General features: G+C 46.2%; 3 protein-coding genes across 27 annotated transcripts in view; 1 reads left to right on the forward strand and 2 right to left on the reverse strand.

Moving 5' to 3' along the window:
* The window catches only part of ADAM23 (ADAM metallopeptidase domain 23), a gene marked incomplete at its 3' end in the record, with an annotated part of 74,522 nt that extends 71,694 nt beyond the window's left edge, over window positions 1-2,828 (reverse strand). For 7 of the 8 annotated variants that reach the window (XM_083401333.1, XM_083401331.1, XM_083401334.1 and 4 more), the window contains exons 1-2: window positions 2,287-2,793; window positions 732-958 (exon numbers count right to left, since the gene is read on the reverse strand). In XM_083401333.1, coding sequence (XP_083257459.1) covers window positions 732-958; window positions 2,287-2,494 — 435 coding nt within the window. In that variant the 5' untranslated portion in view covers window positions 2,495-2,793. Of the gene's footprint in view, window positions 1-731; window positions 959-2,286 lie in introns of all 8 variants that reach the window. The other variant, XM_083401330.1, reaches the window with a different exon arrangement.
* A 36,500-nt stretch (window positions 2,829-39,328) lies between these two features.
* ZDBF2 (zinc finger DBF-type containing 2) lies at window positions 39,329-69,014 on the reverse strand. Of its 2 annotated transcripts, XR_014502498.1 has the most exons (8): window positions 68,693-69,014; window positions 59,067-59,173; window positions 58,000-58,051; window positions 57,783-57,834; window positions 54,950-55,049; window positions 52,633-52,760; window positions 40,620-47,147; window positions 39,329-40,575 (listed from the first exon to the last, which is right to left on the reverse strand). XR_014502498.1 is itself a non-coding variant. In XM_083401107.1 (7 exons), exons 3-7 carry the CDS (start codon window positions 58,049-58,051, stop codon window positions 44,258-44,260), a joined length of 3,222 nt encoding a protein of 1,073 aa, XP_083257233.1. In that variant the 5' UTR covers window positions 59,067-59,173; window positions 68,693-69,014; the 3' UTR covers window positions 39,329-44,257. The 2 variants fall into 2 exon arrangements, 1 of the variants encoding a protein (XP_083257233.1); XM_083401107.1 differs by having other exon boundaries at window positions 39,329-47,147.
* Window positions 69,015-69,875: 861 nt separating this feature from the next.
* CMKLR2 (chemerin chemokine-like receptor 2) lies at window positions 69,876-108,000 on the forward strand. 17 transcript variants are annotated; one of them, XM_083402521.1, is made up of 7 exons: window positions 70,088-70,269; window positions 79,234-79,311; window positions 80,720-80,826; window positions 85,907-86,045; window positions 90,364-90,462; window positions 103,517-103,604; window positions 104,879-108,000. In XM_083402521.1, the coding sequence occupies exon 7, from the start codon at window positions 104,909-104,911 to the stop codon at window positions 105,971-105,973; it is 1,065 nt and encodes a 354-aa protein (XP_083258647.1). In that variant the 5' UTR covers window positions 70,088-70,269; window positions 79,234-79,311; window positions 80,720-80,826; window positions 85,907-86,045; window positions 90,364-90,462; window positions 103,517-103,604; window positions 104,879-104,908; the 3' UTR covers window positions 105,974-108,000. The 17 variants fall into 17 exon arrangements, with proteins under 17 accessions (XP_083258648.1, XP_083258647.1, XP_083258660.1 ...); XM_083402522.1 differs by lacking the exon at window positions 85,907-86,045 and having other exon boundaries at window positions 69,876-70,269; XM_083402534.1 differs by lacking the exon at window positions 70,088-70,269 and having other exon boundaries at window positions 79,127-79,311.
* Window positions 108,001-112,698: the final 4,698 nt, after the last annotated feature.

Consider the following 112,698-nt stretch of genomic DNA (forward strand, 5'->3'; position numbering starts at 1 on the left):
TTGCTATCACCTTTAGCGCCATTGTTTTCAAAAGCACATAGCCATGACCAATTTTAGCTGTATCAAGGCCTGTGAGTGATACACAATTGTGGTATCCACTTCCACAATGGACTTCCACTTGTTGGAACATGGCTCATCTCCCCCATGCCTCCAAATCTGCTCCAGAAGGTTAAATGGAACTCCAGAGCAGACTGGGGGGCAGGCGCAGGGGGCTGCAGCGGGGAGGATAGGAAGTCCTGTCACAACCACTGGCATGACAGTTGAATCTTGCCTTTTGTGCTTTGCTTAAAAAATGGCTTCCTGTTTAAGATAAAGAAATTGGAACTGCAATTCTCTGGGGTCCCCTGTGTCTGTGACACAGAAATATTACATAGTCATTCTACCAATGTGATTCTATTTTTCTCAATCAGGTAAGCTGGATGGAGGGGAAAATATTTTAGGCCTCTAAAGAAACAAGTAAACCATGGTTTGAACTTCAAGTTTTGTTCTGTGGTAGCAGTAATAATCCTTGAAATTTGACAAGGGTATTGTTACCTGCAAGGTCTCTTGGTATTTGAACCCTATTTTTTGACTGACGCATCTTTCAGACCCAAGAACTGTGCAGTGAATTCTGAAGCATTACAGACATGCTGAATAAACATTCTTAAAGTAAGACAATCCCTCAAGAGACATGACTATTTTGAGTCACAGTACTGTATTGCTTTTATTTATTTTTAAAAAAAACACCTTACCTTATTGTGTTTTTGCTGGTGCCTTGTCCTTGTATCCAAGACATGATAAGGACTTTCAGAGTCTCTATTGAGATAATATACAAGTCTTGAAGGCAATGTGATTTCTTTCTGGAATGCACTGCTTCGACTGTTATTTTTGTAGCTACTGCTGTTAGTCTGTTGAAATGCAGTATCTTCGTCTGCCTGGCTTTTTTCTAGTTCTTCTGCAGTTTCATTCCAATGCAGAGCTGGGGAAGACAGACAAACCTATCATGAATTCACAGAGGAACAGAACACTTTTTGTAATATGTTTTGCATCTTGCTAATTTGCTAAAATAAATATACAGTAACCCTCATGAAACCAATTTATTTGATTAGATTTTGTACTTATTTGTACATATAATTCCTTATTTGATTTTATATAGTTTTGCATCATGAAATTCAAAATGCAGGGATCTGAACCCTTGAAACAAGTTCTTTTAAGGACAATCCAGCCATTCATGACCCTATTTCTGCCACTTTTCCACATAAATTTGGCTATGTAGAAATCAGTGATTCTACTGCAAGCAACTCAAGCCATGAACCCATGTGTACTGAATGCTAATCAATTCCCTTTACATAAGGGCAACTTTTCTGTATTCCTTTAACTTTAGTGATGGACTCCTATGCACACTTACCAGAGAGAAAGTCTCAAATAAACTCCCGTATAAACATGCTTCATTGGAAATTGCAGACAAAACCCCAGGGTTCTCGAAGAACACCGCAACCCCCCTTCTGTTCGCAAAAGGTAGGTTCCCTGGGATGAGCAGTGCAAGAACGGGCAGTATCCAAAACCCTCATTATCCTGCTTGTCTTGTTCTATTTTGCGTTAAGACCCTGCACAAAAACAGCACCCTTGAAAGCCTGCCAGCAGCGTTTTGCTGCATCAGAGGGCTCCCGAAACCATTTCATGCCCATCCTTATAAACCAGTAAGCACCAGTCGCCGTAACATAGTAAATATACAGGTCTGCCATGTAAAAACAATTTCATATTTGCAAAGACACATATATGATCTAGACGTGGGGGGGGGGGGGGGGAGCGATCAGAGGAAGGAATCCGGCTGCAGTCACGATCAATTATTCCTACCCAAGACCAGGCAGGATGCCATGGAGGTAAGGAACTGCGTCAAGACCGAAACAAATCGGTGCGGACGGTGCGGAACAAGAACTTCTCGCCGGTTGTCACGAAGACTCCACACGGCAAAAAGGTGATTTCCCCCCCCCTTTTTTTTCTTTTCTTTTTCTGGTTCTGTTATTAACCAACATTAAAAAGCCAGGGCGGTGGGAGCCGCAGACTAAAACAGGCTCCGAGGTTCGTTATGTGTAGTTCATTGGCACCACATGCCAACCCCCCCCCAAAAAAAACACCCCACCCCCGTTTATTTCTTAGCGCATTGGCACCACACACGAGCGCGCAAAAGAGAGAGCAAACGAAGGACTGCGCGTGTAACGGAGATCCAGGATCTGTCCAAGCTCGCGCGCACAGTACAGGATCCCTCCAGGATCTCTCCCCCCCCCCCTTTAAGCGGGCACTCACCGGCGTCCGCAGCGACCCCACAGATCCTGGGGGGCCCTGAGCAGAAAAGCAGGAGCGCCAGAAAGAGGAGGGGGATGGAGCCGGGCAGCCGAGCCGGGCAAAGCAAGGCGGCGGCGGCGGAGCTCGAGAGGCGGCGGCGGCCGGAGAAGGGCGGCTGCTGCTGCTGCTGCTTCTGCCGCCGGAGGGAAGTTCTGCCAGGCGGCTTCATGGCTCATAGCTTCCCCCGGTGTAGGACAGGCGGCGGCGGCGAGGGGGACGCCTCGCCTGGAGGACGGTGAGGAAGCGGCCGAGCAGCAGCTCACGGCGGCGACGGCGGCGCCTCTTCCCTCATGGTGCAGGGAGCGAGGAAGAAGAAGAGGAGGAGGAGGAGGAGGGCGGCGGCGGCGGTGGGAAGGCGCGCCAGGGCGCAGCGGCGGTTCTTCCCCTCAGGTGGACGCGGCTGCTGCCACTGCCACCGCCGGCACCTGCCACACGCAGGCGCGTCCACACGCAGGCGCGCTCCCTCTCGCCGCCCGCCCGCCCGCCCTCAGGCCCCGCGCGCCGCCGCGCCGCGTGACGTCGAGAGCCGCCCACCCAGGCCACGCTCTCCTCAGCCCCGCGCGCGAGGCACCTGAGGCGAGGGGGAGAGAGAGAGAGGGCGCGCGCTCGAGGGAAATGGCGGGGCGGGGTTTTTTTTGTGTGAGGGGTGGCGGTGGTGCTTCGGGATCCTTTTCCGTGCCTGAGTGGCCGCCGAGTTGAGGGAGAGCACCTGAGGTGAAGCACAAAATGGCCCCGCCCTCCCTGTCAGGGAGGAAGGGGTGAATTACGTCAGTGACGAGGGGGGGGGTCCTCCTGCTGCTGCTGCTGCCGCTGCCCCTGTGGATCCTGCCGCCTGAGGCAGCAGCTTCATATTGCCTCACGGGTGGGACTGCTGCAAATAAAGAGGGCACCATCAGGGTCTGCTGCCACCCCAGGGGATCCCCCTGTCTGAGTGGGCTGCCTCACAAGGAGGGGGGTCCTCCTGCTGCTGCTGTTCCTGGGCAGCAGCTTCATATTGCCTCATGGGTGGGCCGGCGCTAAATAAAGAGCCGCGTCATCGGGGTCTGCTGCCCTTGTGGATCCTGCCACCTGAGGCAGCAGCTTCATATTGCCTCATGGGTGGGCCGGCGCTAAATAAAGAGCCGCGTCATCGGGGTCTGCTGCCCTTGTGGATCCTGCAACCTGAGGCAGCAGCTTCATATTGCCTCATGGGTGGGCCGGCACTAAATAAAGAGCCACGTCATCGGAGTCTGCTGCCCTTGTGGATCCTGCCACCTGAAGCAGCCGCTTCACCTTGCCTCATAGATGGGCCGACCCTAAATAAAGAGCCACATCATCAGGGTCTGCTGCTCCTGTGGATCCTGCTGCCTGAGTGGGCTGCCTCACCTTTCCTCATGGCTGGGCCAGCCCTAAATAAAGAGCCACATCACTGGGGTCTGCTGCCGCTGTGGATCCTGCTGCCCGAGGCAGCAGCTTCATATTGCCTCATGGCTGGGCCGGCCCTAAATAAAGAGCCACCTCATCGGGGTCTGCTGCCCCTGTGGATCCTGCTTCCTGAGTGGGCTGCCTCACTTTGCCTCATGGGTGGGCCGGCCCCAAATGAAGAGCTACATCATCGGGACCTGCTGCTTCTGTGGATGCTGGTACCCAAGGTGGTGGCCTCGCTTTGCCTCATGGGTGGGACATCCCTGAATAAAGAGCTACATCAGGGTCTGCTGCCCCTGTGGATCCTGCCACCCGAGGCAGCGGCCTCACCTCGCCTCATGGGTGGGCCGCCCTGTGAGAGAGGGAGGAGGGGAAGAGAGAGAGAGATGCTGGTACGTACTGAACTCCAAAGCTACAGCAGCGCCCTGCGAAATGCAGGCAAGCAGGGCGCATGAGCTTCCTTCCTTCCCAATAATGGAACAGAGGTAGCCAGCAGGTGCCGTGATGCAGCATCTCGGCCTCTGAGAGAGGCGGGGGAGCGCGAGAGCAATTGCAGAGGGAGGGAGGGTTGTTAGGCACCAAAATCCTGCATGCGGGATTTCCCCCGTTCTCTCGTGCCTATGCAATTCCTGCCCTTCTCCCTTCCCCCTCGAGATTTGCTGCAGAGACAAGCAAATGAAGAAGAAAGGGAAGAGTATTAGCTGACATGTCCCCGGATCCCATGGAAAGCACCTCAGATTCCTTTGCTTACCAGCTCTTTTTATTTTAAGTTGGCTTCAAACCTGTAATTGTGTAGGTGTATGTATGTATACATATACACACATAAATATTCATATCTCTTCCCTCTCATCTTCCTTCCACCCAGTTTCTCTGGCACTGGTTTATAAATGCTGCTATGTAGAAATGATGAGAAAGTTGCACCAGCAGAAGGAATAGATATGTGCTGTTAGTAAAAAGAGAGGGAGTTGAACTGCAGGGAGGGACAGACACTTTTCTACGTATCAGTTTGTATAATGCCCTCTATGCACATGGTGCTTTGCAAAATCGGGATATGAGAGGTACTATACCCCTCTTTGCTATCTGAAATAGACCCAGGGAAAAGAGAGAGAATGGGGGAAGGGGAAGAATGTGTGGTTATTTCAATTTGGCTTAGAGTAAATTATAGGGACTAGAGGGATTACCCAAAAGCTTTCCAGAAAAAGAAATGACCCTGGTAAGGCTGTAAAATTTTGTGTAGGGAGTAGAAACAATTTGTTCTAGGGTACTGGTTGACATAAGGGACATGGGTGGCGCTGTGGGTTAAACCACAAAGCCTAGGACTTGCCGATCAGAAGGTCGGCAGTTCGAATCCCCACGACAGGGTGAGCTCCCGTTGCTCAGTCCCTGCTCCTGCCAACCTAGCAGTTCGAAAGCACGTCAAAGTGCAAGTAGATAAATAGGTACCGCTCCGGTGGGAAGGTAAACGGCGTCTCTGTGCTTAGTCATGCTGGCCACATGACATGAGCTGTACGCCGGCTCCCTTGGCCGATAAAGCGAGATGAGAGCCGCAACCCCAGAGTCATCCATGACTGGACCTAACGGTCAGGGGTCCCTTTACCTTTACCTTTTACTGGTCAACATACTGGTTCTACTCCCAGTGTAAAAGGTGCAGAAAAGTTCCCTGGGTGAAGCTGTAAGCCATGGGATCTTTCGGAGGACGGATGGGATACAAATCAATGAAAAATAAGAGTTAAGTTAGATGAAAAGGTCTCTTGAACATCTTTTCTCATATTGCTGTTGCTGTAGGAGAAGCGGCATCTGCTGAAATTCTATGCAATTAGAAAAGATGAGGGAGCAAAGTGCTTTATAATACAGTACTTAGATCACTTCTAGACAACCTACTTATTAAGCATTCCATTCTGTTTTGTTTGCACAAAGTTTACAGGGACATTAGACCAAATCAGCTGTGTTCACACTCCTGCTTGCTGGTCGCTTGCTTTGTTTCCAGTGCTGGGTTTTTAATCTGTGTTGACATGACATTAGGCAAAATGCATATGTATCCTGTACTTGGAAAAATCCCAGCTTGGAAGAAAGGCAGGATATAAATACAATCAATCAATCAACAAACAAACAAACAAACAAACTTTGTTTAGAAGATGCTACCATTTGATGTGTTGTTTCTCAAACCAGCTTCACTCCAAATGGAGTCCTTAAGCCATTCCTAATTTGGCTCTAGCCAAGGTATGAACATCTTGCATGGGGTAAAACTATCCCTTACCAGACAGCGCCCCCTGGTTGTGTACACAGCTAGTGGAAAGAGCTATGAAATGTGGGGGGAATTCCTTTACTTCACTCTAATGTAGTAATCTCCTTCATGGATGGCAGAAAGTGAGGAGGCATTAAAGAACCTCTTAATGAGGGTGAAAGAGGAGAGCGCAAAATATGGTCTGAAGCTGAAGATCATGGCCACCGGTACCATCATCTCCTGGCAAATAGAAGGGGAGGAAATGGAGGCAGTGAGAGATTTTACTTTCTTGGGCTCCATGATCACTGCAGATGATGACAGCAGTCACGAAATTAAAAGACGCCTGTTTCTTGGGAGAAAAGCAATGACAAACCTAGACAGCATCTTAAAAAGCAGAGACATCACCTTGCCGACAAAGGTCCGTAAAGTTAAAGCTATGGTTTTTTCAGTAGTGATGAATGGAAGTGAGAGCTGGATGATAAAGAAGGCTGATCGCCGATGAATTGATACTGTTGAGTTATGGTGCTGGAAGAGACTCTTGAAAGTCCCATGGACTGCAATAAGGTCAAACCTATCCATTCATAAGGAATTCATCCCTGAGTGCTCGCTGGAAGGACAGATCCTGAAGCTGAGGCTCCAATACTTTGGCCAAGACAAGAGAAGACTCCCTGGAAAAGACCCTGATGTTAGGAAAGATGGAGGGCACAAGGAGAAGGGAACGACAGAGGACGAGATGGTTGAACTGCAGGAGGCAGTGGAAGACAGGAGTGCCTGGTGTGCTCTGGTCCATGAGGTCACAAAGAGTTGGACACGACTAAACGACTACACAACAACAAAGGTAGTCATGTGAACATAACCTGTGTATTGAGCCAGGGCTGTCTTAAGCATATCCAACACCATGGTGCCAAGCTCCCTCCAGCGCTCCCCCTGCCCGTTTTCCCAAAGTTTTTTAGGGAGGACGGTGCTGCCAGCGGGGCTGGAGGGTGGCTCCTCCGGCGGGGAAGAGGCGGAGGCTGGACGTGGCGCCTCCCAGCTCAGCTGGTGGCTTCATGCAGATGGCAGCTCTGGGCACGGCACTGCTTTGGCACGGCATGGTGGAGGTGGGTGAGGGTGGCAAGCTGATGGTGGGAGGCACCGCGTCCAGCCTCCGCCTCTTCCCTAGCACCCTCCAGAACTTGGCGCCCTGCACCACTAGCCCCTATGGGTAAGATGCCCCTGTATTGAACATTTGTTTGCAGGGAGGTTAGACAACATTGCATCAAGCAAATATTTCCTTGTCAATATTTCCTGTTCAATGGGGGGATTATGGGATTGTTGTGGAGCAACTCCAGATCACCCTGCATTTGCTGGTATGTAATTGAATCCCACCCCAAAATAGTAACAGCCTGGAAATGCCCTTAGTGTTCATTCTCCTACAAACTGTACAGGTAGGCGAATGGACAGGGAAACTGAAGAGCAGAATGTATACCTTGCCCAGCATTGCACAACGAATCTATGACAGGTGGATCTTGAACCCAAAGAGATCCAGGTTTCCCTCTTTCTGAACCACAGAACAGATGAAAGCTGTGGAATTCTTGTGCCTTTCATTCCCACACTAAACACCAGCCTTTACTGACACAATTAATGACTAGCACATTTCCAAAATTCCACACAGCTTGGTAATCTTGCATGAAATTAGTTTAAAGATTATATTAATCAGTATGTAACAAGAGGGGGTGGGAGAAAGAGAGAAGGTCATATGTGGGCATACAAAGTCATGTGTCCCATCACCACCCACCACCCCTCACCCCACCTTTGTGTTAGACTTCCAATCTACTCAATTGCAATTTCTTTCCACTTCTATTACTTTCTTTCACACACCTTTAACCTAATTTCATGCTTCTTTTTCTATTACACATTGTTATCCATCTTATTTAGTATTTCAGTATTTAAAACTGAACTTGTTTACTCTAATAGGAGTTCTGATTTTTCAATATGGTTTTGCAAGTATCATTTAAACACCTTCCAGTCCCTGTCTATTTTCTCTTTTGAGATCCTTCCAATTTCCCCCATTGTTTTGGATATATTGTAATGCTCCAATAATTTGGCAAGCCACTCTGTTTTTGTTGGTATAATACCACTTTTCCAATTTTTCGCAATCAATAGCCTTGCGGCTACTGTTGCGTATAAATATAATGTCTTGTCTTCTTTCTTTAGACTTCCTGGTACTATTCCCAATAAAAAACCTTCTGGTGTTTTCCTAAATGAATATCTGAACATTTTTTTTCATTTCGTTATATATTGTTTCGCAAAATTGTTAGATGTTTAAACAATTCCACCATATATGCATCATAGTACCTTTTCCAGTGTTGCATCGCCAGCAGATATCACTACAATTTTTATTCATTTTTGCTATTCTTTCAGGTGTTAAATACCATCTATGTTGTATTTTGAGGTAATTTTCTTTCAATATATAACACATAGTGAATTTCATATCATCTTTCCACAATTTTTCCCATTGTTCAAACATAATATTCTTCCCAATATCTTGCGCCCATTTAATCATGGATGCTTTAACCAGTTCATCCTTTGTTTCCCACTCTAAGATCAGATTATACAGTTTAAATATTTTTTTAATTTTTCTTGTATTAAGTATTTATCGAATTTTGATATTTCTTTTTCAAATCCTAACTTTTTGTCTTTCGCTAATCTATACTTAATTTCAATATATTGGAACCAGTCACTAATATGAGCGTAACATTTCTGTATAATCCTTTAATTCCAATTCTCCGCTTTCTTCCTTTAATACAATTTTATAAGTAGCCCAATTTTCTTTCATATTTAATTTTTTCACTGCGACAATTTCTGCCGGCGATGGGAAAAGGAATTATCTGTGGGATTGAGTGTAGGTATGTTTGAACATTTTTAAGGATTGTATGAAAGGTATGTTTGTATGCTTGTATATTCGCAATATGTGTGCATTAATTTTTTTAAAAATAATATTCATTAAAAATTTAGTTACAGAAAGAAAAAAGGAACAAAAAAAAAAATTTAACAAACAATACATCAAAAAGAAAAAGAAAAAGAAAAAATACATCAAAACAACAAGAAAAACAAAAACATTTAAAAACACATCCAATTTCCATATCTTTACCTTTCATTTACTTGTTTCATCGACCTCCTCACACCTCCCTTTTTTGTATTCTAGTTCAATTTAGCTATTTCAGCAAATCCTCTCAATCTTTTTTTGTTCTATAATTTATCTTAACACAATCTAAATTTAAGTTTTCCACTTTAGCCCATTAACAATCAGTTTTTCCTTAATTCTTTATAACATTTCTGCTAAAACCATGTAACTTCATTCCAGCATTCTTCTAACATTCATTAATTTTGCAGTATTTCTGTAAATATACTTTAATTTTTTTCCAATCTTCTTCCACTGACTCTTCTCCCTGGTCTCGGATTCTGCCAGTCATTTCTGCCAATTCCATGTAGTCCATCAGCTTCATCTGCCATTCTTCCCGGGTGGGTTGCAATATGTGTGCATTAATGCTGAATTATTTTAATAATAAAAACTTTTCAAAACAAAAAAACAAAGCCATGTGTCTACTGGTATATGTTACAGTATTCTACCTTTGGAGTTCCCTTCATACTTACTGGCATGAATTGCATCCGACTACATTTTCAAGTGATACCTCCTTGTACAGTTTGCTCATGCTTGAGATCTGGGCTAATCACCTTGTTTTAGGTCAAGAATGTCCAGTGGCCCTGGAGGCAAGGAGCCACGTGTCCTTGTAGTGTATGGCTTGGTTTGATTAGTAGAGTAACCATTAGCTGTGTGATCAGCTAGGTCCTACTTACACACGTAACATCCACATTTTACAGATGGAGCTGAAGATGATCCTGCCTTTTGAACAAAGAGTTGGATTAGATATCCCTTTGTTCCCCTTCTACTTTGTGTTAGGAGGACTTTGGGAGAATATTGCTGGACCGTGCTGGATTCTAGTCTTCATTGCTATGCAGAAAATCTTCAAAGCATGTGGCACAAATATCTCCTAAAGGCTCACGAGCCAGAAATAAAAGCACCCCAAAACTTTGGTTATGGAAACAAGTATTTCATTAGTGTGTGTTTACATGTGAGATGAGTTAAAGTAAAGGTAAAGGTACCCCTGCCTGTACGGGCCAGTCTTGACAGACTCTAGGGTTGTGCGCCCATCTCACTCAAGAGGCCGGGGGCCAGCACTGTCCGGAGACACTTCCGGGTCACGTGGCCAGCGTGACATCGCTGCTCTGGCGAGCCAGAGCCGCACACGGAAACGCCGTTTACCTTCCCACTAGCAAGCGGTCCCTATTTATCTACTTGCACCCGGGAGTGCTTTCGAACTGCTAGGTTGGCAGGCACTGGGACCAAACAACGGGAGCGCACCCCGCTGCGGGGATTCGAACCGCCGACCTTTCGATCGGCAAGCCCTAGGCACTGAGGCTTTTACCCACAGCGCCACCCGTGTCCCTGAGATGAGTTATATGCCACAAATATGAATCTGCTCAGCAGGCCTCAACAGGTATGGCTCCATCAAAGGTGCCAACTGAGCGCAGGAATGTTAACTCAGTTCCATATAGTTCCTTTGAAGTATTCCTCAGTCTTCGTACAGCAGCCCAGCTCATTCTCAGAAACAGCTACCAATGTAATGAATATTTTAAAAGATAAATTTAGCTTCAAAGAAACACTGCAAGCAACCTCTTTTTGTGCTCATTCTATGGCTACAGATATCAGGAAACATGTAGGTACTGCCTCCTTTGGAGAGAAAAAATAGAGTAAACACTTCTACAGCATCTGAAAATAGATATTCCTGGCTTGAGGTGGATTTCATTATATGGGTGGCATAATAATTCTCTACTATCCTCACAGGGCCATCCAGCAAAACTTTTTACAATTAGTATATCGGCTTTCCCAGTTTGGCCAACAAAATAACACTGTAAGCCCCTTGAACGCCCAATATGCTTTGCTTGTAAAACATTTCAAGGATATATAGAAAAAAAATGCTTGCATCCATTATGATTTGGAGTCTGCTTTGTTGGTACATTTTAGTGACTGCATCCTCTGAGCATCATCTAGCATAGCTGTCAACTTACAGATTTGAAAATAAGGGACCAGCAGCCTTGAAAATAAGGGACCAGCAGCCAAAATAAGGGACCTGCAGCCTCACCTGTTCCAGGCATTCCAGTCTTCCTGTCCTCCTGCAGTCTGGTCAAACTCATGCTGGTAGCTTTGAGAACACTGTCCAACCAACTTTGTAACCAGAGGTTCAACTGAAGAGAATCTGAATCACATGCACCACAAGGCCTATGCAGCCTCAACTTAAGATGGCTCCCCAGCCTGGCTTTGCACTGCAAAGTTTGCAGCAGCACGTGCAACAAAATGGTGTCCAGCATTCAAAAACCCCCTCAGCTTGCATTAACTAGCCACACACAAGGCATGGAAGCTCCACCCTCAGTCGTTCTTAGACTTCTTATAGGGTGAACAACACAGCCAAGCAACACAATTGGAGCCTCCCTCATCCCTGGCCGGCAGGGAGGGAGGGAGAGGAGCTGCTTCCTTTGAAATTTAAGGGACATCATTTAAGGGACATCCATCATCAAGAGACAGCAGCGGGACGTGGCGCTGGAATAAGGGACTGTCCCTTCAAATAAGGGACACTTGGCAGCTATGTCATCTAGTCCTGTGTTGTCTGCTTTGTTGGTACATTTTAGTGACTACACCCTGAGCATCATCTAGTCCTGTGTTGTGGGATGTTTCGCTGTTTATAATGAGGAATGTGGACAAGGCATTTAGAGAAGTGCAGCCTACCACCTGCCTGCTTGATCCCTGCCCCTCCTGGCTCATAAAATCAAACATCAAATATATAATTGGCTGAGCTGGGAAGTGATAATATCCCTCTGCAAACAGGAATGCTGCCTGCCAACCATCTTAAAAGAAGCAGTCAAAAAGCCATTCCCAGAGATTATGCCCTTTATAGCTAACCATGTTTAAGCAGCTGGTTCCTGGATAATTCTTGATCCTCTTGGATGCTCATTTTCTGAATTTATTCTGGTTTGGGGTCAGGATTTGGCAGTAAAACAGCTTTGGTTCCCCTGGTGGATGACTTACAATGGGAGAATGACGTTCTAGATCAGAGATAATGAGGCCTCAAGGTGCCAGACTGCTTTATTATGCCCACCATGTTTCAGAATGAAGAAATTCCTTCAACAAGGGCAAGACTTCTCACCAGTAACCTGCAAATATAAACTTCTGTAGCTTTGTTGTTTGCTGAATTCACTGGTAAGTGTTTCCCCCGACGAGGGAACTTCTTAATTCTGAAATGCTTCAAGCGCATTAATTTTGGGGGCACTTTGCAAACTTGTTCTCTGTTTGGCTTTTTCTGCATCCAGTGCTATCCCCCCTTTTTTGGTGGTGAGTAGGCTTTCACGGATGGTGCTGTGGGTAAAACCTCAGTGCCTAGGACTTGCCGATCGCATGGTCGGCGGTTCGAATCCCCGTGGCGGGGTGTGCTCCCGTAGTTCGGTCCCAGTGCCTGCCAACCTAGCAGTTCGAAAGCACCCCCGGGTGCAAGTAGATAAATAGGGACCGCTTACTAGCGGGAAGGTAAACGGCGTTTCCGTGTGCGGCTCTGGCTTGCCAGATGCAGCTTGTCACGCTGGCCACATGACCCGGAAGTGTCTCTCGATAGCGCTGGCCCCCGGCCTCTTAAGTGAGATGGGTGCACAACCCTAGAGTCTGTCAAGACTGGCCCGTACGGGCAGGGGTACCTTTACCTTTACCTAGGCTTTCAATACCATGTGAAGCAGCTATCTGGGATGGGGATTAATTGCATTGTATTCCTTTCCTGTCTCAGTGGCTTTCCCCCAAAGGTAGTGCTAGCCAACTTCTACTGTGCCGTGACTGGTTAGCTATATGATATTCTGCATCTTTGCTTCTGTCCTCCATGCTGTTTAAAATCTATATGGCATTTTAGGTGTGATGACCTTTGTTATGTACTGAGTTGAATAGGATCCAAAATGCAGCAGTCTGATTGGTTCTAGAACAATAGGATTCAGAATGCAGCTGTGCTGGTCCTGAGGGCTAACCGAGAGGCGAGGCCCAAGTCCAGTCCGAGGTCGAAGGTGCAGTATGGAGGCAGTCCATAAAAGTTGAAGCCGGATGCAGGGCAGGTAGTCAGGTGAGGTCAGGAGCTCCAACAGGATAGCAGGACAGGGTCCAGGCAGGAACCAAGAACCAACAAAGTTGCTCCCGCAACTTGGGACTGAAGCTGGCTGGCTTTTATCTGCCCCGAGGCACAGGGCGGCCCCGATTCTCAGGTGACTCGCCTCTCCTGGCCTGGAGGCAAGCACTCCTCCTGCGGGAACTTAGTTCCCTCCGTCTCTCTGCCCTGAGCTGCTGCAGCTCAAGAGAAGCTGGAGGGTTACTGGACCCAGAGGCAACCTCAGCTTCCCCTGACGGGGCTGAGAGTGGAGCACCTGCAGGCAATGGGTCCTCTATCACCTCAGGAGCCAGAGCAGACTCAGCTGGTGCCTGCACCTGAGGATTCAGCACACGTGAGGACCCTTCAGGCTCATGCCCCAGCCCCGGCTCAGCTGGTTCTGGAGGCGGGGAATCCTGTGCAGGCTGGGATCCCTCAGGTTCAGCATCCGAGTCCGAATCCCAGGCCATCACAGCAGCAGTCTGATTGGTCCTAGAACAATAGGATTCAGATTGCAGCAGTCTGATTGGTCCTAGAACAATAGGATCCAGAATGCAGCAGTCTGATTGGTCCACAGGAGCCACCCAATCCAGCTCCAGGTGGAAGTGAATCCGCAACATGATTGGCCTACAGGAGAATCCCGGAATTAGCCAATCATGTGGGGCCCATTGTGTAAATAATGTATATAAAGCAGACATTCTGGGGGAACTTCCATTTCCTCCTCACCGCTATGAGCTGAATAAAGAGCATGAAATCCACACTCGACTCCGAGTATATTTCAACATTAGTACATTGATAACACCCAAGACTACTGCTCTTTTTGTGTGTCAGACTCAGGAGATTCTGTGGAAGTACTATGATTGGAATTGAACTAGATGGTTGACAGTGAGCTCCAGCTCAATCCTAAGAAGGCAGAGATGCTGATGGCAGGTGCTTGGGCTTTGTCTGTTTTGGTTGGAGTTGCAATCTCCCTGAGGGAGCAGCTTTACACTCTGGGGCTGCTATTCAATCCAGGCCTATATTTGGAAGCCCAAGTGACTTTGGTAGCACGTCACATCTCCCAGCTGCTAAAGCTGGTACACCAGCTGCATCCTCTCCTAGACAAAGATTGTTTGGCCAGAGTTAGGCATGCTGTAGTAATGCTTCCTTCCAGAAACATTACTGTGTGAGGGTGCCCTTCAAGAGCCCTTTTTTTGGAAACTCAAGTTAGTACAAAATCCAGCAGCAAAACTGCTTACTGGAACTGTAAGGCATCTTGTAAATCGTAAAAAACAACTTTACTGTCTTCTGGTCTGTTTCCAGATCTAGGTCAAGGTTCCACTTTTAATCTTTGAAGCCCCAAATAGCTTGGGACTAAAGTATCACAAAGATAATCACAAAGATAAAGTATCACAAAGTTACATATTCTCCCACTTTAAGGTTGCCACGTGTCCTATTTTACACTGGATGGTGCAGTATTTGAAGTGTCACCTTGGATGGTGGCCAGCTTCTCTGTCCAGTTAAATCAGCCAGGATGACTTCCTTTGATGAAGATCCCAAAAAACATAACAAAAAACACTCCAGATCTTTTGCATCTCCAGAGAAGCAACAATCAACCCATCTATATCAGAGGACCAAGAAGAACTAATGGACAAGGTGTTTGGGATATCAAGGAGGCAATGGGAACAGGAGATGGGGAATAAACCAAGCCTTCACAAAACAAATTGTTTGCTTGATCATCTCAGGCTCATGGTTTGTTTAACAAACCATGGGTTAACAAGCATCAGAAATTCTTCTGGCAGCAGCATTTTGCACCAGCTGTAGTTTCCAAACATCTTTAAAGTGCAGCCCCACGTGCTCTGAATATGAGTACCGTATTTTTCGCTCCATAAGACGCACCTTTCCCTCTTTTTCTTCTTCTGCCCACTCACTGATCTTCTGGAGCAGCAGAGATTTAGTCTGCTCCATCTTTTCCATGACAGCCCTTCAGATGTTTGAAGGCAACTGTCACATCTCCCAGTCTTTGTGAAGAGGGTTTCCATCAAGACTGCTTTATATACTGGCTTTTAAAACCAGGAATAATTAAACAAAATTCCTTGGAGAAGCTCTTGGCATACAACAGACGCACAGTGAGGGGCTTCTGCCTTTGGCAATACAACACAAGTTACTATCCATGCATTGACTGCTTTCCAGAGTATTCAAACCATGACCAGTATGAACACATTGGTCAGCTAGGCTACCTGGAATGCGCAGTACCATAATTCCCAGAGTAGACTGGGGACAGGAACTGGTGCAGTTTCTTGCTTGGAGACCATTGGTTGAATTGCTCTGAAGTCATACAGAAGCTGGGAAGGCTATAGCTGTAGAGGGTAGCTTTGGGTCAAAGAAAGAAGAGGCAAAGAGAGCAGAGGGCCTAGTAAAGGGAAAGAGACACAAAGTTGAGGGAAGTGGCCTCTAGAGTCTGTGGCCCAAGAGCTTCCTGGAGCCTCTGGCCTAATTACCGTATTTTTCGCTCTATAAGACGCACCAGACCATAAGACACACCTGGTTTTTGGAGGAGGAAAACAAGAAAAAAATACAGTGGTGCCCTGCAAGACGAATGCCTCGCAGGACGGAAAACCCGCTAGATGAAAGGGTTTTCCGTTTTGGAGGTACTTCGCAGGACGAATTTCTCAATGGGCTTGCTTCGCAAGACGAAAATGTCTTCCGATTCCTGGGGGTTTTTTTTCGCTCCCCACCCCCTTTTTCTAAGGCACTAAGTTGCTAATAGCCTTTTAGCACCTAATCCGCTAATCCCTTAAGCCTCTAATAGCTGCTAATAGCCGCTAAACCGCTAATAGCGCTAATCCGCTAATGGGCTTGCTTCACAAGACGAAAAAACCGCTAGACGAAGAGACTCACGGAACGGATTCTTTTCGTCTTGCGAGGCACCACTGTATTCTGAATCTCAGAAGCCAGAACAACAAGAGGGATCGCTGCGCAGCGAAAGCAGCAATCCCTCTTGCTGTTCTGGCTTCTGGGATAGCTGCGCAGCTTGCATTCGCTCCATAAGATGCACACACATTTCCCCTTACTTTTTAGGAGGGAAAAAGTGAGTCTTATAGAGCAAAAAATATGGTACATGCAGCTGGCAAGAAGAGAGAACATGTGGAGGGGTGGCAGAGAGGGAAGGGGTACGTGACCCACTTCAAGTTCTGCTCCCACCTACTGCTTGACTGAAGTCCCACCCACCACCACCAGCCGGTAGCCCTTAACAGATTATTCCCAAGGGAACAAAACCCTGCCTGAATTCCTTTATCTACTTACCTGGGAGTAGTCCCATTGAACTCAGTGGACTTACTTCCAAGTACACAGGTATTGGATTGCACTGTGAGTGACTTACCAGTACAGAGGTTTCACATCTCTGAACCTAACATTCTAGTTATTGCACCATATGGCCAGTATGTGGATAGTAAAACTCTGAATATGCTGCTTCAGTAATCTACAGATTCCGCATAATCTTTCGCATAGAATGCTCCCAAGAAATCTTATCTATATAAAAAAGCTTCCTGCCAATAGGTTGGAGTTTCTTTAAAGATCATATCCAAATTCTGACAGGCTGATTCATCAGTTCCAGTCAGGTGGGAAGAAAGAGGAATGCCCATTAAATATTTACACTTAACTGGGGCAAAATGGACGTTCTCCATTTAATGGTAATGAGCTTTCGTGTCCTGCAGGAATTGGGATCAATAAGCTTTCTTGTTGCTTTAGAAGACAGAGGTCAAAATAAGCAGATAAAAGACCTGCTCTTTAAAAATTAAACAAAAACACCCCCTCCCATTTGTGACTATTCTGATCAAGAACCCCCTGTCACTTTTCTTGTTTTAAAGGTTTAATGCTTAACTTGTATCCTAAACGTAAAAGTTTGGGGAAGTGGCCAGCCTTAAAATTGTAGCCACCACCTGCTGGTGGGAAACTGCCAGGAGAATGGACCGTTTAGGATGGACTGAATCTTCAATGCTGGGTAGGGTTTTTTATTTGCACGTTTAATGGCAGAGCTGATGTCATTAAATGCAGGAACAATACAAGAAATTGGATTGCAAGAATGATGCTTATAATAATTGCAGTTGTGCAATTGTGGAAGTTGTGGAAGGTGCTGTATGTCCTTGCAGGCACTGCCTGCCTTAACCTTGAATGGACTGTTCAAGGTGTCAAAGGCGGTTTATTTATTTAAAGAATTCAGACCCTCCATGTCTCAAAGTGGCTTATGGGGAATGCGACATCCATATGTGAGAGCTACAGATTTGTGATCTGGGCGATGCCACACCAAATACATGTCTTAATTCAAAATGGCCGCCGTCAGCGTAATCCTCTCCCCCCACTTCAGGAACCCTCATGCCAATTCGTCAGTGGCATCTTAAGAGGCAGGTGGACCTATACACCCCCCCCAAAAAAAACCCAAAGTCACACCAACATGATGTTTTGCCCTGCTATCTTGATTCAAAATGCCTGTGGTGGCACAATGACAATGAAAACTGCCATGCCACATTGGATGCCCTCACACCAAGTCTGTGGATGATCTCTCAAGAGGCATCCAAACACATAACAGAACAAGCAAACAAACAAACAGACAGACAAACCATTTCCCAAAATATATAGTAGTTCTTGTTCTTATGTCTCAGGTGTGTTACATTGCATATACTGCCAATGTATACATTGAGATTCTAGGTTCCCAGAGTGAGGGGTCTTAAACCAGGAGGTCTAGCACATGCATAGGCAAACTTGGCCCTCCAGATGTTTTGGGACCCAAACTCCCATGATCCCTAGCTAACAGGACCAGTGGCCAGGGATGATGGGAGTTGTAGTCCCAAAACATCTGGAGGTCCGAGTTTGCCTATGCCTGGTTTAGCAGAATAAATGTAACCCATAGACCTAGGAACCTGATCAATGGTTCTAATATAATTGGTGTTATATAAATAGCCTCAGAAACGCTATCCTTACCTGCACTTGTCCATCGACCTTGTTTTGTGCTGCATAGTGCTTTCTTTTTTGCTTCCTTCCTGTGATAAATATACCCTATGGAAGTGGAAGAAGTTTCTGAGCTGCCGCTTTGTGCTCTATCAGTCTGACGACTTCAGTTGCAGCGGCAGCAATTTTCTTGTGCTACCTAAGACTTGCTCAGCTAGACGAGGAGAAGAGGCAATTTCTACTAACCTCGCTACTCTCTACTAATCTCTCTGAAGATGTAAGAATGTCATTGCGCAGCCCTCGCTGGGGGATTTGTAGCGCTTTATCACAATCCTGGATTTGCATGAAGTCCGGGTGGGGAGAGGGGAGCAAACGTGAAGGAGGCTTGTGCAACAGCAGTAGCCATGGCACAGAAACGGGAAGGGAGACACACCGAGAGGGGGAAAGGGGTGGTTTAAACTTTAAAGCAGCAGCAGAGGTTTGAGCAAAGTGGGGGTGGAGGTATGCTGAGTGGCAAAAAGTGGTGATTTAAAACAGTGGGTGGTGCTGTGGGTTAAACCACAGAGCCTAGGACTTGCCGATCAGAAGGTTGGCGGGTTGAATCCCCGTAACAGGGTGAGCTCCCGTTGCTCGGTCCCTGCTCCTGCCAACCTAGCAGTTTGAAAGCACATCAAAGCTCAAGTAGATAAATAGGTACCACTCCGGACTGACCATGCAAGTGCCTTCTGCTATCCGGAGAGCAGAATAAACTCTTTCTCTGAATCAACCTTGGTGTCATTTGACTTCCTTCCTCCCTCCCGGGAGCAATGCAGACCCCACCAGTTGGTAAAGTCTAATAAGGCTACATGGCATTGCCCGAGAGGCCAAAACAGGACCAATCAATAGATGACATTGAACATGCAGTTTGGAGCTATATATGCGGTTGTTGTTTTTTTAAAGGCTACATAGCAGCCACCACAGGTCCCAGTCAGGATCAGGCCTTTTGCACTGCTATCCCTAAGGAAACCCCTTTCTCGGGCGAAAATAGTTTTAAGAAGTGCATCCTACTTCCAGTTCCACGGCAGACCTTCCCCTCCTCTCCAGATGCCGCTGAAATCTGTTCTTGGGGTTTCCTCAACCCTCCACAGTGGTTTGGGGGAGATGAGAGGGAAGAACAGGGCTGCCTTCAGATGTCTTCTGAATGTCAGGTAGTTGTTTATCGCTTTGACATCTGATGGGAGGGCGTTCCACAGGGCGGGTGCCACTACCGAGAAGGCCCTCTGCCTGGTTCCCTGTAACTTGGCCTCTCGCAGTGAGGGAACTGCCAGAAGGCCCTCGGTGCTGGACCTGAGTGTCCGGGCAGAACGATGGAGGTGGAGACGCTCCTTCAGATATACTGGGCCTTTGAGGCCGTTTAGGGCTTTAAAAGTCAGCACCAACACTTTGAATTGTGCTCGGAAACGTACTGGGAGCCAATATATACTGCATAACAACTTCACTAGATACAATGCAGATTTATTAAAATAAACAAGCAAACAGGTAAAACACAAGTATAAAAATAAGTGCAACGATCTCAACCAAAACAGAACAGGATAAACTCAACAAAAGAGATGGGTTGCACAAAATAAAGTACCTTAACTGCCGAATGGTACTGGAGGAATAGCACATAGGAAGTACTCACGTTGAAAACTACATTAAATAATTTCCCGCCTTCTCATGAAAAGAGTATGAGACTGGCTGAACATCCCACATAATGGACAGGGTGTGAACAATAGCCAAGAGGAGTTCATTTATTAATCAGATCAGGGCAAACTGTTTAAAACTTCAGGTACATGGATTTGACTTCCAACCATGAAGCTACCAAGAATTATTAGAACTTTTCCGGCTATGCCATTTGAGTTGGCGAGAGACAGCATTCTTGCATAATTTCCTGCGCGCTGATGTCTGCTGCCTCACTTTTGGTTGGGGGAAGTCCATTAGCTCAGTGATTCCTTGTCTTCTTAGGTGGACACAGAGCGCTCTTGCCTGCAATTGGGTGAGGAATAGTTCTGTTTTTACAGCTCGTGTAACATGTGGGTTATCTTCTCCATTGAAATGAATAGGCATTTATCAGCAAAAAGTTATTGGCATGTTTCCTCTAACTGGAACCACAACTTGAGCTGTGGCCAAAGTGCATACTGCTCAGTGTCGAAGCTTGGGTGCACAATCTGTGTAGTTTGATTGCGACATCTTGCTTTTCCTTTCCAATTAGACAAACTCCTCCCATCAGACCACATTCATGGACAGCTTGAAACCTCGGTGCAGATTAAACCATAATGCAGTGGTCATGAGCTCTGCAGTAATTAGGGAACCCTCATTTTAGTGGAAGCAATTTAAAAAGAGACAAACAAAATGATAGAGGCAGTAATTATAATACCATGACCTTGCGTATCATGAAAGTCTATTAAAAGCAACAAATTGACTGGGTTGTTTGGGGATTTATGGACAGCCGTCGCAGAGATCTGAATGAGATGTCAAAGCATGCAAGGCATAGGTTTTTCAGGAAAATGCAGCTTTGCCCATTTGCCAAACAAAAGGTAACAGGAACTCAAAATATGCACTTATCTGAAATTTGCAATGCACTTTCCCAGCCAAGTACAGTTAATGTGTAGAAAAATGCATATAGTGGGGTAAATTGTGCATACAACTGTGAAAATAAACCACAAAGATGCATACGCACTTTGCAAAAATGCATATATTGAGAATACCGCATGCAAAAATGCATATATTAGGAGTGAGAGTCTCCCTAAAATGTTGGTGAATTCTTATGAGGACCTATTTTAAAAAGGAATTGCAAACTGGAAATGTGGAGTACTGAATTTAAGCTTGGAGGGTCTGGGAGGAAACTAAGAGAAACCCAAATTGACATACTGGACCATTCCACACTGCTGGCTTCTGGCCTCAACTCTCACCTTTCCTCTTGGTCCGTTGTTAGAATCATAGGATATCATAGAATCATAGAGTTGGAAGAGACCACAAGGGTCATCGAGTCCAACCCCCTGCCAAGCAGGAAACACCCTCAGAGCACTCCTGACATATGGTTGTCAAGCCTCTGCTTAAAGACCTCCAAAGAAGGAGACTCCACCACACTCCTTGGCAGCAAATTCCACTGTCGAACAGCTCTTACTGTCAGGATTCTTCCTAATGTTTAGGTGGAATCTTCTTTCTTGTAGTTTGGATCCATTGCTCCGTGTCCGCTTCTCTGGAGCAGCAGAAAACAACCTTTCTCCCTCCTCTATGTGACATCCTTTTATATATTTGAACATGGCTATCATGTGAGAATCCAGAGAAACCTAGAGCTTGCAAGCAAGGGTACCAGAATGGTTGCAACTCCCCCTTCCCTGTTGTTTGATCGAGCACAAGGCCTCTGTAAGGAGCATTCCCTTTCACCACTGCCATTGTTTAAATACAGTGGTGCCTCGTAAGACGAAAAGAATCCGTTCCGCGAGTCTCTTCGTCTTGCGGTTTTTTTACCTCTTGCGAAGCAAGCCCATTAGCGGATTAGCGCTATTAGCGGTTTAGCGGCTATTAGCGGCTATTAAAGGCTTAAGGGATTAGCGGATTAGCTGCTAAAAGGCTATTAGCGGCTATTAAAGGCTTAAGGGATTAGCGGATTAGCTGCTAAAAGGCTATTAGCGGCTTAGATCAGCTGATAAGCGGCTTAGCGAACAGCTGTTAAGCGGCTTAGGGGCTTGGGAAAAAGGCTGGGAGGGGAAAAAAAAACCCCAGGAATCGCAAGGCTTTTTCGTCTTGCGAAGCAAGCCCATAGCAAATTTGTCCGGCGAAGCACCTCCAAAACGGAAAACCCTTTCGTCTAGCGGGTTTTCCGTCTTGCGAGGCATTCGTCTTGCGGGGCACCACTGTACTTATATAGCAGCCAAAATGGTCATAGTGCTGTACAGGTATAAAAAGAAAGAAAAAAAAGCAATCCCTGCATTGCCCGCAATCTAACCAATAATAGCAGAAGGAATGGCTTGCTCTGTTGTCCTTAACCACTGCATTAGTTGGATGGTGTATTCTAGCATATATGGTTGATTGCTTTGTGGTTTGGTGGGCTGAGCTTATTTTAGACACGGTACCCTGCCCTGGTGTCTGTATTGATGAAGGGCAAGTTATAAATATTTTTCAATGACCTGATCAAAGCAGTAGAGAAGAGGAAAGCCAACCTTGGGGTAGTTGCTGCTTCCCCGGCCCCAACAGAAGGGGCTAGGCTTTCTGCGGTGTTCTTCTGGAGAGGTGGCCAAAGGGGGTCCCTTGCTAGAAGCTGGCATGTGCCTTCCACCATCACTGCCCAGTCCCATCCCTGAATCAGCACTTCATCTCCCTTGGTTGTGGACCGACCTCTTAAGAGATCCATTTCCGCACACCTTGGTGTTCTCTTGCCTGCGGAATCAATAGGATTTATTGTTAAGCAAAGGTCTTTAGGGGTTGACAGTCCTGGAAGGAGGCAGTTTGCATCAGGACTTCCTGCATAAGTAATGACAGCGAGATGGAACCTTCATCGATTATCTAAACGTCCCCTTCGTGATGTGGTCAAATTGGAGAAAACGCAGAGGGGGACTCCAGAAGGGAAGCATGCTCTGGCTTCTGTCATTGGCCGGTGGGGTGTGGAGTGGTCCTTAGGCAGCTGCCCTCCTCGCCTCCCAGGACTGCGGAGCAGAAAGGGAGCACAACAATCTTCCTGGGGACGCAAGGCAAAAGAGGGAAAATAAAATAATAATAATAATAATAATAATAATAATAATAATAATAATAAATTTTATTTATATCCCGCCCTCCCCAGCCGAAGCCAGGCTCAGGGCGGCTAACAACCCTAAAATAGTGCAACATTATAAAAACATTATAAAAATTAATTAAAATCAAAATTGATGGCAACCATAAACTAATGTTTTGTAAAGGTTGCCAAAGGAGGGAGTCAGGCTGTGCCCTGACCAAAGGCCCGGTGGAACAGCTCTGTCTTGCAGGCCCTGCGGAAAGATGTCAAGTCCCGCAGGGCCCTAGTCTCTTGTGACAGAGCGTTCCACCAGATCGGAGCCACAGCCGAAAAAGCCCTGGCTCTAGTTGAGGCCAGCCTAACCTCTCTGTGGCCTGGGACCTTCAAGATGTTTTTATTTGAAGACCGCAAGTTCCTCTGTGGGACATACCAGGAGAGGCGGTCCCATAGGTACGAGGGTCCTAGGCCGTAGGACCCTCGTAACCTTTTAAAGGTTAAAACCAGCACCTTAAACCTGATCCTGTACTCCACCGGGAGCCAGTGTAGCTGGTATAGCACCGGATGAATGTGATCTTGCAGCGAAGACCCCGTAAGGAGTCTCGCTGCGGCATTCTGCACCCGCTGGAGTTTCTGGGTCAGTCTCAAGGGCAGCCCCACATAGAGCGAGTTACAATAATCCAGTCTGGAGGTGACCGTCGCGTGGATCACAGTGGTTAGGCCAGGGCGAGAGAGGTAAGGAGCCAACTGCTTAGCTTGGCGGAGATGAAAAAATGCCGCCTTTGTTATAGCTGCAATCTGCGCCTCCATGGAGAGGAAGGTATCGAAGATTACACCCAAAGTCTTAACGGACGGTGCTGGCACTAATTGCACCCCCGCAAGAGATGGGAGTTGCCCCCTCAATCCCATATCATCTCGTTCCAGCCAGAGGACCTCTGTCTTCAAAGGATTTAACTTCAACCGGCTCCCACGTAACCATCCAGCCACAGCTTCCAAGCATCTGATCAACAAAGGATATGATTCCAGCCTCTGTAGGGCAGGCTGCACTGAAGCCACACGAGAGCCAGAAATTTTCACACATACCTCTCTAGGCAAGGGCAGGGCCAACCTGATACAGATCTGGGCCCTCACCCCGGTTGGGCGGGAGAAGCATGCCACCTGAGGTGGGTTGCCTCAGATCGCCTCATTGGTATGCCAGCCATCTTAGGGCAGCAAGCTAGCTCAAGGGCTGCAGGGCAGAGCACATGACACATCTTTCTAGTCACTTTCCACCCCTCAGAATTTGCCGCCTGAGGCAGCTGCCTCACTTTAGAGCTGGCCCTGGGCAAGGGTTGTGATCCAAAATGCTCAAGCCAGGCTTGGGGCGGGCGGGGAGAGATAGATAGATAGATAGATAGATAGATAGATAGATAGATAGATAGATAGCTGGGGAACAGCCTGGGCAGAAGTGGAGGTTCAGAGAACAAATAACTAGTTTTTCTTCTTTTGCCCTCACCCCAGGCAAATGCTCGTTCAACGTGAAGAAAACGAAGATGTATCCCTATCCAGGAATTCCTTTGCTCACCCACTGTTGCCATTCTTTCCTCTTCATTTCCCCCCAATTTCTGCCTGGATTTCTAGGCTTCATGGACCAGGGTTCCTTTCCTCCGCGTCATGAGAATCTTTTCTTATTACAAGAGCGTTCCAAGTCGGTCCAGCCCTGTGACGGATTTCAAAGATGTCTACCCAGGTGGTGATCTGAGACACACACTGGTAACAAGGAGGAACGCACGACACTGAGCGACGCCATACAGAGGCGGTGGATGGAGCGCTGTTCCTTTTTAATTCCCACTTCTCATTTCCGAGACTCCATTAAAAATCCAGAGTGCCGCTAGTTGCTCCGCCAGCCTTTGGTAGCCCTGTCAGGGGCAGAAATCCTTCAGACTGATGTGTTTTATAAATAACCAGTGAATAAGAGATCCCGTTCCCTTTTCTATAAAAATTCTCCTGCAGATGATAAAAAGAGTGATAAATAATTGAACAAAGTGATCTGACAGCACTAAATGCAGTACAGTGGCATTTATTTTTAAAGAGCCTGCTTATTTATAGGGCGGATTAGTCTACCAGTCTGGGCTGTGTTTAATGAAGAAAGCAGTTAAATTGCTGGCGTAGCCTATAGGCTCTCTAGAAAAGGAACTTGATTTACTTCATGGGTAAGGGAGGATTTGGGGACCCTCTTGCACAACGGCAAAATAGGGGGCACATCTCTGTTTCTCTCCTTTTGTATACAGACCCAGCGGATCATTTCTGTTGAAAAAGAAATTAAAAGCCACAGGGACATCTTGCCTTCCACAATTGCCATTGGTATACTGCTCAGAACAATATCAAAGGAGGAAGGGTAGCCACGGCAAGGAGAACAAAGGCTTATGTGGCACCTTAAAGACAAACGAACACATTTGCTCAAAGGTACTGTATTCTGCTCTGGTCAGACCTCACCTGGAGTACTGTGTCCAGTTCTGGGCACCACAGTTCAAGAAGGACTGTGATGGCCTGGGATTCCGATTCGGAGGATGAAACAGAGGAATCCCGGCCTGCACAGGAGTCCCCGCCTCCAGGGCCGGCTGAACTGGGGCCAGGCCTAGATGCTGAAGAGCCTGCACCTGTGGCAGTGCATCAGGAGCTGGCCCCAGGTGAAGCCCTTCTGGCCCCAGAGAGGCTTGACGACTCAGTGGCCACAGGTGAGCCTCCTCCAGGGCCCAGTAACCCTTCGGCCTCTCCTGATCTGCAGAGGTTTAGAGCAGAGAGGCGAAGGGAACTGGTTGCCCCCAGGAGGAGTGCTCGCCTTAAGGCCAGAGGAGGCGGGGCTCCTGGGGGCCGGGACCGCCCCTGGCCTTAGAAGAGGATAAAAGCCCAGTCAGCCCGGCCCCAGGTTGCGGGAGCAACGTCGTTGTTGGCTTCGGACCTTCCTGCGTTCTTGATCCCTGCTCGGCCTCCTGTTCCTGACTATCCGGTACTCCTGTTCCCTGCTCGGCCTCCTGTTCCCGACCATCCGGTGTTCCTGTTCCCTGCACAGCCTCCTGTTCCAGCGTTCCTGTTCACCGCACGGCACTCTGCCTCGGACCTTGCCCCTCTTCGTGTGGACTTTGCTACACCCAAGGTACCTTACCCCCGGGGCCAGCACAGTTTGCTCCCGCCACCTCCCGCACTCCCCCTTCGTCGGGGTGCGTTCGGGAAGAGCCAGAGGACATGGCTGAACAGGCGGCTGCACTGGTGGCTTTGGCCCAGGAGAACCAGGCCTTGTCTCACACCGTGCAGCAGCTCAGTGACGCGGTTGAGGCACTTCAGCAACGCTTGGAAGCCCTACCGGCTTCTGGGGCCGACGCCCCGGCTCCGGGCAAGTACCCAGTGGCTTTGCCTGAGAAATTTGATGGAGCCCCGGCCAGCTTTCCCATGTTCCTGGCCCAGGCCAAACTGTATATTCAGGGGCGAGCCCGGAACTTTCCTGACGACCGTACCAAGGTGCACTTTTTGATTAGCTTGTTAAAGGACCAGGCGGCCAAGTGGGCGTTGCCGCTACTCAGGCAAGACTCCCCCTTGCTGGCAGACTATACGGGGTTTTGCAATCGTTTGGAGGCCGCGTTCGGCAACCCCCAGAAAGAGAGTCAAGCCAACCGGGCGATTCGGCATTTGAAACAGGGCAAGTCCACGGTGGCCACATATACCACGGAGTTCCGGCTGTTGGCACAGGACTTGACCTGGAATGACTCGGCACTGCGGGACCAGTATCTCGAAGGGCTTTCGGACGAGGTACTGGACCAGTTGGCCACAATGGAACGCCCCACCACGTTGGACACTCTCATTCAACGGAGTCTACAAATAGGCGACCGGTTGGAGGATCGTCGTCAGGCCCGGGGTCGTCGACACTTCCAGTTCACGGCACCAGCTTTTTCCGGCAGCCCCACGGTCACAACTGATTTAACGGAGGAGCCTATGCAGCTCGGGGCAGTGCGGCCACGCCTATCCCCCGCAGAGAAGGCGCGGCGTCGGGATGGAAATCTCTGTCTTTACTGTGGCGGAAGTTGGACGCCCGCTTCACCGGCCCGTTCCCTATCGTAGACCAAGTCTCTCCTGTGGCATTTCGTCTCCGGTTACCCGCAACCCTGAAGGTTCACCCGGTCTTCCACAGGTCCCTTTTGAGTCCGGTGGCCCCACCCGACGAGTTCCACCCGAACCGTCCCCGACCGCAGCCAGTGTTGGTTCGGGGAGAGCCTGAGTACGAGGTGGAACGCATCCTGGACTCCCGATACCGCAGGGGGAAGCTGCAGTATCTCATTGACTGGAAGGGGTACGGACCGGAGGACCGTTCCTGGGAACCAGCGGCCAACGTCCACGCACCTGCCTGCCTCCGAGAGTTCCATGCGACGTACCCCGGCAAGCCGGGTCCGGACCCTCGGTTGAGGGGGGGGCCTGGGAGGGGGGATGGTGTGATGGCCTGGGATTCCGATTCGGAGGATGAAACAGAGGAATCCCGGCCTGCACAGGAGTCCCCGCCTCCAGGGCCGGCTGAACTGGGGCCAGGCCTAGATGCTGAAGAGCCTGCACCTGTGGCAGTGCATCAGGAGCTGGCCCCAGGTGAAGCCCTTCTGGCCCCAGAGAGGCTTGACGACTCAGTGGCCACAGGTGAGCCTCCTCCAGGGCCCAGTAACCCTTCGGCCTCTCCTGATCTGCAGAGGTTTAGAGCAGAGAGGCGAAGGGAACTGGTTGCCCCCAGGAGGAGTGCTCGCCTTAAGGCCAGAGGAGGCGGGGCTCCTGGGGGCCGGGACCGCCCCTGGCCTTAGAAGAGGATAAAAGCCCAGTCAGCCCGGCCCCAGGTTGCGGGAGCAACGTCGTTGTTGGCTTCGGACCTTCCTGCGTTCTTGATCCCTGCTCGGCCTCCTGTTCCTGACTATCCGGTACTCCTGTTCCCTGCTCGGCCTCCTGTTCCCGACCATCCGGTGTTCCTGTTCCCTGCACAGCCTCCTGTTCCAGCGTTCCTGTTCACCGCACGGCACTCTGCCTCGGACCTTGCCCCTCTTCGTGTGGACTTTGCTACACCCAAGGTACCTTACCCCCGGGGCCAGCACAAGGACACTGACAAACTGGAACGTGTCCAGAGGAGGGCAACCAAAATGGTCAAAGGCCTGGAAACGATGCCTTATGAGGAACGGCTAAGGGAGCTGGGCATGTTTAGCCTGGAGAAGAGGAGGTTAAGGGGTGATATGATAGCCATGTTCAAATATATAAAAGGATGTCACATAGAGGAGGGAGAAAGGTTGTTTTCTGCTGCTCTAGAGAAGTGGACACGGAGCAATGGATCCAAACTACAAGAAAGAAGATTCCACCTAAACATTAGGAAGAACTTCCTGACAGTAAGAGCTGTTTGACAGTGGAATTTGCTGCCAGGGAGTGTGGTGGAGTCTCCTTCTTTGGAGGTCTTTAAGCAGAGGCTTAACAACCATATGTCAGGAGTGCTCTGATGGTGTTTCCTGCTTGGCAGGGGGTTGGACTCAATGGCCCTTGTGGTCTCTTCCAACTCTATGATTCTATGATTCTAGGTAAGCTTTTGTGCGCTACAGTCTGCTAAAGTCCACTTCATCAGATGAGCTTGGGTATAGAGTTGGCAGATGTGGGGGAAGTACCATATTTTTCGCTCCATAAGGCACACCTGACCATAAGACGCACCTAATTTTTAGAGCAGGAAAACAAGGAAAAAAATATTCTGAACGAAACAGTGGATGTATGATTTTTGTGGTTCGTGCTGCGGCCACAGACATGATATGTGATTTGACAGTGAGTTTGGGGTAGCCCAATGCAAAAATCCATGTGGATCCATGCTTTGTAACCACGTTTTTGCGCCATTGCGGCCCCTGGAAACAGTGGGTGTGGTTTTTGTGTGTGCAGGCTGTAGCCGTGGACATGCTATGTGATCTGATGGTGAATTTGGGGTGACCCAATGCAAAAATCCCGAGGATCCATGTGCTTTTACCTCCCCCCTCCCAGGCAGCCTCCTTTATTGCTAGCGTCCCTTATCTCTCTTCTGATCCCACCGATCAGCTGTTTCCTTTCAACACCCACTTCCCTCTTGTTTGCCTTAGTGTCTTTTCCTTAGCTGGAGCAGTTTTTTGCTCCTCCTTTTCTTCTAATTTCTCTCCTCATTGCTTGTTTTAGTATTCCTGTCTCCTCTCCTTGCAAGTTCGCTGTCTTTACCTCCCCTGGCAGCCTCCTTTATCACTAGTGTCCCTTATCTCCCTCCCAACCGCTTGCCGATCAGCTGCTCAGCGGCTTCATTTCAACACCCCCTTTCCTCTTTCAAAAAAAAAAAAAAAAAGCACAATCTGCTTTTCGCCCCTGGGCAATTTGGCTCCAGGGACCACGCATTTGCTCCATAAGACGCACAGACTTTTCCCCTTACTTTTTAGGAGGAAAAAAGTGTGTGTTATGGAGCGAAAAATACGGTAAATTGTGACATTGGTAGGAAGGGAAATGCAGAAAATGGCAGATACAGTGGTACCTCGGGTTAAGTACTTAATTCGTTCCGGAGGTCCGTTCTTAACCTGAAACTGTTCTTAACCTGAAGCACCACTTTAGCTAATGGGGCCTTCTGCTGCCACCATGCCGCCGGAGCACGATTTCTGTTCTCATCCTGAAGCAAAGTTCTTAACTGAAGCACTACTTCTGGGTTAGTGGAGACTGTAACCTGAAGTGTATGTAACCTGAAGTGTATGTAACCCGAGGTACCACTGTAGTGATAATTGCATTCAGTAGCTCTTCACAAAAACAGCTGTGTTGGCCTTCCACCCTGCCAGCCTCAACCTTCCACGGCCACTGTAACTCAGTGGAGGGAAAAGAGGTCAACTCTCAATGCCCTTAACAAACCACAATTCCCCGGATTCTTTGAGAAAAGCTATGACTGTTTAAAATGGGATGATCCAGCCCTATTTTTTATTTTTATTTTTATAATATTTTTATTAAGATTTTCCATAACTTTCCAAAAAGAAAAAGAAAAATACAAAAAAGAATAAAGAAAAGCAGTTAAAAACAATTCAATTTTTCGTAACATATCTTGCATTTGCTTGTTTCCCGGACCTCCCCACACCTCCCCTCTTTGTATTCCAATTCAATTTATTTATTCAGCAAATCCTTTCCCTCTTTACTTCATCCTTATCTTGATCTTAATATATTATACCTTTAAATTTTCACCTGTTGACATTCCGTTTTTACATATTCCTTCATACCGTTGTTACTAAAAACCCCTTAACCTCAATCCAACATCATTCTAACATCCAGTAATTTTATAATATTTCTGTAAATAGTCTTTAAATTTCTTCCAATCTTCCTCCACCAACTCTTCTCCCTGGTTTCGGATTCTGCCAGTCATCTCCGCCAATTCCATATAGTCCATCACCTTCATCTGCCATTCTTCCAAAGTGGGTAATTCTTGTGTCTTCCAATACTTCGCGATGAGTATTCTTGCTGCTGTTGTAGCATACATAAAGAAAGTTCTATCCTTCTTTAACACCAATTGGCCAACCATAACCAGGAGAAAGGCCTCTGGTTTCTTCAGGAAGGTATATTTAAATACCTTTTTCATTTCATTATAGATCATCTCCCAGAATGCCTTAATCTTTGGGCACGTCCACCAAAGGTGAAAGAATGTACCTTCAGTTTCTTTACATTTCCAACATTTATTATCGGGCAAATGATAGATTTTTGCAAGCTCCAGCCCTATTATAAGGTGTGTCATTTTAGGGAGTGAAACTTAATTTTTCCATTTTTCTTCAGTGAGGGGCCTTCAAAAAAACTTTTCAGCCCCTCTGATTTTTGGAAATTGAAAGTTGAAAAATTCAACACACCCTACTACCATAAACCAATAGTGCAGATGAGGCCACATAATGGCAAGCTGCCTAATTCTCCGACTTGTTCGGTGGTAGTTATGTCTCAAACCATTGTCAAAGGTGAAAGCTTTGTTATCACCTCATTCTCTTGCCAGTGCACAGAGAGTCCATCAATCACCATCTATTACCTGGACTCTCTGGCAGACGACATTGTTATTCCTGGTCGGGGAAAAGATAGTCCTGGAGTTGTGCTTCCCTGTATACTCTGCCGGGCCCAGGGGTAACCCGAGTAACGTGGTCCAGGTCTGGGCCCTAATCCAAGGGTTCCACGAGGAGTCAGTCTAACAGGGCCAAGGCAGGAAACCAGGCGAGGTGAGGCACAGGATCACAGGCAGGGTCTGGAAAACAGCAACGTTGCTCCCGCAACCTGGGGCGGGGTCCAGCAGCCTTTTATCTCTGTCGGGGTAACGGCCGGTCCTGATCCCCCGGCAACTCACCTCCCTGTCTCGCCCGAAGGCAAGCACTCCTCCTGCGAGTACTCAGGTCTCTCCTTCTCTCAGACCTCAGTCTCTGCAGCTAGGAGGATGTCGGTGGGTTACTAGACCCAGAGGCCACCTCAGCCTCTCCTGACCCAACTGGTAGTGGAGCAGCTGTAAGTGATTGCCTAGCTGGAGGCAATGAGGTCATCCCCGCATCTGGAGCCAGGGCAGGCTCAGGCCCCTGACTCGGCTCAACTGGTGCTTGTTGCAGGAGAACCTGTGCAGACTGGGATCTTCAGAATCAGGCCCCAGACTAGGTTCAGCTGCCGCCTGAGGCAATAATAATAATAATAATAATAATAATAATAATAATAATAATAATTTATTATTTGTACCCCGCCCATCTGGCTGGGTTTCCCCAGCCACTCTGGGCGGCTTCCAACAAAGATGAAAAATACACTAAAATGTCACATATTAAAAACTTCCCTGATGTCTTCTGAATGTCAGGTAGTTGTTTATCTCTTTGACATCTGGTGGGAGGGCGTTCCACAGGGCGGGCGCCACTACCGAGAAGGCCCTCTGCCTGGTTCCCTGTAACCTGGCCTCTCGCAGTGAGGGAACCGCCAGAAGGCCCTTGGAGCTGGACCTCAGTGTCCGGGCAGAACGATATACTGCTCCTTCAGATATACTGGACCGAGGCCGTTTAGGCAAAGGATCCGGTGCGGACTGAGACTCCTTTGGCTCTGAGTCCGAGCCCGAGTTCCAGGCTATCACACCTTCCCACTATCACACTCTTTGATTCTGATATGCATCCAAAGAAATCCTGGAGGCTTCTGGACTAACTAGGTAAATGGAAGAGTGCTGGCAATCCTGCCACTATAATATCACAATATATTAACTAGCAAACCCTTCTGGGAGAATTATGAATCCTAGCAGGCCAAGCCAGCACTGCTGGCTATGGAAGATGAGCTCAGGTCATTCTGTTGCTAGCCAATGGCGCTCACAGGATTCATTCACTTGATGGCAGCCAACTGTGATGGCAGCTACAGAAGTTTGACGCCGCTGCAAATTCCTGTGCCAAGGTAGCATCTGATCTTTTAAAAAAATTGAACTAGTCAGCAGAGTAAGGGATGGAAAGCCTTCACTGCCATGGTGAGAAAGCAGCCAGATGAGATGATGGAGATGGAGATGGAGGGGGAGACAGGAAGAGGTGGCAAGGCCTACCCAACTCAAGAGGCAGCATGTCTTGGGAGTCATCAAAACTCAGATCTGTGTGCTTTTTTTTGGAGAGTTATTCCTAAAACCCCAAAAGCAACAGTTATTTATTTCAAATATCTTTATTGTGGTCCATAGACCCATAAAACAATTTCAAAACAAGATATGCCTTATGAGGAACGGCTAAGGGAGCTGGGCATGTTTAGCCTGGAGAAGAGGAGGTTAAGGGGTGATATGATAGCCATGTTCAAATATAGAAAAGGATGTCACATAGAGGAGGGAGAAAGGTTGTTTTCTGCTGCTCCAGAGAAGCAGACACGGAGCAATGGATCCAAACTACAAGAAAGAAGATTCCACCTAAACATTAGGAAGAACTTCCTAACAGTAAGAGCTGTTCGACAGTGGAATTTGCTGCCAAGGAATGTGGTGGAGTCTCCTTCTTTGGAGGTCTTTAAGCAGAGGCTTGACAACCATGTCAGGAGTGATGGTGCTTCCTGCTTGGCAGGGGGTTGGACTCGATGGCCCTTGTGGTCTCTTCCAACTCTATGATTCAATAATAATAATAATAATAATAATAATAATAATAATAATTTATTATTTATACCCCACCCATCTGGCTGGGTTTCCCCAACCACTCTGGGCGGCTTCCAACAAAACACTAAAATATAATAACCTATTAAACATTAAAAGCTTCCCTTAGACATTAGATGTCTTTTTAAAGTCTGGTAGTTGTTGTTCTCTTTGACATCTGGTGGGAGGGCGTTCCACAGGGTGGGCACCACTACCAAGAAGGCCCTCTGCCTGGTTCCCTGTAACTTGGCTTCTCGTAGTGAGGGAACCGCCAGAAGGCCCTCGGCGCTGGACCACAGTGTCCGGGCAGATACAGTTAAAACAACGAAACAACAGGCGAAAGAGACTGGGTAGTCATTTTGTTATGTCTAGAGCATGATGGTCTTTGTTTCTTGTGACGTCCGAAAGAAACTGCCACGGTCACTGTAATCTCATTTGACCTATCCTCCAGAAGGTATTTAATATGGGAGGCTTCAGATGTTCCCCACAGATTTGCTGGTAAGGGTTTGATCAGTTGATCCCTTGCTTTCTTGTATTGCCCACAATGTAGTAGGATATGCTTCATGCAAGCTAGAGAGTTCCAGAAAGACATCTACTTCTGCTTCATTGACTATGCAAAAGCCTTTGACTGTGTCGATCACAGCAAACTATGGCAAGTTCTTAAAGAAATGGGAGTGCCTGATCACCTCATCTGTCTCCTGAGAAATCTCTATGTGGGACAAGAAGCTACAGTTAGAACTGGATATGGAACAACTGATTGGTTCAAAATTGGGAAAGGAGTACGACAAGGCTGTATTTTGTCTCCCTGCTTATTTAACTTATATGCAGAATTCATCATGCGAAAGGCTGGGCTGGATGAATCCCTAGCCGGAATTAAGATTGCTGGAAGAAATATCAACAGCCTCAGATATGCAGATGACACAACCTTGATGGCAGAAAGTGAGGAGGAATTAAAAAACCTTTTATTGAGGGTGAAAGAGGAGAGCGCAAAATATGGTCTGAAGCTCAACATCAAAAAAACGAAGATCATGGCCACTGGTTCCATCACCTCCTGGCAAATAGAAGGGGAGGAAATGGAAGCAGTGAGAGATTTTACTTTCTTGGGTTCCATGATCACTGCAGATGGTGACAGCAGCCACGAAACTAAGAGACGCCTGCTTCTTGGGAGGAAAGCAATGGCAAACCTAGATAGCATTCTAAAAAGTAGAGACATCACCTTGCCAACAAAGGTCCGTATAGTAAAAGCTATGGTTTTCCCAGTAGTGATGTATGGAAGTGAGAGCTGGACCATAAAGAAGGCTGATCGCCGAAGAATTGACGCTTTTGAATTATGGTGCTGGAGGAGACTCTTGAGAGTCCCATGGACTGCAAGAAGATCAAACGCATCCATTCTTAAGGAAATCAGCCCTGAGTGCTCACTGGAAGGACAGATCGTGAAGCTGAGGCTCCAATACTTTGGCCACCTCATGAGAAGAGAAGTCTCACTGGAAAAGACCCTGATGTTGGGAAAGATGGAGGGCACAAGGAGAAGGGGACGACAGAGGATGAGATGGTTAGACAGCGTTCTCGAAGCTACAAACATGAATCTGACCAAACTGCGGGCGGCAGTGGAAGACAGAAGTGCCTGGCGTGCTCTGGTCCATGGGGTCACGAAGAGTCGGACACGACTGAACGACTAAACAACAACAATGCTTCATGCAATCGACGTCCTGGGAACATAAACAAAGCCTATTCTGACAGGGGATGCCTCTCAGTCAAAAAACAATGCTATCGAGGGTTGTAAAGACTGCAGAGAGAATTATTGGGTGTACTCTTCCCACCTTAGATCAAATCTATGCTGCCAGGTGCCATAAGAAAGTGGCAGAGATAGCACATGATAGTGTACACCCCGGAAATGATCTCTTTCAGCTTCTGCCTTCTGGAAGAAGGTATAGGGTTATAAAGGCCAGGACTCGCCGCCTGAAAAACAGTTTCTATGCTAATGCAATTCTGGTTCTAAACGCAGCATAAGGGGTCTCTGTAGTATAGTGTATTTTAAAATGGGGTTTTAGAGTTTTTTTGGGGGGGTTGAATGTTTTATGTAGTTTTTATGTAGTTTTATGTAGTTTTGTGGTAGTTTTATGTAGTTTTTATGTAGTTTTATGTAGTTTTTCAATTTCATTGTTCCGCAAGGGATAATGACAATAAAGATATCGTATCGTATCGTATCAGTCTACCATTTAGAACTTCCAATGGAAATACATTTAATCTAGCTTTGGTAAATAAACGCCGGTAGGTGGGTATGGACAAATTCCTAAGATATGAGGCTAACTGAAAGTCGTGCCTGTATTGGATTACAATTACAGTGGTACCTCGGGTTACATACGCTTCAGGTTACAGACTCTGCTAACCCAGAAATATTACCTCAGCTTAAGAACTTTGCTTCAGGATAAGAACAGAAATCGGGCTCCGGCGGTGCGGCAGCAGCAGGAGGCCCCATTAACCCGAGGTACCACTGTAATAATAATATTAATAATAATTTTATTATATTTATTTATACCCCGCCTTTTCCCCTGACAGGGACTCAAGGCAGCTTACAGATAAAATAAGAACGGCGATGCTTTTGCCCTGCATTCCCTGTGGGATTTCTTGCCTTTTCTCTTTTGCAACAATCTCTCCTTCACAGCTGCCTGTCTCTTTAAATTCCTCTGCTCACAGACTTGTCTCCCATTAGTCAGGGAGAAGACTCCTTAATGTCATCACCCTCAGAAGAGCATTAGGAAGGGACAGATACTGTTCAGAAGAAGAAAATAAAGAGAGTAACATTTAAAAGGCGGGGTGGGGGGCAGTAGTATTCAACGCACTCTATCAAAACTAGCAGGGAAGCCTTTTAAAAATAGCACGCTTCACTCCAGAGCCAAGTAGGATGTCAGAAATCACCTTCTGTATCATCATTTATGTGCACAATACTAATAATATTGTGGTTTTAATTCTGGGGGTGATAAAGCAAACGAAGCGCGAGGGCGGTTTGAGAATCCCAACACTTCTCACTACTTAAAAAAGTCCTTTATGTCCTCAAGGCGGCTGTGAACATTAACTAATTACAGTGGGGAGAGGGATAAAATATGCTGACTTTGGCTGCAATGTTATCTGGACTGCAGACTCCATAAAACAAAACAAAAAAAAAGCACACCGTTCTGGCAGGAGCTCAGAAACGGCCGTGTTCTGGAACAAGATGATATGCAGCCTGCAGTTAAGAGACACAGGCACACGTTGAAGAGGGACAAGTTATACAAAAAGTGACTTTTTTATTAAAAAAAGAAGCTACGGAAAAGACACAAAGTCTGATTATGGGGCTGATTGAAACCCACTTACTCCTCGCTCGAAATATGCTGTCAAATCTGACCATGGCTGGTGGGTGTGTTCAGCTCAGTTCCTTCCCTAATAACATATAGGAGCCCCCGAAGTGCTCAAATGGTGCAAAAGAAGGAATGGTGCCTAAATCTTCCATCCTGCCATTTGAACTAATTGCCTTAACCTGCCAAGAGCTACAAAACATGACCACACGAAGCATCGCTGCTCCCTCTACCATTTCTCTTTAGTGATGTGTTGTATCCATCCCACATCCTTCACTGCAAAAAAACAGTCTCTCCAAGACAAGTCCCTTCTGTTATTCATGTGGCCACCCCACATAGCTGTCAACTTTTCCCTTTTCTTGCGAGGAATCCTATTCGGAATAAGGGGATTTCCCTTTAAAAAAAAGGGAAACGTTGACAGCTACAACCCCACAGCAGCAAGAATATTATTGGCCCAAAAATGGAAGCAAGAAGAACTACCAACATTAGAAGAATGGAGGATGAAATTGATGGACTACGCAGAACTAGATAAGCTAACAGGAAGGATCCAAGAACCAGCGAGACCAGAGGTTTACCAAAGACTGGACTAAATTTACTGAGTATCTGAAAAGTGTTTGCGATGATCAAATTACGTTTGTAGGACAACAAGAAGTTGTGTGAGGAGTAATTTAAGAAATATTGTCAAAATGGAAAGAAAGAAATGATTTGTTAGAAAACGTAAAGGCAATATTAAGTTAAGAATTGCAGGAGAAATAATCAAGTTCAAGTTTTATTGCGGCAAAAGCCAGTAACACTAAACACCACAAGATCAGACAAAGAGAATTCAACAATGGCATCAGAAAGAAAAAAAAGGAAAAAAAAAGAAAAAGGATTACACAGGGGAACTTCGCATTGTGCCATTCAACAGAAGAGATTTACGCTTCCTGATTACCAAAGTGCAAAATTTGGCCACCTCATATGATATTGAGCTTGAGGAATCTTCCAGAAGGTATTTTCGTAAAATTTCGGGGGAGGATTCCAAATAATGTTGTAGGGGTATAAATTTTGATAAAAGCGGCAAAATAAATTGAGCTCGTTCTTCACTATAAAATTTGCAAAATAGAAGGATGTGACAGATTCTACCTTATTAGACATACAGGGGCAGAGACGCGCATGCATTGGTACCCGCGTGAATTTGCAGTGCAGCACTGCTTAGGGCATTGTCTCAAAGCGGGCTCTAGAAAAAGCCCATCTATAAGTTTCATTAGTGATGTTAGTTAAGTAAGGGGCAGCTGCAAAATTAGGCCAAGCTTTTAAACATCTATACGTCCAGGAGAAATAATTAAGACGGAGTTCCTTCAGAGTTGCTGAAGGAAGTCCAAATAAGGATATATGTATAATAATTTGTGTGGTATGTCTTAAAATTTTTGTATGCTAAAATTAATAAAAAATATTACACACACACACACAAAAGGGAAACGTTGACAGCTATGACCCCACCCCTTCAGGATCTCACCAGGAGCTAGTCACCTCAGTTGAAGTGAGCATGAACAACAACTCAATCGTTTTTGTTTTTTAGAATGAAAATCAGCTATGGGAAGCTGCAAGTTTAAGCAAAGGGTGGTGAAGGAAGCAGCTTAACACCCTCCTCACAGCCTTGTTCTGCTCAAATAACCTTCCCCTTCTGCTTCTCTACAGGGTGGTGGGATGCATGTAGCCATACTTGCCCTTGGCTGATGGAAAAGCAACTTGGCTACGATTTTTGGCTGAAGAGAAAGGGTGAGCAGCCCCCCCCCCCCCCATTCCATTTCTGCACTCAGATTGGGAGCTTCTTGCAGCTTTTCATGGGGAAACACCATCAGAACACAGTTAAAGGCATTGGGGCTTTATACGTCCCACGAATGCCTGAGAGCAAGGAAGAAACCAAAATGATACCAAGCCTTATCTCAGGCAATGCTCTCCTCACCCTTTAGAAGCCCATCCGATGCGCTAGAGGAGGGCCACCTGCAACCATTTTGGAAGATTTACGCCAACCTGCTCATGATAATGATCCACATTTTCCCCGTTCCAAACAGCGTGTTCTACCTTGATAAAGGTAAAGGGACCCCTGACCATTAGGTCCAGTCGCGGACGACTCTGGGGTTGCGGCACTCATCTCGCTTTACTGGCCCAGGGAGCCGGCGTACAGCTTCCGGGTCATGTGGCCAGCATGACTAAGCTGCTTCTGTCAAACCAGAGCAGCGCATGGAAACACCATTTACCTTCCCACCGGAGCAGTACCTATTTATCTACTTGCACCTTGTGCTTTCGAACTGCTAGGTTGGCAGGAGCAGGGACCGAGCAACGGGAGCTCACCCCATTGCGGGGATTCGAACCGCCGACCTTCTGATCGGCAGGCCCTAGGCTCTGTGGTTTAACCCACAGCGCCACCCGCGTCCCTATTCTACCTTGGTACACAAGGCAATTGTTCTGTGGCAGGAAGTTACTAGAGAGGTCTCTCATAGGGACATGTTTCTAGTTATAACAAAGTTGAGGGGAGGATGCGGAAATCAAGAAAGGGCTTGCAGTTCAGCTTGCAGAAATTAGCTAGTGGTTCAGTTCTATTTGACAGAACGCAAGTCAAATGAAATTCCCATTTCATAATGTCAATCCTGCCCAAATTTTTTTTTTTTTTTTGGTTTACATTAGTAGCAGGCCCCTCCAAAGCAGTCCCTAACTGATAGCTTAAGGCCTATTGTGGGTACTTACAGAATAAACTGATTTCCTAGCATCTAGCCCAATTGGGTGGGTGGGGATCATTTGAAAGAGCTAGAAATTTGTCTGCATTTCCCCATGATTGCTTCTTACAAGAACTGCTACCATTACACGGGTATTATGCAGTTGTGATGGGAGGGGAATTGACCTAATTATAGCAGTATGTTCCCCGTGGAACAACTTGTTCTAAGGTAGGCACTATTCTAAACAAAGCTTAAATAAATGGCATGGATTTCTGCCAAACAGGTAGCAACAACAGGAAACATACAACACATTTCTGGGCTTTTAAAAATAAAACATAAAACCAACTACACAATACCAACTTTGATCTTTATTTTATTCAAAGAAAAATGATTTTTCTTCCAGATTTTGTGAAAGAAATGAACAAGAACAGTAAACTATTACAAGTAAAGGAGAAATAATAACCTTTCGTTCTGCATATGCTTGCTTATCAGTGAGACAAATGTATGACTTGAAGCAAACTTTTCATATAAAATGTGAAGTTCAGTTTACCCTACGAATTAGGTACTTTTAAATATCCAGCCTATCTTTTATCAATTAGCGTTCCAAAGTTAGCAATCATATTACAGTCTGGAACAATTAGTTGTTTAGACGGTCCTGTTTATTGGAGCAGTGGGGAAAAAGGACTCCTAATGATCCCATAAAGTTGCTTTTAATTAGGTGTGAAATTGAAGATCCTGAAAGCAAGGTTTTATCCTTCTTCTCTGTCTCATTGTTATAGGTGATTGCAGTCAAAGACTGAATTCGGCAACCCCAATAATCTTTAGGAAGTACCTCATTGAGCACATGTTGAAATATGGGAAACTAAACAAGTTTCACAGCCTGGGACCCTCAACCCAAAATATATTTAGCCATCTTCATTTAAAAGTTTGGTACCAAAGTACCTGAGTTGGAAGTGTTAAGCATCTACATATATGTGCAGAGATGGGTTCTCTTGCAATAAACAGAAATCCCAAGCAGGAAAGAATTGAGCTCCAACTCCTGTGCTCAGTACAGTGAAATTTAGCTACAATTGGCAATACTGCTAATGTACTTTGTTCGAGAAATCTTTTGCACCAAAATTCAGAATAAAGGTTTAACCTACCCACACACACACACACACAAAAAAAGTCTTAACCCTTTTAATAGTGAACACAAGAGGCAAATTTGGACAAAAGAAATGAAAGGGGGGTAATAAAACAAGGTTAGAAGTACATTAAAACATCGCTGGAGAGGAAGAGGGAACCTTTATTTTAAATGTTGGAGGAAGCAGGGATTTCTCAACTCTCATAAAGAACATTTGTTTTTCAACATGATTGTGGGTGCTAGGGTGGGGAGCTGGTTCTATGCAGAGATCTGCAGTAATTGCATATTAAATCTGCCTGAAAGCTCTCTTGCTGCAACTCTGATAGCACAGCATGAGAATCATGACATTACTGCCACAAATATGGAGTTTCACCTCTCCAGATCCGCCATCTACTGCACTTCTTTTGGAATTGTACCAGTATTTCTATTATCCCTGCAGGTTTTATTTTGCTCCGACATTTGTCTCGGTGGCAAGTGACCTGAAACATTCTCTGCAGACTTGAGTACAAAGATATCACCAGACAAGATTTTGCTACCGTAGCCTTTTCCCAACTAAATGACACATAGCGTAGGGGAACGTTTACTGTAAAGACAGCGAAATCTGGAAAGCCATTACGGCCAGGGTGGGTCTTGGATCTAGTGGTAGTACTTCGGGGAAGTCAGTTTTTCATGCATAATAATTCTGCCCCAACTTCCTAGGGATTCCTCTTAAAACCTTGATTCTGACATTTAACACAATTTCTCAGGAAGCGGTGATAAAATATTTATCACACACACGTTTCCTTAGCAGCTTCCCTCCCCGTTTCAAAAACGTTGCTCATTTAATTTTTATGGCCAATATACAAAGGGAAGCTTTTGCATGCCCAGTAGGACTCCTGAGCCAGCTGTCCTCCATTTTCATCTCACAGCACTCACTCCAAGGCCTCCAAAAGCTGCTGCCAGCGGAAAGACCTGCAGTCTCATGATACATTGCCTGATCTTCTGTGACTCAGGTCCAGAGATGAAGGGCCTGGCAGAACTGGCATTGGGTTGGGGTTGGGAAAGGGAACGGCACCTGGGAAGGGAAGGGAAGTGTCTGGTGGACGAGCCAGGTGGACCTGTGAGAGGTGTGGGATGGGGAGAGCGATGTCATAAGCCAAGAAGAAAACAGCTTGCGTTTTTTTATCCAGAGCTTTCAACCTGAGATTTTTCTCCTGGCAAACCTCAGGAAGTGCGTAAAACCTTCACATCTCGAAACCTGAAACCTGGCAGCCCTCATCAGAACTTGAACTGAAAACCGGGCTCACCTTTAGAACTGAAAATAGGTATATCCTAGAGAAAATGCTTAGCCAGCATGTCTTTGGATTCTGACCGATCTATTCAGATTGTTGAGTTTGCTCTACTCCATGTGCCTAGGCTGGAGAATAATAAGTTAAACACATACACATAAAATCCACTTAATGGATAAAATGAATCCATAACCAAAATGTCATGGTCACCCCAACTTTCATGTACATCAAGCATAGATAGAGATATTTTAACAGACATGGGGGAGGCATATACACATGTAAGAACCGTAGATGTTTTTAAACATTGAACAGCTTTCCCAAGACTTACACTCTAAGCCCTTTACCTTACAAAAAATAAGATGTTAATCTTCATTCTGTTTTTAAAGAAAAAAATATATCGTTACTGGAAAAATTTTCTTAAATATAGCCATTTTCTTTTTTAAAAAAATTGCTCTGGTTGAAGACCCTATTTACAAAGGAAAGTCAGGCAAATATTCAAAAGTTCTACAAGTTAGATAAACTCTGCCCAGTGCATCTTGCTTGAGGTTGTGAGGAAAAATGAGTGTCGTAGAAGAGCACAACTTACGAATATGTGGAACTCTTTAGTGATAGTCAAAATCAAGCCAATGCACTAAAAACAAAAAGTTAATAAAATGTTATGAACAAACAGAACTATGTATACCTGTATTCATACATCATTTTGTTGTTTTTTTTAAAAAACCCAAATTGGCACATTAGGTAGAAAGGACACTCTTATCAATAAAACTAGGCTAACTTGAAATTTGTAAGTGATAACCGTAAAATTTGGTTTAACACATAAACTTGACTTTGAAAAAGAAACCTTTGCATTATAAGCTTTTTTTTATTTATAAAGTAACTTTGTTATAAAAATTATCAGTGAAAGAACTTCTGTTTTAAAAATTACTTTTCTGTTAGTCAGAATTATCAAATGACTGAGGCACTAATACTGAACAGGGTGCTCTACTTCACATGGAAACAATGTCCTAACAGCCAGGGGTGTCAAAGACAGCGTCAACATTCAGTCTCATGTCAATTCCCGCTTGGAAAGTCTCTTCCCAGAAAACAGACTTATCGACTAAAACAAATCCAGGTGGGGCATATGTAGAGAAGGGAAGCTAGTCTAAAAAAATGTTTTGCATAACCACAATAGCCTAAGAGCAGCATTCAATGCCATGTGAGGCTTTTGAGTTCCTCTCTTCCTCCCAAGTAAAACACACACAAACACACACCCCTGCTCTGGAATATCCACCAACCTTCTGGGACAAATTTCTGCAGCACACCTAAGCAGATCTGTGGGGAATCCGTTTCATCAATTCTGTCTGTCCCACAGTTGGAAGGACACTACTGGATTTAACTCTCTATCTCCAGGGATATGCACTTTTAAAAAAAAGCTTTTAAATGAAATAAAAGCCAAACAAAAATCCCTGTCCATTATTTTCTTAGGCAAACCTACGTTTCTTCCTCAACCGATATCTGTAGATCTGTTTTGACTTAAAATGCAAAGTAGCATCTTTCAGAACTTTTGTCTGCGGCAGCTTTAATTCATTCCCAATATTTTCACAACTAGGCTGTGGGGTGCAGAGAAACCAGGCATAAGAAATCTATTCCATTCTAAAATCCCTGTGTTGTTTTAATTTCAATGAGGGGACAGAAATATTGCTGGTGTGCAGCATTCTGGAGGAACGGTTCTGTGTGGCCCTGGGAAGATGTAGATTAATCTGCTTTCAAAGGGGTAGAGGTGGGGAGGGGGGGAACAGCACGAACGAGTGCACATCAGCAGAGATAAAACCAACACAATGTGGGGAGGGGGGGTTAGAGAGTAATTTCGCAAACCCTGTACTTAGTCTTATACTTCTTCCCATAATTTACAGTGTAATCCCGTGCATGCTTACTCAGAAGCAAGTCCCGTTGTGTTCGGTGGGAATTACCCCGAGGAAAGTGCGCTTAGTCCAGGACAGCAAAATCCTACATGCATACTCACCTGAGAATAAACCCCACTGAAAACAACGGGAATTTACTTTGGAGTATGCAGGTTCTACTGTGACAGTCTCACTGATTTTTTTCCCTGCATTACATGGCTTGTCACAGATTACACTGAAATACAATTCCATTTAATTTTTTGATCCTAGCTCTTGGGCTTGGATCCAAAGACCACACATTACAAGCTGAAGGCACTTCTGCTAACGTCGTGAGGGTGTCCAATTTCCCAACTGCAGTCCCCCCCCCCAAACTGACTCCAGATGTTTGGGGATCTTCCAGAGCAGCAGGGTGCCTGTGTAGAGCTGTAGACAAGGAAGGGGGGAGGACCGGTGATCCTCGCGCACACATGCAACGGATGTCTTCTGCTCAAGGGACGCAAGCCATTGCGGAGTAAAGTTTTGGTGGGTTTCTTGCCAGCTAGGTATGAAAAGCTGAGTCTTATGTACAAGGCAAATGTATTCACTTCCGAAACTTAGTGCACTACATTCCCTTCAGGTAGAATAATGTACAACTCAAGTTCAATATTTCTCTGCTGTGGCAGAGATGCAAGAGAGCCTATTAAACAGGACCTTTTAGTGCTTTCAAACAAACAAATACACATTATTATTTTTTGTAACTTTTACATAATAGAACAGTGCAATGTGCAGCATGCCACCAGAGCAGCAACGTGAACAGTTTGTAGGTATGTTGGCTTCTTGTCGGACCTTGAACTTGTTCAGTTTCTAGCTCTGGCGCAGCAAAAGGTTTCTGAAAAGCCCTCCCACTTTCCACCTCTTCGGCTTGTTCTTGAGGGCCTCTTAGTAGGGAAAATCAACATCCATGTCGGTGTGGTTTGGGAAAAACACCTCACAGTGCAAAGCAGATTCCTGCCTCCAGTAACTTCCTTTATTTTTTACTTTGGATGAAGCCCTTGAGTGGTTCCCTGCCTCTCTTCGGAAATGTCCACGCCCACAATGGCTGCGTCGTTCAAAAGTGTCCCCTTGGGTTTGCTTGTCCCCTTTAACTTTTTAGCATCAAGCTTTTCTTTCTTAAGGTGCTTTGCTACAGTAGCTTTCTTTGCTTGATGCCTGGAAATGGACAAGCCAGAGGATTTCGCAGCACAATAAATCTTTCTCATCCTCCCCTCCCTTGCCTGAGTTGTAGTCCTGGGTGGCTGCTTGCGGATCCCTCTCCGAATGAGGCAACGCCTTACGATGGCTAGTCCTGCAGCTTTTTTGGAAAACCCTGGCTCTCGACCACTGTCCTTCCTCCTCTGCCTATTGAATGGAGTTAACCTAAAGTCACCGTCCCGCTGGGATCGGTGGGCGTTCAGTGGTGAAAGAACTAGGTGCTTATAGGATTTCTCTGAACTGCTACATACCAGACACTCAGACTTCTCCGGGGAAACAGAAGAGTCATCCGCCTTATGACTTGAATTCTTATCTTTCTCCTTAACCGGATCCAGCGTGAGAGGTGTTGACGAACCATTGAAATCCGGCGGATTGAAGGACTTTGGTGCTATGCATTCATACTGCGTATCGGCTCGCTTCTTCCCGTTTGCATCAAGGCTGAGGCTCCTGAACAGCTGCCGCACATGTGAAGCCTTCTTTGCCTTTTCCCCAGCGACACTCCTGGGAGGAGTTTTTAAAACTCGGTTCGTCAGTGGGTCATAATACTTAATAGAAGTCTGTTTGTATTTGTACCTTATGGAGTCCTTACTATCTGTGGAGTTGTAGCATCTTCTCGTTCTGGGAATGTCTTCAGTGTTGCCCCTAGACAATTTCATCTCTGGACAGGAAAGAACATAGACTGTGGTTTGGGGCTGTAAAGGGTTCAGAATTTTGGTGTAAGACTCAGGAAGCCTGAGGGCACAGAGTCTAGTTTTCATGGTGGGCGTCTTCTCATTCTCTGACCATACAAAGTAACCTTTCGGATCTGGCTGCTCATGGTCCCTTCGAATGGTTTTGTGTTTCACTATGGGATAGTTCAGCAAGCTAGTTTGTGTGCCATGGCTAACCTTGACTACTTGGCATCTTGAGGCAAGGCGCCAAGTCCTTTTTTGAGGCTTCTTTACTGTTTCTGGAATGTGTGGTGTTTCTGAGGCAGCAGGAGAGTTGTTGAAGTCAGAGTCAAATTCCGGAAGGCCTTTATCCGACACAGCCTCCAATTCCTCTGCTGCAATTGCACTGATTTTCCTTTCTTCTTCTTCTTCTTCCTTCTTCTTCCTTGTTGTTGCACCATTAGCCAAGGACTTGGAATTAAAGTGGCAGCGGAAGCGACCTTCCCTGAAATCCCGCACAAGGGCTTCAATTTTCATATCATCTTCGTACATGATCTGGGACCACGTCTTTCCTACAAAGGAAGGAGGCACATGGGGCAAAGCTGGGAGAACTGGTTCTTGATGATGAATGGACACATCTGGTTCTGGTTCTGCTTCTGGTTCTGTTGTCTGCTGCACAGAGTTATTTTGAAGAATGGAACTGAGCTGGGAGCCATACTTCTCATCTTGTAAATTTACTTGAACCTCTTTGAGCAATTCTAGATTTTTAACAGCTGCCTTAGGCAGGTGTCCTCCTGACTGAGCATTTGCATCACAATCAAAGCTTACATCGGATCCATGAACACTGTTGTGGTCCAGAAGCGACAGGATATTTACGCATGGGTCCGTCTCTTCGTCTCTGAGAGGCGACTCTTTGGGAGAAGTTTCACAGCCGTGTCTCAGAATGACTTCGCCAATGATTTCATCTACAGAAGTTTCCGCGCTTCCGCTCAGCTGGTTTTCTTTCCCCCCTGAAAACTGGGGGACTGCTTGAAAACTCAGCGAGTTACAGGTACCCACAGGGTTGCTGGTGTCCCTGAGACAGAAGTCGGCGATCTGAGTTTCATCCTGAGCCTGTAAGCCACCTTCTTTTAAAAAAACCTGACCTGAGATTAAAGAGTTGCCTTGATTACACACAGGACTCTCTTGTGAATGGGAAACAGTTCTTGGGGGAGGCTGCAAAACGGGGCTCAAATTTGGAATCGGTAATCCATCTTGTGAATGTGAAACAGTTCTTGGGGGAGGCTGCAAAACGGGGCTCAAATGTGGAATCGGTAATCCATCTTGTGAATGTGAAACAGTTCTTGGAGGAGGCTGCAAAACGGGGCTCAAATTTGGAATCGGTAATCCATCTTGTGAATGTGAAACAGTTCTTGGGGGAGACTGCAAAACGGGGCTCAAATTTGGCATCGGTAATCCATCTTGTGAATGTGAAACAGTTCTTGGGGGAGACTGCAAAACGGGGCTCAATTTTGGCATCAGTAATCCATCTTGATCGCATATCCTCTGCTTAGTTTGCGCACACCTCTTCTGTGAAGCCAAATCTGGTATTACTGAATGCCTCACATTTTTTGCAAGCGTTGGAGGGGGTGGTGAGTGGCTAATGGATGATGGGCATGGTAAGGGGTTCACTGCTGCAAGTGGGGTTTTATGGCTACTACTTTCAGTCGGAATTCCATCTGCTGCAACATGGTTTCTTCTACTGCTAGAGATGTCTATAGTTTGCTGCGAAGTTCCTTGGCTGTGCACTTTCCCCCTTTCTTCTAGCGTATGGAGAAGTGTGGCTGGCCCAGGAGCCTTCTTCGGTTTCTTGTGTGACCTCTGGGAAGTGAAGCAGCCTGACTCTGCAGTCAATGCACTGTTGGTGCTCGGTTCTTCTCCCTTGCTAATGGCACTTTCCTTCTCCAGCACTTCCACCGGCAAAAGAGCCTCATTCCTGGGAAGAGGTTGGGAGCTGCCGATAGGTATGTCGTCGTGAGTCGGTCTGGGGAAGGGAGAAGAAAACTCACGTAAACGTTGTAAATACACTTAACACAAAACTGGGGTTTGCAGCTATGGGATTAAGAGCCCCAAGAGTTAATAAAACAGGAACTACTCTTATAGTAGTCAGCTCCAGGCTTGACTACTGTAATTCGCTCTACACGGGTCTGCCCTTGAAGCTGTCCCAGAAACTTCAGCGGGTGCAGAATGCTGCAGCGAGGCTCCTCATGGGGTCTCTGCCATGGGAGCATATTCACCCAGTGCTTTTCAAGCTGCACTGGCTCCCGGTGGAGTATAGGGTCAGATTTAAGGTGCTGGCTTTGACCTTTAAAGCCCTTCATGGCCTAGGACCCTCGTACCTACGGGACCGCCTCTCCCGGTATGCCCCACGGAGAGCCTCAAGGTCCATAAATAGCAACACCCTAGAGGTCCCGGGCCCTAAGGAAGTTAGATTAGCTTCAACCAGAGCCAGGGCCTTTTCAACTGTGGCTCCGGCCTGGTGGAACGCTCTGCCTCATGAGACCAGGGCCCTGCAGGATCTGATTTCTTTCCGCAGAGTTGTTCCGCCTGGCCTTTGGCTTGGAGCCAATTTGATTCCCTCCCGCTCTTTCTTTTTTCTTTTCCTTTCTCCTCCTGCGAGGAGGCTACATTTTAATATTTTAATGTTTCAATATTTTAATGTTGTATTTTAATTTTGTTTTTAAGTTGTATTCATTCAACTTGATTTTATTCTTGCTTGTTAGCCGCCCTGAGCCCGGCCTTGGCTGGGGAGGGCGGGGTATAAATAAAAATTATTATTAAAATTATTATTATTATCAGTACAATCAGAACTTCAGCTGCAAGTCAAATTGGGCCACCAACAAAAACGCTCCTTAATAACTGCCCCATAACTTACAGGTTTGAACTCTGAATTTCATGGACGGTAATTTATGGCCCATTAATGTTACTGTACTGTTAATGGTCAGGGGTACCTTTACCTTTTAATGTTACTGTATAATGGTGAGGAAGGGAGGGAAGCACTGAGATTCTGCTGCATAGGAAAAACTGCAGCACTGTTCCCAGAACTACTACTAGTGCCAAGACTCTCTGCCACAATGATTAACACTCTTCTGAGCTACTGGAGCGCTGGAGAAGGATATGTTGGGACAATAAAAATAAAAGAAAGAATATGAGCCTTCAGCTGGGCAGCCTTTTTTATAGCAGACACTCTTTGAGGCAGGAAAGCTTAATGTAATAATGCAGCTAATGGCTGCCTATGAGGACCAGAGCACAGAAGCAATGCATACACATCTTTACATTGTAGAATTAGAAATGCTACTTTGATAAAGGTAAAGGTAAAGGTACCCCTGCCCTTATGGGCCAGTCTTGACAGACTCTAGGGTTGTGCGCCCATCTCACTCAAAGAGGCCAAGGGCCAGCGCTGTCCGAAGACACTTCTGGGTCATGTGGCCAGCGTGACATCGCTGCTCTGGCGAGCCAGAGCCGCACACAGAAACGCCGTTTACCTTCCCGCTAGTAAGCGGTCCCTATTTATCTACTTGCACCCGGGGGTGCTTTCGAACTGCTAGGTTGGCAGGCGCTGGGACCGAACAACGGGAGCTCACCCCGCCGCGGGGATTCGAACCACCAACCTTTCGATCGGCAAGCCCTAGGCACTGAGGCTTTAACCCACAGCGCCACCCGCGTCCCTGCTACTTTGATAGGTTTCAATTTAAAGAAAGACAGATTTTTTAAAGTGTATCAACAAGAATATAAATAAGCTATACCCAGTATCAGTTTATACACAGACATGAACTGCATTAGACACCTAAGATAGCACAAATTTCTATTCTGAATAATCTTCCTGTGACAAAAACATGAATATTCCTGTATTGTGTACAGCCACTGGTTAGGATCCTAATTCTCTTATTCCATGAACAGAAGGAGCTCCTGTTTACAGAATGAAAAATTAGGATCCAAGCCACTGTGTCTGTAAAACCCGCATAAACTTAATCCACAGCTGTGCAGATGAATTCTTCTCACCCCTTGTCCTTGCCCTTTCTGTAAACTAACCCGGAGTGTTCTTGTCATTGCAGCCAATATTTGCAATGATGTGGGCTAATTTTTTAATGAGATTCTCAACTGATTACTAACTGTGCCCCCATTCAGTGACTAGGTACACAGGTCCATGGTTGCATTCAAATGTCAAAAGATCTGAGAGGGGAAATCCTACTTAAACAAAGGGTTGATATTTTCCTTCATACAGAACAGTTTACCTGAATAAAGGCAGATGTTTCTGACCGTGGATGCAGGCAGTTAACCATCAGTGTTGCTTTGCACTAATGGTTGAGCAAAGGTTCGTCTTTGCACTAATTATGCTCTCGTGTGCATTTTGTATGTCTGAGTTTATATTCAGATTGCCCTGAAAGAAGCTTTTACAGCAGCTTCCTTGTCCCCATACTGTTCTAATACTAGCTAGAATCAAGATAGCCTTGCAAGATGCTGAAATTCCATTAAAATCAACACAGCAAAGGGGAGATGTGTTAAAAACTCAAACGCCTCTCAAGCAGAAAAATGAACAAAGGCAAAACAAAACACATTCCTACGAGTGTGTGGGAGCACTCATAGCAGCCACTAACCATCTAAGTGGAATGAAAGGTTTAGATGCATGGCAGCTGCTCAGAATTGCGTTCTGGCAGAAAAGCTGGTTTTGTCCTGGACTTTTTGACGCTTTGTATCTTTTAATTTCAAGTCTTTGATAAACCGTATCAGTGAATGAAATACTAGCTTCTCAACAGACACCAAAGAACATTCCTTATGTTCTGGTAGCATCCTGCAGTCTAAGAATTGATGCGCTGTCTTTTCAGAAAGGAAAGAGCAGCAGCATGAAACAGCAGTCTTCACAAATAGCCTCCCTGCCATCAATACAGCACGTAACATAAAAGTATGATGGATGAAACACCAAGGAATAAAACCTTCTACGCTAACTTTTATAAATAATATATCAGGTACCAGAGCAAAATACTATTTTAGTCTGCACTCATTAGAAGGACCTATTCCCTGGCTCGTGGCTGCCACATGTGAGTGAGGTGATTATAGCTAACCCAGAATAGTCAGGTGTTTATTTCACTCCAGGAGTTTATTATTAAGAAGTTCCAATGGTGACCTCACAGCTGATGCCCAGGTGGGATTTTGCTCTTGACATACTTTGAAAATCAAATGGAAAGGAGGAAAATGAAAGCACCGGATCCCAGGGCTGGGTCCATCACTGACTTCCTTGTGCACCATGGAAATTCCTCTTCCTTCCCTGCCCCCTGCATGCTGCATCCTGCCCCCTCAGAACAAGCTCTGGTGGGGTTGGAAGACCCTCACTGGATACAGCCCGCTGTTTTCAATACAGCATCCCTCAAAAAGATGGGATAGCTTTGTTTGGGCTCATATCTGTCAACTTACAGATTTGAAAATAAGGGGACAGCAGCCTCTAAAATAAGAGATCAGCAGCCAAAATAAGGGATTTTGCTGTTGTGGAGTTGCGTGCATTGGTAGGATTGACAGATGATGCCAATCCGGCATAAGGCAGTTGCAGCGCTGCCGTGGCTGCTGAAGCGCCGCCCTTCTGCATCCCTCCCCATCCCCTCTTCTTCCTCCTCCCTCAGGCCACCTCCTCAGCTGCCACCACCGCTGCTGCCTCCGGGCTCGCGGGCGGCCTGGGCAAGTCTCTCTCCCTCCCCCTCCCTCAGGCGGAGAAGGGCCGATGGAACTCCTCGCGCCAGGACGATGGCGCCAGCGCGCTCTCTCTCTTGTGGCGGACCCTGAGCCGCTGCTTCCCTCCCGAGCCAGGCGAGCATGAAACCCCGGGAAATTTTAGGAACATCATCAATAAGGGACAGCAGCGGGACACGGCGCTGGGATAAGGGAGTTTCCTGCCAAATAAGGGACACTTGACAGCTATGTTTGGGCTCCGCTTCAGGGCCTGCACAACTGGTTCCCTGCTGTGCTAAACGCAGCCCACAAGGCACATTTTGTGCCAGCTGCTTGATGGGGAATCCTGATAGGGCTCAGCAGAGAACACTGGGTTTGGGGCTCAGGATCCCCACTCAGGCCCCAGGCAGAAAAGATACTCCTTGGGGGGGAGGACAGATACAAATAAGATAGTGAGAACTATGCATTTCCTTCACTCTTCTGGATGTCTGTTGCAGCTCCATTTATGCTGGTGAAATTACACGAACAAACGGGGATGAGTTGCAGTGAGCCTCAGGTTTGCACAGTTCCCCTACCCAGTGAAGTAAATGCCTCCGTAATTATGGTTCCAAGCTGATTTGTTTCAAACAAATCACAGGTAACATGAAAAAAAGGTGGTTAAGCAAAAGCAGATGCCAACGCTTCCAAACTCCTCCTCCAAGTCTCACCGCAGCTTGTTCCAGCTTGTATGACACTGAACTATGGTTTAATGTGACGCCAAACTGCAGCCATTGTGCACTTCCCTCACACACCCATAGTTAATTTTTGCATTCTCATCAATTCATCAAAAATGGCAGAGCCCAGTCCACAGCAGACAGAATAAATTTTCACAATTCAGTTTTCAGGATTAATATTCAGTCCCTCGTCACTTCTCACAGCAAAATTCCTACATTATATACCTTTGCTGGCATTGATCTGGACATTCAACTTTCTCTGCCAAGATATTCCTTCCAGGTATCATTTGAAATAACACCATCAAGAGAAAATGAAAGACCCCAGAAAATAAAGGCGGGGATCTGGAGCCAAATTTGCACACAACATCTCTTTGAGTAGAATTCAATCTCATGCTATTGCAATCATTCTGTCTGTGCAAGCATTGCATCCTACCAGACAGAATGTGTCCCCCCCCCCCTGCTGTTCTGAAGGGTTCTTCTGACTCCCCCTAAGTCAAATTGGGGGGTAGGGTGGAGGGAGGAGAGGGGAAAGCCCTTTTGTACAAATGCTTCCGTGGATGTGGTTTGTTGCATGACTTGTATCATGCAACGATTGCACAACCATAGAATTGTGCTGATTTATTCTACCAATTAAATTTAAAAGCTCTGTACAGTGGTGCCTCGCAAGACGAAAAGAATCTGTTCTGCGAGTCTCTTCGTCTTGCGGTTTTTTTCGTCTTGCGAAGCAAGCCCATTAGCAGCTTAGCGATATTAGCGGCTTAGCGGATCAGCTGATAAGCGGCTTAGCGGATCAGCGGCTTAGTGGATCAGCTGTTAAGCAAGCCCATAGGAAATTCGTTTTGCGAAGCACCTCCAAAACGAGGCATTCGTCTTGCGGGGCACCACTGTAATTAGTGCAGATATATGAAACAATCCATTAAGCCAAATACATGTTTTGTATGAAGCGAGGGTCTCCAGGCAAAAGTTCCCTCTCCAGAGGGCCAAACCTGCTGCAAATTCAATAATTTAAGAAGTTAACACACTACCTTGCATATATATTATAAAAGTTAGACAAGCCAAAAAAAAAAAACTAAAAAAAAAAACTGGGCGTATTACCTGCTATCATGGTATCTATAGGGATGGTGCCGCAAAACATCTTGAAGGAAACGCTCCATCAGGCTAGTTGTGCCCGGACGATTCCTGCAGTAAGTGGCAAAGTGCCTGTGCTGGGTACTGGACACGTGCTGAACGAGAGAAGAAGAGGATGCTTTATATTAATCAGCTATCAAAACTTAACAACTATTTTCATTACAATACACAAGATCAAGGGTAACTCCCAAAAAGATGAACAGAAAAAGAATGCCAGTTGAACACGTGTGATAAAGCTGCCACTGAGCTACCCATCTCTCCTTTCCCCCTCCCAACCAAACACTAGAATGGGTTGGCAAATTAAGGCCCGCAGGCCGGACAGGCCCAATTGCCTTCTGGATCCGACCCATGGACGGTCCGGGAATCGCTGTGTGGATCTCCCTCTCCCTCACACGGCGGTGGCGCCTCCTCCTGGCCAGTGTGGTGTAGTGGTTAAGAGCGGTAGACTCGTAATCTGGGGAACCGGGTTCGCGTCTCCGCTCCTCCACATGCAGCTGCTGGGTGACCTTGGGCCAGTCACACTTCTCTGAAGTCTCTCAGCCCCACTCACCTCACAGAGTGTTTGTTGTGGGGGAGGAAGGGAAAGGAGAATGTTAGCCGCTTTGAGACTCCTTAAAGGGAGTGAAAGGCGGGATATCAAATCCAAACTCTTCTTCTTCTTCTTCTTCTTTGAGACTCCTTAAAGGGAGTGAAAGGCGGGATATCAAATCCAAACTCCTCTTCTTCTTCTTCTTCTTCTTCTTCTTCTTCTTCTTCTTCTTCTTCTCCCTGCCCTGCCTAGAGGAGGAAGGGGGCTGGGCTTTGTTGGTGCCAGCAGCAGCAGCGCTCGAGCGGCCGCCATTTTAAGCAGCCCCTCTACGGAGCTCTTTCGCAGGCCGCTCATCATCCCTCCACCGCCGCCACCAGCCCCTGCCGCTCGCAAGACACAGGTAAGCAGCTGCCGGGGCTCGTGATGCCCTTGCATCATATATTTTTTTCAAAATATAGTCTGGCCCCCCACAAGGTCTGAGGGACAGTGGACCGGCCCCCTGCTGAAAAAGTTTGCTGACCCCTGCACTAGAAGCAAAGAAACCTGGGTGGGAGGAGGCTGTTGCAGCAGAGGATGGGGGACAAAAGAAAGAGACTGCACATAACTGGGGGAGACAAGGGTGAGGTGTGGAAGTGGCCAAAATTAAGGAGTAAGAAATGGTAATAGAAAGACAGTTGAATGGGTACTGGAGAAGCAGCAGCAGGAGGTTCTACATCTCTGCCATTTAGGCCAATGGAATTTCCCTCCTAAGGTTTAAGGAAGTTTTTCCACTTCTCAGATGTATTTAACCTCTCTACCCCCAGCTTCAAAGTACAGGTTTTCCTTGCCTAAATGTTCTACTAGCCACATGAGCATCTTCTTCCATGGTATCCTGTACAGTGGAATGCAAGTTTGAAGAGAAGAAGAAGAGTTTGGATTTGATATCCCGCTTTATCACTACCCGAAGGAGTCTCAAAGCGGCTAACATTCTCCTTTCCCTTCCTCCCCCCACAGCAAACACTCTGTGAGGTGAGTGGGGCTGAGAGACTTCAGAGAAGTGTGACTGGCCCAAGGTCACCCAGCAGCTGCGTGTGGAGGAGCAGGGAAGCGAACCCGGTTCCCCAGATTACGAGTCTACCGCTCTTAACCACTACACCACACTGGCTCTCAACAGCTCAAGCCCAGCCCAAGAACTGTAATGATAGCAGTGAGAAATATAGTGGTACCTTGGGTTACATACGCTTCAGGTTACAGACTCCACTAACCCAGAAATAATACCTCAGGTTAAGAACTTTGCTTCAGGATGAGAACAGAAATCGCCCGGTGGCGGCGGCAGCTGCGGGAGGCCCCATTAGCTTCAGGTTAAGAACAGTTTCAGGTTAAGAACAGACCTCCAGAACGAATTAAGTACGTAACCAGAGGTACCACTGTAGGTGATAGCGCTAAGGAAGATGAGGAAAAGTGGGACTTGCTGGACAGAGGGCCTGTTCTCTACACCTAATGCACATATTGAACTCTACTCGTTTTCACAAACACGCTTTTCTTAAGTTGCAGTGAATGTGGGAATGAGCCACCGTTTACAGATCTATTACCTAAAAAAATTTTTTAGTGCAAACACCTTCAAGCTGAAGATTAAAAATGAAACTGGCTGTATCAAACAATTCTTTATTTTTAAAATTTTAGATCCAATCGAGTAAAACTAACAGCTGATCAAGCCCTTTGACAGATAATGGAAAACCAAGGTTCCCATAATGGCAGTTGGAGTTAAGTCCTTACCTGTTCAAGATTACTGTAGTGGACATGGCAACAGTTGCAATAGCCTTGCCTGTTCTGAATGACAGGTACTCCAGGCCCAGCCAGCTCTGGTGCTTGCGTGCTTAAAATGAAAAATAGAAATTTTCATATAACCAGCTGTTTTCAGAGGGAGAGAGAAGTTAGATTCCTACCTGGATGAGGGCTGCTATTAAAACAACATTCATGTTACTTTTTCCACACTCAGTCAAAATGAACCACACATAAGTAAAATTCAGTATGGCCTCACCTCTACGTATATAAAATTTTCTGACCCAAGAAATATTCATCCCTATATTAGATGAGTGAAAAAGTAATGGTTCAGAATCGTTACACTTTTGAAATGGTTAAAAAATGTTATTGCATTGAACAAGCATTCCTAAACCTCATTTCGACCGTGGGGGAGGTAGAAAGCACTTAGCATTTTTTCTAACGACTCTGTAGAACATACACATTTTTCAGATTGTTATGAACTGGTAACATATTGAGGTGCACATATTATGTGGTAACATATTACAGCTGCACTACATTATTCATATACAGCACTTGTCAAGGATTTCAGAGACCCAAAGAGATGGGCTCTTAAAATTAATTCTCAAAAATCATTTATCAACGCTGATCAGCATCACAGGCCATTAAGACGCTTCCAGCTAAGAAGATTGTTAATGAAAGTAGCTTAAGCTAATCCTGCATTATTTCCTAGGATAGAAGTGTCAAGAAAGTAGCTTTGAGTCAGAACTCTAACAAATGCAGAACAGCAAAATTTCAGTCAGGGAGCGGGGAAGCTTCCAAGCAGTGCAGGCAAGTCAACGGGATTGGGAAAAAGGCTTCAAGAACAATTCACTGTTGACTGCATACAATCATCCATCTTTTTGCGGACTGCAAAAGCAGTCATGGAATATGCATGCAAACAAAAATAATTCTATCAAATACCGTATTTTTCGCTCTATAAGACGCACATTTCCCCCTCCAAAAATTAATTAAGGGGAAATGTGTGTGCATCTTATGGAGCGAATGCAGGCTCCTTGGCTTCAGCGATAGCCTCCGAAGCGCAGTAGGAGCGCTCCCGCCGCGCTCCGGAGGCTTTGGGTTGCCTTCAGTGAAGCCTGGAGAGCGATAGGGGTCAGTGCGCACCAACCCCTTTCGCTCTCCAGGCTTCAATGATAGCTGCCTGAAGCCTCTGGAGCGTGGCAGGAGTCCCTGCTGCGCTCCGGAGGCTTCGGGTTCCTTTCGCTGAAGGGTAGTCGCCCCTTCGGCTAAGTGGGAGGAGAAATGGAAGGGGCTCCGTTTCTCCTGCTGCTTCGTTGAAGGGGCGCTGCGCAGAGAGGGGGAGATTATTTTTTTCCTTGTTCTCCCCCTCTAAAACAAGGTGCGCCCTATGGTTGGGTGCGTCCTATAGAGCAAAAAATACGGTAATTTTTATCCATTCTGCTCCCTATTCCCACTGCTATATTTTAAACAGTGTCGTCTCCCTCTGCCTCCCCATACTCCAAATGCATTACTATAAAATACAGGCAGAACCTGCAACAAAATGTTGCAGTGTGGAGTGCTCCTGTTCAGTATTCCAGAGACGCAGCCAGACATACCTTCTTCCATGACACTCCATCCCATTCCCCTCTCCCACCCAGTTTTCTGCTTTTATTTCTCTCCCCCCGCCATAACAGTCAGTCATCATTCTATGGCCTCTGAGCATCCAGGTCAAATGGGGCTGTTCCAAGGAGGCCCCACCTGCACACACTTTGGGTTGCTTTCAATGTAGCGCTAAGGAAAAAGTTCCATCAGTGCAATTTTCTCCTCCTCCCTGCACACCCACTAAATCTGATCTGGAGGTTCCCTTGAATGTACATACTGGAGCCGTTTAGGGGATGCTGTAAGGCAGTGTTCCCCAACCTTGGGCCTCCAGCTGTTTTGGACTACAATTCCCATCATCCTTGACCACTGGTCTTCCTAGCGAGGGATGATGGGAGTTGTAGTCCAAAAACAGCTGGAGGCCCAAGGTTGGGGAACACTGCTGTAAGGGACCCAAGGGGGGAGGGAGTCCCACTGTGCTAGTGCAAATATTTAATTACAGTTGCACTGTGCTAGTGCAAATATTTAATTACAATTACCTCTGGATACGAACGGGATCTGTTCCGGAGCCCCATTCACACCTGGAAGTAAACGTAAGACGCGTCTTCGCGTGCTGCGTTTCACCATTTCCGCGCATGCACGTGACGTCAATTTGAGCGTCTGAGCGAGCGGCGAAACCCGGAAGTAACGCGCTCCATTACTTCTGGGTCGCCATGGAGCGCAACCCGCTTTCAGGTTACGCTCCGCAGCGACCCGGAAGTAACGGAACGCGCTACTTCTGGATTTTGCTGCTCGTGCACACACAGACGCTCAAAATGACGTCATGCGCAGCGAATCGCGACCCATGCACACACAGACGCAGGTTGCGTTCGCATCCAGAGGTACCACTGTATTTTTTTTATCAGATCCTGGATAAGAAATCTGAGCATTAACTCAATAGAACAGAGTGTAAGTAGAGCCTGAGGGATCAGGCCATCTAGTCCAGCATCCTCTACGTGGTCGACCATATGTCGGTGGGTGACAGTGACCACAAATGGGAAGTTCTAGTTAATGTATAAAGCAGGCATAGGCAGACTCGGCCCCCCAGATGTTTTGGGACTACAACTCCCACCATCCCTAGCTAACAGGACCAGTGGTCAGGGATGATGGGAGCTGTAGTCCGAAACATCTGGAGGGCCAAGTTTGCCTATGCCTGGTATAAAGTATAAAGAATACAGCTTCAATGTAATTCCACGTTAATCTTACTCACCTGCTACCTCTCTCCTGTTGCAAGGAGCCTTCATTACCTCTTCTTTCTATATCTGTAAGAAGGAGGGTGGGGAAAAGATAATCTATAGAAAGGGAAATCGGCCAACAAATATCCCTCCTCCCCAAGTTTCATTAACTGTCAAAGCAGTAAAGATACATTTCAAGCAGATGCTAATGATTTGATTATGTGGGTTTCCCCCAGTAAATAAGAGTCTTACCTTGTGCTGAAGCAGCAGAGGCTTCATCGGCTTGTTTATTTCGATCAAACATCTGTAAAATAAAATCGATGCAGAGAAAAGCTGAGCCCATACAAAGGGACTTCCAAGATGTTTGCTCAGTAAAACATTATCAAGAACACTGCTGCAGATTAACTTTAAAATTGCCTCCAACGTTATTTTAAAAAATTAAAATAAATTGCATTTTTAAGTTAGAGGATGAGCTTACTTTCTTCCTCACTCTATTTTTTGTTAAGACTCTTAGGACCTTTGCTGCCATGAGATATTACTGCTTTCATAAGGATTAGATCTTGGAAGGCAAGGAAAGCAAACAAAAAACCGATAGGCCATGCCTATAAATAAGGTATTTACAGGCTTAACTAAATTACAAACTGAGACATGAGTTGAGGGAATAGCCGGTCAAAGATGGTTATGGGATCACTATAGGACTGAATCTATCATTGGTTCATATTTTAAAATGGCAGCAAACCCTATTAAAAGGCACTAAGATTGTCTCTAGTGGGAATGGCCAAAAATCCCTTCTTGCTCGCCTTTGCAGGCACTACCCCCAAATCAGTACTGGGCCTAGACTATCCTAGAGTCTAGATGGAAGATAATACCAAATTTCAGTTATACAGTGGTGCCTCGCAAGACGAAAAGAGTCCGTTCCGCGAGTCTCTTCGTCTTGCGGTTTTTTCGTCTTGCGAAGCAAGCCCATTAGCGGATTAGCGCTATTAGCAGTTTAAGGGCTATTAACGGCTATTAAAGGCTTAAGGGATTAGCGGATTAGCTGCTAAAAGGCTATTAGCATCTTAGCGCTTTAGAAAAAGGTGTTGGGGAGCGAAAAAACCCCTCAAGAATCGCAAGACATTTTCGTCCTGCGAAGCAAGCCCATTGAGAAATTCGTCTTGCGAAGCACCTCTGAAAACGGAAAACCCTTTCGTCTTGTGGGTTTTCCATCTTGCGAGGCATTCATCTTGCGGGGCACCACTGTACAAGGATGACTTGAAGTATTCCAATCTTTCTGCGATAAACGTAACTAAAATCACTAGGCACTTTTGAATATTTACCCTTCTTGCTGTCCTTCACATCCACTTGAAGAGCAGGATTCCAACACTATCTCTCACGTAAAAAGTTGTTTGCTGAGTAGGATTCGTCTTTCATTGTTCTTGACAGCCTGGGGGAAAAAACCAACAACAAAATCAAGCTGAAGATAGTTCATAAAGTAATAAAGCTGTTGAGAAATTGCTACCTTCCCTGTTGTCACCAGCAGGATAAAGAGAATCAAGATTAAGTTGCAATAAGGAGCATCAAAACAAAACAAAACATTTGGATACAATGCAACTTTTATAATGTAAAAACTGCAATGACTTTGCTAAAACAGTTTAACAGGAAAAATCCCAGTGGAAGAGAGCGTGGGAGTTAGGAAGTGAAGAATGTAAACATAAACTCGGTTTGTCTGGTTGAATGAGAAATGCAAAATGGAATCTGACCCAGAAGGACTGTGGCTGGACTTACGGATTTGATCTACCAAAATTAAGAGAAAGCCAAGCAGTTTTACAGAGAAGAATGTTGGGGATGACTGGAATGTAAGGACTTGCTGCTGTTTCGGGTGGAATGTGATGCTAAGTTAGAAAGTAATAAGGAAGATTCCCAACATGCTAACAACTGTTGAGAGGGAGATTCCAAAAAGGATGCAATAACTTGCAACTAGATCTCTGCACCCGCAGCAATGGAACGAAGGGAGAGAAAAAAAGAGTTTTGATTAAAGATGGCTTTTAAAAGTAAAATTATATGAAAACAGTAAAGTAAAAGATTAAGGCAAGGAACTTTTTTAAGAGTTATTTTTTGGAGGTTTAAGCAACGGTAAAAAGATTATAATAATGATTATCAGGTTGTGTAATAGAGATCTCTTTGTAGGAAAGGGCGGGCATTAAAAACACCATGGAATGAGAGGTGGGAATTCAACCTCTAAGGATATATTAAACTGGAAATTAATTTGTATTTTTAAAAGTTGTTAATCTGAGATTTGTTAAATTTGTTAATCTTTTTTTTTAAAGACTTAATAAAAATTTATTGGCAAACAAATGAAGGAGCACATCATGTATTCTGTATGGGAAATCACAACTTTAAAACTAAACGAATTTGAAAGCATCAACTCTTAACTTCTCAAAATCGAAACAATTATTACACATATCAAAGACAGGATTTATTGATATATACAGTGGTGCCCCGCAAGACGAATGCCTCGCAAGACGGAAAACCCGCAAGACGAAAGGGTTTTCCGTCTGCAGAGGCGCTTCGCAAGACGAATTTCCCTATGGGCTTGCTTCGCAAGACGAAAAATGACGAAAAAAAGTGAATTTTTTTTTTTGCTCCAAAACCCCTTATTCTGAATCGCTAAGCTGCTAAAAGCATTTTAGCAGCAAAACCGCTAATTCCCCCCCTTAAAAAGCTGTTTTTAGCCCTTAAAATGTCAATAGCGCTAATAGCGCGACTCCGTCAATGGGCTTGCTTCGCAAGACGAAAAAACCGCAAGACGAAAAGACTCCCGGAACGGATTCTTTTCGTCTTGCGAGGCACCACTGTGTTCTGTATCCCAGAATTAATGTAACAGTTTATCATCTTGCCACTTGAACCACTGAAGTTTTTTTTAATGGGTCAAAGTCAAGGCAGTTTAAGTGCTAACAGTATCTCAGAAAATTAAGATAAATGCCATCATTTCTACGGCACAGCAAACAGAGGTTACAGAATAATGAGCCCAACTGGAAAGGAAGGTTTTGATCTATAAAGCCTTAAATGGCTCTCCTCCATGAGAAGTCTGGAGGGAGGCAACATGAAAACAGGCCTTCTCTGCAGTGCCTCCATGTTTGTGGAATGCTCTCCCCAAGGAGACTCGCCTGGCACCACCATCATTATATATCTTTAGGCGCCAGGCAAAAACTTTCCTCTAGAACCAGGTATTTGACCTTTAAGTATCTGTGGCCTTTTAGAAGCGGGTGGAATGCTTTTAATAAATGTATTTATTTTCCCTCTTGGTTTTCATGTATCACTATGGGGGTGGGGGTTGTCTGGCTGGCTGTTTGGGTTGCCCTTGGCAATATAATGCACCTAACAAATTAAATGAATCCGGGTCCCTTTTGACAACCATCAGATTATCAGTCTTCCCTTTTAGTTATATAAATAATAATAATAATTTTTATTTATACCCCGCCCTCCCCAGGCAAAGCCGAGCTCAGGACAGCTAACAAGCAATAATAAAAACAAGTTGAATGAATACAACTTAAAAACAAGATTAAAATACAACATTAAACTATTGAAACATTAAAATGCAGCCTCATCACAGGAGGAGAAAGAAAAAAGAAAGAGAGGGAGGGAGGGAATCAAATTGGCTCCAAGCCAAAGGCCAGGCAGAACAACTCTGCGGAAAGAAATCAGATTCCGCAGGGCCCTGGTCTCATGAGGCAGAGCGTTCCACCAGACCGGAGCCAGAGTTGAAAAGGCCCTGGCTCTGGTTGAAGCCAATCTAACTTCCTTAGGGCCTGGGACCACTAGGGTGTTGCTATTTATGGACCTTGATGCTCTCTGTGGGGCATACCAGGAGAGGCGGTCCCGTAGGTATGAGGGTCCTAGTCCATATTCAATGCTCAGTGTTGCTATGGACGTAGTCAGATCCCACAATTCTAAGGGTCTTCGTCCCTCTCATCTTGTGTATTTTTTTGCTTACGCTGCGAAGAACCATAAACATAGACTGCATGGTGTCTACCATCTGGACTCTACCTATCAATCCTGTGCAAATCTTAAGGCTTCAATCCTATGCACACTCCCTTGGAAAGTACAGTAATCCTCACTGAATTCAGCAAGGCCCACTTCCAAGTAAATATTAATAGGCTTGGGCTGCAAATGAGACAAGTATCGTTAATTGCATGGTCTCATGTGGTCAATAAAAAACAAACCCAAAAAACCTGATGATGCTAGAGCGTGAGGCACCCTTCCAGCTAAGTTCCAGCTCATACTGAATGTGAGATAAATCACACCACAGGTATTATGGGGTACAAAATATTGGCAGACAATAAACACAAACACTCACCAAAACACGGCAAATTTATTCATGTTTATATCAAATTGTAATTAATTGGATGAGGTTCAGTTTACACTCCCACAGAAAAAGGGAAAAAGTCATCAGTTAAGCTACAGAAAAAAGAATGATTGAATTAGACTACTATTTGCCTTCTTTCTTTTTTTAAGCGTTTATTAATTTTCCAATAAAAACATCCAATTAACATATCAAATCAAATCCAATAAAAAACTAAAATAAAAAAGGTCCAATTGTCTTCCAAATTGTAATAATTTTGTTTTGACTTCCCACGGTCTGAATTTTGAAGCGCATTCAACATCATAGTCCTGCCTCTCATCATCCTCAATGTTATTCATAATTCCATGTCCGATTTTTCCCTTCCACATTTTGACTCTGGTTCCACGATCCTCATTCATGTCAGAAAGCAGATACTTTTTTTTTCTATGGAGTGCAGATTTGTCCGTATGTAGTACTCCTTCAACTGTTTTTTCATCGCGCCGCTTCATTTAATTGCATCCAATTTCAAAGTTCTGTCCAGCTCTTTGAGAGTTGTTATTTTGGCAGCTCCCAGATCATTAATCTTTCCCGTCCAGGTGTTATCAAAGAAACAGAAAGAAATTTCTTTCTGTAACCCCCTTGTTGATTTATCTTAAACAGACTGTTTGCAGAGTAGCCATATATCAGACAGTTAGCAATTGGCCTTTGGAATCCTCCCAGTCCCCCCTCCGGGCCCTAGAGGGGGGCTGCCAGACATCCATTTAGCCCTCTCGCTCGCTCGTAATCAAAAAAACATCTTTTTGCAAACAGTTGTGTATGTAATATTGTTTCCAGTCTTTTCCAGTCTTTATAACCAACCATCCGTTGGCTCCTGTTTCTCTTAATCAGGGAAAGTATTTCAGATCTTCAGTAACGACGTAGTGGATAGAAGCCATTTTGTCCCCCTTTGTTTTCGTCTTTAACAGACATTTCCGGTCTTAAAAAAGAAGAGGCTGCGAGTAGATCCCAATTATATATGAAAGTCCATCTGAACTCACTTTTGAAGAGCAATTTAAGTTCTTAATGAGGCTTGGCATGCATTACAGATTGTTGATGTTAAGGATAAAAGAATGTTTTTTTACATACCAAGCTCCTCCACATTCCAAACGTCATGATGAGGATCTCTTTGAAATTCGATCTTTTGCACCAGAGACTGTAGATACTGCAGGTTTTTTCCAGCTTCTTCAATTCAGAGTGTGTCTGTTTGTTTTCCAAATCTTTATATTTTCCCAAACAGATGCGTCCGGCTATGGGGTGGCGTCACAGGAGTGTCAGCCGTCCCTAGCTCTGTGACCCAGTGCCCCTGCCACATCGGCAATCTGGGGCAGACTGCGGGTCGTTCAGACAGTCCTCCCCTGCCCTGGGGAGGCTGCCAGGGCTAATTACCCCCATACCAGCCCTGAATTATCGGAACGGCTGGGGTCCGATTGTGTGGGATCAGCCATTTTCCACTGCTGGAAACAGGAAGTCTGTCTTCTTTATTAGTCTCGCTGTCTGTATCATTCTTTCTATGAGCAATACAAAAATTCTGGAGCAACTTTCCAGACAGTTACTCCTTCAACAATAAACTGACCTGTGAACTTAATTCAAAAAGCTATAAACTGTTGCTCAAATGGTCGAACCAATCACTTCTGCTCTCAGCCAGTGTCAAAAACTCAGATATACAAGCTAAGCACCAAAAGGCTCCTTAAACCAGTGTTACAGTCACCAAAACAATGCCTAGTTGCCATTTTTGGAGCAGATGCCTCAAAAGTGGTATTTTTCAAAACAACGTTTTAGTTCTTGAAATTCATTCTCCTTGTGCAGATAAAATACAGTCAAACCTCTTCAAACCGCTTTGAGCCCAGCCTTGGCTGGGGAGGGCGGGGTATAAATAAAAATTATTATTATTATTATTATTATTATTATTATTATTATTATTATTATGTCTACCTCAGCTCGCATCCATTTCGCCCAACGTCTGCGGGTAACTGGCAGGTTTGCATGCTCAGGAGCGGCGATCAACGTGCCTGGTGAATTTCAAACACAGCTCTCAGCATGTATAAAATTGGAAAGCGGGAGCTGAACATTACAAGCAAAAGGGACCTACCTCCCCAAGCTATTACCTGAACTCCCACCTCCAGATTCTGAAACTGAGTTCACCGGAAAGAAATAGGCCTAGAAGGGGAGAATAGTGGGGGCAAGTCACAGGGGCACGGACAGTTCAGCTCCTCTTACCCATATCCCCCTTTTGCTTTCAAAAACAATCCCCACTCCTTCTGTATACATTATTGGGGCAGCCTTGAATTTAAGCAAACAGGCCTGTTACAGTCACTCATTGTTCCTTACCCACTGCCAGTAACATAATCTGGTTTCACAGTATGAAGATGATAGCTGCCAGAAAGCATATTGGTGATATTCCTATATCACTCAAATCAGCCAAGTGCTTCCGCAACACCAGTCCCACCATGAGGTTTGATAACAGTTGAAAACTCATACATCTTAATAGAGTAGGTCAGAGTGTTGCTTTCACAAAATATATATTGGATGCCTATATCCAATGCAGCAGCTGGGCATTTTTTTCCAGGGAACAAGAGGTTTCAGACAGGAGTAATAATAATAATAATAATAATTATTATTATTATTATTATTATTTATTTATATCCTGCCCTCCCCAGCTGAAGCCGGGCTCAGAGCAGCTAACAACAGTAAAAACAACACAGTTTACATAAAATCATAATCAATTAACTGGAATACATTCTAAAATCAATTCATTCTAAAATCAGTTCAGAGTCAAATTAATGGCAACCATTGGGCTAGAGTTCTATGAGGATTACTGAAGGAGGGGATCAGACTGTGCCTCAGCCAAAGGCCTGGTGGAACAGCTCTGTCTTGCAGGCCCTGCGGAAAGATGTCAAGTCCCGCAGGGCCCTAGTCTCTTGTGACAGAGCGTTCCACCAGATCGGGGCCACGGCCGAAAAAGCCCTGGCTCTGGTTGAGGCCAGCTTAACCGCCGTGTGGCCCGAGACCTCCAAGATGTTTTTATTTGAAGACCGTAAGGTCCTCCGTGGGACTTACTGTACCAGGAGAGGCGGTCCCATAGGTATGAGGGTCCTAGGCCGTGAAGGGCTTTAAAGGTTTAAACCTGACCCTGTACTCCACCGGGAGCCAGTGCAGCTGGTAAAGCACTGGATGAATGTGATCCTGTGGCAAGGCGGCATTCTGCACCCACTGGAGTTTCTGGATCAGTCTCAAGGGCAGCCCCACGTAGAGTGAGTTGCAATAATCAAGTCTGGAGGTGACCGCCGCGTGGATCACAGTGGCTAGGTCAGGGCGAGAGAGGTAAGGAGCCAACTGCTTAGCTTGGCAGAGATGAAAAAATGCCGCCTTTGTTGTAGCTGCAATCTGTGCCTCCATGGAAAGGGAGGGGTCAAAGATTACACCCAAAATCCTAACAGACGGTGCTGGCATTAATTGCGCCCCCGTAAGAGATGGGAGTTGCCCCCCCCCATCCCATATCGTCCCGACCCAGCCAAAGGACCTCTGTCTTCGAAGGATTTAACTTCAACCGGCTCCCACATAACCATCCCGCCACAGCTTCCAGACATCTGATCAGTGTGTCTGGGGTCGAGTCAGGATGGCCGTCAATCAACAGATAGAGTTGGGTGTCATCAGCATACTGATGGCAGCCCAAACCAAAACTCCGGACAAGCTGGGCGAGGGGGCGCATAAAGATGTTGAAAAGCATTGGGGAGAGTATCGCACCCTGCGGCACTCCACACACCAAGGAGTGGCACGCCGACAGTTCCCCCCCAAGCGCCATCCTCTGTCCCCGACCAGAACAGACCCATACAACTTGTTGACTCACTACACCAAATGCATCTCAGTCGTATCCGTATTGTAATCTTTCCTTCCAACTCTTCCCTCCAATATCAGTCTTGGATGGTTCCTACAGATTCAGGGGGGGTTTCTCAGATGTGTGTTAGTGTATTATTTTGTAAATCAAAAGGGGGGCGGGCGGTTTTTAAAACCCACAAAAAGGACCAGATAAGGACCTTACAAAATACAGTGTTGAGGGCTTCAGTTTGTCTGCTTTTTTAAATAAGGAAAATGGTGGAGAAAAGGGATCAGCTTCTGTGTTCTCAAAGGTGGGATTAAGATGGGGAAGATTTAGTGCCATGAGGTTAAAAAACTCCCCTCACCAGGTTTCATGAAAAAAATACTTCCCATTGTGCTTTTACCAGAAACTGCCCCTCCCCATGTAGCAGTATAGCTTTCTGCTGATATGGCTTGGGGCTCACAGCCAGCAGCTGAGCCTGGAATCTGCAACATGGCATACAGTGGTCATGCCTATCCCAATTTAAAGGGGGGGGGGATCAGGGGATCCTTTTTTACTTCAGGTGGTGCCCTTGACTGTTTCTCAATTTTCCTTATGTCTGAAAAGAATGGGAGCCCCTGACTTAACTGTATGCTCTTAAGACAGGCAGGGAAGTAAAAAAGATATTCAAAGATCACTTCTACAAACTGGAGACACATTGAAGCATTTCGTTGCAGAATCCCCACTTGTATAATACGGTATAATTTTGAGCTGCCTTCCTTTTCTGCACTAGAATATGCCACACAGAGATTCTTTGCCACTGAGCAAAACCTGTGAAAGATATTTCATAAAAACAAAAAAATTATTTTTCTAGCACCAGGCTGAGGCGCATCTTTCTTCACTGTCTTCCTGCCCATTAGTCTCTTATGCTAAAAGCTGTATCAACTTCTACACAAACTTCACCAACTGAACAATGAAAAAGAACAGCTAGTTTGGGCAAACCATGGTGACAGCTAGAGATACTATGTCTAGGTGCTTCACGCAAGCCACACATAGCTGTTTCTCCACACACAGCACACAGTCTTCCTTCCCTTTGGAGGGTTGTGCATAACATTTGCAACACACTAATGCACAAGGGAGAATGCGGTATTGTTTTCTTTAGGCCTCCCAGGGCACTCAGCCTGTGTGTCCCACTTCACCCTGAAGGCTGGAGCTCAGTAACGGAATGACCCTACCATGGAAAGACAGACAGACAGAATGATCCTCCAGTGGAAGGAAGGAATGATCCTCCAGTGCAGTGGATCGCAACGAGTGGACCGAGACAGGGGGTCCATATCACAAACTGTCAACTGTCCGGGACATCCCATTTTGGGCCCCGTGCTCTCACACAGAAGCACAGCCTGCATCATGGTTTTGTGCTGTGACATGCTGGAGGGTATGGTGGCATCTTTCACATACCAAAAACTACCAGAGATATAACGTTTTCAAAATACCCATAGCTTGGCTTTTGAAAAACAGAGGATCTGCAGTACTTAGCTAACTGGGAACCACTGTTCCAGTGGAAGGATAGAAGGAACTCCAGTGGAAAGAAGGAAGGAGAGATCCTTCAGTTGAGGGAAGGATAGAATGAGCTACAGAAGGAAAGGAGCAGCTTCCATTGTAAGGAAGGAAATAACTAATGATTTTCCAGTGGAAGGATAGAATGAAATAGAAAGAAAGAAAGGCAGTGGTACCTCTGGTTACATACTTAATTCGTTCTTAATTCGTTTGTTTTTAACCTGAAACTGTTCTTAACCTGAAGCACCACTTTAGCTAATGGGGCCTCCCGCTGATGCTGCGTGATTTCTGATCTCATCCTGGGGCAAAGTTCTTAACCCAAGGTACTATTTCTGGGTTAGCAGAGTCTGTAAGCGTATGTAACCCGAGGTACCACTGTATTCTCCTATGATAGGTACAAAAGACAAAAAGAAAGGAGGATACAGTGGTACCTTGGGTTAAGAACTTAATTCGTTCTGGAGGTCTGTTCTTAGCACCAACTTAGCTAATGGGGCCTCCTGCTGCCACTGTGCCGCCGCTGCACGATTTCTGTTCTCACCCTGAAGCAAAGTTCTTAACCCAAGGTAATATTTCTGGGTTGGCGGAGTCTGTAACCTGAAGCGTATGTAACCTGAAGCGTATCTAACCCGAGGTACCACTGTACTAGGCTAGGGAAGGAAGACCATAGTTCCTACAACACGGACACAAGCAAGTCAGGGCCAAGGCTGGTTAGCCCGATTGCTTTATGTGCTTTGTATATATATAAATCATTTTATTTTGAGCTGGGTGGCGGGGTGCACATGGCCACGTGAGCCTCCCCCTCGACTCGTGGCCTGAAGCAGGGCAGCTTCGCCACTTCTGGGCCGGATCCGGGCCCGTCGCGCAAAAGCCTCGCGCGGCTTCTCCTTCCTCCTCATCCGCAGCACCGGCGGGACCCCTCCTCAGAGGGGAGGCGCACCCAAACGGGGGCCCGCGACCCCCGCGCAGCTGTTCAGAGGACGCCCGGCGGGTTCCCCACCCCACACTGGTCTCCTGAAAGAACCGTGAGGGGGGAATTTTCGAGGAATAAAAGATAAAAAGAGCAAACGGGGGTTCGGTTGAAGGCGCGCTCCGGAAGCAGCCAGGAGGCCCCGCCTCCCCCTGCGCGCGCGCGCACGGGGATTAAAACCGCGGCCTGCGCGTAATCTGCGCGCCCTTCCTTCCATGCCGCCTTCGGCTCCCTCCCCTTCCCCGCCGCCCCATCTGCCCACCTTCTTTCCGGGGTTCCTTCCTCGCCTCCGTCGCGACTTTCCTTTTTTTCCTCCCCCTCCCCCACTCCGCTAAGAACTGGGTCAAAGGGCGCGGCCGCCGCTTCCTCTTCCGGGTTACCACAGAAAGAGAGGGAGGGGGGCCCTGGCTTAGGGTGTTTCCTAGAGAGGCCTGGCGGAGGCTGAGGGAAGCGTGAAGGGAGGGAAACGCGTTCCACGTCCCCGGCTGGTCATGGGGCGGCCGGGAGCGCGCATTGCAGAGTCGGCCGGGGCCGGCGCAAACGGTGGGGTGGGAGTGCGCGTGCGCGCCAGTTCTCTACGTCAGACCAGGATGACGACGGCGGTGACGTCCGCGACGCACGACCACGCTCCCCCTCCCTTCGCCTCCTGAGCCCTTGGCGCGATTGGTCGTCCGGCCAGAAAGGCGGGAATTAGCGGCGAGAGGCGTCGCGCGAGCTCTTTGCTGAGGGAGGGTCGAAAGACCGTTTTTTTACCTCAGGCCTCGGGGAAGCCGTTAAAGGCGGGTGTCTGAGTCAGTTGCTCTGCCCCTGTGTGAACCATAAGCCTCACATCCCCAGCTTTCATTAAAAAAAACAACACAAGTTTTTCACATTTGTAGACCCTGAAGGGCAAAAAGGTTTCAGCATTTGTCAAAACATGGGGGGGGGGGGAGTTTTTAGCCTTTGCAGAACATGAGAGGAAATCTAACACGAAATCTGTTTCGTGTGCGTGAGGAATTAGTCCTGCTCCCGCCTTTTTTCTTTGCCTCTCCTACCATCATCAATGAACTCGTTTTATTTGTGTGCTAGCTTTCCATGGCGGCTTAACGTGAGGAGGTTTACTGTAGTAGCCTGTAAGGAAAGGGTTATCTCTGGCCTCTTGACCATGCATTATTCCCTGTCCTTAAGGAAGGAGCTGGTCAGCACATTTCTGCAATCCGAAATAGCCACCGCAAATTATATACCCGTGTCGCCCTGTCCTTTTAAGATGCCAAACCCTGGACCAAATTGGAGTGGGGTTTTTGTTTTGCACAAGGCTGTCTCAGGCATGATTACCCTCATTGCCAGTGTCCGTGAGTGAGGTGCTAGCAATGTTTGTGACCCCCCCCTGGCGGGGGGTTGGACTCGATGGCCCTTGTGGTCTCTTCCAACTCTATGATTCTATGATTCTATGATTCATCCCAAAGAGCTGTAAAATTCAGCTATAAATCAGAATTAGAACATAAGGCAACCACTATGATTCTGCTCTTACACGTCCTAATTATTGAATGGTATTTTGACCAAGTGAGGTTTATCTTATTTGTGTAGGCAAATACCTGCTTTTTCTATAACACCCCCCCCCCGGACATATCCTAAGAAGCCTTCAAATGCTTTAAAAATAACATTCCATGTTACTTATATTGTGGGACAATGGTTCTAAAATACTAGCAGAAATCCATCTAAGAAGGCAGTCGGACCCTTGGATGACAAGGGAGTCGAAGGAGTGCTAAAGGAGAATAAGAAGATTGTGAAGAAGCTGAATTAATTCTTTGCATCTCACAGAGGAAGATAATAGGGCCGGTTGCAGCAGCACTGCAGGAGGTGAGTCTTGAGAACACAAGCAGATAGTGGCGACAAGAGATTTAAGTTCTAGGCCTAATAGACAAAATAAAAACTGACAAATTGCAAGGTCTGGACAGCATCTGCCCAAGAGTCCTTGAATAACTCAAATGTGAAGTTGCTAATCTAACAAAAATATGTAACTTGCCCCTCAGATCAACCTCCATATCTGAGGAACTGGAATGTGGGCAATTTAACAACAGTTTTTAAAAGGGAGTCCAAGAAACTGCAGACTGGTTAGCTTAACATCTGTCCTTGGAAAACTGGTGGAGAGTATTGTTAAAAATAAAATAAGCATATAGGAGCACAAGGCTTACTGAAGCAGAGCCAGCATGGCTGCTGTCTTATGAACCTATTAGAGGTCTTTGAGAGTGTCAACAAGCATGTACGGTTGATGAAGTATACTTGGATTTACAGAAAGCTTTCAAGCACCTCACCAAAGATTCCTGAGTAAGCTTAGCACTTGAGGAATAAAAGGAGAGATCATGAATTGGTTAAGTTGCTGGAAGCAAAGAGCAGGAAAAAATGGATCGTTCTCTGAATGGAGATATCTAGAAAGTGGAGTCCCCCAAGGATTGGTATTGGGATTTGTGCTTCTTGTTCATAAATGAGCAGGTTTGCTGATGATACTAAATTGTGCAGGGTTGTTAAAACAAAAGGAGATTGTGAAGAGCTCTAAATCGACCTCTCCAAACTGAGTGAATGGGCAGTAAAATGGAATGTGCAATTAAGTGTAAACAAGCGTAAAGTGATGCATTTCGGGGCAAAAAAGGACTTAATTTCACATATACTGTACGCTCATGGGGTCTGAACTGGCTCTGAACTGAACTGGGAACGAGATCTTCGGGTCATAGCAGATAGCTCCATGAAGATGGTGACCCACTGGGCAGCAGCTGTGGAATAGGAAAATTTCATGCTAGGATCATTAGGAAAGGAACTGAAAATAAAACTGCTGATATCATAATGCTGTTATACGAATCTATGGCGCAACTGTATTTGGAATACTGTGTGCAGTTCCAGTTGCCTCACCTCAAGGATTCTGCAGCATTGGAAAGGTTTCAGGAAAAGGCCATAAAAATGACCACAGGATGGCGTGACTCCTATGAATAAAGTATTCTGGCCTAACATCCTGATTCTAGCCATTTGTGCAAGCATATTTGCCTTGCAACAACTGAGACATTTTTCTGTGATGTCAGCATTAGGTTGCTGGCCCAGCGTGTCTGATTCCTCAACTAAATCAAGGGTGCGTGCAATTTGCATCCACCAGGGGGCCACAAGCTGTAATTGAGAGAGGCAAGCCCTGTATTTGAAGGGCTGCCCAGTCCTAGTCTGATTTAAAGAGTTAGAACCATTATTTTATTTTATTCCATTTATGGATTGCTTCCCATAACTTACCTCAAAACAATTTTGCAATAAAAATAATTTATATATACACACACACACCATAGGTAAAAAAAGATTCCACCAACAAAAAACAATGAAACAACTTTAAATCGAATGCAGACTGGGATGAAGATACCAACTTAAAAAGTTTGTTGGAAAAGAAAATACAATAAAGACAACCTGCCTGATATGTACTGGGGTGAGATTCCAAAGGATAGGTGACACAACACTAAAGGCCCAATTCGTATACTGTGCAGTCCTAATGATATGGTATCTGTAGGAGGACCTCCCCTGCAGAGCACAGTGATCAAATGGGTATATTAGGGATGAGGAAGGTTTTTAGGTAAGAAGGCAGAGTAGGAGGGATGCTGGATTTGCCAACCCACAGTTAGCACCTGTAACAGAACAACTAATAACATACATTTCCCCTAGTATATTAGCAGGTTGGAATAAAGTTCATAGTCACCAGTCCAAGGCAGTAGGGCAGGATCTTGTGGCCATCAGGTGGGCAAAAGCATACAAGGAAGAGCTGGGCAGGAAAAAAAGAAGAAACCCTCCCTCCCTCCCTCCAGTAAAATGGTTCTCATAACACCTTTCATGTTGATCTGGAATTCTAGCAGAAGGATAGACTTGTCCAACTTCTGCATTACTTTCATTATTTACACGGGCAGACCCACTAAAGATATAGACAACAAATTCCATAATCTGTCTGGGAAGGGGATGGGTGTAGCTGGGATCCTTGTTTCATCAGCAATTCTTCATGCAGGTCACTTCAACATGTTCCACCAGACTTTCTAAAATATGTTACGGTTTCACCTTCGTTTTGGCTTCATGTTTATTGCCTTTATCCCATAGGCAACATCTCATCTGTGTGAGGTTTCTTTCTAATCTTATCATTCCTTCAGAATGCCAAGGTCTCATATATCAGGCAGCAAAGTCGAGCACAATATGTTCCACGCATTTCTTGCACAGAAATGACACAGAGTTGTACATCTCACCCACTTTGATCCATCTTCACAGTGTGCTTGAAGTTTGCTAGGCCTGCAGAACCAGCAACTGCAAGCAAAGTCCAGATTAACAAAGGGGTGCGGACATATGTTTCTCCCCCACCCCCATTTTATTCTAACAACCTTGTCAGACTGAGAGGCAGCGTGACAAGGAGCTTTGAAGCTGAACAGAGATTTGAGTTGGACTGGGCGGGAGGGGGGGAGGGGTGTGGTAAAAAAACCCAAAAAAACAGAGATTTGAGTCTGGGTCTCCCGAATGCTGCCCCAGGACACTTAATAACTACAGCAAATCCTTCTTAAAGCCCTGGCAGGCCCAATCTGCCAGGTGCCCTCCTAACCCTGCCTGTGGCACCCCTAAACCGTGCCCCATCATGGACAAGGGGGCTCTCAATGGCTCCTAGCTATGATGGCAGCAATGCTTCTGAATACCATTGGCTGGAAAGCACAGGAGGGAAGAGTGCTCTTGCGCTCAGATCCTGTCTCCTGGTTTCTTACAGGCATTTGGTTGGCCACTGTGAAAACTGGATCCTGGATTAGATGGGTTACTGGCCTGATCCAGCAGGCTCTTCTTATAGTCTGATTTCATTTCAGGGTCGGAGCCTGCTTACACACCTGACCACTTGAATCTTGAGATCCAGCAAATGTTAAAATCTAACCAAGCCTTCTAATTCCAGGAAGTACCAGAGTCATACCTTGGGTTAAATATGCTTCGGGATGAATATTTTTGGGTTGCGCTCCGTGGCGACCCGGAAGTAATGGAGTGTGTTACTTCCGGGTTTTGCCGCTCGCACATGCGCAGACGCTCAAAATGATTTCACACGCATGCGCAGAGGCGGTGAATCGCGGGTTGCGTTCGCTTCAGGATGGGAACAGGGCTCCGGAACGGATCCCATTCACATCCAGAGATACCACTGTAGTTTCCTGGTGAGGTGAAGTCAAGGGGCTTGGTGCTAGGCGGCAAATGGGTGGGGGTTGCCTCCGCCAACAGAGAAAGCCAGAGTTGATAGCAGAATTTGGCGGTGACCTAGAAGGACTCTATGAACTAGAAGGGAAGCAGCAAGCTGGAGAGAGAGTCAGTGCAACGTTTGATTTCTGTTTGAATCCATGTCTGTGCTTATGGGAGAAACAAGGCACTTCTTGGGTTTCATGCTGTGAATCCCTCTAGCGCAGGCTCAGGTTGTAAATATGTATAAATAAACCATATACAGTGGTACCTCGGGTTAAGAACTTAATTCATTCTGGAGGTCCGTTCTTAACCTGAAACTGTTCTTAACCTGAAGCACCACTTTAGGTAATGGGGCCTCCCACGCTGCCACTGCATGATTTCTGTTCTCATCCTGAAGCAATAGTTCTCATCCGAGGTACTATTTCTGGGTTAGCGAAGTCTGTAACCTGAAGTGTATGTAACCTGAAGCATCTGTAACCTAAGGTACCAACGTATTGTAAAGACACCACAGTCTCAGCTGGGCCTCATTCTGAAGTGGAAACATGATAAAGAAAAACAGGGTGTTTGGCTTTTTCTGCCCAACTCCCCAAGGGAATGAGTCCCCTAAGTCCATGATCAGATGGAGGCAGGATGCAATGAAAGCAAAGCAGATCTTTATTTCTCTTTTACAACAGAGTTCTCTCCCCTCCTAGCAAGGAGGCGAGAGAGACCCCAAACCAAGAAGAAACATCTCTTTTCAGGGTTTTCATTTTGGCATTGAGAAGAAGGACATCCCCTCTACAAACAGTCAGAAATTACATCACACACAAGGCGGGGTTACCGTGGCTCAGGCAGGCCAAGGTGTGATGTTCCTGAGGATTTAGCAAGTTTCATGTAGTTCCAGAAACAGTTTACACAAAATATTAGCATTTGATAAGACCATCAGGATGCCCATCAGACATCCCTCAATGCAGAGCATCTGGGCAAACCATGACAATTAATACAAAGGAGGTTCATAGATATAGGAGAGGAATTCCTTCAGGAACTTCCCCTGATTGCTGTTTGCCTACCTGTTCTCAGGTAAGGGGAATTAAGGAGGCAGAGGAAATATTGAGAGTCTTTAGAAGAGCCAAGATGGCTTTTGGATTGCTCTCCTGTACTATTTTAGACATGTGGCTTATATACTTATGTTTGTTGTTGTTGTTGTTTAGTCGTGTCCGACTCTTCATGACCCCCTGGACCAGAGCACACCAGGCACTCCTGCCTTCCACTGCCTCCCGCAGTTTGGTCAAACTCATGCTGGTAGCTTCGAGAACACTGTCCAACCATCTCATCCTCTGTCGTCCCCTTCTCCTTGTGCCCTCCATCTATCCCAACATCAGGGTTTTTTCCAGGGAGTCTGCTCTTCTCATGAGGTGGCCAAAGTATTGGAGCCTCAGCTTCAGGATCTGTCCTTCCAGTGAGCACTCAGGGCTGATTTCCTTAAGAATGGATAGGTTTGATCTTCTTGCAGTCCATGGGACTTTCAAGAGTCTCCTCCAGCACCAGAATTCAAAAGCATCAATTCTTCAGCGGTCAGCCTTCTTTATGGTCCAGCTCTCACTTCCATACATCACTACTGGGAAAACCATAGCTTTAACTATACGGACCTTTGTTGGCAAGGTGTATGTGTGTTTACCTTGTACAATTATCTATATTTTAGACCTTGGGATTCCTATAACAATCCCAAACCCTGGATAGGCACCTGCAACCTATCCATGATGGCGTACCTCATCTATTTAAGTCCTAGTATCAGTTCACAAATCAATGTTCCCAACTGATTTATGGAGCTTCTCCCTACTACCTCCCTTAATTTTCAGACTGGCATGCTTTCCCCCCCTGTCAATGTACAAGTCCTAAGATGCTGGAAAGAGGCTCATTTTTACACTGATGTAAAAATGGAACTGGGCCAAAACACACCAGCTGAAGATCCTAGCCTATGTGGTAATTTCCCCAAGTCACAGTTTGTGCTACAGCTGGCCTTCTGAAACATAGAAGATTAAAAACAAAAACACACCAAGAAACCACCACCACCCCACACACAATTTCCCAACTCGGTTCCTCTGCTGTATCTTAAAAACAGCTTATGGATGCCAAAAATGCTTCGCTTGACCTATAAAAATAAATAAATAGCAATGATGTGAATAAAGTTTTGGAACATCCACAAGGTGTGGTTTCTTCAATAAAGGACAGCTGGCAGAAAGGAGGAGGGTTAGAGAACGAAAAATAAGCAACAGCAGTTGGAGTGCAGACCAATATTTTCCGAAATGTTACAAAAGCATACATCTTCTTTGATTTCATTTGTGCTGCCATAGATCTGATCTAAGGTAAAGGATGTTCCAGGACTTAAGGTGTTAGGGATGGTTCTCCCTTTCACTCTTTCCCTTCCTTCCTACTTTGACAGAAGATGCTGTTATTTGTATATCTGAGGTCCAGGATTCCAGCCCCAGCATCTCCAAGGAAAGAATCACAAATGGGGAAACTGGGGAAAGATTATTCTTGCAACCCTGAGGAGCTTCTACTAAGCCTACACCTTGTCTTAGACCTCCTCCTAGCTGATATGTTAAACCTGATATGTTAAACCACCTCAGACTGCAAGTGATGTTTCATTTAAATTATGGAAGGACAGGAAGCCTCCTGTGGCCCTCCAGAACTTTTTGGACTCTATCTCCCATCATTCATTACCTTTGGCTATGCTAGCTGGGGTTGATGGGAGTTGGAGCCCAACGTCAACTGAGAGGTTGCAGGTTCCTCATTCCTAATATAATGGAATGTTCCACAGTATTAAAAAATGTCCTATACAGCAGTACCTCGGGTTTAGTACTTAATTCGTTCTGGAGGTCCGTTCTTAACCTGAAACTGTTCTTAACCTAAAGACCACTTTAGCTAATGGGGCCTCCTGCTGCTGCCGCACCGCCAGAGCACAATTTCTGTTCTCATCCTGAAGCAAAGTTCTTAACCTGAAGCAGTATTTCTCGGTTAGCGGAGTCTGTAACCTGAAGTGTATGTAACCTGAAGCGTATGTAACCCGAGGTACCACTGTACAGAGAGAAGTAGCATACCATTTAAGGGTTCATCTCGCTAACCCTTGACCCTTGAAAGCTGCTTTCAAGAAAGAAAGAAAGAAAGAAAGAAAGAAAGAAAGACCAAACTGGTTTCTAGGTGCAACTGCATTTTAATTTTTTTTTTAATGGAGGAGCACATGGTTATGTGAAACAGTTTAAAGTGCTGCATGGCTGCCCCAGGTGCAGATTTTACTATACTGGTAAGACAAGCCATGTACTTCAGGATTTGTGACACAAAGGAACTGAAATTTGGGCCTGGGTATAGAGGTTGGGGGGACCTTTTGAAACTGATTGTGCTACTTGTTGCTTAGAAGAGAAAGCTGCCGTGACTGAGATGCTCCTTTGTTGAAAGCCGTGCCATGCCAGCTAAGTCGAGCCCATTCTTTGTCTCCAACTGTACATTGCCCACTCAAATACTACACAGGAGTGTGGCAGGGACAGAACTGTAACAAGCCTCCTGCGGCTACTAATGAAAGGGACATTGGCAGTCATTACATATACCAATGGCACACTCATCAATTATCTGTGTGGATCTTTATGTAACCAGAACAGCATCCTACGCACAAGAGGGAGGTAGCAGCGGGCTCAGGAGAACAATGAGGTTTGCAGAAGTACAAAATATACTATATCTGTGGGGAACCAAAGTCCCTGAGGAGCCCCAACCCTTCTCCCCAAAAAAGCACAATGAAGACAGAGCGTTTTCAGTGGCCCACTGACTGCTGAACAGGGGAAGCAGAAAACTGGGAAGGAAGAGAAAGGAATATCCAGAACAGGAGCAGTCCACCCTGCAACAATTTGTTGCAGCAGGCCCCACTTTATTCTGTAGCAAAACTCCAAGCTTCTGAACTGTGCACGCTGTTTACAATGTGGGGTGTAAACTGAAGACGCAGGTGGAATACAGTACTGCTTAAATCATGGGTAGGCAAACTAAGGCCCGGGGGTCGGATCCGGCCCCAATCGCCTTCTCAATTCAGCCCGCAGACGGTCCGGGAATCAGCGTGTTTTTACATGAGTAGAATGTGTGCTTTTATTTAAAATGCATCTCTGGGTTATTTATGGGGCATAGGAATTCATTCACCTTTTCCCCAAAATCTAGTCCGGCCCCCCACAAGGTCTGAGGGACAGTGGGCTGGCCCCCTGCTGAAAAAGTTTTCTGATCCCTGGCTTAAATGTTCTCTTTAAAGGCGAATCCCACTGGCTGAATTCCTGCTAGTGCGAGTGGGTTTAACAACCATCTTCCCTACAGTTGCTAGAGTGCAATTATCATCATTATTATTACATGAATTACTTCCCACGAGGCATCGCAAAGCCATTTACATTATAATCTAAGCCATTAATAACAATATAAAAGAACATCAGCACATACATACATAAAAGCAATTGAAATTCAAGTCAGATGCCTGCTAAAGCCTCAATTTCTCTGGGACAGGGGTGGGGAGCCATTTGCCCTCCAGATGTTGCTGTGAGCTGTGCTTTCTACTAGGGCTCACTGGCGTGTCATGTTGTATTCAAACATGACTAGCGAGCTTAGGGCTAATTAATGCATGAAGAGGTCATGACCACAGAACTGTATTCCTAGACTCAGCTAGGTCATGCCCCTCACCTGGAATGAAGAAAATTAAATTTCCTCCTTTGTTCATTCTCTTTCATTATATGAACTCACTGAGTGCCTGAATTAGCTTGCTACAAGCTCAGGCTGTGTGCTTTTCCACTATATTTTGTCTCCCATGCTTTCTACCTGTGTTCTTCTGGCTGCTGCATGGAATCACACATGAATCTGACCTTTGGCATTTGTAAGTAAAGCATTTAAACTTACTAATGGTGTGGTATGCTCATTGTGAGACAGGAAGCACTGTAAGCCGACTAGAATGGGGTAGTTAAAGGGTCTAACAGCCTATATTCCTCACACTTCACTGTGTTGCATGATTTTGTGTCTTTGAACTCTGCTAGGGGTTCTCTCTTGCTGGAGAGTGTGTTTACCCCATGCTAGGGAGCCAGCCAATTCTTTTATTAACTACAGATACAGATCTAGATTTACTATTTCCCCCAGCAACTGATTAGGCTGTCAACAACCTGGTTAATTTTAAGGCAAGATCCGTAGGCCAGTATCCTAAGGGCTTTCAAAATCTCAATCTAACATTAACTAAAAAGTTCACTTACGCTTGTACGTTGATCAAAAGTGACCATTTATTTACTTGGATCTTCTTCAGCGTTGGTCATAGATTAGTCAGTTTATCAGGCTTGAAAAGATTGAGTTGCATTAGTGGGATCAGACTTTGGGAGTGGACCCACAGCTTACTGACCCAAATTGCCTTTGTCAGCTGTTTTAGATTACTTGCCATTAGTCAGAGCCAAGGATGGTGTCACCTCGTTTATCCATGAATCAACTATTTAATGGGTACTTCAGCTGCTAATGCACATACATTTCTTTTAAAACTCAGAATGTACTAGCACCAGTTTTCCTGGTGAAGCTAGAAATTAATCAATTCTTAGCTGCAAGTGCATTAGTACTGTGTTTATTTTACAGCTTTTGGATCGAGTTATCAGAGCAGCAGGTCAGATTAATTTTCAGCTACAGACACCAAGAAGTCACCTGTTCTCCCAGGTAAGTGTTGGCTCGATTCCTTGTTCGATGGAACAGACTCTCAAACAAAAGTGTGTTAGTAAGGCTACAGTCCTCTAAATAATGACTTGGGAGGAAATCTCATTAAACTCTGAGTAAACTTGGATAGGAGCTATGCTTTAGTCCAGGGGTCCGCAATTTTTTTTAGCCACGGGCTGCCGGTCCACTGTCCCTCAGATCTTGTGGCAGGCAAGAGAAGTGGCACCGGGAGGGGGGGAGCTGGAAGAGGCGGCGAGGGGGGCAAATAGTCCTCCTTCCCTCCCCTCAGCCCCAGCCGCTGTGCTTACCTTCCCAGGGGCGGCTGCTGCCACTGCTTCTCATGGGTAGGCAGAGTGAGCTCATCCGCTCCGCTCTCTGGCCCACAGGAGCACCAGGGCAGCGGTGGTGGTGAAGGGAAGATGAGTAGCTCCAGAGATGGGCTGCTTAAAATGGCGCTCAGCCAGCTCAGCCCAGCCCCCTTCCTCCTCTAGGCAGGGCGGGGAGAAGCTGGGAGGAGGGAGGGAGGAGACGCCGCTGCGGGGTGTGTGTGGAGAAATGGAATGGCGCCAGAAAAAATGGCGCAGCCCGAATGAATCCCCATGCCGATCGATGGACAGTCCGCGGACTGGATTCTGAAGGCAATTGGGCCTGATTTGGACCCCGGGCCTTAGTTTGCCAACGCATGCTTTAGTCACTCCCAACTGAAATGTAGCCTCCCACTGCTATTCTATATCTGTCAACCTGTAAATAAGCCCTAGGTAAATTGAGCTGGACATGGGTGGCGCTGTGGTCTAAACCACTTAGCCTAGGGCTTGCCGATCAGAAGGTCGGTGGTTCGTATCCCCGCGACAGGGTGAGCTCCCGTTGCTCGGTCCCTGCTCCTGCCAACCTAGCAGTTCGAAAGCACGTCAAAGTGCAAGTAGATAAATAGGTACCGCTCCGGCAGGAAGGTAAACGGCGTTTCCGTGCGCTGCTCTGGTTCGCCAGAAGCGGCTTAGTCATGCTGGCCACATGACCCGGATGCTGTACGCCGGCTCCCTCAGCCAATAAAGCGAGATGAGCGCCGCAACCCCAGAGTCGGTCACGACTGGACCTAATGGTCAGGGGTCCCTTTACCTAAATGGAACTAGGATTGCAGCTTAAGTAGGTCACTGCTTGCACCATTCCTTCTCCCTCGTCTCTGTTGTGTCCTCCACTTTTAGCAGATTTAAGTTATTCCAAGGCATGGACTTGGTTTTTGTGTGCGTATATTGTCCTGTAAAATACTTTGTGTACTTACTGTATTAGAATAATGAAGATAACAGAGTTCTGTTTGTTAAAATATAACTTTGGTTAGGATTTTGAATGTATTATTCCTCGGATTAATTTGTCACTTTTTCATTGCCCTTGCTGTTTTGTTCAAAATTGGCAGCTCAGGAGTTATGCCAGTTGCAAACGGAGAGGTAGGGCTTAGGCTCAGTGGTGGAGCATCTGTTCCGTATGCAGAATATCTCTCATTCATTCTCTTGGTATCTCAAGGTAGGTCTGACCTTCCTGTGTTCCTATGAATTGAAGGCGCATTATCTGAAGTTACAAGGTCATATAGCTAAAAAGGGCACTGATTTTCCTTGGACGGCTGTTTCCCCATCTGTGTTCTTTCTCTCTCTCTCATTTTACTTCAGGATATTGTGAGGAAAATAACCTAACAACTGACGCCTCCAAAGTAATTTGCTTTTCAATAGACCTCACTACCCAGCTGTCCTGGGTCTATCATTTGCATGGAAATATACTTTTTCATTTCCTTGCCACCTGCTATTTCCTTTCTATTGTGTTTTCTTATTTTTTTAAAGACCTCTTCAATGTGGCTCAGGAATACAATGTATTTTTGGCACCCAAAACCCCCCTTTTTTGCATCAGAGGGTCAGAGATGCCATGACAAAACCCTTGTCTAAAAGTTGAAGGCTGTGTACACACCATACCTTTGAGCATCACGGTGGTACCTCGGGTTACATACGCTTCGGGTTACATACGCTTCAGGTTACATACGCTTCAGGTTACAGACTCCGCTAACCCAGAAATAGTACCTCGGGTTAAGAACTTTGCTTCAGGATGAGAACAGAAATCGCGGCGAGGCAGCGGGAGGTCTCACTGGCTAAAGTGGTGCTTCAGGTTAAGAACAGTTTCAGGTTAAGAACGGACCTCCAGAACGAATTAAGTACATAACCAGAGATACCACTGTATTCACAGCTCATTCCTTCCCTCAAATGATTATGGGCACTGTACTTTGTGAGAGGTAAACTTTAAAGGCATAGCATATAAACATGACATTTTATTCTGGAATCAATGGAAACTGCGTGATTATTTTATTCTACACAATGCACACACAGTGGTGTAGTGGTTAAGAGCGGTAGTCTCGTAATCTGGGGAACCGGGTTCGCGTCTCTGCTCCTCCACATGCAGCTGCTGGGTGGCCTTGGGCTAGTCACACTTCTCTGAAGTCTCTCAACCCCACTCACCTCGCAGAGTGTTTGTTGTGGGGGAGGAAGGGAAAGGAGATTGTTTTGAGATTCCTTAGGGTAGTGATAAAGCGGGATATCAAATCCAAACCCTTCTTCTTCTTCTCTTGCATCATTTTTGCCCCAGAAAAGCACTTACTGACTTGAGAATCCGATCGTAAAAGTTCGTTGCAGATGGATTCTGCATTTCTTTGCAGTCTGTCCAATGGAAAATGCTTATAGGCGGTCCCAGCAACGGATGGGGTGTAGCCACACCTGCCAATAGCCTTGTAGGTAGGCGCACACCAAGCTCGCAAAACATAACCACGACTTCTTTCATATTATCTGGGGCGTGTGAAGGGTGGAAACGGTGTAGATAGGAGGTATATCAAGTAACCATACAGGTCCTTGTGGACAGCAAGACCTAGATTGAAAGCAGCATGCTGAGGACGGGTATGAATGGTTCCAGATTGAGAATAAACGACATTTTTGTGCTACAAATGAGTCAGGGAGAGATCAGGTAGGATTACTGTTGTTGTTCTTTAGGGTGGAAGCTGTTTGCTGGGCAAAGAGCCATTCTGTTGTAAGAACACGCAGACTCTCAAGCTACGCCGGAAGTAGACCTGAGCATGGGGAAAATACTGATCTCAGCTAATTCTGCGGGATGCTTTTATGGAGCAAAATGCCAGATAAGAGCTTTGACTACTGGGTGCTATAATCCCCTTTGTTTCCAATGTTCAGGCTGTGAGTTTTGCTCCACATATAAGCAAAATGGCACCACCCATGAAGGAGAGGGTAGTAGGCTTGGGGAGATTTGGAAGTCTGCAAAAATCTTTTTTTGGGGGGTGCGGGGTGGGGGCTTAAAGCGGGAATGGGGGCAAAACAGCAAAGGACTGAGCATGCTCAGTGGCCAGGGAATCCAGAACGAGAAGCCCTCCATGTTGCAGCATTTTGTTTTGGGACTCGTGCAGATCTTTGCATTGTGGTTTATTCAACTCAGTACATAACATTGCTGCCCTGGCATTTTGTGCAAGGAGGCAAGGCAGAACTGGGCAGCTTCCGCTTTGCTTTGCCTCAGAGGATTCCTGCCAGCAATAATCTAGCAAATGTGCAATTTTATTTACTGTATTTTTCGCACCATAAGACGCACCTAGTTTTTAGAGGGGGAATGCAAGAAAAAAAAATTCCTTAAAGGGAGCGCTGAGCAGACCCTTTATGCATCCCAGGCTTTGCTCAGCGCTCCCTTTCACGAGCCGCGTGGAGCATGTGTGCAGTTTTGGGGGGCTTTTCCCCAAGGAGGGAGAAGGGCAGCCTGTCACTGATGGGCTGCCCTTCTCCCTCCTCGGGGAAAAGCCCCCAAGAGCCGCACACACACTCCGCACGGCTCTTTAAAGGGAGCGCGGATCTTGGGGGCTTTTCCGAGAGGTGGGGGAAGGGACAGAGGGGCTAAGCCAGAAGTTAGAATAGCAAGAGGGAGCGCTGCGCAGCGATCCCTCTCGCTGTTTTGGCTTCTGGGATAGCCACCCAGCCTGCATTCACTCCATAAGACGCACACACATTTCCCCTTACTTTTTAGGAAGGAAAAGGTGTGTCTTATAGAGTGAAAAATACGGTACGTATCAATGAGCATCCTGCCATTCTTCCATGAAACTCAAGGTGTTTGTGGACAGGGATCCTCAGATCTGACCAGACCTGCTTAGTGTTACCAAGATTGCTTCGTCCTGTGGCTTCGGGCAACAAAGATTCCAATTGTTCTTTCCTCAAACTAGTCATTTATTTGTTCCAGAATATTTTTAGCCTGCCCTGCATTCAAAATCTCAGAGTGGGTTACAGTATGTAAAACAACAACAATACTCCCAGTGAAATGAATAAGAGCAGGTGAAAATTATAATTTTAAAATTACAGCACAAAACGTAGGAGTGCACTTGCATCCCAGAAGAACCCAGGGCAAAATCATAGCTCTTATCTTAGCCTGGTACTGAAATGTCACAAGGGCGAGTGCCTGGTGTATTTCCAGGGAGAGGGTGTTCTGGGGGGCAGATTTCAAATTGTGAGTGAGCGCTGAGGGCACCAGCCACAAAATTACTGCCCAGGGGTGGGGGTGGCATGACATAACACAGGAAGAATATAGTCATTGCTGATTTTCCACTTTCTGCCCCTGGACAACCTCACACTTGCCAAGAGACCCAGGTGGAATCTTCACACATATAAAAAAATGCTGTGAAAATGCTTTTTTTAAAAAAAAAGTTTTGAAAAATACACTGAAATTTCCATAGCTCACTGTCGCCATCTAGTGTTGCATTTGTATATTGCACTTTACAACACACCTAAAACATTTTATTTGCAGCTGTATAGCTGAGTCTCCAGTGTGGTATAGCGGTTAGAGTGCTGGGCTAGGACCTGGGAGACCAAGGTTCAAATCTTCACTCAGCCACAAACCTTGCTGGATGACCAATGGACCAGTCATTGCCACTCAGCTTAACTTACCTGACAGGGATGTTGTGAAGAGAGGGAGACTCACGTAGGCCACCTTGAACTCCTTGGAGCAAAAGGCGAGACATAAATACAATGACTAAATAAATAAATAGGAAGGCAGCGGTGTCTTGCTGGTCCCGATGGCAAAGATAAATCTGTTAAAGGCACAAGAGTCTTGTTTTCCCCAATGCCACTCCTAAACCAAAGTGCCTGCTTACCTGGGAGTGAGCCCCATTAAGAACAAAGAGACTTACTTCTGAAATAGATAAGTATAAGTTATCTATACAGTGAGTACTTGATGAGGGCCTGGGCATCAGCACCTGCACAACAGGGGACATAACTAAGACGTTTTGCAAATGTTCCCCATTTCCCCATCTGGAGAGGGGATTCTTAAACATCAACCTACAACTACTGTACAGTAGTAGTATTTGCAGAAAATACAGTGGTACCTCGGGTTAAGTACATAATTCGTTCCAGAGGTTCGTTCTTAACCTGAAACTGTTCTTAACCTGAAGCACCACTTTAGCTAATGGGGCCTCCTGCTGCCGCCGGAGCACGATTTCTGTTCTCATCCTGAAGCAAAGTTCTTAACCTGAAGCACTAATTCTGGGTTAGCAGAGTCTGTAACCTGAAGCGTATGTAACCCAAGGGAGTATCTAGTCACAGATGAATCTACCATAGGGGAGATGGAGCCCAGTTGCTAGGAAGAAACAGAAGGGCAAACTATGGAGACTAGCAGGAAAAGTCAGGGGGTAAGAGAAGAGTTTTGGGACCCCTGGGATCCCTATTGCATGCTGTCCAAACAACTCACTTGTCAGTCATAACTTGGTGCTGACCTTTAAAGCCCTAAACTGCCTTGGTCCAGTATATCTGAAGGAGCGTCTCCACCCCCATCGTTCTGCCTGGACACTGAGGTCCAGCGCCGAGGGCCTTCTGGTGGTTCCCTCATTGCGAGAAGCCAAGTTACAGGGAACCAGGCAGAGGGCCTTCTCGGTAGTGGCACCCACCCTGTGGAACGCCCTCCCATCAGATGTCAAAGCGATAAACAACTACCTGACATTCAGAAGACATCTGAAGGCAGCCCTGTTCAGGGAGGTTTTTAATATGTGACATTTTAGTGTATTTTTCATCTTTGTTGGAAGCCGCCCAGAGTGGCTGGGGAAACCCAGCCACATGGGCAGGGTACAAATAATAAATTATTATTATTATTATTATTATTATTATTATTAAACTCTGATTTCACTCACTGGCTAAACACCCCAACAGGTGTGAACAGCCAGGGTTGGCTCATTTCTCTTAGATTGCTTCAAAGGGTGCCCGCACAGTTTGCTTTGTAACTTTCTTTCTAGGAGGCCAAGAGCCTTACATTTTATTTTAAATGAAAGGTTAAGACCCTGGGACACCTGCAAAGGCCTTCACAGGTGCCATGACACCCACAGTGCCAGGTTGGCAACCCCCGAATTAAGAGAGCAAGCCGTCAAAATGCAGCCTGGCTCTGTGCGCAGGTTTAGGAACAGCTGCGATGCTATAATAATTTACACCATCTGAACAAGTCTCTTGGGAGCTATTTTGGCCTGTCCATAATTGATGGTGTTCTATAGCATTCCAACACCCACCCTAACCCCACCCACATGCCTCCTATGCCACAGTAGAAAGAAGAGTTTCCTCCAGAAAGACCAATCTTGGTGGACTAGAAACAGCTGTTCCTTTGCTGTTCAAGCAGCTGCTTCTGGACCTGCCAAAGACCTATAAAAATTTGCCCTGCCGTGACCTCAGCGCTGCAAGCAGGTATGTTTGCACTACTTTGCTGATGCTGCGTGCCTTAGCTGAAACCCAGGAGACAGCATCTGGGCTGCCTTTTAGAACTGAGATTGTTTCTGTTCATAGTCCCTTCAAACACAGGGCAAGACAAATGACTGTGAGCTTGCCATATGGAAGTCACTACTGACACCAACGGAGCCAGTACTGGGTAGTCCTGGAAGTATTCCTGTGGTTCTCTAACTGGGATCCTACCAGCTATGATGGGGTGCCTCTGTGGGTCCCCAATGGCTAGTGGGGGTTAATCCCTCAAATTCCTGGGATTGCTAAATTGCAAAATCCTAAAAAAAAGCTCAACAGCTTTGGTCGGCCCTCACGGATGTTCACATCATCTTTGAAAAACGTTTGAGCACCCCTGCTTTATATAGTTCATTGAAAGATGCTACTTGATAACAGGACCGAAAGCCTAATGGGTTTCCTCAAGTCTATTTCAGTGCCTTTAAGCAGGCAGTGGGACGCGGTGGCGCTGTGGGTTAAACCACAGAGCCTAGGGCTTGCCAATCAGAAGGTCGGCGGTTCGAATCACAGCAATGGGGTGAGCTCCCGTTGCTCGGTTCCAGCTCCTGCCAACCTAGCAGTTCGAAAGCACATCAGTGCAAGTAGATAAATAGGTACCGCTCCAGCGGGAAGGTAAACGGTGTTTCCGTGCGCTGCTCTGGTTCGCCAGAAGTGGCTTCGTCATGCCGGCCACATGACCTGGAAGCTGGACGCCGGCCCCCTTGGCCAATAAAGCGAGATGAGAGCCGCAACCCCAGAGTCAGTCACGACTGGACCTAATGGTCAGGGGTCCCTTTACCTTTAAGCAGGCAGTAGCCAAAGTATAATTTCAAAGCAGACATCTTCTATAGGAGCCAACTCCAGGGGGCCGTGGAGGCTTGGGCACCCAGAATAATATAATTGTGGGGATGGGGGCACCCACAAAGTCAATGAGCGCAGCCGGCAGGCAGAGGCAGCCAGCCAGCCTCTGCGATGCTGCCTCCGAGAAAGTCAGCTCTGTCCCCAGCCAGCCAGCGAGGCACCCTTTTCAGGGGGGGGGGGCGCCCTCAGACGTGGAGGCAGAATCTCTCTGCCTCCGAGCCCCTGCCTGCAGAAAAGGGTGCCTCGCTGGCTGCAGAGTTGGGGAAGAAGGGGAGCTACCGCAGCAACGCAGGCATCCGACACCACACGCGCACACCTGCACATTGAATGTGTGACACCGCGCTCACTACGTGCAAGCGTGTGCATGTGATGTTGCACATCTGTATTATGGTGACAGGCACCCACAATCCTGAGATGGCACCCCTGTTCTGGGAGATTCAACAACTTTGGCTAATTATTCATTCTGAATTACTTGTGAGGAGGTGCATCAAGCAAATGCTATTTCACACTTGGCCGTTCCTTATGGCAAAAGGTCTGTATTATTTGGGGACGGAGGAGCAGGTTTGTTGCACAAAAGTTCCAAGTCTGCTTTAGTTGTGCAACCTGAATTTGCTGGCCTGTGATTGCATCACACCCGAAAACAGTGACCTTCTGGAAATGCTCCTCTTCTGAATATGTGAAGCGATGTGTGGGCAGCTTCCTGATACATTTGGTGAAACACAACTTTGACTATGAAAGCTATCAGAACGAAAGTATTTCGTTAGGAGAGCACAGATCCGTCTTCCGTTTCAAGGATGCCCTCTGGTTTCAGGGAAACTATCAAGGAGCATTCCTTTCATTTGGAAGAACTGCATATGTAGGTGAGCAAGTTGTGGAGGATATTCCTTTGCAAAGAGATATTTTGGAAGATCCAGAGGCCGACAACATCTGGAGAGCCCCGACTACAGCCAAGTATGCCAAGGCAGGTGCTCCTGGTCAGGAAGGGAGCCGGGCTCTGAGTTAGCAACTCCCTTTGAAGAACTGGATTCTTCTGCTCCTGGACTCGGTTTTGCACTTGGATGACCGGGTGGCAGCTGTGGCCAGGAGCCCGATGGAGATACTAAATGCAACTGCAAGGATGTGTTGGTGGCTACCTCCCTGTTTGCTTCTGGGCAAATGGATGATCTCTTTGAAAACTGTTATGTACTGAGTTGAATAGGATCCAAAATGCAGCAGTCTGATTGGCCCTAGAACAATAGGATTCAGAACGCAGCAGTCTGATTGGTCCTAGAACAATAGGATCCAAAATGCAGCAGTCTGATTGGCCCTAGAACAATGCAGCAGTATGATTGGTCTGCAGGAGCCACCCAATCCAGCTCCAGATGGAAGTGAATCCACAACCTGATTGGCCTACAGGAGAATTCCAGAATTAGCCAATCACGTACAGCCCATTGTGTAAATAATGTATATAAAGCAGATACTTTGGGGAAGCTTTCATTCCTCCTCACCACTATGAGCTGAATAAAGAGCATGAAATCCACTCTCAACTCTGAGTATATTTCACTTCTATAAAGTGTTGATGACTACCTTTCAGACTCTAAATGGCTCAAGTCCAGGATAGATTGGTGAATGCCTCCTCCGATACTATGCTGTCCATTCCCTAAGATCACAATGAGAAGTCCTTCTCTGTGTCCCATCAAGGATTGAAGCATTCTTGGGTTGGAAGACAGAGGTTGCCCCAGATTATGGGACACTTTACACTGTGAAGTTGGGGTGGCTCACTTTCTCCTTGATTATTATTTTTTGCCCGTGGATGAAGCCTGGTTTGTTTTTGCAACTGGGCAACTATATTTTTATTTTTTGCTTTAATCGCCGATTCTCTTTCTTCGGTTGGTAAACGACAACGGTTTTTAATGTTTGAAGAGGGTTTTTTGTGTGTTAGTATTTTGTTGGAAGCTGTCCGGAGTGGCTGGGGAAATCCAGTCAGATGGGCATCATATAAATAATAAAATTACTATTATTGTGCAAAAAAAGAGTGATCATGTTGGGCTAAAGCAGTTACAGTGGTACCTCTGGTTACGTACTTAATTCGATCCGGAGGTCTGTTCTTAACCTGAAACTGTTCTTAACCTGAAGCACCACTTTAGCTAATGGGGCCTCCCGCTGCCGCCACACCGCCACCACGTGATTTCTGTTCTCATCCTGAAGCAAAGTACCAGAGGTACTATTTCTGGGTTAGCGGAGTCTGTAACCTGAAGCGTATGTAACCTTGAAGCGTATGTAACCTGAGGTAGCACTGTACTTTGGGAGCAGGGCTGGGCATAATAGCCCTCACAAATGGAAGATGATCTAGGGCATGGGTAGGCAAACTAAGGCCCGGAAGCCAGATCCGGCCCAATCGCCTTCTAAATCTGGCCCGCGGACGGTCTTGGAATCAGCATGTTTTGACATGAGTAGAATGTGTGCTTTTATTTAAAATGCATCTGGGTTATTTGTGGGGCCTGCCTGGTGTTTTGACATGAGTAGAATGTGTGCTTTTATTTAAAATGCATCTCTGGGTTATTTGTGGGGCATAGAAATTTGTTCAATTCCCCCCCTCAAAAAAAAAAAAACAGTCTGGCTCCCCACAAGGTCTGAGGGACAGTGGACTGGGCCCCAGCTGATAAAGTTTGCTCACCCCTGATCTAGGGGCATACATGTCGGATTGCAAATACAGTGGTACCTCGGGTTACATACGCTTCAGGTTACATACGCTTCAGGTTACAGACTCCGCTAACCCAGAAATAGTACCTCGGGTTAAGAACTTTGCCTCAGGATGAGAACAGAAATTGTGCTTCAGTGGCGCAGCAGCAGTAGGAGGCCCCATTAGCTAAAGTGGTGCTTCAGGTTAAGAACAGTTTCAGGTTAAGAACGGACCTCCGGAACGAATTAAGTACTTAACTCGAGGTACCACTGTAGAGGTTCATACGATGAAATGTTATTCCACTGCATGTAGAAAAGAGGCTTATTAACAGAAAGCTATGCTTGATCCTTTCTCCCTGGCTTTCGGTGTTCAGACGGTTGCTCACATCTGCAACGTGAAGGGACACATAAGCCTTAGTGCTTATTACCTTTGGACAGCAATAGGGGGCACAGCCACTGAACCTTACTGAATGTCATATGTTTTGTTAGGCTTCTATATTGCTGGACTGGGGGGTGGGAGGGGACAAACTTCTCCGGTTCCTTCCCATACCTCTTGGGAGACCTCTACCTCCCAGCCCTAATTATGTAAAAGGATGCAACGTTGAATAGTCTGCCTGCCTCGCGGTTTCCTCTTCCACACCAGCGCTGACCCACACTCATCCTTGGGGCTGGGATTTGCTTGCACAGCTTTGCAAATTGCTAAGCAAGTGTTTCCATCCATCTTCCCTGCCGCCGCAGATTATTTCCCCTCTCTCCCTTCTGTCTCCAGTATCATCTGAAAGAAGAAAGTGGTAGGAAAGCACTCCTGCTGAGCCGAATCCAAAATTTCCATTTCCTTTTGGACTCGGGGGTGACCTCCAAGTGTAAGGTAGGGCTTTTGCTCAACACAATTAAACTGCTCTAAGTGTGCTCTCATGTCCCCCTTCTTCCTGCTCCTTTTCACCCTATTGCTTTGTCTTCTGTTCTCATGCTCACACTTTCTTCTCTTTTGGGCAAGAGAGTTTTGTAAGGTCCAGTCAACACATGCTATAATAATTTTAATAATAATAAAATTTTATTTATACCCCGCCCTTCCCGGCTCAGAAGGGACGCGGGTGGCGCTGTGGGTTCAACCACAGAGCCTAGAACTTGCTGATCAGAAGGTCGGCGGTTCGAATCCCCATGACGGGGTGAGCTCCCATTGCTCAGTCCCTGCTCCTGCCAACCTAGCAGTTCGAAAGCACCTCAAAGTGCAAGTAGATAAATAGGTACCGCTCCGGCAGGAAGGTAAACGGCATTTCTGTGTGCTGCTCTGGTTTGCCAGAAGCAGCTCAGTCATGCTGGCCACGTGACCCGGAAGCTGTACGCCAGCTCCCTCGAGATGAGCGCCGCAACCCCAGAGTCGGTCACGACTGGACCTAATGGTCAGGGGTCCCTTTACCTCTTACCTTCCCGGCTCAGGGCGGCTAACAGCAAATATAAAACATTGATTAAGATGCGACTTAAAAACCGCATAAAACAGCATAAAATACAATATAAAATGCAGCATCAATAGCAATAAAATTCAAAAATTCAGGGGTCATTTGGGGTGGGGGGAGGAAAAAACCCCAAAAAGCTACTTCAGATGGTTTACTGAGCATTCATCCTGATTTGTCAGCAGGGGAAGGAGATAATGTTGGAAGTTTAATAAGCAGTCATTCTGAAAAAGTTGAGGGAGGTTAGATGACGCTGCGTCAGAGCAAATCCCATTTCCACTGAATATTCCCTGCCCCTTTATTGCAAAAGCTCTGATCTTTTGGGGGCAGCTTTCTTGTGCAAGACCTCCAAATCCGCTTTAATATAGGGGAAGCCTGGATGTGCTGTGAATCAGGAAGCAAGGCAACACAGCATTTCTCCTCTCCCTCCCCATCTTCCTTTTACCTATTGTCCTCGTTTGCCTGTCATAACAAACAATCCAATTGTACTGCAGGTCAGGTAGCCGAGGAAACAGGAAACAGAAGCCACAGCTGCCTTGTCTTCAATTTTAGCGTTGGGTAAAGCTATGTTTTCCCCAGTAGTGATGCTTTTGAATTATGGTGCTGGAGGAGACTCTTGAGAGTCCCATGGACTGCAAGAAGATCAAACCTCTCCATTCAGAAGGAAATCGGCCCTGAGTGCTCACTGGAAGGACAGATCCTGAAGCTGAGGCTCCAATACTTTGGCCACCTCATGAGAAGGGAAGACTCCCTGGAAAAGACCCTGATGTTGGGAAAGATGGAGGGCACAAGGAGAAGGAGACGACCGAGGACGAGATGGTTGGATAGTGTTCTCGAAGCTACCAGCATGAGTCTGACCAAACTACGGGAGGCAGTGGAAGACAGGTGCCTGGCGTGCTCTGGTCCAGGGGGTCACAAAGAGTCGGACACAACTAAATGACTAAACAACAACAACATCAAGGAGGGTGGGATTTCTGGAAATCAGTTTGCAAAACTTTGGCGATAATCACACTGACTCTAATCCTTGCACGTCACCCGTTTAAGAGACCCGGTGGATCAGGCAGCCAAAGGCCCATCTGCTCCACTGACCAACCAGACCAGGTGGACAGCTCAGTTGGTTAGAGCAGGCTTCCTCAACCTCGGCCCTCCAGATGTTTCTGGCCTACAACTCCCATGATCCCTAGCTAGCAGGACCAGTAGTCAGGGATGATTGGAATTGTAGTCTCAAAACACCTGGAGGGCCGAGGTTGAGGAAGCCTGGGTTAGAGCGTGGTGCTGACAACACCAAGGTTGCAGGTTTGATCCCCTTAAGGCAGTGTTCCCCAACCTTGGGTCTCCAGCTGTTTTTGGACTACAACTCCCATCATCCCTCACTACCAAGACCACTGGTCAGGGATGATGGGAATTGTAGTCCGAAAACAGCTGGAGACCCAAGGTTGGGGAACACTGCCTTAAGGGACAGCTGCATATTCCTGCATTGTAGCGGCTGGACTTGATGATCCAACTCTTTGATTCTAAGGGACTTCTATGGGAAGGCCGCACAAGCAGGACATGAGGGCAATCACACTCTTCTACGCAACCGGTGTCCTGAACTGTGCCCGATATGGGAAGCCATCTTCACTAGTAGCCAATGAAAGCCTTATCTTCCACAAATTTGCCTAACCCCCCTTTATGGTGTTCACCATTACAACTCATGGTGCCAAATCCCATTGTTCATTTAAAAACAAACAAATGCAATACTTGACTTGGTTTCGTCGTTGTTGGTTTTTATATAAGGAAGGAATGCTTGTTTCCTTAAAAAAAAAAAAAAAAAAATCCTTCCATGGAAGAGTAATGAAATCCCCTCTATACAAGATTGGATCCAAAAGCTAACAGAATATGCCGAATTAGATGGTCTATCAGAAAAAATAAAGAAAAAATAAAGTGGAAGAGACTCGAGTGCTAAAATCCACGGGTTAGGGGGCGCAAATTACTTGCCTTGCCCCGGGTGCTGACAACCCACGCTATGCCACTGCCTGTGTGTAATTTGGTATTTGTGTTTTTTCTTTTTTCTTGTTCTATCAATAATTTTTTTTTAAAAAAAAACTTCCCTAGAAAGCACCCCTTTCAGAGGGGTCCAAACTTTTTTCAAAGAGGGCCAGATTTGATGAAGTGAACATGCGTGAGGGCCGACTAAAGGGCCGGCCAAAGTTGAGCTTTTTATTGGATTGAAGTTGTTCCAATCCAATCAAGTTGTTGAGCTTTTTTCCGGATTTTACCCCAGGAAATAAACTGCCACAGGGGCCATCTGGCGGGCCGGATTAGGCCTCCGAAATGGACTTTGGACATGCCTGCTTTCACCAGAGCTTCAGTTTTTGTAGCCTAAAGTAAAAGGATTTGCAAGGGAATTGTGCTCATGTCGAAGAACCAAAAGCCCTTGGCTTCAATATTCTGAATATTTCCCTTCCCACAGAGACCGTTTCGCTGTCCCTGAACTCACCCTGGCTTCCCCACCCAACCTCTGGCTGCCAGCCAAGAACCTTCTTCCAACTCCGGCCTCTCCCACTGCCAGGACATTTTTTGGCGCCATCATCGATGGCATAATGTTGGCTTGGATAACCTCTTCCCTTCCCTCTGTCACTTAAATCAAGACACCCAACTGGCACGCCTTACCCCACATGACGCACGTGCTCCACTGTGGGCCCGATCCACTGGGAAGCTCACTCAGGGAAGCAAATCGGATTTCCTTGCCCAGCTTCTCTGGGCTGCACACACCCTGGACATTTGAAGCACATGGGTTCTGCCGAAACAATCCCGGAAACTGTAGTTTAAGGGTGCTGGGAACAGAAGCTCTGTGAGGGGTGAACTACAGCTCCCATAATTATTGGGTGGAAGTGGATGTGACCAAAATCAGTGTGAAGGGTCAGTGCATGGGGTACTTTAAATACCGTATTTTTTGCTCTATAAGACTCACTTTTTCCCTCCTAAAAAGTAAGGGGAAATGTGTGTGCATCTTATGGAGTGAATGCAGGCTGCTCAGCTATCCCAGAAGCCAGAACAGCAAGAGGGATCGCTGCTTTCACTGTGCAGTGATCCCTCTTGCTGTTCTGGCTTCTGAGATTCAGAATATTTTTTTTCTTGTTTTCCTCCTCCAAAAACTAGGTGCGTCTTGTGGTCTGGTGCGTCTTATAGAGTGAAAAATACGGTATATGGTGTGTACACAGCCGAGGTTTGTGCAGCACATCCTCACATCTGCAGCTATTAACCCTGGGAGACCTAGATTCTACCTCCACGGTTCGAGGCAAATAAGTCATAGAGTCATAGAACTGTAGAGTTGGAAGGGACCCTGAGGATCATCTAGTCCAACCCCCTGCAATGCAGGAATATGCAGCTGCCCCATACAGGGATTGAACCTGCAACCTTTGCATTATCAGCACCACGCTCAAACCAGCTGAGCTATCCCTGAATGCCAGCTGCTGGGGACTGCAGGGAGATGGGGGGTGGGGTGGCAGCTGGCCCACCCCAAATCAAGTCAATAAATAAAAATACTTAACTACCAGTAGAAATAATCAGAATATTTGAAACTGAAATGTGCTATGCTTATAGAGTGTGCACAGAAAAACTGCATTGGGGGAAAAGGAGGGATTTGAGAAGGAATGGCTGAAAAGGTTTTCAGCAAATTGTGCTGAAAGGGAGCGAGCAAAATCATTGCACACACACCCTCCCCATTTATTGCAATCATTTAAAACCCCACCTTTTTTCACTCAATGCAGTTCACAACGAATAGCAAAAAAATAATAGCAGATCCATAAAAATTAGAAAGCAACGTCATAAAAGAGGCTAACCTGTAACACTTACTTTGAGCAGGAATGTGCAAAGTCTGTTTTGGGGACCCAATCTGGCCCGGCGGTCGATTTAATCCGGCCCCCGTGGCTCAACAATTTTGGTCGGCCCTCACGCATGTTCACTTCATCAAATCTGGCCCTCTTTGAAAAAAGTTTGGGCCCCCCTGCAGTAGAGGAGAGCACCCAGATTTCACAAGCCAAAAAAGGCCATTCCAAACATATTCTGATTTTGGGCTTTGCTCTTGCAAAGTCAGCACCCCAGTTCAGCCCAGAAAAAAATGGTTGGCTAGCTCTGTTATCAGAGCAATGTAGTCCGATCTCCAAGCTTGTGCCAAATCCCTGGCAGCTGGAACAATCATAGTTTTTGAACTGTCCTTACGGCCAGCCTCACCTAGAGCTCACTGCTCTTTGTAGTTAGTCTTAACCTTGACTTCTCATACAGCAGGTTTCCTCTCCTATCCTTTTACCTGCCGCAGGACCAGTTCCTGTGCAGGACTGCATATAGAGGTCATAATGGCACTGAAAATCCATGCAGACATCTCCATGAGCAAGGACAAGTGTCATCCCATTCCTCTTCTGTTCTGGAAGTTTCCAGAAAAATAGGGGTCTAAGTGTAGGGCCATAGCAAACCCCCCAAAGGCCTTTCTTAGAAAGGAGAGGTCCGTCAGGAGAACAAAGCTGGCATTGATGGAACAGGCTCAAATGTTTATTATTCAAGGTTGTAAAGAGATAAGCAAACTCAGGAATGCACATTGCTGTGATGTAGTGAGGCCATGGCAGGAAGGAGTGGGGCAAGATCTTACATGGTAATAGGAACTTACTATAACAGTGGCGCCTCGCAAGACGAAATTAATTCGTTCCGCGAGTTTTTTCGTTATGCGAGTTTTTTCGTCTTGCGAAGCACCACTGCATTTAAACACTGACAACGGCGGGGAGGGGCGGGGAGAAGCAGGACAGCTGCCGCAGCCGGTACCTCAGACTCACCCGCGCGTTGTGGCCACCGTGCGACGCGGCTGCTGGAGGGCAGCGGGGCTCAGGAGCGCGACTCCAGGGAGAGAGAGGCGCTGGCGGCAACGGGGAGGGGAGCACGCGAGGGGGGGTGGGCAGCGGCGCGAGGCACTAACCGTCAGCCGGAAGGTGGGAGGGATCCGGAGGAGCGGGGAAGCGAGCGTGCGTGCGTGCGTGCAGTGACCGTCGCCATGACACGAGAGGCAGGGCTGTTTTGTCTAGCGAAGCAAGCCCTTAGGAAAATCCGTCTTGCGAAGCACCTCAGAAAACGAAAAACCCTTTCGTCTTGCGAGTTTTTCGTCTTCCGAGGCATTCGTCTTGCGGGGTACCACTGAACTTTCGATTTCCCAGAAATCAGGTTGTTTACAATAAATCAGGTGGTATTGTATTCTGCAAATGTATAAAAAGGTGGCTCGCTTAGAATTTGGGGCCAGACTCCGAGCATGAGCTGGTCTGTGCCTTTGTGTCCAAGCAATTGCTTAACAAAATTAAAAAAATCTTTTTTCCTGCTGTCGTTTGACTCTTGCAGCGTCCTTGATGCTCCTAGTAACAGATAGGGACCTACCTAGATAGGTAGGTCCTTCATGAGGGGCAGGCAGAGGGCAGGATCACTCTGGGAGGGAAGAAAAAGGGAGTGGAGCAGAACACAAGGGGCCTTGTTTTGTTTTGTGTTTTGTGTTTTGTTTTCTTTAATGCTTTCTAGAAATTTATTTATTGGTGCGTGTTTTCCTTTTTGTAAAATAAAACCAGGGATTGAATTTAATTCTAAATTATATTCCGGAAACGTGGGAGATTACAAGGGGTAAAAAAAAATAATGGATGTACCATGCCATATTAGAAGCAAAAAAACTTGTTTTGATGAATTGGAAGAGCCGCCAAAAGATTCCGTTAAACACGTGGATTGATGATATGGACAGACTAGCTACATATGAGCGAATTGCGTGTTGACGCAAATTAAGAATGGATAAATATTAAGAAATCTGGAAGAAATATTTAAGCGATAAGGCGGACAGTGGTGGGAAGTAGGAGGAGGAGAGGTGGGGAAATATTGTTAAAAAGGTGTAGTCATAGGTATATCAGTATTCAAATCTGAATTGTCAAATTGTGTTTTGTTGTTGTTTAGTCATTTGTGACTCCATGGACCAGAGCACACCAGGCACTCCTGTCTTCCACTGCCTCCCGTAGTTTGGTCAAACTCATGTTGGTAGCTTCGAGAACACTATCCAACCATCTCGTCCTCTGTCGTCCCCTTCTCCTTGTGCCCTCCATCTTTCCCAACATCAGGGTCTTTTCCAGGGAGTCTTCTCTTCTCATGAGGTGGTCAAAGTATTGGAGCCTCAGCTTCAGGATCTGTCCTTCCAGTGAGCACTCAGGGCTGATTTCCTTCAGAATGGAGAGGTTTGATCTTCTTGCAGTCCATGGGACTCTCAAGAGTCTCCTCCAGCACCAGAATTCAAAAGCATCCATTCTTCGGCGATCGGACTTCTTTATGGTCCAGCTCTCACTTCCATACATCACTACTGGGAAAACCATAGCTTTTACTATACGGACCTTTGTTGGCAAGGTGATGTCTCTGCTTTTTAAGATGCTGTCTAGGTTATTGTGTAATTGTGTTAGTAGTGTTATTATGGTTTTTGTTGTATGTGCCTTGTGCGGTTGTTGTTTGTATTGATAAAATGATTAAATAAATTAAAAAAAACACCCCAGGGATAAGGTTTTCCCCCCCAAGATGGTGGAGGGTCTGTTTGCTGCTCCCCGTTAGTGTTGTAGTGGTGACACTTGCCCTTCTTCTGATAGAAAATGCTCTGCAGGGGAGGACCAAGAAGAGAAATGTCCCTATTTTCATCTGAAGAATGTTGAAGGGTATGCAACAAGCTAGGAAAAACAGAATTTGGACATTCATTTCAGGAGTGCAGCTCTGTCAAAATGCCTCACGTTTTCCCTTCCACGTTCTGTGTGGCAGGCCTTGTGTTGTGCAAGACAGAGTTTTGAAAAGTAGCCCAGAACTGATTGTTTCTCTCTTGGCTGCAGCATTAGAGATGGGATCATGTCTTGCTGCCTTTACACATTTTCCTTTCGCTCTCTTTGGGCCTTAAAACATGATGAACCCAGAGACCCTTGGGATACAGAAAGAAGGTTCTGTCTTCACTCTTCAGTCAAGGCAAGAGAGACTCCCGCTGTTCCTGAAGACTCGCCAACTCTTGAACCTCTTCCAAGGTCTACAAGTCCTTTCTATCTGTGATGATCTTTAGTACCTGGAATGGTGTGACTGATAGACCAGGAATCTTAGGGGAAGCTTTGGCAGAGCGGTTCAAGTCAGGAAGAAGACTAAGTTGTGCCAATGGAAATTATCTCTAAGAGAGTGCATGTTTAGAATGGAAGCTGTGTACAGTGGTACCTCTGGTTACGTACTTAATTCGTTCCGGAGGTCTGTTCCTGTTGTTTTTAGTCGTTTAGTCGTATCCGACTCTTTGTGACCCCATGGACCAGAGCACGCCAGGCACTCCTGTCTTCCACTGCCCCCCGCAGTTTGGTCAAACTCATACTGGTAGCTTCGAGAACACTGTCCAACCATCTCGTCCTCTGTCGTCCCCTTCTCCTTGTGCCCTCCATCTTTCCCAACATCAGGGTCTTTTCCAGGGAGTCTTCTCTTCTCATGAGGTGGCCAAAGTATTGGAGCCTCAGCTTCAGGATCTGTCCTTCCAGTGAGCACTCAGGGCTAATTTCCTTAAGAATGGAGAGGCTTGATCTTCTAGCAGTCCATGGGACTCTCAAGTGTCTCCTCCAGCACCATAATTCAAAAGCATCAATTCTTCGGCAATCAGCCTTCTTTATGGTCCAGCTCCCACTTCCGTACATCACTACTGGGAAAACCATGACTTTTAACTATGCGGACTCTTTCCATCAGACATCTCATTACTTGTACCTGATTTCTATTTGTGCCCTCCACCTTCATCCACAGATCTGCATATGAAGAAAATGCAAATGGTATGCAAATTTGTGTCTTCTGCTGTGGAAGGCTCAATCCAGTGTTCTGAGCCCAGAAATCCTGCTGGCAACACTGCCTTTGATTTCTGCCTTCTGCGCCTTCTCTGCAGACTTTAGCCTGCTGGCTGCATCTCTTGCCTGTTCCCAGTTTTGTCTGTTTCCCTGTTTCCCAATCTTTGCCCTGCTGTTTCAGGATTCAAGGCTAGCCTTGCCTCTGTCCTAGACCTGATTTCACCCCAGGACTGATCTTTGGAAACTTCCCTCTCCAGCTTACATTCACCAAACATCATTTGCACCCCAGTAAGTCTAAGACAAGGGATGCGGGTGGCACTGTGGGTTAAACCACGGAGCCTAGGGCTTGCCGATCATAAGGTCGGCGGTTCAAATCCCCGCAACGGGGTGAGCTCCCGTTGCTCGGTCCTTGCTCCTGCCAACCTAGCAGTTTGAAAGCACATCAAAGTGCAAGTAGATAAATAGGTACCACTCTGGCGGGAGGGTAAACGGTGTTTCCGTGCGCTGCTCTGGTTCGCGAGAAGCGGCTTAGTCATGCTGGCCACATGACCCGGAAGCTGTACGCCGGCTCCCTCGGCCAATAAAGCGAGATGAGCGCCGCAACCCCAGAGTCAGTCACGACTGGACCTAATGGTCAGGGGTCCCCTTTACCTTTACCTAAGTCTAAGGCAGCAGCAGCAGCCCGTCTATAGGGCCGTGCCTATATCTTTATTTAAGCTAGCTCTAAATAAAGTGGGCAAAAAGTCTATTTCCCAGATATATAATATTTTGAAGTCCACAGACAAATATAGTTATTTCCCCTCACTTTCCCTTTATATTCACCAAAAACTTCCCTTTATGCTCAAAATTGCTTTTTAACTGCAGCTGTTTAGAAGACTTCTTCATGTTTACAATATTTTTTTTTAATGACTCATCTGGGTGGTGCTGTTATTTTGAGCAGAATTCACGCCCCCAAGGGAGAGATGATCACTTGCGTGTATCTCAATTAAATCTGGAACAGAAATATTTTGCAAATGTTGAATTTATCCAGAGCAGGGAGGGACCCAAACAAAATTATTTTAGCCGGGGCTTATTTTCAGCCAGAACTTCCGCCACCTCTCAGATGGGCACCATTGCCATTTATGAGAGAACAAGGGAGGCATTCGTGGTGAGTTCTGGCACCTCTTTTTCTAGAAAAGGAAAGTGTCTTCTTCAATTTCAATGAGAAAGGCCAAATGCAACTCAATCATTCTTGATGCGTGTGTTTAGAGATGAATGGATTGGGGGTGGGGGAACAGATAGATGGAAGGACAGACAAATATGAATGGGTAAAGTGGGATGCAGGTGGCGCTGTGTCTAAGCCACAGAGCCCAGGGCTTGCCGATCAGAAGGTCGGTGGTTCACCAGAGCAGCGCACGGAAACGCCGTTTACCTTCCCTCCGGAGCGGTACCTATTTATCTACTTGCACTTTGACGTGCTTTCGAACTGCTAGGTTGGCAGGCGCTGGGACCGAGCAACGGGAGCTCACCCCATCGCAGGGATTCGAACCGCCGACCTTCTGATCGGCAAGTCCTAGGCTCCGTGGTTTAACCCATAGCGCCACCCGCATCCCTTACATAAAATAACATGCCCATATATAAATATAAGTATATAGTTGATAGGTCATTTTAGGATTGATCAAGGGGAAATCTAGACGGTTCAAGATTATGGGGGCATGGAATCATGAGTCCAACAGCATCTCGTAGTTAAAAGCAGACGGGAACTTACAACAGAAGCAAAGCAAGGCACACCAAGCATGCTCGGGCAATAGGTCTAAATAGAAAACTGATGAATGCAAGGGTTTGGGTAAGGGCAGCATGTGACAAATCTCTAAACGAGGAACCAAATTTGCTGATCGAGCTGGAACAGCAAGATGAGGAACTAGGTGAGAGATTATCACCAAGGCAAGGAGCACGCCAAAATCTAGAGAGCTATTCAGAAAGAGGCACCCCAAATGGGATGGAGATAGAGAAAAGTGGTGAAAAGTCCTATGGTCCAATAGATGCAAGCAGCAGAGATGGGTAAAATCTGGAATGGCAGGACTAAATAACGAAGAGCAGGGAAGAAGCAAGGCACGCGAGAAATCTTGGTATGTGTTGTTTGTCTTCCGTTGCTTCTTATTCATTCTTTATTCCGACATAGTTAATAAAGCGCAATCAGTCTTTGAAATCATTTGAACTTGTCTGATCTATCACGGCTTGAGTCAGAAGGTGAGGAGACGTCAGCGAACTTCAGATTTGCTGGGTAGTAAGGTGGGACGCGGGTGGCGCTGTGGTCTAAACCACTGAGCCTAGGACTTGCCGATCAGAAGGTCGGCGGTTCGAATCCCCGCGACGGGGTGAGCTCCTGTTGCTCAGTCCCTGCTCCTGCCAACCTAGCAGTTTGAAAGCACGTCAAAGTGCAAGTAGATAAATAGGTACCACTCCGGCGGGAAGGTAAATGGCGTTTCCGTGCGCTGCTCTGGTTCGCCAGAAGCGGCTTAGTCATGCCGGCCACATGACCCAGAAGCTGTACGCCGGCTCCCTCGACCAGTAAAGCTAGATGAGCGCCGCAACCTCAGAGTCGGTCGCAACTGGACCTAATGGTCAGGGGTCCCTTTACCTTTTAAGATCCCTATGGGTGGTATTGGGTCACATTATAAAACACCTTGTAAAATAAAAGTCCCATCGAACATTGTTGATGGATGACTTTGAAAACTCCTGCCTGGCTCTCTCCCTTCTTAGGATTCTTAATCTCAAAACTGGATTTCAACTGGGCAGCCGTGCAAGCAGATAAGCAGAAGGCTGCCTTCTGTAAAGTTCAGCACATGGAGGCCACCCTGATAAAACTCTTACAGTATCTGTGGCTTAGATAGTTTTCTCAGGAGGGTGGCAGAGATTCTCATTCCTAATACATGCTCTGCACAAGCTGTTTAGCACAGGCTTCATTCAGAGGTTTCCGTCGCTGCAGAGACTAGTGTAAACACTAAACACCTAGAAATGAAACATTCCCCGCTATGAACAGAATGAATCTTCAGTTATCTCAAGCTGGGTTTGATCATCAACATTTTTTCACATTAATTTGCAGAATGGCCCCATCAATTGCTCCTATATGCATAATCCAACGTGCCACTCTCGCACATGCTGTTCAAAGAAGATTTGCACGGCGTGTTTTGATTTCATTAGAAATGAAGTTAATTAAAGTTAATGATGTTGAGTGGCACGTGGAAAATCTCCGTAGAGTGAATCTAGATGCTTGAATGGGATGCGCGAAATCTCTAAAGTTGTGTTTTTATTTTGTTTGGGCCTGATCTGTGGGCCACACTTAATGTGTTTCGGGTAATGTCTCTGGTGCTTACCTTTTACACTCCAGTCCTAAGCAGCGGGTGCAGAATGCCGCGGCGAGACTCCTTACGGGGTCCTCGCTGCGAGATCACATTCACCTGGTGCTATACCAGCTGCACTGGCTCCTGGTGGAGTACAGGATCAGGTTTAAGGTGCTGGTTTTGACCTTTAAAGCCCTATGCGGCCTAGGACCCTCATACCTACAGGACCGCCTCTCCTGGTTTGTCCCACGGAGGACCTTACGGTCTTCAAACAAAAACATCTTGGAGGTCCCGGGCCACAGAGAGGTTAGGCTGGCCACAACCAGAGCCAGGGCTTTTTCGGCAGTGGCTCCAATCTGGTGGAACGCTCTGTCACAAGAGACTAGGGCCCTGCGGGACTTGACATCTTTCCGCAGGGCCTGCAAGACGGAGCTGTTCCACCAGGCCTTTGGCCAGGGCACAGCCTGACTCCCTCCTTTGGCAATCTTCACAGAACTCTAGCCCAATGGTTGCCATCAATTAGATTTGATTTAATTTTAGAATGAAATGATTTTAGAATGTTGTATTATTTTATTGTTGTTAGCCGCCCTGAGCCTGGCTTCGGCTGGGGAGGGCGGGATATAAATAAAATTTATTATTATTATTATTATTATTATTAATTTTAAAAAATCTCTTTTCTTTGAATCCAGTATACTTCCAAATGGGTGTGCTTGAGAAACAATTTATTGACTAAAAGCGGAGGTGGTAGTACCTGTCTGTGTTTGCATGCAGGTGTTGAACAAAGCTGTCCTTTACCTCCACAGGTAAAGTGGGAGACTGTCAGAGGCTGATACTCACAATATACAGCAGTACCTCGAGTTACAAACTTAATTCATTCCGGAGGTCCGTTCTTAACCCCAAACCATTCTTAACCTGAGGCACGCTTTTGCTAGTGGGCCAGCGTGCGATTTCTGTTCTCATTCTGGGGCAAAGTTCTCAACCCAAGGTACTACTTCCGGGTTAGCGGAGTTTGTAACCTGAGGTGTTTGTAACCTGAGGTACCACTGTATTACACTTACCGTCAAATCACAGCCATGACCTATTCCCCCCACCAAATTATGCCTTTTTAACGGGGCTACATTGAGTTTCCCAGAACAATTCTGTCGCACAAACCATTCATACCGAACTTCCAGGGAGACTCCAATTCTTAATTTGATGATGACTGATGGTGATGTGTTTTCACGTGCTGTTGCTTTCTGACATTCCAGTTATGTTTTCCATCCTGCATTCACGCTATTTACTTTTCTTTTCTTTGTCTCTGATTTCTGTTTTAGACTTCATTAGCAAAGTGCCCAGCCAGAGCTGCTGACTCAAAACTTTGGACGGACAATAAGTAGCAAAGCTTCTCAGCCGTTCTGAAAGGTAGGAAGGTCTTGCCCTTTCCATATTGCCATTTTTACTGAATTACATTTATTTTTGAAACGTTTTTACTTTTCCAGAGGAGATAACATATAAGAAAAGAAAGAAAGAAAGAAAGAAAGAAAGAAAGAAAGAAAGAGGTGATTAATTTGATCATTCTAGGCCAGGGGTCAGCAAACTTTTTAAGCCGTGGGTCAGTCCACTGTTCCTCAGACCATGTGGTAGGCCGGACTATATTTTGGAAAAAATAATAATGAATGAATTCCTATGCCCCACAAATAACCCAGTGATGCACTTTAAATAAAAGGACACATTCTACTTATGTAAAAACACGCTGGTTCCCGGACCATCCATGGGCCGGATTGAGAAGGCGAATGGGCCGCATCTGGCTCCCGGACCTTAGGTTGCCTACCCCTGTTCTAGGCAGTAAGGCAAGGAACATTAGGGAGGTACAGGGCCTTTTCCCATCCAACCCCAAATCTCCATATCCCACAAATCAATTTGAACTGTCTTCCCTGCCCTGGGCAAAGCACCAGTTATTTATGAGCTTGTTGGAGGGCACTGCTAGACCACATCTTGCACAGCCATAGTTCTCCAACTAGCCCATCCCAACACTGGCCATTTGCACTGATTTGGGTCACATCCACACAATACATTTAAACCACCTGGCTCCGCCCAAAGATTCATGGGAATTGTAGTTTACCCCTCACAGAGCTACAAGGCCCAGCACCCTTAGTAAACTACAGTTCCCATAATACTTTGAGGGAACCCAAAGTGCTTAAAATGTATGGTGTGGGTGAAACTGAAACACCCAAAAGTCTGGGTTTGGAAAGAAATATTTTGATGGGTTAAAATAGCTTATGAATCGCTGGGTCTTTGATCGGGACCGATGGCAGATCGATGCTGGCAGGTTGCTATAAAAGGCCATTGCTATGCGCATTCAAGGGGGAATTAATTATTTTGATGAGCGCTAGTTTTCCCCTCTTGAGAGCCAGTGTGGTGTAGTGGTTGAGAGCGGTAGTCTTGTAATCTGGGGAACCGGGTTCGCGTCTCCGCTCCTCCACATGCAGCTGCTGGGTGACCTTGGGCCAGTCACACTTCCTTGAAGTCTCTCAGCCCCACTCACCTCACAGGGTGTTTGTTATGGGGGAGGAAGGGAAAGGAGAATGTTAGCCGCTTTGAGACTCCTTAAAGGGAGTGAAAGGCGGGATATCAAATCCAAACTCTTCTTCTTCTTCTTGTTTTCCCCACCCTTTTTTCACCCCCCTTCCTTTCAGCAAATAGCAACCGTGGCATCTGCAGATCTCATGGATTACGAGGACAACTTCACGGAATACTTTGGGACTTATGAAGAGGATGAGCCCCCCGTGTCCCACCTCACTCACGCACAGGTGGCGTCGCTTGTATTCCATGGTGTGGCTTTTCTCCTGGGGGTGCCTGGCAATGCGATCGTCATCTGGATTATGGGCTTTAAATGGGACAAGACCGTCACTTCCCTCTGGTTCCTCAACCTGGCTATTGCGGACTTCATCTTCGTCCTTTTCCTCCCTCTCTACATCACCTACGTGGCCACGGGCTTCCACTGGCCCTTTGGGAAGTGGCTGTGCAAAGCAAACTCCTTCGTTGCTCTCCTCAACATGTTTGCCAGCGTCTTCTTCCTGACAGCCATCAGCCTGGACCGTTACGTCCATCTGATCCACCCTGTCTTCTCCTACCGGCATCGGACTCTCAAGAACACCTTCTTTATGATTGCTTTCATCTGGGTTTTGGCCACGCTCATTGGAAGCCCGGCGCTGTACTTCAGAGATACCCTTACGCTACACAACAATGTCACCATCTGCTACAACAACTTCCATCCCACGGACGTGAATCTTATTATCCTCAGACACCATGTTCTGACCTGGGTAAGGTTCATTTGCGGCTACCTCTTTCCTCTGCTGACCATGATTGTTTGTTACTCTCTTCTGGTATGCCAGGTGAAGAAAACTGCCACGCTGACCTCCAGCAGGCTCTTCTGGACTGTGCTGGCTGTGGTGGTGGTTTTTTTCGTTTGCTGGACCCCATACCAAATATTCAGCATCCTTGAGCTCTCTGCTCACCACGATAACTACTGGCACGACTTGCTCCGCGACGCCATTCCTCTTTCCGTCAGCTTTGCTTTCATCAACAGCTGCCTTAACCCCATTCTTTACGTCCTCCTCAGCAAGAAACTCCAGTCCTGTTTCAGTGTGACGTTTTCAGAACTGGTGAAGCACACCCTCTGGGAAGTCAGCCGGTCTGGGACAGTCAGCGAACAAGTCTGGAATTCTTTGAGTCTACAGCAGGGCGAAGCGTCTGAGCTGGAGACTTCTCTGGGTGAAATCTCTCCCTGACCGGCACTCACTCTGCAATATGCCCACCTTATTAAGATCTAGACATCAGAAGTGTTTGTAACCCAGCCGTCACTACACAAGAGTAGCCAAGGTGGCGCTCCCCAGGTGGAACTCCTTTTGCCTTGACCCCATTCAGCTGCCATGAGCTGCATATTTTTTCTGGTAAAACTTCTTTAGTAAAAGGACACATGTTTAGTAGCCACTGTGATGTCTTCCGCATGTTGCGTATAGATACTCTCATCATCCTTGACCAATGGCTATGATGGCAATGATAGAAGCTGGAAGTCTGAATGAGGTCAAAACAATAGAAGTTCATAAGCAACTTCCATTGTTTGTAGGGTTGCCAAACTTTTAGGCATCCAAAACTCACATGCTTGTGAGGAGCCATCATTAAAATGTTGTGATCTTTATCCCCATGCCATTTAAAGCTTATCTGCCAATTTCTGCACATCAAGCTACTGTTAAAATACACAATAGAAGGCCTGATAATCTCCCCCACCCCAAATTCAAGCTACTGAGGGAGGAAAGATGTTTGTGCAGGGACTTAGGATCATGGAAGACAGTGTGTGTCATGGAGGGTTCTTATTTTATGGTTCTTCAGTATCAAAACATTGTCCTTCAAGGACTCTAAACAAAGACATTGATTCCCCCTTGAAGTAACCGCATAAGGAAATGCCACACAAAACAACATGCAAATGCACTTTTTCATGTGCTTTTAAAAACATAGTACCTTTGCAATCTTGTAAAGTAGTCAGGTATACTTTATTATATATATATTTTTGACACAGAGCCTTGCTGAACAAAACTGACAATTTCTCTTCCCCTTTGCTTATGGTTTTTTTTTTTTTTTGCTTAGTTTCTGCTGAAGATGTCTAAGATTATATATATTAAATGCAAGGATTCCACTGCTTCCAATGAGGCAGGTTAATCTGTAAGCCTGCTAGTGAGCTTTATCAACATTTTCAGTAAACCTGGCTCCTTAATCCTATAGGTTGTATCCAACAATAGTCCTCTTCAGGCTCAACACATTGGAATTAAGAGGCAGAACTAATTAAACCCATTAATTTCAGTAGGTCTACTCCGAGTAGGACCAGTCCCAGTTATAGAATTTGGCAGAGCAGGACATTTGCACATGAGGTTTCTGGTCCACTGAAATGATTTGCACAGAGACACATTGATCTGGGTATTTTGCACTTCCAGAGGGTTTAGGCAAACAGTTTTGTTCTAGAAAAGCAAAGCAATACATTCACTAAGGCTGGCTTTCAGAGATCAAGCCACTTTACCTGATTTCACTTAATCTCAGTCAGATATTAGCCTAGCTGCCTAATATTCAGTGGTAGCACCACTGTATTCCTTTCAAATAATAGCATACTGCCTGTTCTGACCTTAAATTTGCTGGTTTCTTCAGCACTGCCACCCCAGTCAATTGATCCCTTCTTCCCTTTGCTTTATTACTGCACAGCTCTTTTTTTAACACATCTTTTTCTCGGGTTTTTGTTTTCCCCTTTGCTTTGTGTGCCCCATCCTGTCTTCCTCTGGGCTCCCTGTCCCTTGCCTTGTCTCCTGAAAGGTCTTCCCAGCCTTTTGCATCACCGGAAAGCTCCCCTTGCAACGTTTTCATCTACGAAACCCCTCTAGATGAATGTTTCTCCTCGAAATCCCAACTTCCCCTCCTCTCGCAAACTCTGGACGGAAAACATGCTGACAGCTTTCTCCCCTGGGCAGGGAGGGACGTTTGTGGATATCATAGCAGCTCGGAAAGGTGTGAGGGGCTTCGCCACTGCAGAAGCAACCCATGAAAGGAGGACAGAATGTATATTTGAAGTGGGACTTGTTTGTAAAAGCATGCTTGGATCCTGTTTGTAGAAAACAATTCACATGTAATTGACTGTGCATTACATTTCTTTGCGACGCGTGGTAGAAATTATTTACATTGATGTAGGCTGCAAATGCGTTGCAGCCATATTTTAAAATCATAATATTGCCAAAGCAAGGAAACAGCATTTGAAATAAATACTTCAGATTAATTTGGTTTGGTTTGGTTTTGACTCATAATGCCATTACAAATGTGGTGAGCTGGGAAGATTTGCCAGCCTCTCTGGGTAGGAAATAATGCTGTTTGTATGTATGGCGAGGGATGTGAAATGAGCAAAAGCTTTCTAGATACTTAATTCCTTGGCCACATTATACTAAATTGCTTTGCTTTCTCGAGCAATCAGCTCTGTACATGTTTTGTGTTCCTTGCCTCTGTAATAAATGAAAATCTGCCCTTATTTCCTTATGGGGGACACAACAGCCCTTACAGAGTCCTTTGTAGGTTCTCCATCGCTCGGAGGAAAGAACAGAGGCCAACCAGAGAATATTGAGAAGCAAAGCAGCTTGTAAGCCTGATCTTTGTTGAACTGTTGCAACAGGGTGCTCCCCTCACACGCAGGAAAGGAGGAGGACCCAGAACCAAGGTGTGTCTGCCCTTATATAGACATTTAAAATTGCCAGCCCTGGAGTCCAAGACCACCCCCCAGATACATCATACCTACATCACAGAAAGGGCGGTCTACAACAGAAATCTGAGTGCTTTGTTTATCTCCTGTCTGGCAGGTTACTTGATTGGATTACCTGGGGAGCCTGGCCAGTCTTTTGTAATGATAAACACTTAGTTCCTGAGCCAAGTCACAGGCTCACCCTATTCATACACAGACATGCCCTTAAGACAGGATTTGTGAACAAGAAGACAATGGGGAGGCTTTTCCATTTGACTTTGCAGAGAAAACACCTGGTCAGTTTGGGAGTCAAAACAACTTCATGGCTGTTCTCCTGTGCTGCTTCAGACACGTGGTTTATATATGTACGTGTTTGCTTGGTACATTTATTAACATTTATTATATACATAAGACCTTATTTTATTATTTCACCATGCATTCTCATGTGGCTTAGCTCATTTCTTCATGGGTTCTGTATTGGTTGGGACAGATGAATTTCTCCATAAATTCACTGAATTTGTTGTTGTCATGGTGCGGACTGCTTTGTGTTTTGAATTAATTTTCCTAGATTTAGTGATCTGTTCCTTGATCGGAGCTTCTAGCTTTCAGTTGCTTCCCATCTGTAAAATGGGTGTCAAGAATGTCTTCTAAACGGAATTGCTTCGTGTGTTGCATGTTGTGTGCCGTGCAGCCGGGCTCACCTGCTTAGAGTTGCCTTTAAGCTCTTGCTTTGTGTCTGTGAAATAGATTTATATTAGGTTGATCTGTATATTAGGACAGCCCGCTTTTGCTGTAAGATTTCAGTCTCGTTTTCAAACACACCTGCCTGTGTGTGTCACGTTCCGTTTGCCCTTCGCTCACAGCTCCTCGCTCATTTCTCCTTATGGGAGAAATAACCCCAGCAAAATTTATGTACTGTGGAAAAGTACTTTAGTGAAATATACGTGATTTGTTTCTGCAAGTGTGTGTGGGCTGCAAATGGCTGCAGAACAGCTGGCACTCGTGACTGAGCAACTGGCTTTGCAGAAAACAAAATGCATGCCAAACTTACTGTGGAGTGTTTGCAAAACTGGAATTGGGCTGTTTTGGGAGCTGGCCTGGCCTCCATGAAGGTTCACCTAATAGATCACAGAATATGTTGCTAGTAAATTCCTAGGCAAGGTTATGCAATATCTGAAGATGGAGACATGCATTATCAAAGACACCCCTCCAATGCACACAAACACCCTGTTGCATGGTTGTTCTAGGGCACATTCTTTAAAAGCAGCGTGGGACCTCAGATGCCCTGGCCGCCTGCCACTTTGGATGATCTTATTCTTCTGTAAGGGTGGCTAACCTGTGCCCCCCCCTGATGTTGTTGGTCTCCCCCTCCCATTTGCCTCAGGCAGTACAGACCATGGTCAGGGATGATGGGACTTGAGAGCCAGAGATTCCTCCACCCCTTGTCTATCATTAGTTGGTGTGCTGGTGTGAAGGTCTCAGTTCCAGATGCTGTGAACAAAGACTCTTGGATCATCCTTAACGGTAAAGGGACCCCTGACTGTTAGGTCCAGTCATGGCCGCCTCTGGGGTTGTGGCACTCATCTCGCTTTATTGGCCGAGGGAGCCGGCGTACAGCTTCCGGGTCATGTGGCCAGCATGACTAAGCCGCTTCTGGCGAACCAGAGCAGCGCACGGAAACGCCGTTTACCTTCCCGCCAGAGCGGTACCTATTTATCTACTTGCACTTTGACATGCTTTTGAACTGCTAGGTTGGCAGGAGCAGGGACCGAGCAACAGGAGCTCACCCCGTCGCAGGGATTTGAACCACTGACCTTCTGATCGGCAAGTCCTAGGCTCTGAGGTTTAACCCACAGCGCCACCTTCGTCCCCAGATCATCCTTAGACATGCTTTAATTTTTGGCTCAAGCTAATTTCAGCAACCCCTTTTCAGCTTGGTTCATCATCTGCCATGCTTTTAAGAAAATATTTTGGTGTGAGCTACGTGTCAGGGGGTAGAGGGAAGAGATGGCCCAATACAGGCCAAAGTTGAAAATTCCAAACGTCCCCAGCATGCATATTCTTCATCTCCGCCGGGCTAAGCAGTTGGTTCCTTACCTCTTTCACCCTGCCCTTGCCACTGTGATCCATGCGATGGTCACCTCCAGGCTTGATTATCGTAACTCGCTCTACGTGGGGCTGCCCTTGAGACTGACCCAGAAACTCCAGTGGGTGCAGAATGCCGCAGCAGGACTCCTTACGGGGTCCTCGCCACAGGATTACATTCACCCAGTGCTATACCAGCTGCACTGGCTCCTGGTGGAGTACAGGATCAGGTTGAAGCTGCTGGTTTTAACCTTTAAAGCCTATACGGCACAGGACCCTCATACCAGCAGGACCTCCTCTCCTGGTATGCCCCACGGAGGACCTTACGGTCTGCTAACAGCACCACCTTGAAGATCCCAGGCCCCAGGGAAATTAGACTGGCCATGACTAGATTCAGGGCCTTTTTGGCCGTGGCCCTGGCCTGGTAGAACGCCCTCCCACAAGAGACCAGGGCCCTGCGGGATTTGACATCTTTCCGCGGGGCCTGCAAGAGATGTTCCGCCAGGCCTTTGGGCAGGATGCAGTTTGACTTACCTTCCTTTGTATAAAACAAAGGGAGCCCCCCAACCCGCTCATAGGTCCTTGTATGATCAGTGGAAACAGTTGGTCTTGGCAAGCATTAACCACTCTCAATTCCAACCTGATAATTGCCACCTGCCCAGATTTTAACTTGTCTGAATTAATTTTAATATGTATTTTAATTAATTGATGTGTTTTTATGCATTTTGTGTTGTTTTTAGGATGTTAGCCGCTCTGAGCCCAGCCTCGGCCGGGGAGGTATAAAATATAAAAATTTATTATTATATTATATTTTGTAACAGTAATACTTTGCCGCTTATAGAGGATCAAAAGCTACTAGTCATGATAGCTAGTATAGCAGCCCAGCTGCTGAGCAATAGATCAAGAGCCATTGCCTCTATGCCAGGTGTATAGAACCTTTGCTCCTCCAGATGTTTCTGAACTATATCTCCCAAGAGTCAAGGCTGATGGGAGTTCGCAAATCCTAGAATTGGAAGGATCATCTAGTCCAACCCTGTGCAATGCAGGAATCTTTTGCCCAACACGAAGTACAACAGCTGGAGGACCATGGGCTCCCCCAATCCCTGTTATAGGCTGTGATGTGGTGGTACCAGTGTCCTGAACAAGGCCCTGTTCAGGATACTCATTTTCACGTTTTGTTCATTTCTGTGAGGTTAATAAAGCCACTGATGTCAAAGGAAGATTTTGAAAGCAATTTCCCCGTGTGCAGTCCTATGCATTTGGACTGCAAAGTAAATTGCGTTGAACAGCACTTCCCTCAAACAAGCATCGTATTTTTCGCTCTATAAGACGCACCAGACCACAAGAGGCACCTAGTTTTTCATAGAATCATAGAGTTGGAAGGGACCACAAGGGCCATTGAGTCCAACCCCCTGCCAAGCAGGAAACACCATCAGAGCACTCCTGACATATGGTTGTCAAGCCTCTGCTTAAAGACCTCCAAAGAAGGAGACTCCACCACACTCCTTGGCAGCAAATTCCACTGTCAAACAGCTCTTACTGTCAGGAAGTTCTTCCGAATGTTTAGGTGGAATCTTCTTTCTTGTAGTTTGGATCCATTGCTCCGTGACCGCTTCTCCGGAGCAGCAGAAAACAACCTTTCTCCCTCCTCTATGTGACATCCTTTTATATATTTGAACATGGCTATCATATCACCCCTTAACCTCCTCTTTTTGGAGGAGGAAAACGAGGAAAAAAAAATTCTGAATCTCAGAAGCCAGAACAGCAAGAGGGATCGCTGTGCAGTGAAAGCGGCAATCCCTCTTGCTGTTCTGGCTTCTGGGATAGCTGCGCAGCCTGCATTCGCTCCATAAGACGCACACACATTTCCCCTTACTTTTTAGGAGGGAAAAAGTGAGTCTTATAGAGCAAAAAATACGGTATTTGTTTCCTGCAAAGCCGCATCCATTAAAATGCTATTTGTTTTGTATGCTTTTCCGTTATACTGATCCACGAAGCTTATGCAACAGGGAAGTTGCTTAAGCAAATTGCTGGAATAGGTCTTTTCCTTTCCCCCCAGTTGGTGTTTGAGAAACTGCTGAGGCAGACACCTTGCACCTGGCTCCTCACATGCCTCAACTCAGCACCTTTCTCAGGAGGACATTTTCACTGCTTATCGGG

This window comes from Podarcis tiliguerta (assembly GCF_965153285.1).
Source record: "Podarcis tiliguerta genome assembly, chromosome: 1".
In the NCBI taxonomy this organism is placed as follows: Eukaryota; Metazoa; Chordata; class Lepidosauria; order Squamata; family Lacertidae; genus Podarcis; species Podarcis tiliguerta.

What these genes read in the sequence shown, in the direction of transcription:
- ZDBF2 (XM_083401107.1), bottom strand. Translation starts at nt 58,051, where the DNA reads ATGTTTGATCGAAATAAACAAGCCGATGAAGCCTCTGCTGCTTCAGCA. An exon ending in CTCTGCTGCTTCAGCACAAG is followed by an intron (nt 57,835 to 57,999) that starts GTAAGACTCTTA and finishes TCCTTCTTACAG; the next exon opens with ATATAGAAAGAAGAGGTAAT. An exon ending in CAACAGGAGAGAGGTAGCAG is followed by an intron (nt 55,050 to 57,782) that starts GTGAGTAAGATT and finishes TTTCATTTTAAG; the next exon opens with CACGCAAGCACCAGAGCTGG.
- CMKLR2 (XM_083402522.1), top strand. Translation starts at nt 104,909, where the DNA reads ATGGATTACGAGGACAACTTCACGGAATACTTTGGGACTTATGAAGAG.